Here is a 144,179-nt window from a genome sequence, read left to right on the forward strand (position 1 = left end):
TCCCGGATGTACGCGGCGGCGCTGCCGTCGGATATGGGCTCGAGGATCCAACCGGTTCCGAACGTTCCGAGCAGGTTTGACTTGCGGTTTGGCGGTACGGCAGCGCGAAGTGGCTCCCGTTCTAAACTGATCTCTACCTCGTGTTTGCTGTCGTTTGTGGCCAATGAAATGTCAAGCCAAATTAGTGTTTAATCGGGCAGCAAATGCAATGCGAGCCGCCCTGGCCGTCCTCTTCATACAGCCTATCCAGAACATGCTTTAGTGGCGCCCTCTCGAGCCGCCGACACGGATCGCGGCAGCCTTGAGCGCTGGCTGAGCTCACTACCCCTCCTCTAGTTCACGGCCACTCAAGCGACCAAGGACGTCATGAAGGAGGTTATTTTTTGCTTGTTTTTGTAATTTTAATTTGTCTATGACTTTTAAAATAAAGCGAAATTCGAGAAAGGAAAAGTTTTATTAAGTTACTACGTTCAGTGCGCCCAGGTTCGGTCCCACAGCCACAACAGTAACGCCGGTGCTGGCTGTACTTCGGCTCATGTTCGCGGTACAAATGTGGCGTCTGTGCGGGGGTAACACAATTTGTTCTTATTGCAAATGAATGGCCCATTCAACTTGAATTCCTTAGGACAAAATGTGATATCTATCTCCGGAAACGTAACTCGTAATGAAGAAAACAAAAAGCGCAGGTTTTGATATTTTTGGAGACGCCTCTACGAGGTCTAGGTTTGTGGATATCTGATGGGACCAAGTCGCGTTTCGATTTTATTAATAAATAGATAAAGGACAGATGCAGTCTCCTATTTACGACTGTTTTCGAATTGGTGCAGACAGGGTTGTTTTTTTTGTGTGTCTTTTTTACACACATTGGAAGTTTCATAACTGAGTGTATTCTTTAACTGGGAAATGAACTTTGAGGGCTTACTTCTGATAAACTTAGCAACCCAACATAAAAAAAAAAAATTGAGAGTCGCAATTCTAGCCGTTGAGTCGTAAACTCTGCCTTAAAATGCTTAATTTTTAAAAAAAGTTTCATCATGGGAGTTCTTAAGTGTTTTTCGGGTAGCATTTTGTACTTGGTCTGATATTTTTTAATTGTGTTCTAGGAGAACTGGATTGGTCCTCTTTAAGGCTGATTTTTTCGTATTTGTGTTCAAAGTCCTTTAAAATAATTTCACAATGAAGCAATATTTTGAAGCTTGAGTATGAATATGAAAAACACATTCAGAAATAAAACTAGTTATTTTAAAATTTAATTGTTACTAGGATTTTTCTTCATTCATTTGAGATTACTTTTCACGATTATATTTTTTTCAAAAGCTAACTATTTGCTAGAATATCATTTCAGCTGTAGCATACGACGCACACTTGCGCCATCTCTTGCTTGTATAGAGAAGAATTTCTAAGTGACGTCCCCGACGGCGATACGGATGGCGCAACTAATCCTCGTTACAAAGTTGCCAACTTCGGGTGTCTCAATATGGATGTGTTGCTGCGTTGTCGTTATTGACGTCTAGCGCGACCTTCCGTGGGTGGGAACATGACTCGGCAAATTATTCTTTCCGCGCTCTTTTATTTTATATTAGAGGAGTTACTACGAGGCATCCCGTGTTTTGTTCCAAATAAGGTGGAGAATCTGTAAGATGTATGTTGGTGAAAGAGGCGATCTTTATTTTCTTTATAAAAAGGAGAAGAAGGAATTCGAAGAAAATGCACGGAGCATCGTTCGTTGTGCGGAATAGCGCCAATTATGTGACGTCCCAGAAAACAAAATAACAAAATAAGTAGAAAGAGCAGGAAAATAAATCAGAAAAGGGGAGAGCAGAAAGAAAGGAAGCAGGAAAGCTGGGGGTGCAATATAGCACGGACACATGTACACCTATGTACACATGTAGACCTATTCCACACGGACTTGAATATAGGCAACCTGCAATGCTGTTTGTTTTGGCGCTATTTAGCGACTAAACCAAGAAACATTGGGTATGCCTGGGAGTGGCGGCTGCATGGCTCAAACGTGAGCTATTACTCTGGTGACGCCGCTTAGCCTAGTGTCTAAAGCAAGAAATACTGGGTAGACCAGGAAGCCGTGATCGCATAACATGCCAGTACGGCGCAAGCTACGGCCCTGGCTGGCCAATCGGAACGTGACTATGTATCACCAGAGTGAGCTTTTACTGCGAAGATGTATCAGGCTTTTCGCTGCGTCATGCTCCAATGTGTGTGCGTTGGACTCGTATACGTAGCGTATATCGAAGCCGTCGGCACGCAATGTGGGGCTTAAAGTTCAACCTTTGCCAAGTTACAACGAAACGGGGTATAACCGTGGGCTCGCACTCCGCTGGCGCAGCCTGGCTGTTGCCGGCTTTCTATAGGCAAGATATGTTGCCCTTAAGTTTGAATAAATCAGAAGGCGCCCTTCACAAACCACAGCCGATCTTTACAGCGTTGATTATAGTACTGCAACCGTAGGTCTATTCTAGATAATTTGCTGAACCCAGTTACACCATTACACTTTCGCTACGTGCCCATGAAAGTAAAAGTGAAAGCGGCACAGTCTGATCTGTAATTTGAGACGAAGGGTGTACTCCTATGTTTTATTAGATATATATATATTTTTTTGCAAATCAAGAACAGTTTTGCAATTAAATCTTTTAGGTGTACCTATTTACTGATAATGGCGTCATCAACAGACCTATTTCACAAAGTCATGGTGAACTAACTTCTTAGGTGCACCTTATTGTGTTTGTCATATAGTTGTGTAAAAAGTGGCATGGGACCTTAAACTATAATAAAAGGAAGTCAATACTTTATCAGCCGTTCACCTATCACATATTGTCGGTATCGTCTTCCTAGCGCTCCAGTAACTCCTTTTTCATCGTATGATTGAACAGTAGCCCTTTGCAATATACCCCTTTGCGATTGCAATAAAATGCTCAATACGCCCATTTTTGTTAATACCTCCTTGCCTTCTTGCTTTGAAATGCAACGTGGCGCGGCTGCCTGTAAACATAATATACTGCGCTATGTCGGCTTCTACGGCAGGATACACCTCTCTCAGGCAATTGTCACGCTCCCCTGCATCATTCAGTTTGATCAACCTCTTCGTCTTTTTAATAAATCAATTTGTATCTCCTTGATGCCACGCGCAAAGTGACCGCCCCTCGGCGAAACTTGTCGCCTGCTTGTAGTATATTTTCTCAACGGGGTTTACTCTTAAATGTACATGCGTGCATGTGAACATCAAATTATAGACAGTAAAACGGTAAAAAAAAAAGGTTAGATATTACTTGGTACTAATAATAATAATCGTTGTAAAATCACTCTGAGATAAATCATATATTATTTCATGATATCATAAAACGTGCGTAGTTCAGAAAGCTGGCAGTAACTGGCCATATTCGTCCAAAAATATATATGCAATTTTGATGAACGGAAGAATGCGCCGCACTAGTGCCACGACTTAAAATCACGTAGATTATTATTATTATTATCGTCATCACCATCATTACCATCATCGTCGTTGTCGTCGTCGATAATATTCTGCGGCGGAACCTACTGAAGAGCTTGGCGTACAACTGTGACCTGAGCGAATGGGCAGGTATTTTTGAGTACCTTTGTTTACCTTCCTTCCAAAAGTTGTTCGTGAATTCAGTAATGTTGCGCCACTTTTGGACGGATAATAAAAAAAAAATGTCATGAAGAAAGACTAAGTAAACAGGCGAGATAGCTGATGTTACACATTTTTGAAAAAAAAAAAAAAGGAAAAATCCGGAGACGCGGACGAAGAAAGGAACAAACACAAAACACCTCCCAAACGCAGCTACTAAACTTTATTGACAAAACCTTTTATATATCACATCTCACACACACGTCTCCCAGAATTCGCACAAGTCTTTGTGACCTTCCAAAACAGTTCAACTTGTCATGACCTCGATTCAAAGAGGTCATGACAAGTTGCAGTTTGGTGAAAAGTCACAAAGACGTGTGTGTGAGAGATGATATATGAACGGTTGTGCCAATAAAGTTCAGTAACTGCGTTTGAGAGGTGTTTTGTGTTTGTCCCCTTCTGCGTCCGTCCCCCCGTCTCCGGTTTTTAAAAAATGTGTACTTATATCATCCCGAATACTCAGAGATAGCCCTCGCTATATGCTGTGCCTCGTTCCTATACCCGCTACGGACAAGCTACTCGTGATATTTATATCCTGAAATATTTAGTTACTTCCTGGTGACATTTATACGCCTACCTAAAAAAGAAGAAAAACTTACAACTTTTTTTTTCAGGGGTTGGACTCTACATTAACTACTCATTAATGTTGTCTTAACTTTTACAACCTTGTCGGAACCTTTTTATTCTACCTGTATGTCTCTCCACAGGGTTTCTACCGATTTACTGTGAATGACTTTCTCTAGCTGTGGCAGTTACAAAGTGACTAATAGCCCCCATTGGTCAACTATGATAGTTTATCTGTGTTAGTTTGTTAAGTACGTACACTGTTAACTTACTGCCTCTCCCGGGCCACGTCCCACAAGCCTCCTATGACACTGACGGGCCCGAAAATATCAGAAACACATATGAATGTGGAATAAATCTTGTTATTATCATCATTATCATCATCATCATCATCTACGAAGTGTACTAGCACAGAGACCAATGGTTAATTCCTGGAACTTAGAATAGACGCTCTGGGTATATATACATACTATCGAGACAAGTTATAACAAAGTCAACGGGAATCGGAGATCACTTCGCTATATCCGCTATTTCGTTATAACCGACTTCGGTTATAACGAAGTGCAAAAAGGGAACGGGAAATCGTGATCGCTTCGCTGTAGCCACTATTTCGTTATAACCGACTTCGGTTATAACTAGGGTTCCGCGTTTTCGGTTTCTATTTTTTCGAAATTCGGCGTACTTTTTTCGGTGTTTATTTTAATATTCAATTTTCGGTTTTTTCGGCGTATATTTATGCCCACAAAAGTTTATCGGCTTTTTTCGGTGAATATAAAATAAACACCAACGGACACCGGATCAGATGAATCTTGTAGCTGAGATATTTGTGATCACTCAAAGAATAACGGTACAGACACATTGAAAAAGAAATGGCAAATGTGTGCAACTGTAAAAGAAACAAGAAAAAAACAACACAGAAGTACGAACAAGCCAGATATAAAGGCTATGCCCAAAAAACATGGAACTTCACCTTCTCTACATCAAGATTACATAATCTTATTATAGTAAACACACATGTACTTTCCCAAGTTCTTCTCGTTGATCCGCACACTTTCTTTCCTGTTAATGTGACCCTGAGCTTCGAGAATGCCCTCTCAACGCTAACACTGGACACTGCAGGCTGAGGAGATGAAGCGCTGCCTGAACCAAAATTGGCCAATCACCCAATTGTGACTACCAAAAAAAAAAAAGAAAAAGAGACACGGTGCGACGTTTTGAAGCACAACACAACATGCATAGCTTGCATCAAGTCAGTCTTCCTTACAACGAGTTTGAAAACACGCTCGTACATGGCGAAGTCGTGGGGCATTTCGGACTCCACGTTCCGATCGATAATGCGCACATTAAACCAAAACGTCGCGATGGCGTCCATGTATCCCATGCATTCGGACACATTTCAATTGACACTCGATCGTTCCACTTTTTCGCCACGCCTCTGCGGTACGACTGGAAGGTCAAAGTGACTTTTTCCGGTTAAAACTGAATTTTAGAAAATGAATTCGACGCAGACTTGTACCGTACGCATTACAAGTAATCAAATTACTTGTAATCGATTACTTTTTGGAGTAATTTTGTAATCAGTTAATTACTTTTATTAGGCAGTAATCACAAGAGTAATCTGATTACCTTTTGAAGTAATAGACTTACTTGTAACCGTTACAATTTGTCCACAGGACCCCCCCCCCCCCCCCCCCTCGGGCACTCGCCTTTTTTTTTATGAAATGACAAAAATAAAATCTGCTTTTTCTTTTTCGAACGGAAAAAAGATTGTTACGGAGCTGTAGGAAACGAGGTCCATCTCCTTCTATGTACAATTTCTGCAAAAATGTCCGTTTTTTTTTTTTTTTTTTCGAGCTTGGACTGGGGGTGGGAGGCCCCAAGGAAGACACAGTGCGTGACGAAAACCATTCAGGGCGAAGTTTGAGGAAGCAGAATGTAGCTTTGTGAGTCCTTCGTTCAAACTAGCCCCCTCACACACACACACACACACACAGAAATAAAAAAAAAATAAAAAAAAATATCCTGCTTAGGGTACCTACTCGCAGCCCGTAGGAGAACCAGAACCGAAGAATGCCTAAAGCGGATGCAAAATATAACAAAGGCAGTTGAAATATTTCCCCATTTCCCCTACGTGGTCTTTGTGACAAGCAATGTTTCGAGTTGAGAAGTGGTCGGGGCGATCTCTTCCGCTAATGGATACTACACATGATCCGTTTCAAATCCTGGAGCTGCTGCTCTTTTGTATAACATGCGAGCTCATCCACATGTGACTAATAAAATGAGCGACGCCAACTTTGAGCGACAACCCTTGCTCAAGCTTAACAAGATCTAGAACCCCCTCCGCTCCCCCCCCCCCCCCCCCCCCACACACACACACACAACACACACTGGCGAACGCCCAAATCATTAAACGTCTTCAAACGAACTTATGCTTGTGTCCGCGTTGTGAAGGTGCAACGACCACGAAGAGGGAGCCAGTTTTTCTTCTTCAATACTTGTGCAAATGTGAAATATAGGTTGGAAGTAGTTCATTGTTATGAGCGCTAAAGATGTGTCTTCACGCAATAAAGTAATTAGAAAAGTAACGATTAAGTAATGTCCAATTACTTTTGCCGTCGAGTAATCAAGTAATCTAATTGAATACTTTTTAGCCAAGAGTAATAGTAATTGTAATCGATTACTTTTTTTAGCAACGTGTACAACACTGAAATATCGACGTACGTTTATCGGTTTTTGTCGGTTTAAATTGAAAATGCCGAACCTAAAAACTGACCTTTTTCGGTTAAAGCCGAATTTCTGAAAATGGAGTCGGCGTACTTTTATCTGTTTTTATCGGTTTAAACCGAAAACTCCAAACCCTAGTTATAACGAAGTGCAAAAGGGAATGAGAAATCGTGATCGCTTCGGTGTAGCCGCTATTTCGTTATAACTGACTTCGGTTATAACGAAGTGCAAAAGGGAACGGGAAATCGTGATCGCTTCGCTGTAGTTGCTATTTTGTTAAACTGACTTTGTTATAACCGGTCTCGACAGTATATAAAAGGGGTCGTACAGTGTTTACCTACCTTTAACGTATGGCACCTGTGCTCAAATGAACGAGATGCCCAGGGAAAACCGACCCACCCGGCGTCCCATCCCGCGGCTGACGGTTGGGGTTCGGCAACGCTATGCCAAACACGATTATCTCAATATCCAACAGTGTTTATTGGGAAGCATGGGTCGCCAATATCACGTTATGGTCGAGCGGGCCGCGGGCGCGTGGAGCCCCCCAATGCCCGTTGACTGGAGAGTCATGGGAAGCGCGCGCGCCTCATCGTCGTCGGGCGCTCGGACACGCATGTGTATACGGCCCGATCTGGTCCCCAGTTGTTATCACCTTTTGGTACCATAAAGAAATCCGTGCGTAGACTCCATTTCGTGATCGTTCCTGAGCCGTAAGCTGCTTTCTAGGAAGGGGTGCGATGCCCTTCCAAAATGTGGTTTTTGCAGAACATGGAAAGACCGCCCCACAGGTGGTGCATTTGCATTCGGCATCAGAGAGAGTATGTATAGAAAAGGTGGAGATATCTACCGACGTCTACGTAGCCGGTATCGACCACAATAAATACAGTGCAAATCAATATGGTACGCCCCTTGCATCTACAGCCTTTGCCAAAACTCGCTTGAGACTCGACTTGAGGCGCGCGCACTTCACTCGTGCGCTGGCTTTGGCCAGCGCACGAGTGAAGTGCACCTTGTCTTTGATGAGACGCTGCTTCTAGAAAGCCGGCCCTGTGCCCATGGCGCGCGCTGTAGGAGTAGGCTTTTTTTTATTCGATAATGAAGATTGAGATAAAAATAACAAGTGAACGACAGGAATACAATGATTGACGTCTTCTTCCTCGTTCCAATGCAGTCTTCATCATCGTATACGGGAGCGAACGTGCTCCAACAGTTCGCGCCGTTGACTCTTGATTTTGCGATAAAAGGCTGTACATATGCACCGACAACGAGCACCAATCTCAAGAACTTGTGTGCTGCACGTGATTGAAGTTGGATGACGTTGATTGTTGCTACTTGTCCCTGAAATGGGACTATACTCCGTTTTATACTTAATGTACAACGCTCTTAATGTACTGCCGCGAGCGCGTGTCTTCACCTAACGTCTAGTTTGCTCAAGAGCACGCGATAATGAATCGCAAGATGAAGTCAAGTGCACGCCCGAGCCAGCATCTTTGACAATGTTGTACTTTTTTGCACTAAATGGTAAAATCGAGTGTACAAGACTTGCATTAACGACACATCAGCGGCCATTATGATGGCCTAGCTGCTGAGCGCGGACCCATGTGCAACACACGTTTTGCACCATCGCATTTGTTTTTATCCTCAAGAACAAGAAGGAATGACCGCCATCGTTGTGCGATGATGTCAGTTACAGGGTTTAGAGTCCATATATGGCCAAATTTCTGGGAAGTTCCGGGAAATAAAGTTTTCAAGGGAATACCAGAATTCTAAGTTTTGTGCGTTTTATGATACCCAGGCAATTACAGTCATCGGGAATTACGATCTTTTGTAAAGAAAAGCAGAAATTGATAATTTTGTGAGTATAACCTATAGAATTAAAATTCAAACGTAATGCAAAAACGACATTGTAGCGCCTTGAAATAAGAACATTAGGCATTTAAAAGATTAATTACATTACCGCTTATTGTTATTTTACGACTGCCATCTAAAATATTCACGAGGAACATTGCGATGGTTGTAGATGTTCAGTTGAAATTGCCATTTTAGTGCATGCTCTTTTGATGTCTAAGAAAGTTGGATATGAACAAGAGAGAATGCATGTACACGTGGCGAGGCAAACAGTAAGGTGATCTATAGAACAGAAGGAGCACGATGTGCCAGAAAATATCCCACAGCGTTCCACGCGGTTTCATGTGCCTCTAGAACAGTGGTCTGCGGACCCCCATGGGTCCTCGAGAGCTTTCAGTGGGGTCTGCGCATAAACAAGGATTTCGAAATGGAACTGAACCTGTCTTTCCACGGGATAAACAGTCACAAATCTTCAATGTGCACGACAAGATAGATGCAATTATCAATAATCTCGATGTTTGGAGCAGCTGGATGGAAAACAAGTTTTTAGACTCCTTTCCCCTGCTGAATAGTTTAGACGAGTGCTCCGAAGGGGAGCTGCCAAGAATGTTGAGGACCGCAATTCAGGAAAAATTGCAGTCCGTCAGAATACGAACGAGAGAATGCTTTCGCCATATCCGTGCCAACACAGGCTGGATAATAAATTAATTTCAAGAAAAAGCCGTTGGAAGACGACGCGCTGCTTGAGATTTCAACACATATTTGGAACAAGTGTTCTCGCAACGCCCCCTTGGCAATTTGCGAGGGCGTGTGCTTTCGTAATACCCTCATATGTGTGAGAAGGCAATACGATTCTTGCTACCATTTTCGATGACCTTCCTGTGCGAAGCCACGTTTTCTGCATCAAATCGAAGTGACAAAACAGGATAATGGTGAGTCAGACTTACGACTTCGATTTTTTTTCCAGTGAGCTTGACGTCAGCAGCTTTGTTTACAGCATGCAAAACTGCTTTTCAAACTGGTCGTGTATTGCGAGTGCCAGTTCATATCAACAACTTATGCGGAGCGCAAGTTCGTCTGCTTCTTTTGCAGGAGTTGTGGTGACGTCAAAACGCCGAGCTCAGATTGGCTCTGATTGAAGGAATTGAATATAGATTAGCGTGTTTTACAAAAATATAATATCAAAAAAGGATAATTTTTTTTTCACGTATTGTTTCTACTGTGCCCCACAATACGCCTTATGCAACCATAGGGAAAAAGACACCTTTGTTTTACCTAGATGCAGAACGAACTATGGCTTTACAATGTTGCGATATATGTTGCCTACGTTTTTAAATTCTCCTCTATGTGATCACTTGAATGATATGTTTTCTTCTGTCCTTAGGAACGCTTTTCTATAATTTGTCTGTACTTCTCATTTTGTCTGTACTGTTCATTTTGTATATATATTATTTTTTGCCGCGTTTACACTGCTGACTTGTAAGGGTGGCGAGGCCCGTCAAGCAGTGGACGACACTGCTTTTTTCTTGCCACCCTCAGTTTGTATTTCAAGCTGAAATAAACGCTGATTGATTGGGTAGACCTCAAATCAAGCTGCCTCGAGGTCGAGCCACTATCCTTCAATCAGAGCCAATAAAAGGTCGGCGTTCTGACGTTACCATAAGCCCTGCAAAAGAAGCAGACAAACTTGCGCTCCCAGTTATAACGTAATTTGGGCAGCTGCAAATATAGTCCCCATTTCTGGTCTTTGCTTAGTGTGCCTTTTTATGCTTGGTAGACACGGTTAAAGCCAGCGAGCAACGTGAGGAAACTGTAGGAGAATACAGGAGACAGGATAGACGCTGAACTTACTACTCAGTATTTCATCCAGAAGAGAAGAAGAGAGAAGATGACATATAACCAACAGGCACGTGCACATGGCACGAGAACTCCAGGGCGCTGGGCGATGGCTTCAGCGCATTAAAGCGTTAAAAAGAAAAGCTTTCTTTTTAGGTAGTGTAACAGAAGGATGGCTCACGCAGTACTCCTCCAGACGCCAGCCATCCTCCTGTTACACTATCTGAAAAGAAAGTTTTGTTACGCTTCGATGCGTTGAAGCCATCGCCCCGCGCCCAGTTCTCGTGCCGTGAGCACGTGCCTGTTGGTTATATGTCATCTTCTTTCTTCTCTTCTGGATGAAGTATTGAGTTGTGAGTTTAGCGTCTATCCTGTCTCCTGTATTCTTCTACAGTTTCATCACGTTGCTCGCTGACTTTGACCATGTATAATGCTCACCATCGAGTAGAGCTCATCACCCTTTTGCAGTTCATTTTATGTGTGCTTTCTCGTTATCAATATTGTAGTTAGTGGAGGTCCCTCAATGACCCCTGAGTTGATTAGGGGGTCCGCCACGGCCAAAAAAAAGTGGGAACCGCTGCTCTAGAACGCCTTTGATTGGATGCATTTCTGTTTTTGGAGCATTTGTAAGACAGGTAGAAAATGCCGAATGGCAAGATGGTGTGGTATAGTGTGCGAAAACATAATGTAGTGGTGCAGTGGTTAGCAAGCCTCCCCGGTTATGAGGAAACCCAGAGGTCGAATCCTGGCTCGAATCGAATATTGCTTTTCAATTGCTTTGTAATCTTTATTTCCATTTGATCAGTACGGTAGTCATACGCCCACACAGAAGAAGCCTGTGTGCTAGTGGCTCCCTTCTGGTTAACTGCTGCAAAGTAGCAGTGTCTAAACACCCTCAATTTAACAATTTATAAATAAATAAAAATAATTTCTAAGCAACTTTAGCTTGCTACAGAAGCACACGTTGAGATAGCCGTGTCCCACTCTGGGGAGGAAAAAAAAGTTTTCTTCTGGGGTAATTTTTTTCGTGATTACGGTGGCGGAGTTTCTTGTAGTGTCGCACACCATACCATGATGTGCTAAAAGAAATTCCGCCGCCAGATGATAACGGTATCAAAACACTGGAGTTCTTGGTATCGCTAGGGTTAGAATATATAGCTAGACAAATCAGGAACTCCAGAGTTCTGTACAACGGCGTGTGCGGCACCCGAGCACGCTCGCATAGCTTAGCATATATCTTCCTGGCGCGTGTCTTTGCGCGCAACACAAGACGCAAGGAAAACAACACAAAAATATGGTCTAATAAAATGTTTAAAAACTGTGTGGCTGCAATGGGATTCGGGGAGAAGAGAAATTTTTTGAAATCTCTAATTAAAAAAGAAATGTGCACATTGAAATTTGTTAACTGTTTAGAGCAAATTATAAATTACATTCCATACACAATATTTGTGATACATGTTCGCATCGCTATGCTAATAATGGTTCTACATGATTTTAAATACACTTGGTAGCACTTTTGGTTTCGATAGCATTTCTGGTCGCATCTCGGTTTTTATATTTGTGTATACAGAAAAAAAGAAAGGCGACAACTTTCGCCCCGCCAAACAAGAAAAAAAAAAAAACGGTTCTGTTGCCAGTAAGAACATAGAGTAATATAAACAAGGTAAAGAGCGGACACTGCCATAGGCCCCAGCGGCCCAGATAAACGAGTGACAGCTAGCGCTCCTAGCGGGCGGCATTAAACACAATCTAGTTCCGGTTCCGGTCAAGTTAGTTTCGGTTTCGGCTTGGACGTTTTGCTCCGGTTCTCCGGTACCCTTCTCCTTTTCTTTCTCCCCATCTTTCCTTCTTGCGTCGCTTCGCTCTCGGGAGCTCTTCGGCTCCCGGAGCCACTGTTTCTTTTTTAATGTTGACGCAGTTTTATTTTATTTTTTACGATACAATCCGTGCAAAATGTGTAAAACAAAATTTCTACTTCACAAAACAGATGCGTATATCTTGTTTGTTTTTCCTACTGTAAAACATCGAAGTTACACAACCTCCACATTGACTTCTGACTGGTGGAGCATTTTGGGGTCAACAACAGTAAGTGGTTCAAAAATATTTTATTGGACCACAATCGTATATACATGATTTACTTCAGACGCTCTGTGTGTTTTATTAGAAACAGATACCAATACTCACAAAAATTAATTAATGTGAAGGAGTTCGGCATATCGTACACTTCGTAATAGATTTTTAGAGGAACCAAGTTAATAAAAAGTTTCTACATGGAACATGCTGAATGGTCCATTCGCTTTCACGCCGACTCGGGCTCGGGAAGTAAGCCCAGAAATAAATAAGACATCGCTATCATTACCAATCAAGAGAGTATAATAAGAGTGCAAAGCATACAGCGAAGAGTACGAATTCCCAATTTCCGGCTATTATAAAACACACGAATTGGCATAGCCTGAAACACACTTTGGGCGAGCCAATACTAAACACTGAGAACTCTATTCGGAATCTGACAATATTCAACGTTCCTAAACATTCCTCGAAATACATTTGCTCAGAAAGAAAGTATGGCACAAGAAAAGCGGCTGAAAAACTATAGACAGTGGATGCAAAAGTGGATACATTTTCTTTCTAATATCTATAGCATCTATACACTATTTTGTATAGAAATTCTGTAGAAAGTGGATTAAAACTTTTGCAAAAGGGCCGTGATAAACATTTGCTGGAAGTAAGGGAAACAAATTTTTCGAGTGCAAGCTGCACCGCTCAATTAATACGAACTTTCTGTTTCTGATTTGGCAACCACCTCCGTTGATACACTATTAGCAGTTAAAGTTGTCTAGTTGCTTTACAGCAACTGAAGAGTGTAACCAAACTTTGTGCAGGTTCCGGTTAAGAAATCAAACATGCCAACACAAGCGTATTCTGCGAAACATTTTTAAAAAAAACATTTGTTGCACTCTGAGCAATGCCAAAACTACCCAGACCTGAAAGTGTGCGATACAAGACAGCACACACTCCTCAAACATGCGCCACACTCTCTATTACGGCAAGAAAGCAATTTTCTGGTTGCTGAATGAAATTAAAGGCAGCTTGGGATGGTATATTAGATTCCCGAACAGCTTTCCAGGCACGTGATATGCTTTAAGCACAAGTAAGTACTGGTGAGGCCTGGCCAAGCTGTCAGACTCTTCCCTCAGCAGCTGAGAACAGCCACAGCTATGGGTTGTCAGTCCAATGAAATGCTTGATCAAATAGCCCCTAACGTAACAAGTGGCCGAGTCACCAAATATGCTAAACCTGATGTCTAATGTCAGCTCAGAAATATCATCGGGTGGCGGGAAGTTATCAATTGGAAGACATTACAGATTGTCTGCAATTGAACTTTCATAATGCAAAAATATTGGCAACTCCTTCAAGAGGTCAGCCTTGTCATCCTTTACGTTTCCATTGTTCGACAGTTTAAACAGTTCCTTTATCCTTATCTGTTTCAGTCCTGAGGTGAACTCGTACAACTTTCAGTTTGGATTGCAGCCCTGCATTTGTCATATAGCTCCAAAAATGTTCTGAAGTGGGTCTTGCTGCAGGCGTCGTGTAAGTAAGAACTTAAAGTCACGGCTATTTGAAAGCTCCTCCCAGAGCACGAGGACACTCTTTATAGTAACTGCCACCCTATGATGGTTTGTGACTGCATCCTACTTTCGAACTTCCATGTTGAAATCGATCCGAGTTGCAGGTGAAGGAAATCGAGTACCTCGGATTCTCCTTTCAGAATGGCATGACGCAACTTCTGCCCTGTCTTCTTGAATTGTGAGCTATTTAAAAAGCTGTCCATTCTATCGCAGAAACAGGCTGTAACCATAGCTGCCTCAGGAAGCTCCTTGGCATAAACAATGAATAGGATTGCAAGACAGACTGAGGCACTCATTACCTGTGCGGCACGTTTTACTTTCATCTTATTGAGAGGGGTTTGAAAAATGTGTCTCTCAGTAAGTTTCGGAGCCAATCGCAACCTCATCTCATGGGTAAAACGATAAAGTTTAACAATACGGGATCACTCAATGACCTCATTTCCAATGCAAAATTTGTGTGCTTGGAGATTGCTCCTGGTTGTTTTGATAAGGTGCGAAACATCAAAGATAAAGTAAACATATTCGTTATCAACTTTAACAAACACGGCTTGCCCACAGACACACCAAGTTGGTTGGCCAAGCTTACGTTTGAAGCCCCCTGATCACAGACCAAAGCCTTTACTGTGAAGCCAGTCTTAAGCTCTTGCTATGAGAGAAATGAGGAGACTGCGGATAACAGAAAACGGTGTTGAAGTGTGCACAACAGTGTATGCAAGTGGCTGAACCCACCTCCTGGAAATTCCAGAGAGCACAACACAACAACCAAGGATCTATCTGAAACACCGTTCAACACCGTCATCTGTAAATCCATGGACAATGTCGTTCGCAGAGTAATAAGTCAAGTTCCTTTTCAAAGAAATCTCATCGAAAATCAAGGTGCACACACGATTGCAACCCGACAGCCCGACGGAAACAACAGCGCGAGAAGCTCCAAACCGCTCGGCTCCACTAACTCACGCCGAGCATGCGAGCACGCGGGCAGTCATGCGTCACCTTGTTTGATGCGAAGCCGACCGAACACGCTGCAGCAGAAAGCACAAACGGACGGCACGGCACGCACGGCGCGGACGAACGACGCACGGACGAGCAGAGGCCATGCAGAATGATGCTGATGCGACGGCGTGTAGGCAAGCAGGCACACGGCAGGCCGTGGCAGGCGCCATTCCTCACGTGATTTTCGTGACGTATTAAATTAAAACTATTTAGTCGTTTTAAGTACTTAAATAATTCTAAAGCGTAACAATTTCAAAAATGAATACTTCTCACGGAAAGAGTTCTAACTAATTTTAACCAAATCACAGAAAAGCGCCACGTAGCGGAGGGCATTAAACGCAGTATCTGGGCCGCGAATCGGCTTCGGTGTCCTCCCTCTTTACGTTTACTCTATTACTCTATGGTAAGAATTCGAATAAAAAAAAAAATAAAAAAAAAAACAAAAAACAACCAGCTTTTATTCGTAACAGAGGTTGTTTATCTAAGATAGCGCGAAAACACGGCCGGCGGAGCCCTGAGCAGAATGACAGCGCGAAACTCGCAGAAGCTCAGTCAGATCACGCAGCCGCCGAGAAGTACAGACGTGAAGGAGGAACGCCGGTGTCGTGCGCAAAAATGTATGCTCGCGAATTAGAGTTCCTGTATAGGCTCCCTACGGGAGCCAGAGTTGCGCGATCATCCGCGTAGCGCCGTCTTTCCTGCACGGCATGCCGATCCTGCTTGTCACGTGACTGAATTCGGCGAATAGCGGCGCCGCGCGTTCGAAGCGCGTGGCGCGTTCTAAATCAGGGGAACGTACGCCGGGGCGCGTGCAACGTCTACTTTCCTGCACGGCACTTGATCCGGCTCCTCACGTGATCGGATCTCGGCGAATAGCGGCGCGGTGGCACGTGGAAAGCAGACGCGCAACTCTGGCTCCCGTAGGGAGCCTTTACATGAACTCTATCGCGAATGGATATGCATCGCCGCCCTGGCGTTTGAACTACTGCCTTGTTCAAGATGGCGCTGGAATCTGAAGCTCAGCACGGATTTTTAAAGGGGAGATCGGTAGAATCTAACTTATGCTCATTTTTAAATTTCTCAGCGCCAATTGTGTCCAGTAAGGGACAGGTAGACGCAATTTATTTTGACATGTCGAAAGCGTTCGACCGTGTTAGTCATGATTTACTTTTACAAAAACTCGCTCTGCATGGTTTTAGCCCACATCTGTGCGCATGGTTTTCTAGTTATATAAAAGGTCGTCAAAACTCTGTTCGTGTTGAAGAATGCCACTCCGACGAGTTTGTTTCTAAATCCGGGGTGCCCCAGAGGTCCATCCTGGGACCGCTTTTGTTTATTTTGTTTATAAATGATATTGTTTCCTTTGTTGGTGACGCAAAAACTCTTCTCTTTGCCGATGATGTTAAACTACAGGGTGTCACAAAAGAAAATTTACACGGTCTTTTTTACCGCAAAAATAAACTAGGAATCGCCGAACGCTCATTCTCCGCCCAAAGGTAGAGCTAGAGGTCACAACCAGATGCCAAAGTTTCAGCCCCATTCGATAACTTAATCAAAAGTTATGAGTGATTTTCTGAAAATTTCAATGGGAAAATGGCGGCCGACGGAGTTTTCGAACACATGGGGCTCTATGGCACCAGAAAGCGAAAACGGGCAAAAATGGGCTCCATTTTCCCATTGAAATTTTCAGAAAATCACTTATAACTTTTGATTAAGTCATCGGATCGGGCTGAAACTTTGGCATCTGATTGTGACCTCTAGCTCTACCTTTTGGCGAAGAATGAGCGTTCGGCGATGCCTAGTTTATTTTTGCGGTAAAAAAGACCGTGTAAATGTTCTTTTGTGACACCCTGTATTTTTAAGTAGATTGCACTCGTCTTCAAGCTGACATAGAACATGTTTCGAACTGGTGCTTCAAAAACCACTTCTCGTTTAATCCCGAGAACACTAAACATATTGTACTATCTAGAAAGCGTGAATTCATTTCTTGTTCTTACAACCTTGAAGGTGCCTTGATACCCCGGGTATCTTTTGTAAGGGATCTTGGTGTCCGTATTGACAGTTCACTTCTTTTCAAAGAACATGTGTCTATAACTGTTAATGCTGCGTTAAGAGTGCCAGGCATTATTTCTCGGTTATGTCGGCGGTTCTCATCACGCTCTTGTTTGTTGCATTTGTTTAAGTCACTAGTTAGATCACGGTTAGAATTTGGCTTGGTAATCTGGAATTCACTATCTCTCGGTCAGGCAACTGAAATTGAAAATGTACAAAAGCGGCTGATAAGAATTGTGTATGACCGCTATATTGGAAGGTCTTTTTATCATTATGAAACGTTACTTCACCGGTTTGCATTATACAAACTTGCCGTGAGGAGGCAGTCCAGAGATTTTGTTTATCTTCATAAAGTTGTTCATGGTCACGTCAGGTCAATGGATTTATTACGATCCATTGACTTCCATGTTCTATCAAGAGCCAGCCGCAATGTATTAACGTTTTATCCATCGTGCTTGTCCCCTGTATCCCCTTTGTCACGGATTCAATTGGCCTTGAATAAGGAACATCACCTGGATATTTTCATGTGTCTTCGGGAATTTACCTTGCTTGTTCGTGAATGGATGTATTTCTCCTAGAATGATATTTTTTTTGTGGTATTTGTATTGAGTATTTTAGTTTTCGCGGTATTTGTTGTATTTTAGTATTTTGTGCACCACAGTGGAGACTGAAAAGTTGTTTGTGGGCACCGAAAATAAAGAATTATTATTATTATAGAGCCGTAGTCAGATTGCTCATATATCGCAGAAAAGGCAGGGTGCTCGCTTCAGACGCGATGAGAGAATCATCTACGGACGACGAATGTGTTTACTTCATACACATATATGTATATGCGTGGAGCTTGAGTGCAGACAATTTTTGTACGACCGATTTCACAGGACAGTGATGTGGAGAAGCGTACGCCTCGGACAGTAGCGAGTTTTAGGGAACCGTTTTAGCACATCCGATCCGGTATACGATGGGCCTACCGTGGTACGAATTGCGCATGCGCTAGCACAGAAGACTCACAGGTGCGCAGTTCGTACCAGACGTCCTATCGTACCGTATCGGATGTGCAAAAACGGTTCCCTAAAACTAGTATAGTGTCCGCCGACCGTCGATGTGTCAGCGGTGCGACTGAGGCTTTATGGTAACTGAAAATAGGTTTAGAATAAAGCAATAGTTTGCTCTGTGACATTAAGCGTTGTAAATGCCAACACACTGTTTACGAACGAGCCCGCGTTTCGCCCACAGTGGGCACTGCGCGTGCGCAGAAACCAGACTCGCGAGAGGTGAACCATCTGCGTATGCGCAGTGCCGGTCGACGGCAGCGCCACCGCAATGGCCTGACGTCAGAGAGATGAGTTGGTCCATGACGTCGCGCTCAGTGTCTCGGAGATTTTCTTTATTTATATAAGTCTAGAAGCCCTTACGGTTGTTTTTTTTCTTCACTCTTGTCGCCTGTTGAACAGCTTAAAAAACGGAGGGTGTGGCGAGCCCCTCTTGTTATAGCTCCGCAACCAATCGGGTTGCGGTGAGAAGATTGCCAAAGGACGAGTCAGGTAGCAAGAGTAAACATAAACCACGCCCTGTGTTTCTTAAGCTCTGAATGAGGATATTTGAAAGCAGCGGCAGTTATTTGAAAGCGTGAAATGCTCTTGAACGCTACCCCCAAATGCCCAAATTTCGTCCGTCCGTCCGTGCATTTTCCGCTACATTTAGCGGGGAAAGTGACGTCACGTGACCCATACAACGATTCAGTGTCCCCGCTAAATTTAACGGGAAAATATACGCCACGTGACACGCCGATCTCCCCACCCCAGACCTCCTCCCTTCCCTCTCATTTTCTCTTTCCATCCCTCCCCCCTCCAAACAACACCTCCTAAATAACTGTAGGTGATGTTGCTCCAGCATTTCATGCGTTATACAGCTTTCAAGGTAAAGGTCGTGGCCCATTTTCCATCTTCGCGCGTTCCTTGAAACACGGTGGCGTAAGCGGGTGTGCGCCCCGAAACTACCCCTGGCTTGATTGCGCGAATTTGCAGCATTTGAGGGAATAAATCTTTACGACCTTTCTTGGGAAAAAGATTATCACCTCTCATGGCTGTAAAGCGGAGGAAACTGTGTGTGAAGAAGGAAAGTAAATGTTTGTACGTCGGAAGTGGATCGAAGTCGGGGATAGCTCCGCGGAGAAAAAATGACAAAAAAATAGAAAATTTGAGAGAGAGAGAGAGAGGGGGGGGGGGGGGGGAGGGAGAAAAAGGGGGAAATTCTACTAAACATACTAAAGCATATGCATGTGTAGGTCACCTTTACGAACTAAGAAATCGCTGGTTCCTAACCGTTTTCGAACTAAGAAATTGCTGGTTCCTAACCGTTTTCGAACTAAGAAATTGCTGGTTCCTAACCGTTTTCGAACTAAGAAATTGCTGGTTCCTAGCCGCTTTCCGCGAATAGACACAGATTGCACACAGTTCAATTTCCACCACCATTCAACACTTGGCAAAGATACAAAAATTACGTTGTCACGTGACGTCACAATTTTCCCGATAAATTTAGCGGGGAAAACGCTTCGTGTGACCTCACTGTGTTAGGCGGCACTGTGATTTCCCGCTAACGTTAGCGGGGGCACACCTTATACACCACACACACCCTGGAATCGGCTGCAAAACATCTCCGATAACGGCTGTCGCCGTGAAAAGACAAGTTGCCCTTCATGGCCAAAACCGAACCATCGCGGGGCGGTGCCAACTTTGGCGAAAAAATATGGAAAAGGGGGGGGGGGGGGGGGGGGGGGGGTTGTACCAAAATTTAAGAGTAAGCACATCCTGTCTCCATCGGGCAGACAGGTCGGCCTCCGTTCCACCTTTAATTACAGTTCCAGAAAAAAAAAAAAAAGATATCTAAACGACGAGAGAGAGAGAGAGAGATTGGGAAGATCGTCGTTCGCAGGCTCCTCGGAAGTCACTGCCTCCTCTCGTGCATGAGCGCCGCGGTCGCTGAAGCCGACACTTCGGGTCCAAAGTCCTTTCCCGTTTTTCCATTCGTGCGCTTCAGCAGGTGCGTACCAAGCGCACGACACAGCGACTCGACAAATTGTCGACGCGCGGGGGCCCTAAGAGACCAGGCTGGATGCGCTCCCGAACCTTCCGTCTAATGATGTCTCGCCCCGTAACGCCCGCTCATTTAGACTCCTCCCCCTCCGCTGCGTCGCCTGGAGAGGCACACGCATGCGCATATCGTGTAGCAGCGGACAGGACGACCGAATCGCACAAAGACCGACCCCGTCATGCGAAGCGTGTGCATGTAATTCACGGCGACGACACGAACCAGAGAGAGAGAAAAAACAAAACAAAACTGTCACGACCATCAGTGAGGCACACGGAGGTCACGGGAGCCCCAATTTTTGACGTACGGGTATTCACAAACGCGCGCCCGCGCGCGCACGGACTCGGCACACACGGCTCGTTATAATCAGCGAGGTTTGTTGGGTCCGTGCGAGCAGTACACGCATTTACACACGAAGTCGCGAAGTTACGGTCGTTTGGCATGCACTCGCGCGCGCTCTATGCCGGTGCTTGCTGGACAGTGATACATGGTGTGCTAGTTCCATGCTTGTAATTAGAGGCGGGAACGTACCTCCGCGACGACGTCGTCGTCGTCTCGTTCGAATTAATTGCGCGTCCGTTTGGCGTAGAGAGGAGAATTACGTGGAGCCTTGTCGCGTGAAGCATTCACGTATTGTAAATGTGTTCCGTTTTTTTAGGACGTGTGGTCTCCCCGGTGGGAGAACTTTCCTTCAAGCTCTTGAGCAAAGTGCGGTTTCAGGGTTCAGTGCCAAGAGCGCATATATGCAACGGCATACAAGTAAAGGACTGGTCCGCATAGACAAGGGGTCTCAAACACGCGGCCCGCGACTCTGGAACGCTGCTAGCAAACATCCTGCGGCTGCGAGTTCCCGTTCCTATGCCTTGAGTGCTACATGCGCAATAAATAATAGTTTTATATCTTTGATTCATTTCAGCTCGAAAGGAGCTCTGCTAATATAACGTGTTCATACATTTTTTACTACTCTGTTGTATTTGTGTGTTTGTGTGTGTGTGTGTGGGGAGGGGGGGGATTATTTTTTCATCAAAATATTTGTCTCTCAGCCCTTTTTTACGCAGATAAACTGTAACGGCAATGACACTATACATGCTACAAGTGCGAGCTCTCTCCTAAAGAGGGCACAGGCTGCTCAAACTCTCGCTGAGCATGAGCATCTGCTAAAGATAAAGCCACGAGCTCGGGATTCTGACCGCCATAAAATACATTTAAAATGCAGGTATTGTTTTATAATGAGGCTATACAAATCGAGGGGAAAGAAAAAAAGAACTGCCGTATGAAGAGATATTGTTCATGCCTGTTGAGTCATTGTGCGACAGGGCAAGGAAGGTGTGCCTGCTTCGTTCCATTTAAAAATGCCAGTACGTTGGTGTTTTAGTTTTCATAACATCAGGGTGGGTCTAAAGTAGCCGTATATGCAAATTTACGCTGAAGATGGCAAAACAGTGAGCTTACGAAAAGCAGAAAGCACTGGGCTCCCCTAGAAAATGAGTAGGGTGTTGCTGAGACAGTTAACTGTTTTGCAACGCGGCACATTACTGCTGCTTGTTTGTTTGTTTATTGTTTTGTCCCAAAATGATAAAATATTGCCCCCCCCCCCCCCCCCTTTCCAGCTGGCCCCCGACCTTTCTGTGGTGGGCTACCTGGCCCTTACACTTGAATGGGTTTCAGATTGCATAGACGATACACTCAAAAGAAATGCACCTTCGGATATGAACATGGCTTTTCCGGTAGCGAGTAACTTTAAATATGATTTTGTTTTTATTTGAACATTTTGTTGTACTTTAACACGCGAGGTGGATCTAGAGGCAAATCAGGTTAACTTTAACTTAATTTTATCCAATATTGGCTTTAAACCTGCCATACCTCGCGTGGCACAAGTTGGAGTTATATTTTTATTAAGTCTCGTTTTTGCTCTTTACTTAAATTCAACCTGTCTCCATGCACACAAAAAAAAGTTCGGCGTTTTCTTTAAAATTTAAACACGATTAATTGGCTCCCTTTATTCCATTAATTATTCGATTAATTTGTTTCGATCATTCTCGTGCATAATAGTTTTTAAAAAGGTCAAAGTTACATTTTCGCCTTTTCTAAAGATGGGATAAACAGCGCAATGTTCAATTTCAGATATGAAATCAAGCTTGAAGTGTAGTTGAGAACAGTAAAAAAAAAACTCTCACACTCACAAATTATTACTTCGGCCACAGAAGCAAACAGTTTCGTTGATATTCTCCGTCAATGGCGATCTCCCTCGATTGCTCACAACAGTCTCTGGGGCAATATAACCCTCTCCCCCTGTTTGGAGTCACAAATCTTACCTTTACGGTTTAATTTACGTCAAAAGTTCACCTAGAGTTTATCCTCAAACAGGTGTACTCGTCCCCGTCTGCGTAATGAAGCGTTATTTTTTTTACTTAATTTTGTTAGTCAAAATCTAACCGACTAATCTGTTTAAAAAATTAATCGCGATGAACGAATTAATTGACAGATCGGTAGTTCAATCGATTGAGTGCCCAGACCTAAAAAAATTGCGTACTATTATGCCTTACCATTAGATGCTTCAGTTTAATGGCCTTTTAGGCACTTCAATTCATGTAGTCCCGCAGTCACTGCCGCATGGTCAAAGTAAATGGTTTGCTGAGTGTTGACCGTGCAGTCTGTCATGTTTTCGCCTTCTGTCGTTGCAGTATGCTACTCAAGTGTCTGCCGCCTATCGCGAGTACCTCATCTAGGGCTGTAGCAACCAAGAGAGCGTCATTGGATGCAATTCGTTACACGAGGAGAGGGGAGCGAGATGGGTGTGGTCATGGACACGCAAATACGTGTCTCTATTTATTAAAACACTTATATCCTAAACCGTTAAATAAATATATGCGTACAATATCTCTGACAAGACCGGTGCATCTACCAGTGGTCACGGTCCAGAGAGTACCTTATCAATATATTTGTTACCCTGATTCATTGACTCATGGTTACAACACAACTGTTGTAAACACTACAACAGTTGTGTTTTACAACACAACTGTTGTTGAACAGTTGTGCGTGGAATGCCTGTACCCGGCTATAGCTCTATAGATATGCCAATAAGCCAGTCTCAGGGTTCATAGAACCTTCTGCATTTGTCTTTGTTTTGTTTTGACAGTGCGATGGAACTCCATGTGAATTCGTCATGCAAGCTCGGAAGTCATCGCACTCGGTCAATCTCGAGTCCAGCTGAGTACGAAGTCTACTTGACATTGCCTATAAGGCGGCTTTGTTTCTCTTTCTGTAGTCTTTTTCTTTTCCTTCCAACAATACTGCACAGTTTGTTTGCTGTTTCGTAAGGCAACTGTAAACGAATCGCGTTGGTTGGTTCATGGTGGTTGTGACTTTGGAATTTACTAATTTTTTTGATTTTAACAAGGTGACTTATGTCGCCGAAATGGTTGCCAGAGTGAAAGGGTTGCTTTCTACTGGGGCCGCCTTTAATTATGTCGTCCGTTGATACATTATTGCGTAGACGTGACACAAAGGTTGTCATCTGCACGTTTCTCAGCTTGGGACGGAATAATGCTCATTTCTAGTGTACTATATTTCATAAGTTAAGTGTGTTGTGCTACCAAAGGTTCGGGCGCGAAATTTTATCTTTACAAGTTAATTTCTTTCCACGAGTGCACGAGCAACATCGTAGCTTTTTGAGGTCGTGTGTTTACACCCCTCTATCTCCCGGAATGGAGAATGCACAGACCACTTGAGATAGACAAGTGCGGTATCCTTGCAAGTTCTTGCAGAAGACGCTTACCAGTGTGAAGCAATGCTTGCTTCCATCGAACCGGTGGTTTATGGTGTGTACTCGATTATGTGCTCAAAAAATCGACACACCTGTCCTGGATCTTTTTTTGTGGGCGCTGCTGTTTTGGTGTTTAGTGCTTAGGCTAGGTGGCGCAAGCTACCGCCCGTGATGAAGGGTACAGCCATCAGCATCCATCCATCTATTCATCCATTCCACCTCCTGAGCTATGGAGTCTGGAAACTGGTGGTATTGTCTCACTAGTTTGCGGACCTTTTTAACCTTTCTGCAAGACAGAAGAGGCGTATCTTGTGATTTCAAATAAAACTTCACGTAACTGGTAACAATGATTTTAAGCATGAAGGCATGCAATGTCGTTATTTTGCTGAGCTCTAATTGATGCCACACGTTCTGGACCTAAATCTCAAACTACGTACACCATGTCAATAATAAAATCAAACACTAGAGTGGGAGCAAACAAAGAAAGGGAGATGCCGCGATGCTACAGCCGATGCATATACGATATCGAATACCCACGTCGACGCATAAAGTTCAAGCCCGCGTTACCGGACCGCGTTTCGCGACCACAATGGGCCTCCAGCGCGACTCTCCACGCAGCCGTCGCACAATGCTCGTGCGGTATTGGCGGCGGAACAGCACAATGCCCCACCGAAGACGTCGAGTCAGGCGGCTCCGCAAAGCAGGCATCGCGCCGCCAGCGCCACCGTCACACAAGCCTCGCTCACAAAGAGATCTGGAGCTGCAGCTAGCCCGCTGCACCTTTGTGCGCTTTAGGCGACGCCGCCGGTATACGAACTATCTTTGTATATACTATTATTACTTGTACGCTGTTATCACGCACCTATACTGTTCGTCCTCTCCTCCCACTCCCGTTTTTCTTTCAATAGCATATATATATAGTCTCCGTGTATGCGACGCGCATACGGTGGCGTTGATTTCCGTCTCGTGTGTGCCGCCGCCCTGTCCTTTCAGCTTTTCACGTTCGAGTTCGATTTAGCGGTATGCATTCGGAGGTATACGCGTAGATCCACGCATACAGACACAAAACAAGACGGGCCTTGTGTGCGAGCGGCTTTCGCGGGGCGCGAGAGAAGCGCGCAAAAGAGGAGCACTCTTGGGGCGCTGAGACCGACACAAAATGTGGGCACGCAGATGATTCACAGCCTCATCGATCCTTATTTCGCCCTCCAAGCTCCCCGAAGAGATGTCAGCATCCCCCCCCCCCCCTTCTACACACACACACACACAAATGAAATCAAACAGAAAAGACGGGGTAGAATCAGAGCTGCCGATTCCCCGCCGAACCTATAGCTTGCATCCCCTTCCTCCATTCGCGGCTTACCCTCTCCCACCCTTACATTTTTTCTACCTCCTCTCTTTTCGTCCTCATTATTCCTTCTGCTCGTTCATCCGACCACCTTCTCCCCCTTTCCCCTTATTCCCTACTCCCTTTTCGCGTCTCCTGGTGTATTACATTTGTTGTTTTTTTTTCTCCTTTTTTCCCCCCCTCGGCGGTCTGAAACCCGAGTCGGCCCAATCATCCGCGCTGAGAGGCAGCGGAAACGCTGCAGGCATCAAATCCGGCACGTCAGCGTCTCAAAGAGGGGAGAAGAGCTTTTCAGAGCCCCCCACCCCCTGAGTATTGACCGGAGCACCATAGGGAAGACCGGGAGGAAGGCGATGAAGGAGCCTGGGGAAGCCGTGTCGGGATAAAGAGGGAGAGAGAGGGATATGGAGGGAGGGCCTCCCCATTGAACGCAGTCGAGCGACAAAAAGCAGTAGGGCGACAAAAAATATATATAGAGCATGTACTGTCGTCGACAGCAGCCGTGCTGCACCGCGGCGTGATGTGATACGAGCAGACGGCGGGACGCTGGGAGAGAGGTACTAGAGAGCCCTTCTTCTCCATTGGTGTAGGAGAGTGCAAGCAACCCCACGCACAGACGCACCGTCCTCTGGCGTCGCTGCCGAGCGCACCGTTCAAAGTTTGCACAAAGGGAGCTTCCCTCCGCGAGCTGCGGCTTAAATCTCCCCCTCCATTTCGTTTTGGCGTCGCGAACGTTAGAAATGCGAGGAGCGAGCGAACGGTGTTTTGTGTAGCGTTTTGGGAGCGGGCGAGAGTGCGACCTCACGCTGGTCGGGAGTGAAAAATGGCGGCGGTGAGAGAAAGGAGCCCTTGGCGCAGCGGCGCCGCCCGTGATTGGTGGAAGGCAGCTGTCATTGGCTGCGCGGATTGGTTGATGAGGGTGAGGGAACGCTGCGCGTCGTCCGTTGTATGATGGAGTGCTGGAGCGGAATGGAGTGCTCCGTGCTTTACATCGCCACCAACAACACTGATCCGTGCTGGTGAGGGTTGGCGGCGGGTTGAATGAAATTGAATTTCTTATTTTTGTCTATAAGATATGTATTCTAGCTCTTGACAGACATTCAAACTTGTCTCAGGCGTCCCCGAAGCAACTCGCGTAAATATACTCACGAAAACATACGCAGTTCCACCTCTTTTTTTTTTTAAAACAAACGAAGAAACAAGTGAATAAAATTCCCTATCATTCCGTCAGGGACACAGTAATGATTAGACATGCTACCTCAAAAAAGTAACTATGTACTCTTATTCGTTGCTATCTCAAAAAGTAACCAAATACGTTACTCGTTACCGATTCTCAAAAGAAACGCGCTACGTTACCTCAAATGGAACGAGTTACTTTTCTCGTTACTTTGATGGCCAAATACACAACTGCTTTTGTTTCGTGGCTTCTTGTTTTATTTTCGGCAGACGTTGCACTTCTGCTGTAGCTGCCTCTCAGTTTTCATCGCTTATGTTTCCCCGTATCCTTCAGAAACATCTCCGGCGACGCTGAAGAGTCGTTCTACGGACGCGCTCGAAGGAACGGCAGTGTTGTGCTTCAGGAAGAGCTGGTGAATCTGGGATTGCCCTTTCTCTTTTGTTCTCTCTGCTTCTAAAGTTCTTACTTGACAATGGGTTCTGTGCCTTCCCGCGTTGGCAACCCCCGGGTTTACATTCGATCTGTACACGATTTTAGAAAAATTCAACCATTGTGCCTTATTGTGTTCGCTGGGTGAGGGACATCCCCAGCTGTAGAGATGGACTGACGTGTTCAGCGATAAACGTTGCTGTATACTGTCACACTGTTTAGTTGTTTTTCGGGTTGCCCATGTGCCTTTGTCTCAATAGACGCATGCCCAGGTTAGAATTTAAAGAAAAGGCCGTTGAAACGGTGTTACACGTTACTCCTCAAAAGTAACGAAATGCAATTAGTCGTTACTTGGCCTTACAAGTATAACTGAGTACGTTACTCGTTCGTTTTCTTAAAAAAGTAACTAGATATGTTACCCGTTACCAAAAAACGTAACTAGGTAATGGTAACGCCTTGCGTACATGTCTGGCCAGTGCTTATATGTTTACTAACAATTTAATGTCAATCCTAGTAATATAACCATATAAAGAGGAAGAGAAGGGGTGGGGGGGGGGGGGGGGGGGGGGCACAGCCGGAGTTCGCCCAGGCGCTTGATGGTGTAAGGCCGGTTAGAAGGGTGTGTAGAATTCAACAAGCATTGCGTTTTTTCATCTGGCACCTCTGTGGATCGAAGTGGAGACCTACGTATTCTTATTGAGTTTTGAACGTGGCTGATGCCATGGTAAATTAACCGATCTCACCAGGCGTTCGGCGCATGCATAAAGCCGCCATAACTTTAGTTCAGAGGAGGCAAACTGTAGTGCACAACAGGACTCGTGCCGTCTCGTGTTCTACACGCGCAAAACTCCAGCGAGGTTATCGCACTTGCCGAAATACTGAAGTTTCCTTCATGCAGTGCGGCAGCGGTGGCGTACTCAAAATGGCTGGTGAGATCAATCTATTAGCAAAGGCTTTTTGAAGGAGGCTTACCGAAAAATAAGTATAAATACTAAACTGCATATTTGCTGGCGGGATCTTCAACCTGTCTGGTGTGACTGCATATATACACGTTTCATTTTAGTTGGTACAGCCTGTCTCGGAAAAGTCTTGAAATTCAGATTACATCCCACCATTTATCGTCGTTAAACCTATGCTATAGTTAGCTCCGTCCAACAAGTAAACAGTGAACTAACGTTACGCGTTGGTACTCTACTAACTACAGACATGAGCTGGCTTAAAATCACAGTCGTATATTTCTTCATTGCAGCCTATTCGGGAAAGTGGCTACGTTCTCTGATTCACATGCACACTTTGCGTCATATTTCACACGCGTCCATTTGTTTCGGCCACAATTAAGTTGATTGTTGAGTTCTCTTAAAACTTTCCTGATAAAGTATTACTTTAAAGCAAACAATATTTCACACTGTGTTCTATTACAAACGTGGAGTTTTTATTAACAACCATATCGTGAAAAAACAAACAAACGAAGGATTAAAGAAGTAATGTTATACTACCTTAATTTATGGGGCAATAAAATATTTTAATGTGCTTTTTTGTCTTACTAAGGATATGGCGCTATTCAATCGGTGCCGAATGCCTTTCGGACAGTTGGGTTAAACTGAAAGCAAACATATACATTTTGTTTGTAGGGCCTTAATTTGATGTTGCAAAATGTTGTATTTAGAGAATTGAGCATGTTTATCTGTACTCAAACGGCGCTTTGCATTGTCTCATGTGGGTTATTTAAGTAGGACATTTTATAATGTGTAGAGTGGCGTTTTGTCGCCTAATTTTCTAATTCGCCCGATATTAGTAATAGTTTGCGTTTGGCATATAGAGCGTTTAACAAAAATGGCACTTCCTTCGAATCTTGTGTGCATGTTACTAGCGTATAGCTTGAAGGACACTAAAAGAGTCACAAATAAATTTAAAATGTCCCGCTTAGGTGTTCAAAGAATTACCGACATATGATTGAAAAAAATAATTGGAAGCACTAAATTATTTTTATGAAATGTATACAATGCCTTTCTCTAAAAGAAAACGCCGATCAGAACAGACATACATCTTCACGCAACTTCAATGTAGCGCTTTTTTGTTGTTGCTAATATTGTTTTTAAAAAAAATTGTTTCTCGTGTTGTGAAGGCGGGAAGTATTAAAAACCTCCGGTATATGTGTGATGTTGATTCGACATATCAAAAGTAGGTAAGATTTACAGAAATATTTTTCAATGTCAGCGTTATATACCTTACGAGAGCTCAAGCGCATGTAGAAATTTAAAACCACAAACGATTGACTTTTTTTTTTTTTTTCGCCGAAATAAACGTAAGAAAAAGGAAAGAAAGAAAAGGGTGTGGAGTTACTAAAAGACGGGGCCTCTTTAATTTTCTTGCATCGCAGACTTTGCACTCTCAAGAAAAAAGGGTGTCAAAAGGTGTATCGTTACGCCCTTTGTCCCATATAATACACCCCAAAACTTCAATTCGACGTACAGCGCCCTACAGTCGCACAGACGGCCCGAAATTTTACGAGGGGCTTGATAGCTGTGTGGTACAACTTATTAAAATAGCTAATGTACGTATCAAGGACCACATAAAGAAAACACCGAGCTTTTACGGTAGGGCCAAGAAAACCCCGATTATTTTTCTTGTTTTCAGTAAAACGTACGTTAGCTATTTTAATTACTTGTACCACAGGGCTATCAAGCCCCTCGTAAAATTTCGGGCCGTCTGTGCGACTGTAGGGCGCTGTACGTCGAATTGAAGTTTTGGGGTGTATTATATGGGACAAAGGGCGTAATGATACACCTTTTGACACATTTTTTTCTTGGGAGTGTGCTAACTGTTGATCAAGCTCCTCTGGTCACACTGCAGGCTAATATACATCATACGAAAGACGGTCCGCAAACAATGTCTGAGAAGAGATTTTTTTTTTCCTTGTATCACGATTTTAGTTGTCGTATTAATCATACAAAAAAAAAAAAATAGAGTGCAGACATGTTCGAAACAAACGCGTATGCTTGCAGCAAATCTTTGTTTCGAGAACATGCTTGAGACGCGTGCGCAGAGAATTCCGTCATCATATCTGCTGCGAACGCCGTGTCTAATTTTTGTATGATTTATGAGCACTACATCATGTAGTGCTCATACATCAACAATCTTGGGTAGTAACGCGTTACTGTAACTTCGTTACTTGTTTGGTAACTTGTAACTGTAACGAGTTACTTTTTAAAATGTAACTTGTAACTGTAGTTCTATTACTTTTTTTCTGAGGTAACGATGAAAGTAACGACGCTACTTTCGTCGTTACTTTCCAGTTTTTTTACGAATAACATATGATTGAACGAGTACAATCTAGCTATTCTTGCACTTTCAAAATTGTCTGTTCCGACATTTCGAGTGTCAAGTTGGCCATGCACAAACTTGTGAATACGTCCTTTGTCGCGAGTCACGACCCGAATATAGCCACGTGTTGATGTGATGAAAAAAAAAAAAAATCTAGCTCTCTTTACGCACGCGCGTGAGCTTTATGACTGAACACTTACATTTTAATATTTTGAAGCACTATCTATGCTGCGGTTATTCTTTTTTCTGCGCAAACGCTTTTAGTCGGGTGAATCATTCGTGAAACAACAATACACACGAAGAGCACTGCGAATGTTTCGTATTTTGATTAGCGCCACTGTTCCGCACTGCTCATGTTTCGTATTTTGATTTACGCCACTACTCCGACATGGTGTCAACAGCCGAGGCAAAATTTACTGCTGTTTGCGCGGGGTTTGCTCGTTGCTCTGGTTGCGCGGGGTCCGTTCAGCGAGGGCAGGGACGTGTTCGCCATCAAACGAGGGAAACTTTCAGTCACTAATTTCGAGAAGTAACTGCTGCTATTATGCAATATGAAGTAAAAAGCGTAGTTTTTTACTTTTATTCAATAAAACTTGATGAGGGGCGTTTTCTAGTATTCCCTAAATTTTTCGTGTTATAGAAAAGTAACTGAAAAGTAACGTTGTTACTTTTTAAAAGTAACTGTAACTGTAACGAGTTACTCTTTTGATGCGGTAACTGTAGCGGTAACTTCGCTACATTTTTCTGAATGTAACTTTAACTGTAACGAATTACTTAAAAAAAAAAAAAAAACTTAAACAAGATGGACTACATGTGACTTTAGTTCCTCACGCTCGTTACGTGCACTTCGGCTCTCACGTGAGCAGTTGCTCTCGCAGGATTTTTAGGGATAAAGGGATTTTCCTAGAAACAGGCATAGGAAACATGATTAGCTGAGCGTGTAGAACCCATTTGGTGGTGGGATATATGATGTCCTCTGCCACACTGGGATGATTTTTTACGTGTTTATTCTCATAAAAAAAAAACGAAAAAAAAAAACAAAAAAACGGGGAGTTTGTTTTTAAACTCTGAGACAGCTGCACTTGACGATAGGCACTGTGGCCTTCTTGCAGCGGGTCCTCATTGGTTATCTTATTGTCGTGTATACCCGTTGCCGACATTTCGATAGAGGATGAAAAATAAATTCTGGCTTGAGAGTTTCAAGAGTTAAAGGTAGAATCATGCTATGCGGCTAGCCAGCCAAGGTGCTTCCATTGCTCGAGCGCTGGGAGCATTGTTATGCAGGCCTGCAACTATATGGGCACCTGTCTTTGGAAAGGGTTGATACATTTCATATAATCACCGTTACTTACCTTCCCATGTCTTACGTAGATGCCGAACCAGGTAAATTGATGATGAGGAATTCATAGAAAGCCTGCGTTGGAGACAAAACATATCTGCGGTGTTTATTTTTTTTGTTTGTGATTATAGCGATGAAGTGAACAGAAGAAAATTAACTTACGATCTGCTATGGCGGATCGTAAGACCTGAAACTAGAAGCTTCGCCTTCAGCGCGAGCTTTGTGTCCTTGCTAACACAAGTGTGAACGCGCAGGCAGCTAGGCGCAACCAAAGCACTGCATGCGGAGGCCAGCGAGCTCGCGCTGAACGGCCAGACATATGCGTAACGCGTTACAAGTAACGAGTTACTTCTACCTAGTTACTATTTTCGGTAACGAGTAACGTATTGAGTTACTTTGAAGGCCAAGTAACGAGTAAAGGTATTTCGTTACTTGTGAGGAGTAACGTGTACAACACTGCTTGAACGGCCCTGTTTTTTATTCCGACCTGAGTGTGCGCCTATTCCGAGAACGGTAGGTGAGCAGCCCGAAAGAAAACTAAACAGTATGACAGTACAGCAACGTATATCGCTGGACACGTCAGTCGAACAGTTCGACTGACGTGTCCAGCGATAAACTGTACTAAATTCTATAACTGGGAATGTCTTCACCCAGCGAACACAATAAGGTTTGTTGGTTGAACCTTCTAGAAACGGGTACGGACAGAATGCAAACACGGAGGTTGCAAACACGGGAAGGCACAGAACCCATACCCGCTGTCCTCAATGAAGGCGCAGTTCCCGAAGATTCGCTAGGTCTTCTTGAAGCACAACACAGCCGTTCCTTCGAGCGCGTCGGTAGATCTCTTCAGCGTCACCGGAGATGTATTTTTAAGGAAGCGGGAAACATAGCTGATGAAAACTTCGAGAGGTAGCTACTGCTTAAGTGCAACGACTATTAAAAAGAAAGCGATCAACCATGAAACAAATACAGTTGTGTATTCGGTCGTCAAAGTAACGTGAAAAGTAACTCGTTACTTTTGAGGTAACTCACGCGTTCCTTTTGAGAATCGGTAACGAGTAACGGATTTAGTTACTTTTTTCAGCGAGTAACGAGTAACGGTATTTAGCTATTTTTTGGGGTAACGTGTACATGTGTGGGGTAAACGGGTTATGAAGGCGATTTTTCTGGAATTCCGCTGGAAGGGGCTTTCCGTCTCCATGTTTCCATGGGCTGGGAGTCCATTGCCTGCAAGTGGGGAGACATTGATACCAGGTTTTATTTTGAGTCATGTATACACAATCGCTAAAACGTCGGACTTTGCTGTGCTCGTGTCCTATATACTAAAAAAAAAAAAACTGTGAGCTGCTCACGACCTTGAAGGGTAAACAGTTCTGTCGAGCATTGTGCGCGCGACACATACGTTTTGTTCCACCTTGACTAAACCATTGAACCGTTGTAAAGAAATTTGCGTATGACGCACGTCTGCATTTTAATGTTCAAGAAACCGTTGCGAGTTACCAGGGGCCCTATGCTTCGCTTTTTGGACTCCCACGGCGACTAGGGAGAAGAAAGTGACGTCAACAACGCAGCAAACGCAGATTGGATGTTGACGGAAGAAAACAAAGAAAAAGTGAGCTTTGTTTTCTTCTGCGGAAATTTGTCATCAGCGACTCTCACCAATCAACATCCAATCTGCGTTTGCTGCGTTGTTGACGCCACTTCCTTCTCCCTAGTCGCAATGGGAGTCCAAAAAGCGCAACATAGGGCCTCTGGTCACGCCACGAAGTGTTAAATATGCATTCCCAGCTACCGCCTTTTTTATTCCGTTCCTTTTAATGCAAATGCGTGGTTATCTAACTTTTAAAAAACAGATTACATTCGTTATTATTTTGTTGGTCTGTAACATCACTTTATTAAAATTATCTTTAAACCCTGCTATTCGCTCGTTTCTTAAAGTGATGACCGCCCTTAATTGCGAAACCGAGATCCGGGCGTTGCCAGTTATGGCGCCCACTATATCATATAAATAGTCCAGCCACGAGGCTACGGACGAAGTAGTGCATAAAAGGTAATCTATTCGTCCCCGAGTTTACGTTTGCGATATGTTTTTAGCCTCACTGCAAGTTCGCTTAGTTCATGTTATTTAAAGCAGCACATAACGGGAGCACCTTGCGAAATCTAGGGGACGGGGTCTGCATGCGGTACCCCGGCGAAACACTAATGAATTGGAAACTTTGCATCGGTATAGGATGTACCGCGCCGTTCGATCGCCAAAAAAGAAAAAAAAAAAGGAAAGCACAGTAAAACCCGAATACTAAAAAGTGTAAATACAAATCAACATGAAGGACACCACATGCAGATCGTGGTGTCCTGTCGCCTTTCATGGCTATCAGTTTGCGATGCGGCACTACAGGCAACACGATGCAATGCCGCGCAGGTTATTTTATTTTAGACTTTACAGATTTCTTTAAATAAAAGCAGTGAAAGCTTTCCTAATGCAGTATGTGCAGGTAGGTTATACGGCTAGGGGGACATACTATGGGGGGCAAATCTTCACGGTTTGTCGGCTAAGTAACGAAAATATTTTATTAACTTTTTAATTCGTGAAAATAAAGATACGGTTCCAATTGGAAACTTGCTGCATGAGCGTTATTGAAAAATAACTAAATCGGTGAATTTCAGAAAGACTTGGACCATGTGAGAAGCGCAATGGAGTGCTAAATTCGCCCATCATGCAGCAGATGCATAGCTATCCATCGACAAGGTAACGCGCCCGCGCGAATTATACGTCTCTTATCAAAAGCGTTTTCTCACTGCCCAACCTTGTGGCTCTCGCACGAGTGGTGACTTTGGCGCACTACTCCGTTTCCCTCGCGCTCAAAAAATTTCTAAAAGTTATAAACTTAGTGCTGTTCGATTAAGCACAGTAAATTCCTAATTGAAACCATGTCTACATTTTCACTAATTAAAATAAAAATGATTCACAGATTTAGGTTAATTATTCGATTCATCGGGACGATTAGTTTTCTGTATTATGTCCCCCTAGCCGTATAACTCACCTGCACAGACAGCATTAGTGTACACCCGTGAGCGATATGAAGGTGAACAGCCCTCTTCTTGTTTTTGACGCTCCTGCAAGTTTGGGAACAGGCTCTTTTCCAGAAGAGGGCTAGAACGCAAAGTTTAGACCCTTGGCCACGTACCATTTGAGACGTAGAGAGTTAATATAGCTTCAGGGAGCCGTAAAACAGCCAAGAAACCAGGTAAGGTGTTCACCTTCATATTGCCGGTGGGTTTACGACTTTTACGACTTTTATCAAACTAATTTGTAAAGCCGAAAAGAAAACACCCTATATATAACGTAACATTGGAATATTATTACGTACGGTGTACGGTGCACTGCCACATGAAATATCAGACTCGTGGAGAAAGAGGGAATGTGAGCCCAATCAAATAGGACAGGGCCCGATTTGGGCAACCCTGGCAGCCCGACATAACGATGCGTCAGACGATGCTGCTCGGGGAAAGCGGACACGATTCCTGTCTAGACGACGTTGGTATACGAGACTGGAATGTGTCTCCTCGGCCCCCCCCCCCCCCCCCCCCCCCCTGTTAGCGGGGTCTCTCGTCCACCGCCTTACGCGACGCCATGCTCTGTTTATCACAGGCGCGAAACACCTTGCTTCTGTTGACGCTATTGGATCGCGTTTTTCTTGTGCGAATAGCAAAGAAAACGATGTTATGAAAGACACCCGACTGCATTGTATTGTTACATTCGGTCTCTGTGGAGTATGAACTGATTTGTTATTTCTGCGTGCATTCAAATGAATTGAATGTCTTACGTGAAATATAAGCTACTTCTATGTTAACGACAACAAAAAAACAAAAGCAGCTGTCACGCAGTTTTTTAGATTCTTTCCCTCTAAGTGCTAGCAAAGCCGAAGCTACAATCACGAGCATGTTGCCTTGAACAACGCTTGCATAGCACGAGTGCGTGTGCTTGGAGGGCTACTTTGAAGGTTCGGAGCTCTTTTAGATTCCGTTACGCCCGCGGTTAAAGTGAAACGGAGTACAGTTCCTTTCTGTTCGTATATATATATATATATATATATACATATATATAACGGGCATGGTGGCGAAAGGCCGAAGGCGTGGGTATTTATTTGAGAAGAAAAAAACCCTTAGTGAAAACAGCAACAACGGACGATTTATTCTTCGACGTTTCGGCCGGACTCCGGCCGAAACTCATATATATATATATATATATATATATATATATATATATATATATATATATATATATATATATATTCCATGTGAAAAAGTGAGTGTACAATTGCATCGAGACGGATGATTACAGAAGAGTGGACTTATGTACCAGGACACACTTTACTAACAGGAGTACCAGTTTGCGCATTTTATTCATATCTCGGTCCCAGGTTTTCAACGGCGTTTAGTTTATGCCGTACACCTGCGAATGTTTCCACATATTGATCGCGTTCACAATGCATTTGTGTTTTAGCAGTGCGAGAAGAATCAGCGAAACCAGCTCGCTTTCTAGACTACATTAAATATACGAATTAATCAATGTTGTGTCCGAACTGAAAACAAAAGAAATAAAAAAGCGTTGCCCGTTAATTTGGCAAAATCTAACGCGTTACTTAGGTTCGCTGCCTTCATGCAAATGTAACTAAATACTGTTATTGTTACTTTCCATAAGTGACGGGCGTTACTGTAATACTTCCTTGTTTTTTGTTCACTTTACAGTTCAGTATTCTGAAGTACAAAAATTAATAACAACCCCATGTCCTACATTAATTTGTAGGACTTGTACTGCAGTGAGTCACATCAAATAAACTAGTATTAAGGAATTATTGCGGCGTTCTCGGACTTCCCACTGCAGCGCAGGTCGCATATTTCAAGCTGGACGTTATCAGCGTATACATCACCATTCGCTGTTCCCATATTTCGCAAATGGCAATGGCTGGCTTCGGCCGGCGCTGCGAGGAAATAGACTCGCAGGCCGTATGCATACTGAGTTGCTACTGTCAGCGGGAATTCACGGTAATTAGCTATCATCCCCCGTCGTGCATTTATCGCACCGAAGTCGCGACCGCGAAAAGTGTACGGATTTAACACGCGCGAAAATCGCTTATTTCTTGCACACGTGATTTTGATTCTCATATGATATCAGGGCTGTAAAGGTGAGTGAGGAGGAGTGACGAATTTTGTGCACTTAAACCTGAGCCGGCTTGCTAGAACAGCGTCCGAGCTGAGGCTGGGTGAAAGAAAGCACTGCAAAGGCTGGAACGCACGAGCGTCTTGAGACGCAGCTTGAGTCCCACGCAGCTCGTGCGCTGGCTTTGGCAGTGCTTTCTTTCACCTAGTGTCAGCTGAGACGCTGTTTCTAGCAAGCCGGCCCTGGAGTCTCGACTGAAAGACTGCGAAAGAGCGCGGCATAATGCGGAGCGCAAGTTCGTCTGCTTCTTGCATAGCGTTCCGATAATGTCAGAACGCCGAGCTGTTATTGGCTGAATGAAAAAAAAAAAAAAAATAGTGGCTAGACCTCAAGGCATCTAGCGTTGAAGTCTGCCCACTATCCGCCAATCAGAGCTCGGCATCGTTCTGACGTCACCGCAACACCTGCACAAGAAGCAGACGACTTGGTCTCCGCATACGATAAAAAGAAACCAATGTTGCCAGCTGAAGGACTACAGTCGCAATGGTATGAGCGCGAATACTGAAAATTATCAAGCAAAGTATGCAGTGACAACTTAACGTTGTAATATAAATGTTTAGTTATTTCTAACGCTTATGAAGACCTAATGCACTCATTATTGCATTGCATTAACATCCCTTCTGATGGATTTTTGAATACTCGACGAGCCCTCGGAACCACGGAAATGGGGTGGTTACGCGGTCTTATTTTCCAGGGGCACGCAGATAGCCATCACAGACATAGCGCGAGGATGCTTATCTGCTTCAATATATGCTTTGACGCGATGCCGTGTATACAGCTGCGCTCAGCGCAAAAAGAAAGCTTCGAAAGGAGCGCGAAAAACCTTCCACCGGTAAGCACACAGCGGAGGAAGCCTTGATGCAGTTTTGACAACCAACAATATGGCCATGGTTCTATGTTACGAAGACCGTCATATCTAGCCAATCAAACGTAAAGCTAGCTGGTAACCATGTATGGGACTCCAAAGGTCTGCCTCCCTGCCATCCCCAACTTTTTTGGACATCAACGCCTTGGCGCAATCACTATGATAATTTCAACGGAACAACAAAGGCCGCAATGATCCACGGGAATACTTTAGATGACCCTCATAAAATATCAGTATGCAGTACTCAAAACTTTTGGACGCGTATAGTTCTTGTTCCACGGCTCTACAGATATTTTTTTTTTGCATTTAATCCTATCGACCATATTCACAAAATTGTCAATTTACGCTTTTCTTGACAAAAGATCGCAATGTTCCAGAGGGCTGTGATATCCTGGGCATCAAAACGCAAATAAAAATATCATATTTCTACGAGAGCTCTTTATTCTTCAGATATTATGTATACATTGAATGTATGCGTTGTGCAGTTGTCAAGAAAGAACACAAAGCAATTTTATTGAGGCGTAAGAAACGTGACTAAAATTTCACAACGAACAGTGTGCAACATTCGCACGCAAACTTTTGCGCGTTTGTACGAGTCTTGAATCCACGGCGATTAGCTCGCAACGCCGATCACAAATGACTCCCATTGAACGTTTAACGACATCCAACTCAAATATAAATATATATATAAAAAGGCTGTTTCCTCCTTCTCTTTGCAGAGGGAACACTGGTCAGCCGTGTCTTTGTTCAGGAGTTGGACGCACACACACAACACACTCCCGCGACTCGGCCAATTCATTTGAATGAGGAAAGTGGGTTGCCGTTTTAACCCGGACGCCACCTGCATCGCAGTCTGCGTGACCGACCCGCCTTGTACACACATCGACGGTGTCCAGACAGAGCCAGCGGTATACAGCGCTGCGTCGCTTATCAGCGAGTCCGGCGCGCGGGTGCGCACCAGCACCAGCAGCGTGTGTCGTTGTCGCACTTGTTGTGTCGGTGAAAAGACACGCCTTCCGCGTTGCCGGCGTCGCTCGCACACGCGGGAGCTCGGCTTTTCAATGAGCCTCACGCTCGCGTAACGAGGCCGCGGAAGACCAAACAAGCACCGCTGCTATACGACGACAACGGGGAGGACGAGGGCCGCGTGCGACATGCAAATGGGCTGCGGGCCGAGATGGTATCGACGCCGGTCGAGTCGCCTCGCTGCTGTCGCCGCGGGCGTCCAGCGGCGTCGCTGTGTGCCGGCCGGTTGCGCGTGTCGAGAAGACAAGTCCCCTTTCGAATGCTCCGTAAGGGGACTTGGAAATGGGCAGTCGATACTGCGTTTCAGCTTAAAGTCCAGACGCGGCCGATGGTATGCAAGTGCAAGCTTCTGGCTTTCACCGTCCCTGCCAAGCACGCGCGCTCGTGCAGTGCTAGCGCTGTTCGGGGCCACATGCTCGCGCTCATATAGCATAATTAGCCGCTCACTTTGGATACAAAATATATAGACTGAAGTGCCTGAATAGAAAGTCCACAGGCATTCTACCAACCCTTCCTGTCCAAAATGTATCTAGCCTTTAACAAGATTTTTTAGATAATTGGCCGGTCACTTTGGATACAAACTATATAGGAATAAGGGACATAAGGGTCTGAATAATCTAGATAAAAAGTCTATTGAAGTCCTAGCCAACCTTTTCTATCCACAATATATCCCCTTTTTTATCGCGTTTCTTGAGCTAATTGGCCGACCACTCGGGATCCAAAAGCTATAGACTGAAGTATGTGAACTTTTAATACAAAATCTACAGGCATTCTAGCAGTATTTCCTGTCCACAATGTATCTACATTTTTAACGACTTTCTTCACAAAATTGGCACGTCACATTGGATACAAAAGGTATACATTAAAACGTTTTAACTTTGGACAGAACGTCTACAGGCATTCCATCTGAATTTAAGACACTTTAGTCTACAGCTTTTCGAAACCCAGTGGTCGGTCAATTAGCTCAAGAAAGGCGATAAAAAGTTGGATACACGCTCAATAAGTAATCTATTCAATGAATCCACAATTCTGTATACAAATTGGATACTCCCTCGCTCAATTTTTTTGTAAGGGTTGAGTTTAAACAAAGTTTTGATATACTCCGTTTCACACTAAAGGCTGGCTCACACGCTTGCGTGAGGCGGAAATGCGCTGCTTGGATGGCAATCGTCGTTGACCGCGGTCGCACTTGGAGGGAGTACAGTATATACGCTTCCACTAAGCACTTTCTGCGCGCTGCATCAATTTGTCTACCGGGCTGTGAAACGCGTCCTGACTCTGCGCGGTATATGTTTCTTTCGCGAAATATCAGGCGCCAGGAATGTGCTGACTCAGTGTTTTTCAACCAGGTGATGAGCACAGAAAGGCACGTGCATCTTTTACAACGCTTATCGCACGTGCGAAAAAAAAAAAAAAAAACCGGGTCATTGGGCTTTGGACGCGTGCGCGGCGTCTGATATTCAGTGGAAGAGAGCTACTGATGCGCAGAACATCGCGTAGGTTGATCTATATGACTGCGAAATATGCCGACTTTGAACTTGTGGTCAATACGAGAAAAAAATGCTACGGGGAAAGAGGAGCTCACCTAAATCCAATGTGATGAACTTTGTAAATAAATGCGACGTATTTTGAGACTCGAGCAATAAAAAGAGGAAACGATGTTAGCTTTCATAGAAGAAACATTCCGTCAACGTATAGGCGGAAGAAGAGGAAACGTTAGCGATGTTAGCTTTCATAGACAGAAACGCTGCATGCTGTGCGTTGATAATTTCAGGATATAAACCCACCTCTCCGTTAAACGATAGTTAGTAAGTAACTGTGCGTCGCGATTCTGGAGGGCTTCGAGTTATAGATACGAGTGTCGTGGGGTCAGAATTTCAGCTTGCCGCCGCTAATTAATCCAATTTGGAACAAACTAGGGCCGTGAATAATAGTCACTTTCATGCCATATACGGGATTTATAATGTACGATGTTGCGTGATGAGATTTATGTGCCATCTGCACCAAAGTGCGTTAAGGTACTTGCAACGCCACATCCTGATACATCAAATAAAATTGTGAGAGACTTGCGCCAACAATGAGCCAAACGTTAATTTCACTTTCTTAATTTTCAAAACTAAAACCAGGGCCGCACGCACGCACGCACGCACGCACGCACGCACGCACGCACGCACGCACGCACGCACGCACGCACGCACGCACGCACACATACACACACCCACACACACAGACACACACACACAACACTCTCTCTCTCTCTGCCTTTCGGTTATCGCTTTAAATAACTTCATATTCAATTTGATTTTGGCATCGAACGTTGACAATACTCGGCAGTTCCACAGTATTTTTCATTATTCATGGTCTATTTGTGCGGTTTGTTTAGCTTCGTTCAGTGCGCTTCTTGCCGCGCACTGGTGCACTGTTGCGAAGCAACACCCGGGAAGTGGACAGCTAAAGTTTGGGTGCATCGCTTCGCCTCCAGCGCATCCGCGTGCTCAGGATAAACTCACTCCTCCGAAATAATAATATGCATGCTCACTCATAAAAAGAAGAAGAAGAAAAAAAAAAGACTGATAAATGCTATTGTCACAACGCTACCTAGACATAAACTGTTCAAATCTGATCTGCGTCGAGCATGCCAGTGTATCTGATAAACTGCGATGCTCTGATGAGTTACGTCTGTCACTCGTGAGACATTTTATCTTAAAAGGCTCCTGAAAAACTTTTTTCGCGTAACATTCATTTTTTGACACGCATGCCCAACTTGAATGCAATTTTTTTTTTAACATTCTGGTTGAGACACGCTTGTCGAAAAAATAAATTTTACGCGAAAACAAAAAAAATATTTTGGGTCTATATTGAAGGCGCGAGTCACTATTTAGTTGGTAGTCACCTCTTTGCCACTTGTTTTTGTCTCTGGGCATTTTGGGCGCGTGGAGAAGACAAGTGGATCGGCTTGGCCATCACGTTGAGGTGGAGAGAGTGTATCACCATTCCGTGACGTCATGGACTTTGCGTGCAGACTATAAAATAATTCTCGCGCCGTCAATATTGCTCTAAAAACTATATTTTTGGCGTAAAATTACATTTTTGAGATGCGTGTCCCAACCAGACTAATAAAAAAACATGTTTTTTTTTCGTTTCAGGTTTTTTGTAAGTTATCCAAGCTCTTAAGAATTTATATTTGAGTAGACGCCAACACAGTAGTTACAAAACACACACACACTGCGCATGCGCAGAACCCAGATCAGGGAGAAGTGAAGCGTGTGCGCAACCACTGTGTCGATAGCAGCGCCACCATGAGTGACGTGACGTCAAAGCGTTGAGTTCGTCTATGGACGTTTTCAAGTACGGCCTCTGGGCGCCGCCATCTTGCGCAGATCATCTGATACTGATCAAGCATCGCTGAGTCATACCCTCGGGTTTTTGGACTGACGCCCTAACAAAGCGTTTTCAATCCACGGTGGCCAAAGTAGCTCTCGAAGCGCGGCTTCTTGCGAACGTCTATAGCGAGGGAATATCTAAATGATTTTGATAAATATTGTTGGGCTTCTGCAGTAAAATCAAACTAAATGAGCCCTTGAAGATCCCTGGAAGCTTGGGAATGACTTGAACGAAGTCGGCTAGGCTTTTTTTTATCATTATAATAAAATTTTGAGCTTCGAATGCTATCGATGCAATTATTTAGAAATGCTCATACTGTGTTCTTCATCAACGGCGCCTCCCAAGAGTTTTATTTTAAACAATAGTAATGGAGCTTATCACTATTCTACTTGTCATGCCTGGTGCCTTTAAACCCATTAAACAGCTAGCTGAGTGTTTGAGTGAATCAAACTATCTGCTCGGGCAGTGGACGCAAATAAGTGGTGGCGCAGAAGACCAAATATGTGTTTCACTTTAGTTGGGCAGGCCAAGAAATGAATTGAATTTTAACATCGTATTCGCTGTAGAACGGATGATAACGATGCGATTTTTTTTTCTGCTTAAGTATGTACTTTTGGTAACTCGAACCAATCACACCAATGAATGTTTTTAGTACCCATGCATAACATTGGCGCTGACAATACACCATGAAAAAAAAAAAAAGAATTTTCCAGCTTTATAAAAACATTCTGGGAGTTTGTAGTTACGCTAGCATCACAAAAAAAAAAAAAAAAAAAAAAAACCCGCCTTAACCGTAAAAAAAAAATGTAAACGACGAAAATAATTTTTGGAGAAGGGGAACAAGAGGGACAAAGGTCCGGGTATCGAACCCAGGTCCCGGGTTCGATACCTGGACCAAGCGGAAGTTTTGGGTCGCGTACCAGTCACTATAGCTGTGTTTGGAGATTTGTGTTCGTCCTTTCTCCCTCTTCTTCCCCTTCTCCAGGGATTATTTTCGTAATTCTTGCCCAGATCGCCTGTACCTTTGCATTTAATTGTATTATAATGAAACGTCAGGCGATATTGCAAATGCACATGGAATGTGCCGTTTGTCTTAGATTTTCGGTTCAAAATAACACACGTCAGAGTTCAGGCGCCAGCATATGCACGTGCATTCTCGCGTAACGACAAACGAAGCATACTCTGGTGCTTAGAAATTTTTGCATATGGTATTTTTATTACGTGAGAAATATCACCGGCACGTCATGACTTGCCACCAACTGGTAACTACTAATGCCCGTGTCCCACTAGAGCGACAGACAGAAACAAAAGACAGCGACAATCCCCAAACCCATGCAGCATGCTAGTGATGGTACCTCTGGCAGGCGTTTAGTCGTTCGGTGCTCGTGAAGTAAGCACGAGCGGTTGCAAACCTGCCAAAGATACCCTCGCGTGCATCATGCTCGTGTTTGAGCCATCGAATCCTTTATTATACAAAGCCTCTCAAATCGCGAGACTGGTTTGAGGCTTGTCGCTGTCGTTTGTTTTTTGTCTGTACCTCTAGTGGGACACGGGCATAAGTAACCAGCGACCACTGATCACGTATATGCTAGGACATCCGTTTAATTTCACGAGTGAAGAGTGCGCGTGCATGGCTTTGATTGGTGCTCAAGGTGCTCGAGCGCTCGTACGCCCGTAGCTTTGACTGCATAGCTGCAGAAAGGTGTTCACGAGTAGTGCCAGTCATCACAATCTCGATTCTGAGGTCTCCGAGCTAACACGTTGCCCAGGAAACGCACGTGTCTTTATTGACCCTTCGGCAGCGGCTGCGTCTAAACACAACGCCGGTCGCCGTGCGTGTTGGCCTGTCGACTTACTCGAGCTTTACTCCACGCTGGCTGGCCAAGCAGACGGCAGCCGCCTCAAGTCGGAGTCGGCGCGGACATCGATAAATCGATGGCGGCGAAGGGCATGACGCACATGGAAACCAGACGAGCCATCGAGGAAAACATGTCTTCGACTTAACCAACAAACCCGTAGAAAATTTGAGGCTCTTCGGCGTCGTGATCTTTCGCTGTTGTAAGAAATAAAGTACATATTCTGTACTAAATAAATATGAAGAACAAAATATAAATTTCGATATCTTAAACTCGAATGATGATGAGAGTATTTTGAAAACAGAGAGCTCTAAATTGTAATGTATATTTTCTATAAATATGCGTTAAAGTATGCTTTGTAATTTTTTGTTGTTGTTGTCGATCGACAGAGCCGTTACAGCGACATTGTCCGAGTATGTATACGCTTGTCTGCGTATCTCATGTGCAGGGCCGGATTAAGGTACGAGCTAAGAGGGCTGCAGCCCAGGGCACCCGACTCTCTAAGGGACCCCATGCAGCTCGTAGAAAAAAAAAACAAAAAAAACGAAGCCTAAACATTTTTCGGAAAGCGATGTTGCTTTGCCGCAGCACTTAAAAAGAGGGATATACAAAGATAATGGCGATGTCAGCGAGGCCAAACGCGCACTTCGCGTAGCACACTCCTATCCCTGTACAAAGCCGGCACTTCGGCTGGGTGACCGGCTCCTTAGGGTGCTTGTCCGCTTTCTTTTGAGTTAGGCTGCGAGCAATCGAAGAAAACACGTGATCTAAGGTTTTTCGCTCCTCTTTTTTTTTGTCAGGAAGGGAAATGTCATAAACACTTCCCCCTTCACCCTACTCGGTCTCGTGTCTCGTGCGCGCAAACACGTGTTTTGGAGCAGCGCTTAAACTTTGAAAGTGCGGCCTTCGACGCTGCTGGGGAAGGGAACAAAGCTGCAAGCCGCCTCCGCGGTGGTCTTGCCGGAGTCCTCCCTAGTTGAAACCAGACGGGAATGGAACATTTTTTTTTTATTTTGAGGCTATTTTGGAGCGTTAGTTTTACGAACAATTAAAAAAAAATAAAGGAAACTGCAGTATTTCCCAGGTTCATTGCCTTAACCAGGCATCATTATCATCATCATCGTCGCCATCATCATCATCATTAGGGCCCCTGAAGCGTCTTTAGCACAGGGCCCCGAAATGCCTTAATCCGGCTCTGCTCATGTGCGTCGGTTTTGGCTGCTGTTACTAGGTTTTGTTTCAATTACTTGATCAAATTGTAAAAACAACACTGACGATTGTTTTTTGCATTTTTTTTTAAATATGTACACGACGACAAATTATGCTGTATTTACTTTTCCAATAAATGCACCGCTGCTTGTCCGGACCCCAGGCAGTCTCGAGCTGTCCTTGATAACCTTATTCGCGGATAGGTTGAGCCCCGACCATTGTGCTTAAACAAATTAGTTGGTTGCGAAAATTCCAATAGAAAATATTTGGTAAGGGCCCCGAAATTGACGCAGCCTCTCTGTACGCTCCACATGCAAACGACATGAGTCGACACAATAACCGACACAATAACAACCATAACAAGAACAAGAGAACATCTCACAGAGAAGCTTGTCGGCGAGTTCTTATGGTGACTGTTGTTTACAATGTCTCCGGTACATAACTTGATTTTAAGAATCATTTTATCTCTGTTCTCTCTCCCCACCCCACCCCCCGAAAGATTTCCCAGCACGTGTATAGGGGAATCATGATTCTGCACAGTGCGGCCGTGATGGTTCATTTTAATGTTCCGAAGGCGTGGGCACGATATTTAATTTCCCAAGTTCTGGCTCGTGTAAGCAAGTGCAAACCGATTTGATTGGGACTATGAGGATGAGTAGGAGTTCTTTTGTTATCACCCGGACACTCCACGTGAAAGAGACAGTGCACAACCACTTTTCAGGTTATAGGGAGCAGTGTTGCACTTGGGGTCACAACGGAATCATAATGTACGTTTTCTGTTCTAATGTAACATGCCAACGGTGGCCGCTTCTATAGAGTTACTGGATATGCTCCGCTACCAGCGCCACATAGCAGGTGCTACTGGAAACACCACGGGATAGGCGAGGATATCACCTTAATCAGGAAGATCGCTTTCCATCATGCCGGTCATGCTTAGAGCAGTGTCTGTGAGGCGCTGACAGATACGGAGCGGCCAGTATTCACGTGGTAGAGCTTTCAAAGTTCGACTCGGCATCATACGTACATCTTTTTTGTACAATGAATACAGTTTACATGTTATTTTAATATACACATTTTACCTGCACTTAAAGTGCCTTCTGAAATAACTACTTCAAGGAATCAGCACATAGCGCGTGCAAGTCGAGGGGCACGACCAGCAGGAGTTTGTTTTAAAGGTCTTTTTGTAAGTGCCCGTGAGGCAGGGCTATTAGACCGACATATACGGGAAAGTTTTCGCAGCTATTTTGAACGCTGTTCAGGCGTGAGGCAAAATAGCGAACTCTTATCATTTGAATGTGGTTCGTTCTATAAGCAATTCTTCGTGCGAGGAAATCGTGACGCGTCTAGAGGTTCAATTTTCTAATTCATGGTACAGTTTGGGGACGGATAAATTTCCCCGTTGCACTTGTATTTCATGTTTATATACTACATGAAGATACATAAAGCGCATGCCGGTGGAAGTACTAGGTATTTTATATTTAAGTACACTTTTACGCTTTGTTCTATCCAAACACGGTAATCTGGTTCTATGCCAATTTAACCCAAGCATGAAGCGATGTGCAGACACCGACACATGAATAGTCTTAGTTAAGTGCTAGCGGGAAGGGGCGTATAAAACATGCATGGGGTACCTCTGGTATTCTAAGTTATGAAACCGACTGCCACATTACGGCAGTAGCAAATGTAGCAATTTACTCAGTTTTTTTTTTTTAGCAGTGTAACGTACGCTTGGGATTCCCCGCGTGGCTCGCTCTGGCCTGAGCGCCACCGTGCCTGCTCATATAACCTCACCCCGCCTGTCCTTCGTGCAAGCGAATTGGGAATCTCTATTTGTTTCATCTCGTTTTTCTACACGAAACGTTGGCGCCGCGATTTTCCTTACTGGGAATGACAACAGCGGAGTTGTCGAAGCGCGACTTTCTGAAGTCCTATCGATCGTGCGGGCTGCCGGTTCTTGCACGTGTACGCGAACCCCGTCCCCCCCAGCCAACCGATAGCCTCGCGGGCGTCGTGCGTCACTCCCGCCGTGCCGTGCAAATAAATACTTTTCTGCCAGCCGCGACGACACGACTGTTCCATTTGTTCGCACAGTGAAGCGGCGGCTCCGGGCAAGGTTTCCTTTCGTCGCTGCCCGAACAATGGACAAGAGAGGAGCCCCGGATGGCCACGCTACCGGGCCCCCTCCCCCGCCAGGCCCAGGGGCCTTTAAAGGCACCAAGAAGGAGGGAGAGGGTGAGAATAAAAATAGGAGCGCGTGCAAAGCTGAGTGAGGGGGAGGGGGAAGCCGTAGAAGTGCATTCACTCGTTCCTTTTCATAGGATCCAGCGAAGCTTTGAGCGCGAGGCAATTACGTGAACCGTAGGTGGTGTGCCTAGATCTCGGGAGTGTTTCCAACTGCTGAATCGGGGTCCCGTGCTTCATGTTGTGTCGCCTCTGCAATACGAGCCGGGAGGAGGGAACGGCAGCGTTGGTCGTCTGCAAGCTCGCCTATTCTTTCCGCCCGCTCTCTTTTTTTCCCACTCGACAAATCTGCGCAGGAGGCGTCCGCCATTAGGTTGCAAAACGCTCTCGATGGTTTGAGTTGCACCCTCTTTTGAGTCCAGGCTCTCTGAACCGAGGTTGCTGAGCGGCGGCTGGTGGCCGTGCTCGGTCGAAGCGTCGGTCTTTGTGCCCCCGCTGGCCGTAACAATGGCGCCGGGGGGGTACACGTCTGTCGCGTTTTCTCGCCCGCTGATTGGACGGTGCGGGCACGTTCTGCGCTCCCATTGGCCGAGTTTCCTCATTTGGCTGGGGCCTGCGACGCGGCCATGTGGAACCAGGCGCGGTGGCGAGTGCGCGCGTGACTCATTTGTGCGTGTGCGGCGCGGGAACAGAATGGCGCGCTGGCGTGAGGGACAGTCGTAGTCCTCTTTTCTCTGTTTTCGTGTTTTTGGAGGTCCCGAAGCGCCTGCTTATTCGCCAGCTGACACGGCAGGCTAGCTGGCGGACTCGGTGGGTTTATGCACGCCTCCCGACCGAGCGTGGAAAAGCAGGGGTGGAGGAAGGCACGAGGGAGGTACAACCGTCTGGGAATGCTTCTTGTGTTGTGGCTTGGAATAAACGAGGATGAGACGTGAGAACTGCGGTCGTAGCGGACGCACATTCAACTTGTTGCGAAATGGCGCAGTCTCGTGAGAATGCTCCTCGTCGATAATAGTTGAAACCCGATAGAAGAGAGATGCATCTTCGCCGATCTCTGCCTATCTCAAGTGCACTGCGCTTTAGAAAATAATTTCTGAAACGGAAAGACGGTAAGCGCCCCATCTACGGGGTCTCTACACGTCAGAACCCGAATGAGTTGAGTGGACCAGTTTATTCATGCGCCTTCTCGACGAAAAAAGATACATAACAAACTTTGTTATATATATTCTTAGGATATGGTGCTCAACCCCTCGCCCGTACAATCCGCCTCCCATTTTCGCTCTTATTTCTTTAGTACTTATATGTATATGTCCCTTTTCATCTTCTTCAAGTGTGAAGTAGCTATCCTGCAAATACTCGCAGAATAACATCTTCACTTTTTTTTTTAATAAATGAATTTTTTGTTTACTCTCTAAAAGTGTCACCGTGCCTACTTTCCAGTAAAGCTCGCGGAGGGCCAATCACTACTGTTTCGTGAAGCGTTTAGGGAAATCTAGGACGCTTTAAAATAACGTATGCAGTTAGTGAATTAGCACTAAATTTTGTGCTTGGAGCACGTTACAGAAGATTTTAGAATAGCGTTTCCCCAAAACCGAAGCATCTCGCTCTTGAAACGCCACCGAAGTTAGAGTGACAATTTTTACTTTAGACCTAAAATTCCGCTACTTGAGTAAGTAAGATTTTGTACGAGCATAACATTTTGAACTAGTTTAAATAGGAATAGTCGACGCGAGCAGTCGACCGGTCGAGTCCGCTTTCCTCGCCTCGGCTTGAGTTGTCTTGTGTTCACCGACCTGCCGAGAAGAAGTTTGCGCGTCGCAAGTTGCAAGTTTCTGGCAATCGTTGCCAACCTTGCTGGCTGTTCCAAAACATATGTTCCGTGCACCTCCCAAGTGACGTAGGACCGCGATGTCGTCCTGTATTGAAAATAGTAGTGGCGAGGATGTTGTCGACGTTGCGTTCGCGTCGGCCGCCATGGCGGCCGCGATCCTCAAAGCCGCCATTTCTTCACTGTATACTTATCTCAGCTTTAGCCAACTTCTCGCGCATCGCGAATCCTTCTTGGAGGAACGTAAGCATGCGCTCTTTACGTAGGCACACAATTTCCGAGAAATAACGTACTCAAGCATTGCGCCCGCAAAGCGCAAAACGTGGTTAGCGTTCGGCGTATATATGCGCAGTGGCGACGATACGCGAAGTTTTTGCTTACGCTAGTCTAAAACTCCCTACGGTTATAATCCTTACCGAAGAAAAAAGTAACAAAATGTGCGTTACTCGTTACTTGAAAATAAAAACAAAAAGTGATCCCCCCCCCCCCCCTTCCTTTATGGTACCTCAAAATAAAAGTAACACGTTAACGTTACCGTGTCAGTTCGAGTGGTTTTTAACACAATTCCAAGTGTCCAACTACATTTGACACAAAAGAAAGGTCATTTGATTTTTTGCTGGAAGCCGGCAATGACATGCACAACTTGGTAACAAAGCTCCCCGAGTTCCCTGAATGTGCTAATGTCACCTGTTCGTTAGCAGTCACAAACGGTCGGAACGTTGGTCACAGTGAAACGCAAATATGCGAACGAGCCTTGAGGTAAAGTCTGTGCGACAATGGGATACCAACCCTTTAGGTTGATATCCCAACTAAGCAGTTTTCACCACTATATAGCGTAGTTTTAATGTCAGTTCTTCGATAGTTTGAGAGAAAAACAAAAACAAAGAGGACCGGCCGATGTCTTGTTCGCGCTAAGAGTGTCTCGGAGTGTGCCGTTCTCCTCTCCCTATTGTGCGCATTCGCTGGTCTTGTGACGAGGCGCCATCTGGATGTGCCGCAATCTTCACGATCGTCTCAACAGGTAGGAGTGAAGGACTGAAGAGGAGAGAGCCGAACAGAAGCGGCGACTGGCCAATTGTATGAGCACCTGTATTGAATGAAAATTTGCGGTAATTTGACGCTATATAGTTTCCCGCTTTAAGCAATTCCAACAATCGCTTTCTGCCATCTTAGTCCGGGGTCGTGGGGGGCATATTCCATGAGGGTGGCTCTCTTCTGCGGAATACGAGATGCCGCGCATACGTCCACAGCCCAGCATCTCGGTATTTCTCGCAAGGAAGCTCTGGTAAGGTGTATGGTGTTAGTCGAAATTTAGGCAGCTGGAGCGGCGGTGTTATACAGTAACTGGATCCGAGAAAGTAGTGAAGCACGTGTTACAGGGCGAGTAAACATGAAATCAAAACAAAAAAATGTCCGGTTACACCAAAAGGAAGACGAAAGTTCACTTTTCCAAGGAGCTGCGCGGAATCAATTGCCCCATTTATAAGTTTATGCCAAAACACAAGGTCACAAGCAGTTCTTCTGGTGTACAAAAGTGGAAGTGAAAACATTTCTAGCATATATTCATAGTTGTAATAAATGCGGTGCTCAATATACAATCCGAATAATCTTTTTCTGAACATTTTCAATGCTCATAGCCTGCGTTTCATATATCGAGTTCCATGTGAAAGACGCAAATTCAAGTCGCGTCCTTACTAAATAATTGAAAAAGACATAAAAGAGTCGGGGGTTCCTCAAATTCTTCGTATTCCGTCTAGATTATATGTAAAATCAAGATCAGCATGCCGTCGGAAAAAAAGTAACAACTTTGTTTTTCGGGCGTTGAGAGACAGTTAGTTTTGCTTACACCAATGGAGAATTAAAGACACGTCGTTTTGTAGTACATTGCAGTCTAAAATAGTACGAAGTACAAATACTCACGAATAACCTAATCTCATCAGCAAAAGGTAGCAGTTTAGAACTACTTACATAAGAAACTATATCATTAATAAATATAAAAAAAGAGCAATAGGGTACCCAGGATTGATCCCCGAGGAACACCAGTTTTGGAACAAAATAATTCGGAAAGACTTTCAGCAACTCGAACCGTACGTGTTCGAACAATATGGAAAATAGCTTTCAGACCACTTACCTCCATACTCCATATGAAAACGGTTTACGTAAAAACAATTCATGACTAAATCTGTCGAACGCTTTCGACATATCAAAATATATTGTATCTACCTGACCTCTATTCATAACAATAGGCGCGGCATAATAAAAAATGAAAAGAAAACGTGCCCAAATTGTATGCTTGTGAATACACAAATTAACTAAAAAAGTGTACAGGAATTCTATTCGTGAGTTTCCGGTCTGTGAAGATCATCAACTCACGAAGCCATGCTGCACAGGTGTAAGTTTCTGACGAAAGTAAAGAAACGTTCGCGGATGTATAGAAAGCTCAGAAACCTTGAAAAGGCAACGAAGTAAAGAAATTGAACGATAATTTGTAACAACGGAGGCATCCCTAATCTTCAAAAATGACTGCAATCACAGATATTTTCCACAAGGACGGAAAGGTGCCCAAATTTAGGGACATATGAAAAATAAGTTTCAGAATAGGAATGAAAAGTTTACTTCATCGTTTGATTATAAAACTCGGTGTACCATCAGCACCACTCGGAAACTTTGGTTTCAGTTTGCTAATCGCTTCGGCGATTTTACCAGAATCAACGCGCAAAAGAGAAAAAGTAATGAGAGTTTATCTTATTGTCACCGTGCTAAAAAGCTCGGTGGCCAACAGAGTAACACTTGATAAGAAAGCAGAGAAAATTTTAGCAACCTCATCAGGTTATGAACTATAAGCGGGAGCGTTGTCTGACTCATCATCACGCAAGCGTATATTTGGACTAGCATCACGTGTATGCTCCTTCACAAATCGCCAAACAATTTTAGTTCGACGGTTCAGACGGTTTTCGATGCCGTCATGATGGAGTTGTTTATCACGATTGAAAATTTTTAATTTGTTTAGATAAGGAACGATATATACTAAACTTCATGTACCAGAGAACAAAACCATTCTTTTAAAAGAGTCTCTAAAAATGTCCCTTCTTTTTAAGGCCAAAGTTTAGTTCTTTTAGGAAACCAACCAAACAGAGAATATTGATGTCGTATTTGAGCACTTTGGAACAAACCTGTCGAAAGCACTTTCAACAACCGAGGTAAACGTCTTGGTATACCAATACCATGAACAACATTTCACATAGAAAGAACGTTGCTCCAATCAAAATGTCCTATGTTGCTATATAGGCTCAAACATTCGCCTTTAGAAAAGCAGTAATTAGATGACTTACACAACACACGTGGCTTGAATGGAAGTGAAAACTCGACAGTAAAAGGTGAATGGAAATTATAAATTTGAACTGAAGGATGACCAGACAAACTTAAACTTTAAATTGACATATCAGAAAGAATAAGGTCAAGAACATTTCCTACACTATTTTTGATTGAATTGAGTTGTTCGAGGCGACAAAATTTATTAAAAGAAAACAACGAAATGATATTGGAAGACGTTATAGTGTTGCTATTCACTGTTTGTAAGGACCAGTCTCCACCTGATAAATTAAAATTGCCATATATTTGAACTTGACACTAATCAAAATCAATTCGCTTACTGATTGCCTTAAAATGTTCAATAAATACAGCCTGATCTGAAAGAGGCGGGAAGTAGTACGTGCCTATAAACAATTGAAACCGCCACTCGCTCTAATTTCTACCCAAACACATCTCGAATAGGATTCAACGTCGAAACTTTGATGCGAGACAAAGGAATTTCAGCAGCAATTAGGACACCACCGCCTGGTTCTGCCCTTTGCAAGTGTAATTTCCGTTGCCGCGATACACATTGTATTTAGAACAAATAATTTATATCTCGGATTTTCTTACATAGCCTCGTTTATGATAGACAGGTGATTTTGTGGTCTGCACCTATTAAAATTGATATGAACTCGTCGGCTTTTGTACAAAGGCCTCTTACATTTTGATAGAATACTTTAATCTTGTCCGACATTTTCGCAGTCTACTGGGCCAACAGAATGAACTCAAGTGCATGCAGTCGAGTTACCCCCTCCCCCCCAAAAAAAACAAACAAACAAAAAAAAAAAAACAACCAAACAATGAAAGATACTGCTCTCCGACCGCACTTCAGCATTGTTGATTAAATTAAATGCTGATTTTTCGCGTGACAAGTCAAGAGCAGAGTAAACATCATTTACGAGAAAACAACCGACCTTCCCTCCAGAAAGGGCTTGATTAGCGCCTGCACATCAGTGACACCTGTCTCAGGATGAAGCCGAGATGTAAACAGCGCTGAACGGCGTGGCGTCCTAGGAGCAGCAGTCACCTTGTTTGTTTTTGGCGGTTCCAAGTGACGGCTTGTTTCTTCGTCGGGGTCCGACCACACTGCAGTGTGCAACCCTCATCTCCGGTGCTCTTAGGCGAAGCACTCACTGGGTTGATATTTTTTGACAAAACCCCGTGACTGGGGGGGGGGGGGGGAAGGATAACACAACACAAAGTCTGTGTTGTGTTGTTGTCCCCCCCCCCCCCCCCCCCCCCCCCCCCCCATCCCCAGTCTCGGGGTTTTGTCTACAATGTTAAACCTTCACCAGCTTGTTTGCGCCCTAACGTTTTGTTTTCTGGCTTGATTCACACACAGCAAATCTGGGTTCGCGATGCCAGGATATGGACGGGCGACCGCGCTGGGTGGACATTTTCTTGAGGATGGCAGAGACGCTGGGTTGGGCAAAGACGTCGATGTAGCAGACGACTGTGATGCGACGGAAGCACACAAAAGCGGTGAGCGGGACGGGAGTGACGGGAGCTGCATCCTTTCCATGACGTTTCTGCGTAGTTGTAAAACATCGGAGCGGAGATTCTTGTTCTAAGCCCTAAGACACTTGACCTCTACAGTTAACACATCCAGTCTGCCCGACATGCTTACGATAAGGCGCACAAGACCTGGTGGGACGAGGTTTCCGTCCAGTGAAAAAGCTTGGTGGAACGAGGTTCTCATTCGCTCCAACGTTCGCTGACTCGTCCAGCGGCTCGTAGGATGGGACTGTGCCACCGGCGGAAACGTTCGTGCTATAAATATTGGGTTACATGCTGCTTCTCCGGGTGCCACCCCAGCACTTCAAAGTGCTCTTGCCGCCTTAAATGTTGATGTTGTATTCTTCATGGAACACCGGTAAACAGACATCGCTTGTTTGTTTTAGAATTTAACGAGGGAATCTGACCAACATATCTATAGAAGTACTACTTCCTAGGGTAGAGAGTTGATAGTACTAATGATCTCACCCTTTGGGGCCTTATTAGGGGTCACTACATATGGCAGTGCCAAGGCTGCGGGAGCAGGAGAGAAGGATCGAGTGACCGTAGCTGTGCCTATTCTAATAGTAATTATAAATTTGCGCAATTCGTTATGGATGTATGTTTGACGAAACGCCGTAACCACCTCTTTTTATGTTAAAAAAGTACCTTCAAATGTCATCGCGTGGCAGATAGAAAGTGAATTTCTCCACTCCAATCCATAAATCGTTGAGCGAACTTGAAGGGCCAGAAATGTTAGCGCAACAACAGCTACTTGACACGAGCTCATTGTACAAGCGCATACAGATGGGTCACCATTATTACCACGGACGTTCGCTATACTGCATGGCCGCGTGGGCGCCCATACCGATCTGTGCGCAGTGTGTTCCAGCGAACGGCGGGCACAGAAATCCCGCGTCCGCGAAATCCCCCAATTAAGCCGACTCTTTCGAGCCGTAATCCGCGACGAGTGCGTGCGGCTCCGAAAGGGACAGGAAGGACTGTTTCCACGTTCAATCCAAACTTCTCTGCGAGGATTACGCTCGGCTTGCTCGAGAGTGGACTGCTTTGCCGAGGCACTGAGCGCTGTTACAGAAGTCCTCTGCTTGCGCCGCCGCTGCAGGTACGAGGATTTACAAACTGGGAGCTGACTTGTCTCTCTCTCTTTCTCGCTGTCTCTCCCTCGCTCGTTGGAGCTTGCGCTAACACACTCTCTTGCAGACGTTTTGAAACGCGGCTTTAGTGGGCGCGGACCACGGTACAGCCTTTGGGGCTGCACAGTGTCTAGGCAGCAGCGACAGCTTGTTAGGATGGGGACGCGAACGTGCTATGCTTGTCCATTGTTAGAAGGAGTGAAAAACAAAGGAACGGCAAAACGATTTAACAGCAATAGACACTGTGACCTTTCGTCTTTGGGAAAGGGGGCGACAAGAGAAAATATTAAGGGACGCTAATGCGAAGACAAAAAAGAAGTGCCTTCATCTTTTGTTGCTTTGTCGGCTAGCACCTGCGTCACGTTGATGGATCAGTGATATGTTGCCAAACCAGTATCAAAATGGAAGGGCTGGGTGCTATTTTGTCAAAAATAGATACAGTTGAAGCAGCATGTTGAACAGGTCGCTGTAAAAGAAAATTAGTTGATATTATTTTCATCCCTCTTTATGTGGGTTGTGCTACTTGTGTAAGTTCTCATCCGCCAACAACGTTGAATTTGATTGACTTCGTAGGGTGCACAAACCGGTTTGTTTAATATTGCAACATGTTGTTTACAACAAGATAAACAAATAATGATTTAGAAACAATTATAAATAAGTTGATTTGATTAAGATCAGAGTTATCACGTTTTCCTAATATATTTCAGTTTCTTTTTAACATGACAAATTTATTGTTAGTGGTTCTGATTGCGCAATGGTGTACTCTTCATTTAAATATGCAAAGCGTCCTCGGTGTCGCTTTTTTATTTTGTTATTTATTAGATGAATATTATTTAAAAACAAAATGACTTCACGAACCGACAGGCGCTCATGACTTCCTTGGCTCGTATTCAGCTGTCGCTAACTTCAAGATGTTATTCCGTTTCTGTCTAAACTACTTGCTTTAAGTTGTACTAAAATAGTATGAACTCAAATAGTACATATTTTGTTAACGAATCACGAAAATGTAAGTGAAAACAAAAAAACATTTCAGGCAGTTATAGATAAATGTATTCCAGTCAACTCCCGATGGTCTGACAATCGCTTCTTTTATAAACTCTCCACAGCTTCTGGACAGCGACTATTTCGACTTGTAAAATTGGTCTGTCAGATTATGGCTAACAACATAGGGTACGGTTCCAGCAAAATACTTCTACTTGTAGTTATCAAATATCACGAAGCAGGCGGTTGTACGCATTATCTGCGTAGGTTTGTGCTCGCATTTTGTCATCGGCGCGTTTTGTTGAGAGGTGTAAAAACAAATATCAATATTCTTGTTTGGGTTTAATCCGCACGCCTGCCTATTTCGGTCTGGATGAGCATCGTACCGACGGAAGGTCGTGTATCGCTACAACTTGATGCACGTGGTTACAAATCCCAGGCTAAAGTGTTACTTTACTGACCAAATGTCTTACACGCGGTATAGCTTGAACCAGTATCGCCTTACAAGGGCTCACGTCTGATTACAGCGAAGCTGTATATGGCTAGGGTTCCGTGGATTTTTTATGTGCGTCAACAAAAACTCGCAGCGCCCTGCCTTTGTCGTCGTTTCAAGCGTTTGCGTGCCTAATTTCCTTCCGCTCTTCCGGGGTGGCGGTCCTGTCGCGCATGTCTAGTTTCCTCGGTCTCCTCGGGGCGGTGATAGTCGTCCACGCGAATGTATATAAAAAGCTAGAAAGACAAGGTGCCGTTCTCCATTTTCAATTTTGCTTCTCTTCTCTTTGTAATAGGGATTGGCTTTTAAATAAAAAAAATCTTTTTGGTCATATTACGCCCTATTTATTTATCTTTAATTGGTTTAAACCTGTTGTACTGTTTGGTGGTATCGGAATTGCGTGAGGACAAGCTTGGCCCACGTCAATTTTCCTTTAAAAATAAGTTAGCGACCATTTCATTGATACGCCTTCCTTCCCCTTTCGGGACACATGCTTAAGTATTGTGAATGTTTGGAGATCCACGAGCAAATTCGATGTATGCACTTTTCTATGTTTAGTATTCACGAATATTTTTGATTATATCGATGTATGTGCGTAACAGTTTGCCCATGCGCGTGTTGTGTAGGTATATCTGTTTGCACTGTAGATCTTTCCAAGCAAAAGCAAATTCAATTGCATAAAGGGTATGGAAACCAAACTCTAGTTCATTTATTTGTTTCAACATGACGTAGGTGGCAGTGGAACCTCAGAAAAATCAATATTTCGCTAAAAAAGCAAGGAAATATATAGTTAAACTTAATTAAACGATAACCGAAAAACACCTGGTTGTAGTTATGAAGCTTAAATGGACTGTCGTGACGGCATCGGCCTCCGACGGCAGCGCCACTATATGGGAAGCACGCTCACTTGTACAGATTACCTAGGCCAGAATGTGATACCGGAGGTTTGGCGAAGAAAACCAAAGCACAGCTGGTTACCTTGGATTCACTCCGCCGGCCAATCGCTTCTACTTATTCTTTGACATCACTGACGTCAGGGGTGATGAACTATATTTTTCAATATGGAGCGCTCTGCTTTCAACGGTGTTCTCGCCCTCGACGTGACCCGGGTTTACGCCGGAGAGCTCTGCTGGTATACCGCTTTTGTGCGTAGCAGTTTCTGTGTGACAATGTGAGAATTCAGCGGTCGTCTCGCTTTCCATCCTAGTCGCCCTCAACGTACTGAGACGATCCGCTTCGTTGTTCGAGACCGACGAAAACGGTGCCGATCGCTTTTTTTTATTCGTTTAGTTTTCGCCATTGAGACAAGTCGCGTTGCAAAATTGTGGCGATTGGAGCGTTTTTTCGTGGTAGTTTTCGTGTGGCGATATGAGAATTGTACAGTCCTGTTCTCTGTGCTCTGTGCCTTCACATGGAAAATCGCGTCCCGTCGAGACCAGCCCAAGCTTCCTCTACGCCCTTGCCTTCCCTTCGTTCGTTTAGTGGTCGCCCTTGTGACAAGAAAATATCGTAAAATTGTTGTGGTGTGCGCGTTTCTTCGCGGTGGCATGACAATGCTGCGATCACACCACTGTCGATGCGATATGCTGCTTGAACTACTCGAGTGATACCACAGTCATGCTTCCTCACAGGACTCTGTCTGCTTCCCTGCTCGCTTTAATAAATGAAGGATGCTGACCGGTATGGCGCCTTCAAAGCGATATTTATTTGTCCGTGAAGCTGGCGCCCTCGCCGAGTCTCGTCATTGTGATCAGTCGATGGTAAATCTGGTAAGCAGAAATTGTTTCGTCCCACGAGTACCACACACACACATTGTCCTGCTGTCACCTTAGACAACATGAGGTAAGAAATCTACCCATATCTCGCCTCGTGCGAGATAACAGAGGTATTTTAGCCGTCTCGCAACGATGTCGTCTAGTTTAAAAAGCAGCGAGCACGTGCTCGAAACCGACGTTGCCGATGTCGTTATATTGGCCAAGTCGCGGAGCAGAGGACGCACTACGTGTTGTCATAGCGCGCATGACTCTGCCTGCTCCGTAATCTCCCGGTGATATGTTACAGCCGTTACAACACTCTGACTAAGCGAGGTAGCAACGTGTTGACGGCACCAAATGTCAAGGCCCATAACTACGATACGCATGGCCCAAGGGAGGCCGACGCTTACCGCCCGAATATCCATCGAGACAGAAGTTCAAACGAGTTGAAAGATCCAATTGGCTCGTTACAGGCGAGACGGAATATACATTTAGACGAAAGGTCCAATTGAGACGGAATGTCCAGCAAGTATTAATATCCAACCGGACCGAAGATCCAACCAGGTCTGAATGTCCACCGTGCCTGAATATCCATCGAGATGGAAGATCCAACCATGGCCTGAATGTCCACCTTGACTGGATACCCAACGAGATGGAAGATCCAACCAGGTCTGAATGTCCACCGTGCCTGAATATCCATCGAGATGGAAGATCCAACCAGGCCTGAATGTCCACCTTGACTGTATACCCAACGAGATGGAAGATCCAACCAGGCCTGAATGTCCACCGTGCCTGAATATACATCGAGATGGAAGATCCAACCAGGTCTGAATGTCCACCGTGACCGAATATTCAACGAGGCGGAAGATCCATCCCGGTCGGAATGTTCACTGAGAGAGTCTGAGACTGAGTACTTAGTGCGGCAACCGTGGAGACTTAGAATATTTTCTGTGCAGTGCGGCATGCCAGAACCTAAAGTAACAGTATGGTAAAAATAAGTTTGCAATTCGTAGTTGAGTAAATATGTCCCTGAAGAGGCTTTCCTCTTCTTTTTCTTTTTTTTTTGTTTAATAAACGAGCGGCGAGAAAAATCATTCCTGAAATAAAGTGTACCTGGGAGATCCTCGTAATTTCTTGACGGATTTAAAATAAATGTCTCTGATGTCTTGGACTTCGAGACAGAACGGCTGGCTTCGGCAAAAATATACAGGGTGTCCCAGTTAAAACAAATTAAGCTTTAAAAACAATTAAACAGTTTTTACACGATGAAACCAACTGTGCTTTGCTTGTAAACGTCTTTCGAAAGCGCAAATATATAATTTATGAAAACTAATTCATTAATTACGACTAATTTTCAAACGTTCTTCTGTCACAGTCATTTGCCAGTAGTTCCTTTGTTTTTAATTTAAACTGTTCATTGAAGCCTTTCTTAAACGAGAAACCAAGCAAAAGGCTGCTAAATTTCCGAAGAAAATACGAGAAGGAACCTGAATCCCTTCAGGGTGAAAAGCATCCTCCGCAAAATAGAATCCAGGCTCTTTAGCTGGACCCGCTCGCTGTGGCAAGACCAGCATCAAACTCCGTCTCGGCAAGAAACGAGAGGCTCCACTCAATGTATACGTTTACCTCATTTACCAGTGACAATGCTGCCATGTACCAGGACGTATGCAATTACGTGGACAGAATTACAAACATTTTTTGTACTCCCAGGGGCTACATAACAGTTCCTTCAGTAGTCGTTTAGTGACGCATACAATGAATAAATATTTCATGATTTCCGCTGACCATGTTGTCCTCTTTTGAAAACGTGGAGAAAGGTGCCGCATGCCGAAAGGGGAATTTACATCACGGTACGAAGCTTCGTCTCTGTAGTGTTTTTGTGTAAACAGCTGGTCTGGTGTGCACCAGTAACTCATCCTTGTGCGGCTTTACATTTTATTCTTGAAGCCTTTTTATTTTTGTCAAAAAATTTATTAATAAAATGATAACCTACCATAAAACATCTTTCTAAAATTAATGTTGGGTGTTTGTGCAGTTAAAGCTCCGAGAAGTTGTACGCCTTTTTCTTTTTCAGCAGTTGTAGGTGTTTTGAAAAGTTTGAGAAATTTAACCAGCTTGCTAGAATCCGCCTGAGCGACCAACATTCTTTTTAACAAATTTGAAGACCTATCGGCTCGAAATACGTAAACATCGCGAAATGCATTGCTCAAATCAGGTAGCCAGAGAAATGAGACTGTATGCCGCTCCGCGTACGATATCCACTTGGCCACGTGGCAGGCGAGACGGAATATCAATCGAGAAGGAATATCCAACTAAGCCGGAATGTCCATCGAGTCTAAATATCCAACGTTAAGGAAGATCCAACCAGGCCGGACTGTCCACCGTGACTGAACGTCCATCGAGACGGAATGCCCAACTGAGACGGAATGTCCAACGAGACTTAAAATCCAATCAGGCTTGAATGTTCAACGTGTCTGAATATCCAACGAGCCTGAATATTTACTAGTGAATCTTTTGACTCGTTGTATCTTTCGACTCGTTGGATATTCAGGCTTTAGATCCGGAGGCCGACGACGTCGCGGGCAAGTCGTGGTAGCGACGGATTTCCCGGGACGCCCTGCACTTTTCGATGGTTATCCTATCGATGCGCTCGCCAGAATCGAACATTTAGAACGAAAAATACAGCCATCCGTTCGAAATACAAGCGTGCGATTCCCACTAGCAAATAGAGTTAATCGAGTTTCGATTCAGTGTCCCTTTAACGTTTCGGCATCGATCTTGACGGTTACATGAATGTTTGCACAGGTACAGAGCTTTTCTCACTTAATATAGGCATGTGCGAATATTGAAATTTAAGTTCAAAGCGAATAGTGGTTTTGGCCGAAGATTTTCGAATCGAATATCGAATAGTTTTGCTAAGCTTCTCACTAATGCAACGTGCTTAGACGAAAACCCAGCTGAACTTGCAAAATTTGTTGCCAAGCTTCACTTGTTCATTTCTGAGTTAATTTTAATCCGACTATACCGAGTGTTTCAGCGAAGGCTTTCAAAAACAGACAAAGCTAGGGCGGTTAGGAAATAAAGCTTTTCCCGAAACAAACGGCCAGCCACAGCGGACGTCAAGGGTTGCGAAAATCATTCTAATTGACTAAAAATTAAGTAAATTGTACTGATTAACTGTTTAATTAGTCAAAATAAACGCATGGTTTCAGTGAAAAAAAAAAAAAAAAAAAACATGCTAAGCATCTCCGAAAGCCAATAAATCAAATAATCTGTGAAATATATAAGTCAGGGGACGCATTTTACGGTGTTCCGAAAGAAACGCTCAATTTTGACGGATTTCATCGGTTTATGCTAAAACTTTGGAATCTGATTCGGACCTTTAGTGCTACTTTTGGGCGGAAAATAAGCGTTCGGCAATGCGCAGATTTTTTTTTTTCTTTTTGCCATGAAAATGATTTTGTAAATTTTTTTTAGGTAAATACATCAAGCGCGTGTATGCACCTTGCTTTGAAAATGTGATTTCCTTCTAAGCACGCGACTTTCATATTTGTACAGCCTCCAGATTTCTTAACAAACGCCGACCGGCCGGTAGATGAGTGCCTTATCGCGGCGAGAAAGAGCAGGTCAGCGAGACTACGTGCGTGTGGCAGAAGGCGCACGCTTAGCCTCGCTGACTTGCGGTTTCACGTCGCAATAAGACGCTGATTTACCGGCCGGTCGGCGTTCGCACGGTATTGTTAAGAAATCTGGAGGCTGTACTTTTCGAAGTGTTGTACGAGGCTGGTTAACCCCGTGAAGTGCTCGTTTTACTACACACCGTAGCACTCCGGAGAAGCCACACCCGTAAAAGCGAACTCCACGGGTGTTTCTTTCCTGCAGTGCACCAGTGCTCGGTAAGAAGCGCACCCAACGGGGCTAACTTGCCGCGATCAACACTCAGAAAAATACGAATATCGCAGTTCATATCGAAGCAAATATCGAATCCCGTATTATTCGGAACTGCTATTCGAAAATTCGAATATATACTGCCACTCGACTACCCAAATATTGATCTATTGCCGGCTACTCAAAGTTAAAGTGATAACTGCAATAACTGGAATGTCCTTACCAAATTAGGTTTTGATTGGGAAGTTGAAACTTCACTACACAAACTGGTCGGCCAAAGAATAACCCAGAGAGTGCAAAAAAAAAAAAAAAAGACAGATGACCTTGTGGTTGAGTTAGGTTTATGTTGTATAATAAACCCTTGTAGTATAGACGCTTTCACATCCATACAAACTTGGTGGATGAAGTTGTCATGCCTTTCAAAAGTGGCGGGCATCTCTGCTGTAAAAAAAAAGAAGAAAACAAAAGTGATTTTATAGCAGAACAGTATACGACTGCATCCGTCTACACAAAAATCGACAGGAAAGGGACTGGTGGCCACGTTGACTGCGGCAGCAAGGGTCTGCCCTAGACCTGCTGCCAGATTTCCGACAACAACACCGGCCACCGCAACAGGAAAGAAGAGCGCATCGATGTTGGGCTTATCTCGAGCGCGCGCTCGACTGCGCTCGCGCGCGCGCGATTCGCGCGGGCCATTTTTACCCGTCGATTTCGACACTTCCTGGACCCACCGTAAATTGCGTCCCGTTATCTGGCAGCGGTGTGGGCCGAGCCGACGACGGGCACACCTGCGCCATCTCCATGTAAAGCCCATTTAGACAAACCATTAGCGCGGCGGCGAGTCGTGCTCTCCCTCGCTAGCCGCCACGGACGCCTTATCTCCCACTACGCTTCCTTTCTCGGACGCTGTGTAGGGTGCCACTGTAATGGGCGCGCTGCCCAATTGCCGTCGTTCAGACGCTCTCCCGAAGAAAGAAAAAAACTGGCACGCATGGCTTTCTCTTTTAGTGTATACGATATATAGCTTGAGCGCCCGCTCTTATCGCCACTGTGCGCTGGTGTTTGACTTGCGCGCATCCGAAGAAGAATACGAAGAAAAGTTAGGGACACTGTCACCTGGATTTTGTATGAATTTTTCTCACTTGGGTTTTTTGTTTATTTAATTATCGGAGGTTACGTTGGCTCGGGGGTTCTCATCGGGAGAAGTGCGGCTGTTGTCGCGGAGGTCGACTTTGATCTCGAAGCCGCGGAAGTTGTCGGCGGCGTTTGGGTCTTCGATCATCGTCTGCGCACGCACAAACCAAGAGGTGTGTCTATACTGCTTATGAATGCGTCGTCGTCTGCTCTCTCGTATATTAAAGCGGTAATTGATGAACGCCTGCGTCATTTATTGCGTGTAATGGATTTATTAGTATGTGTTCTCTTTCTGTGGATCCTCTATAGAGCGGCTAGGTTGAAGACGCAATGTCCATAGCGTCAATAGCACGTATTCGAATTCAAAGCCAATATCAAGATACATTTTGAAGCTAAAAATTTAAAATAGCATGCACTAAAAGGGAAACAATACATCATGTTTTTGTTAATAGTTTCATAAATACCATCGCAATACCTATTAGAAAAAAAAATGGGAAAAGAAAAAGGGTCCTTTAACAAAATCGGCAACAACGTTTCAATTTTTTAAAAATAATTTTGCATTCAAATGTTTGAATGTAATGGATTGAAGTTATAATGAGGATTTGATAAAGCAATCAAAGCGCAAATATTAAGCTTTTCACAATTTCTACTCGCAGCAGCTTGCCAAACTTCGTCAAGTATCGTGGTTAAGGAAATATTTTTACTCTTTATGTTGAAACGATCAAAATCTTACAGACCGATTCGATCCATTCAGATTGCTAAGCCCTTTGCTGGGATCATTGGGAAGAGTGCTATTGTAGTGCACGAGTGTACGACAAAGAGTCGGGAGAGCGGAATATATGAGTAACGTATTCCACCCTCCCGTCCGATGAGGGGGAGCTTACCGCCCCGGACTCTTCAATGGTAAATCACATGAGAACCGAAATGTCGCTGAGCGCGCAATACGCACCTCCTATCATTAAAAAAAGAAAGGCTACCGAAAACTTTGTTTGTTGTAAAAAATGATTTGATTTTATAATTGTGGTTGAATGGCGTAAGAAGCTATTCACGTAAGCACCGATCACACTGATCGTTGTCCCCTCACGTTTCCTGCGTGGATAGTGGCCAAAACGACCATAAAAAACGAGAAAAAAAACAAACAAAAACAAAAAAAAACGACAAAACAGTAACAACGATGGTCTCGGAAGACGACAGGGCATTATTACAGTTTGAGATAGAAGGTACACTTCGTTCTATTGACTACGGGCTTTTCACGCTCAAGCCTCCAGCTACACGGTTATGAGGAATTGGGGTTGCGCAGAGTGTTGTGGTGTTTCTAGAACGACGAGGCCGTGCGCGATCACGGCACACTTACAGGGACGGTCCGCAACGCCGCCGCTAGATCAACATCTTTTTGAAGACTCGGAACCCAGGATGTCGAACATCTGCCGAAGTTGTTCCCATATGAGACGTGACGGCATCCGTCGAATGCCAGCTATAGGTCCGTGTCGCGGTGTGGGGAGACCGCTCAAGCACCAAACCTCCTTGAACAACCTCAGGCCGACATGACTTGAAGCAACTGGACGCACTGACCACTTCGTTCCCCTATTCGCCCCGCGAAGTAATTGATATATTTTTTTCCAAATAGTGCTGCAGCCCACTACTGCAAAGCAAAAAAGAATAAAAAAAAGAAAAAGAAAATGAATGGCTCTTAGTTTTGTCTGGAACATTCGGTGATCCACTTTTGGACGAAAACTCAAAATAAGAATGATTCCTTAATTTTATGTTTAAAAAATTTGCTAAGCCTTCATTTAAACTTTTGAACTCTTAATCCATATAACGTCGCTTCGTGGTCGCAATAAACGTTCCCGGGAACTTGCCTTACTAGATATATTATGTAACTGTATCAGATATAGGCAAATACTTCCAAAATCGAATTTAAAAACAAATTCAAAATACTTCGACACAAATGTATTTAATTGCAAATTCAAAATAATTCGATACAAATGTATTTAATTACAAATTCAATTACACTTTTAAGAAAATTATTGAAACACAAGTTACAAGTACAACGAGCGTATTTGATAATTTTCAGACAGATTTTGTTCTCAAGGACTGACGTCTCATGCTTATATTTAACCCAGGTAAAAAAGACCATGCTCCAATAGGGAGTGCAGTTTATAATAGACCATTTCATATAGCCCTCTCAGGGCGGCACCATTTTGTTAGACCTCAGCGCCCCCTCCACACATCCGGGAAGTACAGCAGGTTCGGCGGGGGAAAAACGAGAGAGAGGGCACGCGCCCGACTCTGCTAGCAGACGACAAACCGGGAGGCTGCCGTTCTCCATCTTTGGGCTGTACCGGCGGGCTGTACTGAACATCGAACACTCTTGCTCGTGGCTGCCATTATGAAGTGGTTCGCGTTCTTAGAATATTTATGGCTACTCCAAAATCAGTGTTTAGCGCACTGTTGTTTTATTTCAGTTGATGAACGACTAGCGTATCTTTGTTCCGTTACTTCAATAGCAGTAGTGTCAGCAGGCACCTCAACCACTGCGTCTATTGCGCTAGGAAAGCACGTTTTTATTTATCATTCCAGACTTCCACTCATTGTCGCTAAAGGCCTACACCAGTACGAACTTCGTATAGTAAAATAACTACAGCAACCGTATTTACTTTTCGCTGGAGCGACCGGCCACTTTGACACAGTTTTTGCACTCTTTTTTTATTCGCACGCAGGTAACATCGCAATTAAACTCGGTTAGTCTTTTTATCGAGCATAGCACTACACAATAACTTGCATCTCAAAATCCGTGCATTTTCCAAAATGACGAGATTTTAAACCGAGTTTGAACGTCAGCCAAATGTTAGGTACAGCCCACTCGGCGGAGCAGACGACGCGCGTGGTGAGAGGAGGAGGGCATTTTTTCTCTCTCCGCTCTTCCTAGTGGAACGGTCTATATATTGAGAATCAAGTGCCTAGAAAGGATGTTGCAGCTCTAAGGACAATATTTGTTTGGCATAATTCCCATGTGGCGGGTTCGAATCCCGGTCGAAGTGTCCGCAATCTGACGGAGGCTTATTCCGGAGGAGGCGCCGTTTAACTGAGCTTTCGGTTGCACGTCAAAAGATCCCCAGGTGGTCGAAATTAATCCTCAGTCCTCCGCTGGGGCGTGCCACACTCTGAAAAAAGCCCGTACGTCTACTTTCCCGCACAACATTCGGAGAACCAATCACCGCAACTTACGGAGGCAGCTCAGCGAATGACGATGCCGAAACATATGTTTAGACCAAAAAACGCAGTCTGAGTTGTGACATTAAGCAATGCAAGCGTGACGTTTTGCATTGCTTAATGTCACAACTCAAACTGCGTTTTTTGGTCTAAACATATGTTTCGGCATCGTCATTGGCTGAGCTGTCTCCGTAGGTTGCGGTGATTGGCTCTCCTAGTGTTGTGCGGGAAAGCAGACTCACGGGGTTTTTTTTTAGAGTGCAGATGCCCGTCGTTGGTTTGGCAAGTAAAACCCCCAAATTTGACTTTTTGTTTGGCATTACTTCATAGGCGGATACAAGATAAGGAAAAACAATGTATTCAATGTAAGATTTATTTAAAATGCTGAGTTGACGCATCAAAGCCTTTTCAAACAAGATGCGGATAATTCGACGTGTTTGAAAAATTAAATCACCCAACCAAAAAGGCAATAATCGTACTCATCCTATTATTCCTTGTTCTACTCTTCATTTTTTCTTCAATGTTTCTTCCGCGCAAAGCACAGCAAGATTCATGATTTCTGCATATGACTACCTTCGCGAAGACTATCCACTATCGCATTGGATTGCGAAGAGCGGTACCCAGAACTGTATTAGAGACTGTAGTTAAAATATTCCATTTTAAGTATCTAAATACAGTTCATAAATATATTCCCCAATATGTAAATAAATACCAAATACTCAAAGTAGCTTAGTGCGTATTTAAAGTACTTGTACTTTAAATAGTTCCCACCTGTGAATAGTATGTACTGTACAATGGTCCTCAAAGTTAACGCCGCCACTCAGTTACCCCAATATTCATTTATGGAATTGGTCACTGCTGTCTGGCTTCATGACTAGCACAATATATGGCCAAAACGAACCATCTCATGGCGGCGTTAAGCTTGAAAAAAAAACAAAAACTGCTCTTTTTCACAGTGCATGCGGATTTTCTCCTTTTTTTCTTTTTTTGGAAAGGAGAAACAAAGAAAACGAGCTTAGCTTCTCATTGGGCTTAGCGTCCGTGACGAAGCGGTAGTTGGAAAAGGGCGAAATCTCGCGCTAGGCCTGTCGGCGCAGCAGTAAAAATATTTGTTTTGTCGCCCCTCAGTGCCACAGCATCTTGGTCAAGACTTTCAGAGGTTAATATTTATAAACTGTTCACTTTCTTTACTCTATTGTTTAAAACAATGTTTTGTTTAAATTGCGATTTCCTTTGTTTTTAAGTGAACAAGCTGGAACGGTGTATGAAGACCTTCATATATTATACGTAACATGCTTAGTTAATTGTTAAATTAAAGTTAACCAACGATATGAGTGCCACCACATAATTAACAACATGAAAGATACAAATTGCTATACGACCAAGCTCTCTCTCTCATCTTAAAATATAATTTCAAACATATGATATTTTCGAACGCAGTGATTTACATATCTGAGCAATATATTACATCTAAATCTTTTTATTTGAATTTCAGACCATTTGAAAAGCTTTTCGTTAAGAAAAAAGCGAAGAAAGTTAAATATGGCTTTTTTGAGAAATTTGATCTTAAAATGTGCACTTTTCGAGTGTTCCCTCGTATTCAAAGGCCCATAAGGCCAATTCACTTGACTATAATGATATTGTACTTGTTGAATAGGTATTTCTTTAAATTTAATATATAACTTGTGTGAAAAAATTGAAAGTTACAAAAGTTATCATCCAAACCAGGTAAATTATCGTAAATGGGGCCAGCTTTTGCCTTTTATATTATACAACAGCAACAAAAGTTTGATGACTAGTTAGCGCTTTCGTTGCAGTTTAAAAAGCCACGTAAAAAGTATCTCTGTTGTACATAAGGTATCTGAGCCTGGCCAACATCCCCAATACGCGACCTGTGATGATCGCCTTAATCCCTAAATCAGCCTTTGTCCATATACATGGATTTTTTTTTTGTTAAGATTTACAGATTTGCTAAAAATAAAAAATAAAAAGCCGTGAAAGTTACACTTACGCGGTTTGGGCAAGTGAGTTGTATACGGCCAGGGGACATTATCTGGGTGGGTAATCTTTGCGATAAGTCGGCTAGTTCATTAAAATTCGTTAATTAACTTTTTAATTAGTGAAAATAGACATGTGGTTTCAATTAGAAACTTACTTTGCGTGATTGACAACCACTAAATCCACTCTTTTTAGAACGACTTGTAGCTCGTGGGAAACTCGGGGGCGCGCCGAAGTTACCACTCGTGAAGCAGGCGCAAAGCTAGCAGTGGTGGAATGCGATGATCATCTTATCATCAACGTTACTAGATCACTTTTAGTTGTCGAATTCCGACGTGACGTGTATACCCTTTCCGTGGCGCGCCGCGAGGGGCGCGCGCGGCGGAGTTTGCCCGGTTTGCTCCTGCCCGTTTTTTCGTCCAGCCCGACTCGCTGCCCGCTGGTTGCACGTTTCGGTCAGATGTGACCAAGTTTGTGCCCATTCTCATCGAGAACTTCTGGAATGTGTTGATGTGCCATGCCAGTGATGTTATAAAAAAATGCCGCGTTGCTTTGTGCCAGGATGCAATAGCGGTTACGATTCCGTGTGATCTGCTGCTGCTATCGAAAAGAGGCATTTTTTTAGACCACCGAATAACAACCCTGAAGGCCTTCGGAAGTGGCAGCGTGCTAGTCCAAGAGAGGACAAAGAGCTTCCAAGCTCTTGTTAGGTTTGTGATTTGCATTTTCATGAGGATGACATCACGAAGAACTTCGTGCGCGTCATTCGTGGTGACTTGGTCGTGATCCCACGCGACAAGGGGGTTCTGGAAGACGACACCGTGCTTCGTTTGTTCCCCAATTGCCCGAAGTGCTTATCAAAACCGACACGGAAACGTAAGCCACCTACTGAGCGACCGCCCCCACAGACAAAGCGCCGGAAGGGACTAGGGGAAGGTAACCAAGCGGGCACGAACCCCACACCTCGACGATTTTGACGAAAGAAGCTGTTCCGCGGACGGCAGCAGCGTCTGACCCGGCGACGCCCTGCCGCCATACGCCGAGCTCTTTCTCATGGCTCATGCGGGCCAACAGATACAGGGTTGGTCTAGGGAAGTTATTGATGCCACATAGGGTGACCACCCGACTCGCGACTCGCGGGACTGTCCCGCGTTGAGGGCTTGTGACCCGCGTCCCGCGAGCAATTCCTGAATCTTTAAAATGTCCCGCATTTCACACTGTCGTAAAATTCACTGTGCAACTCATGGTGCTGCCGAACAACGGAAGATGAGGAAGCGCGGGGTTTGTTGGTAATCGTGTGCCAGCATTGCGGGAAGAAACCGTCATCCTTGCAGGAGAACCGACGCGCGTGCGCCATTGTGTCTCTCCACTTGGCGGAAAAATATTGTGAGAGAAAATTGTTCGTCAAAAGTTGAAATAAAAAGTATCGTAATTATTTTCAAATTTCTGTGCCAATGCGAAAGGATTGCTATGAAAAATGTTTTTCTTTTTTTTTTTTTTTTATTGAAGACTGATATACAAGGCAAAAAGCCTGCAACTCACAACGGTCGAAAAAAAACATAATGTTAAACATTTGTTCCGGTTGATCAAAGTAGCGTTGACAGGAAGCAATTACCCGCAAAAGATTTACAGTTTCTTATTTCCATTTGATGCATTAAGTTCTGCTGCAGTCAATTTTTATGTTTTTAACTTCGGCACATCTAATAACATATTTAGCATGAAAATATATCGCTGGGAGTGAAAATTATTTGAACGTAATTGCTGCTATACGATTTGCAGGTGTATAAAATCCCAGGATATTAAATATGTTAACAGATCTTTGGTTCGTGGTTTCCTTGTTCATAAGTTTCCTCTACCTCCCCCCCCCCCCCCCCCCCCTTTCCACGCGTGTCCCGCATTTCGCTAGCAGAAAGGTGGTCACCCTAATGCCACAATCGTCCTGTACAGACTCGAAATGAGAAACGCTGTTCCTCGAGTCAAGAAGGCTGTGACAGTTTCAAGCAGCCTTAGTTTGTTTGTCGGTGCTAGGGGTCGGGGCTGTGCAGTCAAATGTGTGCGCCTGGGACTTGGCTGTAGAGTTAAAGTCAATTGATGACATGAAACGTTTTACTATGTACATAGAAACGCCGAAACTTTGCAAAGGTTGTCCCGTGGAGAACATAGCGGCCGTGCCCACAGGAAGCGGCGATGAACCTCAGATAAGCCAAACCGAAACCGGGAAATCAGGCAAACCGCGCCACGCGCGCCACACGGTGAGCGGAAACTGAAAGGGACCCCGTCTAGCGGCGGTTCGCGGCGGAGTTTGCCGACTGGAAATCGATCTCGTAACGTTGGCCGAAACGAAAGTTCCTAGATAAGAGCTTCCTACAAACGGTTGCCGTTACTTGTCAAAAAAAGTATCATGGGACTATAGCCGAAACCTGTGGCGAAGGGTGCGGGTTCGATCCTCTCCCCTGGTCCAGTTTTTCGCCAGCCCTCTTTCCCTTTCCCTTCCCCTAACTTTACTAGAGTGTTGGCGGTAATGCGTTACAAGTAACGGCGTTACCGGTAACGCGTACCTTTTTCGGGTAACGTAGTAACGTATACTCAGTAGGAACCGTTTTTTAAGGAACCGTTTTTGCATGTCCAATCCGGTACGATCAGCTCTCCGGTACGAAGTGCGCATGTGCGAGTCTTCTGCGCATGCGCAGTTTCTACCGGAGGGCCGATCGTACCGTATCGGATGTGCAAACACGGTTCCCTCAAACTCTCTATTACCTTTTCAAAACAGTAACGGGTAACGTACTTACGTTACTTATTTCGAGTAACGTGTAACGTAGTTACGTTATTCATTACTTTTTCTTCCCAAGACTTGAACAAATTACACTTCAAATGTTTTCGTGTTTCTAGGCGCCAATTAAGCCATAAAAATTTTAAATATTTTTTTTTTCGTTTTTTTTTCGCTTTTTTTGTGAGTAATAAAGGTAAAACCATGAAAAAATATATTAGTTATGTTTTGTTTCTGCATGAACTAATGTTTCTTGAAATATGGCGCTTATGCATACTTGTACCGTCAAAACAGAAAAACGTGTTAATTCATAATTAAAAAAGTAACGCCAAAGTTACGTGCATCACATTTTATAAGTAACAGTAACAGTAACGCGTTCCTTTTATTTCGAGGTAGCATAGCTCGGTAACGCGTTTCTTTTATTTACAAGTAAAGAGTAAGTATTTCGTTACTTTCTTTTTCGGTAACGCCTACAACACTGCTTCAACGCAATAAATGTAATAATTACTCTCTCCCATCTTTGTTCACAATATTACAACGGCTACACCTGTCAATCTTACCTCACTCCCGATATATATATATATATATATATATATATGCGCTTTTGACCTCTTTCTCCTGAACAATGTTGAACAAGATCACCCATTGGAAATATTGTCCTGTCATGACAAGCTTTCATAATATTAACCAATACTGCGCACATATTGCGGCATATCATCCAACGTTTGGACCAGGTTACCCAATTTAACCTTTTTTTATTGGTTCAATATCATGCGCCTTGGAGGCTGTTGGACCCCATCTTTATTGAAGCTAACATCCACCATCAATTGCAAAACGATCCCGCCGGAGACGTAGATATCATTACGTAACAGCGGCTATGGAAGGGGGACCCGCGGACATGGACAGCAGAGACAGATTGAAACTTCAAACGCTACCATTAAACGCCATATATCATTAAATATCGTCATTCTTGTAGCCCAAACTAAATATGCAGCTTGTACGTCTCGCTAAAAATTTAAGGTCAACTGCGTTAAAGCGTCTGAGGAATACTGACTCTGGTGGCGGCAGGAGCGCTATGTTCTTTAAGGAGCAAGGTATAGAATAACCAGTATTAAGGTCCAACTGGGATGTTCGAAAATATTTCGCGAGCGAAAAATTAAAAAGAAAAAGAACATATCCCCCCTTCTGGCCACTTCTGACACATCACGTTCTCAACGTGCTTGGAGAAGAGTGATATATTTACTCCTCGAGTGCCGAACAGAGTGTTCGTTTAACAATAAATTGTTTCTCACTCTCTTTCTCTCTCTCCCTTTCTTAAAGTTAAACTAAAAAAAAAAAAAAAAAACTCTGTCACTTTGGCTCTTGCACTCCGGCACTCTACGGTTCTCACGCATCAGAAAGCAACGTCTTTCCATTAGAAGTAAAACACAAATAAGCGAAGGCAAGGAGACCGTATTTCGACGACGGAACTCGGGATATTTCCACCCGCCGCAGTCAGATTTTTGATCTTCTTTCTTTTTCACGTTTTTTTCCCCCCTCGATTTTTATCGTTTTTCTCGCGGCGGACCACTGCAGGAGACCCAACAAACGGTGCAGTCTCGGCGACCTTGTCCAAGCCCTCCCAAGCCGAACAGATTCCACATGACAGGTCAGATCTCCTCTTACCCGTGTCTCCAAAACGACTCCCCGGACCAGCGACCGACCGTCCCCGCCACCGCCGCCGCCAACCCACGCACACACACACACGCACCCGTGACCAGCGGACCTCCCCAACGGGCTTCCGAACACACACACAAACACACGCAGGCCGCAATCTCGGAAAGCCTCAAAAGAAGCGGCCCCAGCACCGCCGTAAGATGGGGGTCCGCAAACGCTTTCGTCCACCGATCCTTCTCCAGTGACGCATGCATGTTTTCCCCCTGAACTTCCAGACAACAAAATGGGTTCTCTCTCCGCGACGACTACGACGTCCAGGGGTGGTCGTCATTAGGGAAAAGACCGCCGCGGAATTATTTCGGACAAGAGGTTCTAAAGAACCCGACTTGTAAGCGGGCCCAGCGGCTCGGAAGTCCATATAACCGATGTTGGCTATCGATAGCAAGTGTTCACGGCGCTAGGGCCAGTTTCAGAACTGTACCCTCGGCGGTGGAGAAGACGGTGCTTGTTCTGGGTCTTTCTTACGCGCAAAGCGCGAGGACGTCGAGGAGCAGGCAGCGTGGTGGACTGCGCATGCCTTGGGCCATAGCTTCGACTCGTCGCGGCAGTTAATTGCCGGGAGGAGGCTCTATGTCCGGGCAATCGCGCGCACGGGCCGAAGGAGATCGCTATCTTTTGCCGTCAAAGACCACCGGTTCGCGGGCGGCGGCCGTCGCCGCGACAGGGAAAAGAAAGGAATATGGCGTCTTTCTTGTCGTCGAAGCCACCAATCCGTTCTCCATTGTTGTTGCTTAACGCTGCACTTGGTCCGGGAAGACAGTGAGAAGACGCTTCTTCTGGAGCTCAAAGGAGACCGAAGAAGGTATGGGCATTCCTCGGGACGATGGGGGTTTGCTTTTTTCCCCTTTTTTTGGTTCAAAAGGACCGGCACGGGTACATATATTCGTCGAAGAATAGAATATGGATGGGGACGGCCAGAGGGCTAATCTTTTACGAGGCTCCAGGGTTTTTAGCTTTTTTTTTTTTCCTTCTTGTGTCTTCGTATTTTATCGTCCGACGTTCGTGGGCTGGATATACGTGTGGAGAAAGATGGTTTTTATGTCGTTTTCGTCAGTAGGTCTTATTTAGAGATGAGTTTGCACTGGGCTCTCAACAAATTCGGGAACTTAGTTGTAGTCTAGAGCAGGGACTCAAACCGTAACCGTAACCGAAACCGAAAACCGTTTAGGAACGAAATTTTTTCTGTAACCGTAACCGGAACGAAACCGTTATTTGATATTTATAAAAACCGTAACCGTAACCGGAACCGTAAATTATTCACCGGTAAACGGTTTTAACCAATATTAACCGAAAAATAAACTATTAGTTTTTCTGAAGTATGACCTGGAGGAGGGATCTTAAATTGTTGTGGCCATTTGACAGAGTTACTGTCAGCGAGTGGTGCATCTGGTTACATATTTCCATTCAATCTGACTTTAGGATTAAGAATACTCAGATTGAATTAGTGGTCGAGCTTATAATTAAAAAAATTCTATATTTCTAAATCTGCCACACTCCTACATCGCTACATGTATTCAGTACGTGTCGCTTTCAGTGTATTAACTAATAAGTTCGAATTCTCAGATGTCCATCCAACTCGGTTCTATGAAAACCAGCGATGTTCCTGACATGCAGTAGCCAGTATAAAGAAACGAGGTAAATTGGCCATCATGCAGAGCTGGCGGAAAAGAAAACCTGGGCCCGTTTGCTCGAAGCGCTAACCGCGGCTAAAGTTAGCAGCAGTACCTAGGAGAGGGAGTTTGAAATCACGTGACTGGGGGCTGGGATGCCGGGAAGCATGGCGGCGCCCCGGTGCGTGAGCGCCGCTCGCTTTGTAACTAATATGTCGTTGTAGCTGCACTATCGGGCGCGTTAGTCAGCAACGAATGGTTCAGGAGGCTTTCGCTTTGCCTTACCTCGCTTAAATCGCAAAGCACGAGCAATGACTTCGCGGCATTTGTTGCATAGTCTTTCGATTCTGGCCTTTCTAAGCCTAAATGAACGCGATAAGTGTCGGCATGGCAACGTCTTTGGAAAGCGGATTGCCTTGACTCAATCGACCGGATATTAATAGTACACAAAAGAAGACCAGCGTCCCGCCCCGACAGACCTTTTTCTAAATTACCCAAGCATCGAGAAGAACGCTGGAAGTGTAATTCTATGGTCCGCGCTCGCTGTCCTTCCTCTTATAAAAGATTCGAAGTAAATAATCATTATAAGACTTGGACGAACGCGCGTGCAAGGCAAAATTTGTTTTAGACTTTTTCCTTTAGAACGATAGGCCCGTAGCTCACAAGTTTTGAGCAGCGCTGCAGGCGAGCAAAATATAATATTTGGCTCGCGTTTCGAACGTGCATCAATACGCTTCCCCACTAGAGTTTTTTCTACTCAGTTCCATTCTAAGTTCCAGCGTAGCAGAGGCTACAAGAGCGAGCTGCGAGCTTTCCGCGTCCCTGCCAAGCACGCGCACTCGTGCAGTGCGAGCATCGTTCAGGATGACGCGCTTTTCCGTGTAGCTTCGGCTTCACTATCACGTAAAGTGAAATATACGTGCTCGCGGAAGCTGTGAAAGAAAGCAAATATGAAAGGAATGTTTAATGGAACGCTGCGGCCGCAACCAGCATAATTCTGCTCTTTTTTTTTAACTTTTTTTAGACGTTTTGTTACCGCACATCTACAGATGCTGACAGCGGCTTGTATTCGAACGTGGCACGTGCAAAATCGAACGTTACAGCGCCACACGGATGATGCAGCCAGCAAAACTTGGTCGCGTCTTGCGTAAGTCTTCCGGACGCGCTCGCGCCCCCTGCCCAGAGCAACGGGTATATTACTACTGCATACGCCAGCACGCGCAATGCCTGCAACTACACTCGTAGCATGCACCTCGGTGCTTGGGAAATTTGTGTGCTATCAATACAAGGCCGATTGAGTCAAGGCAATCCACTTTCCAAACACGTTTCCATGCATGCCGACAATTATCGTGTTCATTTAGGCTTAAGAATGGCCAGAATCGAAATACTATCTAAAAAATGCGGTGAGGTCATTGCTCATGCTTTGCGATTTAAGTGAGGTAAGGCAAAGCGAAAGCCTCTTGCACCATTAGTTACTGACTAACGCGCGCGATATTGCAGCTACAACGACATATTAGTTCCGAAGCGAGCGGCGCTCACTTTGCGGGGCACCGCCATGTTTTCCCGCATCCCTACAGATCCCTGTCACATGATCTCAGAATCCCTCTCCTAGGTGCTGCGGCTAACTTTAGCCGCGGTTAGCGCTTCGAGCAAACGGGCCCTAAAGCCCCTGTATCCTGGGAAAAGTGGCGCCTTCATTGTTGTGGAAACGCGCGAGACACGTTCAGCGCGCCACTTCTGGAAAGAAAATGGCGTCTGAAATCTAGCTCAGTGCTGCTCTGTGCCGCCATGACCTTCCCAAGGGATGCACGTTGCACGTGCCTCGTGCATCGGCGCACTTTGCGCTACTTTTGAAACATGAAGGGGCTTTAATGGGCCCTGCTGTTCATTAATAATGTTTATGTTGTTTATTTAGTGTGAAACGTGTCGCGAGTGACGATTTTGAAACAACACTGAAAGAAAAAAAAAAGTCAGGGGTTTGACATTGGCGTTTTGTATTATATATACAATATATATATATATATGCTCGGGCTGAGAGTGGTGGAAGGAGCGAGGAAACGTCAGAAGGGTGTCCGAGTTTTTTTCTTTTCCTTCCCGCGCCGAGACCCTTCTTCAAACCGAGTGGCACCCGCCGCCTAAAGCCCCTTCATGTTTCAAAAGTAGCGCAATGTTCGTCGATGCACAAGGCACGTGCAACGTGCAGCCCTTGGGAAGATCATGGCGGCACAGCGCAACACTTAGCTATTTCAGACGGCATGAATTTCCCAGAAGTAGCGCGTCGCACGTGCCTCGAGCATTTAACAACAATGAACGGCGCCACTTTTCCCAGGATAGAGGGGCTTTACCGTCGCCGGCACTGCCACGCCTCTCAGCTTCTCAACATTACGAAAGAAAAAGCCAAGGAGAAGGATGCCTCCTCGTCAAACGCGCCACCGCGCCACCCTCGTCCAACAGACATGGGATGCAATTTCTGCCTCCTTCGCCTGAACCTTGGGAGCTGCCCTGCTTCCAATCGTCGATGGCCTGGCCAATCTCGCCCCACACGGCCAGCAGTTTCAACAGTCTCTCTCGCAAAACTGTGAACGCGAGCTATTCGAACGTCGGCACGGTGAGCTCGAACATCCACAGACGCGCCGAGAGAACGCTTCCAGCATCGCCGGAGGCCTCCCTCTGCCACCGCCGGAGGTATGGCTTCTACGAGAATCATTTCTACCAGAGCCACCAGCGCAATCCAACTACCTCTGATAGAGCCCCCACCACCCATGCCGGAGCGAGGGTCCGTCATGCTTACGACACTCTGAGCGACCTCGCCCAGGACACCATAAGTTTCTCCACGAGAGATGTCCATGAGATCAGGCATCTCCCCCGCCATCGGTTCTACTGGGATGACATGCTCCCCGAACACCAGCACCTCATTTTCGATAGACTGGAACTCTTCCACGTCGTCGCGAGAGGGAACTGTAGGACGGCAGTCCTATCCCAGACGTCGAGGATTCGAGTCTGAGGTTTTCAGAGAGCTCCCCGACCAGCTACCCAACCAGCCTCGACGCGGACGCCACACGCCTCGTGCTCCCGCGCACACCAGCTACCGCCCAGACACCAAGTCGAAGAGGCCCCCTAATCGTGAGTCCGGCAGCTACGCTGAGTCTTCGAAACCCACCAGTGCCGTCATCGACGGCACAGTCGTCTCCTCGACGCTCCTGTGCGTTTTTTCTGTCGAGGACATTCTCGTCCATGCTCTTTGCGAGGCTGGCGTCTCGGCCGACCGTGCCCGAGCTTGATCTTGGATCGAAAAAAACGACCCAATGGATCCCGACTCGACAACCACCGCCACCGAGCGAATCCTGGAGTGGCTCAGCAGGACCGACAGTCATTGAGCCCCACGCCGATGACGGCTCATTCGACACGTAGGATGGCAAGGAGGAAAACCACACCAACACAAAGGAACACACTACAGACAAACAAAGCGTCGTCGAAGACTCTCAGTCGGACCTGGGTAGCACTGCCTACAAGCCAAAAGCGACGGGACCTACACCACCAGTCCACTCGACCCAGCAGGCACCTGAAGTCGACTGGGCAGTGTTTAGTGAGGCAAGTAGTTTTCACGGGCCGCCCGACTACGGCGGACATTCCATTCGCTGCACGAAGGCTTCTTGCCTCACGGCCCGCCCAGCCCAGCTCTCAATTTTATTACTTCATTCCACTTAGCAGTATTTTACTAGTGGATGGCTGTAGTTCTGTTCCTTCCTTCAGTGAAGCGAAGACTCGCCTGCATGTATGAGGTTGAAATCAACTGTAGCGACGAGAAAGTGCGAATGGTTCTTCCAGCATCAAGTGGGAACTTTCTTAGGGTAATTGTTTATAAATGGTGCCAAACAACAGAGTAGCGGTGTTTATTTTAATTTTTATTATATAGAACGCGATGATCCCCGAGTACTAGAAGTAACATGTATGCTCGGGCATCAAACTAAATAATGTAAGTAGATGTAGTGAAAGAGTTGGAGCTAGGAACGTGTGCAACTTCTGACCAATTAGAAGTATTAAGACGTTTCTAGGTTCCTTGTATTTCACGTTATTGGATATCTGAGACTGCTTTAAACAGTTTTTTCTAAAATGTCTGTCTAGCATTTCAATTAGACAAATTATTGGAAAAACCGAAATAAACCGGTTTTTATGAACGTGTAACCGGTAACCGAAACCGTAAAAATTAAAACCGTAAAAAACCGAAACGAAACCGTTATCAACAGGAAGCGGTAACCGTAACCGTAACCGAAACGTTATATTTTTCGGTTTGAGTCCCTGGTCTAGAGGGCATGCGAAGACTTTTCAATTTCGCGGTAAAAACTAAAACTTAACGTGCCCCCGCTTCCAGAGTTGAGTTTGAATGAGCGACCCTTTGAGGCTTAAATATAACCCATGTGAAAATTATTCGCTATTGCCTTCAAGCACTATTCGAACAGTATTTAAACACCAGAGACAGTCTACTCCGATACAAAGGCCGCTCCAAGATGTGTTCTCTTTGAATTCGGTCGCTATATTAATTACCTCTTCGGAGTGATGCCTACGCCGAGCCGCACTGTTCTTGAAATATCCCCTGCCCACCCGTGATATGTATGCTGTTTCCCTCGTTCCGTGCAACAACTTGCGAAAGCTCAATTCTCCTTCATTCACTTCTTGTGTACCACATTGCTGAGTGCAATGTGCAGGTCTTGCTCCCGCAGCCGACGTGGCACGACAGCAGACGAATGCTGGCCAACACTGCCCTTTCTCAGACCATCCTTTCTTCTTATTTTTTTATTTGGCCTTACTAAAATTGTCGTCTAAGTGACTCAAGGATCCTGGCGGATGTTGTCGTCCTGACTCGCTCCGTTTCGCCTTTGGCTGTAAAATTGCGAAAGCTACGGCGGCATAATTTCTTATTCGGCCCCAGAAAACCAATCAGAAAGCCGAAGAGGGGCACCTGACAACGTATTGTTGGAGCGCACACTTTCTGTGGAGAGCTGTCACAGCTTCTCTCCGTCGCTCTGAACGGCTGGAACAAAGATTAGTTGCATAATTTGGCAAAAAACCTTGCCTAAATGTCCTGGTTAAACGGAGCATAACGGTATGATTAACTGAACGATTGCCTGTTGCAGAGTAAAAAGCTTGAAGGGAGAGGAGAAACATCACGGGGTCCAGCTGTCTCGTTAATTTCTTGTAGGCCTTCAAAATGAAAAAAAAAAGCGGTATCAACAATTAACCAACCCCCCTCCCCCCTCCCCCTCCACGGGCCTCCCCCCAGGCACGTAGCCAGGGGGGAGGACCATGGGGCCCGGGCCCCCACCGAAATCTTCCATTTTGCTGGGACCTCCTCTTCCCTTTCCCCCTCATACAGCATTTTGTCATGGGCGGCCCCCCCCCCCCCCCCCTCCCGAAGCAAAATCCTGGCTACGTGCCTGGCCCCACGTATACCCTCCCACAAGACAGAGGAATTCTGTACACAACCCCAGCTCTGCATCCTACGCATTTTGTTGCGTGCTTTTTCTGACAAATATCCACCCGTGTGTCACCCCGTTCCACCTTCCCACATAGCTCGCTTAATTTCTGTGGAGCTGAAAGGATTTAGCGCTTTTAACCCCTAAACATGTTCAACGAACTAGCCCAAATCCAAACCCTTCTGTGAAATGTACAAACTCTTCCGAAAGAATCGAGTTTCTTCGAAGGGAGGAGGCGTGCTTATTGCCGTTAAAGGTGACATCCCCTGGTCGCTCGTTAAGTGTGATTCCTCTGTTGAATTGATCTGAATGCGTCTGTTACATGACTTCCGCCACGCTTTGATTGGTGTTTGTTACCGCCGTCAAAGCTCAAACCCTGGTGTCTTTAGCGATGTTTGTACGCATGCCTTAGTACAATAAGAAGTAATTACTCAAGCGATATTTTCATACTTGCTGAGGATTTTAACAGCATGCCCTGTAATAAAAAACTGGGAAAAAATGCAAACCTATTCAAGTTCTTTGCATTCCGGTCACTCAAGTGAGTTTGTTTTTTTTTTCTTTTGGAAATGTTTCAGTTAGCACAGATCGTAAACGTTCCTACACAGGGCAATGCAACGCTGGATTTATTTTTGGTTTCTAGTCCTGAACATGTCCATTCAACTAACGTTATCGACCTCATTAGTGATCGCGCCATTGATGATATTGAAACAACTTTTACCCTAAAGCGACTAAAAAACTACCACAAACTCATTCATGATTACTCTCGCAGTCGTGTTGATGCTCTAAACGCGGAACTAGCCTTGTTTTCCGATTAATACACCATGACTTGCATGCATCGTTTGGTGAACGATAATGCGATTGAAATAAAAACGATATTACAGCGTCTTATTTCCGCCTACGTCCCCATAATCAAAATAAACTCCAATGCCATTTCATCTTAGCTTACGACAAGCTTAAAACGTCTGCTGAATAAAAATAAAACGTCTATTTGGGAAAGCCAAGAAGAGCGGTGACGACAATCACTGGTCCTCGTATCTCGTACTCTCGAGACAGACAAATATCGCAGTAAAAATAGCTAAGAATGATTTTTCCGATCCCAAATTAACTAATCTACTTCGTATAGTGACCCTCGTAAGTTTTGGCAGGCCATCAATCTGAGAATTACACTGTGCTTGTAAGAATTGATAATCGTCAAATGAACAATGAAGTCAGATTTTGTTAACTCGCTTTTTTCTGGCATATTCACAGAAGACTTCCCTCTCCCTCAGTATCTTGACTTCCTTGTTATTACCCCCATGATGACGAGTTCAATAGCGAAGGTATCAGAAAATAATTGAAACGCTTCCTGCTAACAGCGCCCCGGGAGAGGATATCTGATCAGGAACGTTTCTGAAGTTAATAAAATATTTCGTGTCACCCATTTTCTCTAAGCTATTTAAACAAAGCCTTCACTCGGGAAGTGTCCTACTTGATTGGGGTTCCGCCATTGTTAAACCATAGCATCCCATATACTGGAAAGCCCGTCAAATTGACGGCGGAACAATAGAGGCGCTCGGTTGCCGGAAATCTCTTTACACGACGGACCGAATTGCGAGTCTCGTTCGCGGACCGTGTACCACGTGACCGGCACGTCACCGATTCCTGCGGACGCGCGGACTTAAGCAGTCGAGCACCTTTTTCACTCGCGGATTTTCGGCGGAACATTGACTTGAAAAGCGTTTAGTCTGGCAACGGTACAATGTTTTCTTGGTTTGTTATTTTTGACTGATTAAAACAAAAATGGCGCATCGCTGTGTTTTGTGCGTTCGCTGGTTCTTTTTGTCGCGCGATTCTTTGTTAAAAAAAAAGGGTTGTGTGTATGTTTACACAACCTAGAACTTGGTCTGCCTCAACGGGCGACGAGTCTCCCAGCTGTAACTGAGAAATTTAGCCAGTGCAGTACAGCCGCTAGCCTGGGGTCTTTAAGGTTTATCATGCAGTATTGATACACGTCCGCCACGCCGGTACGATGCTTATCCAGATAGAAACGGGCAGGGGTGGGATTTTTGGTTGATAACTGCAGTAGCGCGCGTGAAAAAAACTGCAGAAACTTTCTCCGGTTGACGCGACGCAGGTTCCGGTACTCTTCCGGGTTTGTCTCAAGGAGCTCCCGTCAAAACTCGTCTAGTACGCCGCAATATTTCTTGCACGTCCAATCAAGCTTTCACCGAGCAAGACCTTTCTTGAGGCTGTGGTGTTCCGGAGTGTTGTGCACGAGCGCGAAGTACGCGAAGGCATATCCAAACGCCCCTCCGCGAGCCCAGAACTTCGTCGCTTTTACGTCGAACAATTCTCGAGCAGGACTATGCCTGTGTCACTGTCATGCCTTGGGTTAGTAAAGCTATAGCTATAGCCTATCACTGTGTTTTGCCTCAATTTGTACGTGACAGTTGCGTACGATCCCTTACCGCGGTATAAACGTCGATTTCTCTCTTGGAAAACGGTGCCACGGTGCGATGCTGGAGTTTCTCGGCACTGTGCGGTGGCGAAGAGATTCGGTCCGTCCTCGTTTGTGTCTGCTCGTCGTCTCCTCGTGTGGATGCGCTTGGGAGACGGACGAACCGCGGACATGTCGTCACGTAATTAATCCCTCCGCGGATCAGTCCGTCCTGTGAATCGGCCTAAAAGAGGGAATAGAAGCGGCAGAACGGCGAACGCAATGGTAGCGTAGGAGGCGATCTCTCATCACATCAGTGCCAAATAACCTTGCGGCCCCTCCCATGCATCAGTATTTCCTTTTTCTCTTTCGCTTTTTCCTCACCTCCTAAACGCGGTAGCGGTGAGGCAAACGAGGGGAGGATATGGCGACCGTTGCACTGAGGAAGAGGAGAACGGTGTAGGCGGACGTCATATCTCTCGTTAAAAAAAAAAAACAAAAAAACAAGAAAACATTAGTGTTTTCAGATTTGACCGCTCGCGCTGTGGTGGCGCCACCAAGAGGTCCCCTCCAGGACGCTTTGGGTATTCTCTTTCTCCGCCTCTCCTCTCCCTTTTTCCGCGACCGCTTTTCTTTGGGTTCTGTCCGGTTTTCTAGTATAGACGAGACTACGGTGAAACTCATCTTCAAATCAGGTGATCGATCAAATCCGTCTAAATATCGCCCCATCCCTCTCACCAGTGTACCCTGTAAGTTAATGGTGCATGTCATTTTTTTCTCTTGTCTACTCTTATAACACCCGGTTTTTTTTATTTGTCCATGATTTGCATATAATACTCACGCAGGAGCACATACGGATATAATGTTTATTGATTCTGCCAAGGCGTTTGATACAATACCACATGAACGATTAATTTTAAAGCTTTTTCGCCTCGAGCCAAATTGACCCACCCAGAGTGAATTGCATTGCAGCCTTTCTCACCGACGGAACTCAATCCGTAATTATTAACAATGCAGTCTCCTCTCAGGTAACAGTGATTTCTGGAAAACCCCAGGGGAGCGTACTCGGACCACTACTCTTTTTGATACATATTAATGACCTGCCATCAAACGTTGAATCAGCCATTAGACCCTTTGCTGTCGATAGTGCGCTTTACTAAAAAAATTAATCTCCAGCAGATCATGTCGTATTTCGAAATGATCTTAATAAAATCATCGAATGGTATGGCGCGCAGCAAGTGAAAATTAACTTGAGTAAATGCCGCGTATTAACAGTTACAAATAGGGAAATAAAAACAAAACATCACCTTTCCATTACTCTCTTTTAAACCATGATATTGAATGTGTAACATCGTATAAGTAGTTAGGAGTTAATTTCACCAACAATTTGTCCTGGAGTGCGCATATAGATGGTATAGTGAATAATGCATCCTGCAGACTAGGTTGTTTGTGAACGGAACATTAATTCCGCTAGCCAGAGAACAAAACTTCTTTCTTATAAGTCAATTATCTTTCCAAAACTTGAGTATGCCAGCATGATATAAAATCCTCACCAAAATTATTAACCCTAAAACTATAGTCAGTTGCAACCTAAGAACGAAGGGCGAGGGTAAGACGGGCAGAGGTGGAGGAAGCAGACGGAACGCTAAAGAGAGAAGGAGGTTCCCCCTCTCTTCTCCAGCGTTCCGTCTGCTTCCTCCTCCCCGGCCCGTCTTACCCTCGCCCTTCGTTCTTAGATTGCAACGGACTATAGAAGCTTTACAAAACTAGGACGCGCGTTTCATCTTCCGCGAGCACGATCAACTAACAAGTGTCTTAGAGCTACCTGGAACTAACATCTTTCGAAAATTGAAGCAAGGTTTCTAGTTTATGCTTTCCCCAACAAATTTATTACAGCGCATCACTTTTCATGACATCTTTCTGTATACTTGTACTGTTCACATCTCTCCGGCTTGATCACATATGCAAAGTTGAACCAATTAAATCACGCACTAACTTGTTCATGTTCTTCTCTCTACCAACATTATGAATAAAAGATTGGAATAGTCTCCCCGCACACCTAGTGACTCAAACCGTTTCTATGTTATTTCAATAAAGCTGCTTAGATTTGTTTAGCTAATTTCTTTTTATTCTAACGTCAATCACAGTTTGGCCATTCAATTTCTACACTATAACTGTGCTCATCGTTGTATTGCTTCTCTATAAAATTTCCGTATATTCATTTTGAAGTTTGGGTTTTAGTATTATGTCGTTGGTGAATTTTTATATAAACTGTTCACTTGTTTTTGTTTGCTTTTTTTTTTGCTTTTGTATATGTTACTATCACGACTATTCAACTCTTCTTGCTGTCCCCCCTCATGTAATGCATCATCAGATGGGTGGTTTGGATTTGGGGTCGAATTTTTAATATTGACGAAAAAAATATATGTTTTTGGGAAAATCCTTCTGTGACAGGGAGTGCTCACCGTAAGTTCGGGCGATTTTTCGTTCTCTAGTTATGGATATTTTAAGCAACCGAGGCGCAAACTGCCCTTTTCTATCGCCTGTCGGGGGTGTCATGTTTCACCCCTTTTTACTTCTTGCCTTATCTTGGAAGTACAATGTAACTTTCTTCAGACACTCTGAGAATAGGGATTATTTATGGCCAGTAATTTTATAGTGATTATTTATGCTCACTTTTGTTTCAAATATTGTCAAAGTATGCCCTTTGACAGTATTTGTCAAAGTTTGACCATCTCTCCCGTGTGAACTATTTGAGATTTCGTAAGATATTTAGTATTTAAAAGAAGCTAAGAGTATACTATTTCTATTGATAATAGATTTAATGTTGTCTGTAAAATAGAAAGGGTAGTGTGTTCTCGTAAAGCAGACTATTTCACTATTTTTGCAAATTGGAGGTCGATTTAAAAAAAAATACCACCTTTTATATCGCTGATTTTTTCTCTAGCTAGCTATTGCAGTGATTTATAAGGTAATATAAATAGAAAATGTAATATTTTGTTGGTATGGCAGCTATAAAAGCTTGAAGTCTGATTTTGCTTGACTGTTTTTTCAGTAAACCAACTTACTCGCAAGAATACACTAATAAAAAATTGGCTCCTCTCTTTTTTTTAGTAGATACCTGTGAACACACTTATTCCCTGATACATAATTCTAACGCGATCATTTATATGAAACATATTTTAGAAAATTTGTCAATATGACATTTTTGGACGATATTTGTTAAAGTTTACCAGCTCTTCCCTGTGACACATATGAGGTGTCTTAACATATTTAGTATTTTCAGAAAGCTTAGAGTATAGACGGATTCAGCGCGCGCCAGATTGAGCCGCCATAGCCGATCTTCTCTAGTCTTACCAAGAAGCCGAGCCACTGAAGCGGGTGTTGACGACCCTCCACAAAGGCCTACGCTGGGGAGAAGGACAGATTAACACTTAAAATGGGAATAACCTGTCCTGATTTCGGAATGATGAAGGGAAGCGAACGGAATAAGAGGGAACACAAACTGAAGGTCGGTTATGGCGGCGCCCATGCACAGCTGCCTGAAAGCGTCTATACTCCTTCTAATGATAACAAATTAAGTGTTGAGAGTCAAAGAGAAAGGGCAGTATTTTCTCGTAAAGCAAGGACTATTTCAAAAATTTTGCGAATTAGAGGTCGATATTGTAAAAAGCCCTCCTTTCATTTGGCGAATTGTTTTTCTCTAGCTACATATTTCAGCGCTTTATAAAGTAAAATAAACAGAAAATGTAGTATTTTGTTTGTATGGCGGCTATAAAAGCTTACATTTTGGTTTTTGTTCACTTGTCCCCAGTAATACAAGTGACTCACGAAAATACACTAACTCATAATTAACGCCTCTGGAATTTTTAGTAGCTACCTGTAAATTTCTTTAATAAAAGAAGATGCAAACGGCGAGTTATGCTAATTAAGCGTCTAGGTCACATCTTTAATGTTTTTTTTTAATTGTCAAACCGCCTCTCTGCAACAATGTTTGACGAAGTTCAGCAAGCTGTGCTGTGTGACCTAATCAATATATTTTAATGATCTTTACATCGCCCTAAAGCTCCAATTATTCTCTTTCTTTTGAGTATAACTCGTATATTTTGCGCTAAACATATAACGCGGTACACAATCCTGGAAAAGGAATACTAAAAAAAAAAAGTGCATGTCTGAAGTTTATTAAAAAAACCTTTTTATTTCTTCATTTTTTTATTTACACTTAGGTAATATAGCAGTCTGTCAGGAACTACCAACAGAAATGGTAATATATTGTTTGTATGGCCGCTAATAGGACTCGAATCTCGTGCTATGAGAGTTTTGAACGGGACTTCGCATAGGCGCTCAGCTGAGCAGACTTTTGACTTATGTAAGGTTCTTCTATTTAATGTTAGTACTTACGTCAATATCTGAGCGTAAAAGCCAGTGAAGCAACATTATTTATCCTAACAAGTTTTATTTACTGGGCACTGGGGTGATTTGCAAGGTGTTTTATCTTTGCCCTATGCATTGACGAAGAAGATACGTAACATTTAGACTCCCGGACAAACTTAAAGGAGAGGTGCAAAGATTTTAAAATTAAAAGAATTCGAATCTTGTCATTTTTACGTTGTTTATTGTGTCCCGGATGATGGAGAAAACCTTTCCTTAGTTAAGAAATGTTTCGATTCCGCTGCATAACCGCAAAGCAAACGTCGAGCTCCCCCCCCCCCCCCCCCCCCCCCCCGCAGCCACGAGTGGCAGCCGAAGGAACTACGGCGAAAAGCTTACGTGACCTCGCTCGTCTCTAAGCTGCAGCATAACGCCCGCTAATGTACGCAGAGAGAGGAAGAGGAAGCGTCCTCCGAGATAGCACACGGAAACCTACACGGCACCCCGAATTACGTCACTAGGAGGGGGACCGAGTGTGGCCCTGAAGACTGGGAGTGAGCTGAGGGGTACCAGTAATGTCAATATTTATCTTTTTTTTTCCACAACTAAGGCACGCAGGCGAAATCAGTTTTCTGTTATTTACTTCAGAGGTATCAGAGGGCAACTTCCACAAATTGTTGACCGAAGTCTGGAAATCGCTGCACCCTTCCTTTAAGTCAAGAGGAAAAAGTCTAAATAACCCGGCATGAATCACTGAAAATAGAAATGAAACCTAAACACATGACTAACATATTTGAAGCCTTACATGCTACGAAATGCTCGTTATTTTACTTAAGAGTCCGTATGTGCACAGAATAAACCGTACTTCCCTAGCGTCAGATACTAAATGGTACATACGTATATACACTGCATATCTGTTTGGCATGAAAAATATGGCAATTACATATCAGGTTCGGTATTTCAAACTTAAAGCCGAAAGCAAAAGGCCCCCAGAGGAATTCTCTAACGATCTGTATTTCCCCGTGGTGGGAGGAAGTAAGCGCTGGTGTCCGCACTTGTAGATACCTACTTCTAAGTAGCTTTTTTTTTAAGTGAAGTACTCTAAATTTCATTAATGTTTATGGTTGGATAATGAGATAATAAATAGAAAACCTTATATAGGCCAAACTTTTGCTCAGCAGAGCGCCTGTGCGAAGTCCCGTTCAAAACGCTCAAATGACGAGATTCGACTCTTAATAGCGGCCATGCAAACAATATATTAAATTTCTGTAGGTAGTTCGTGGTAGACTACTTTACAACCTAACTGTGAATAAAAAATTAAAGAAATAAAAAGGTGGTTCTTTTTTTCGAAAATCAACTTCAAACTTGCTACTTCTTCGAAATATTCATTTTTCAGGCACATGCTGCGCAATATATATTTAGCGCAAAATATTTAAACTATACTCAAAAGCAAGAGACTAATTGGAGCTTTACGGTGATGTAAAGATCATAAAGATATGTTGATTAGGTCACACAGCACAGCTTGCTGAACTTCGTCAGATATCGCCGTAGAGAGGCGGTTTGACAATTAAAAAAACAAAAAAAAAAAAACATTAAGGATCTTATGACTTAGGCGCTTAACTAGCATAAAAAGCATATCTCGATAGTGTTCCCAAAAGTGACATTGATGTAGCGTATAAAGTAGGGAAAAGGGATGAAGTGAAATGTGGCACCCCCGATAAGCTAGGAAAACGCTAGTTTCCACCTTGGCCGTTTGAACGGTCCGTAACTTGAGAACGAGAAATCCCGGGAACTTGCCGTTTGCGTCTTCTTTTATTATAGGAATTGCCCGACAAGACTTTTTTTTTTTTTTAAAGAAATTAAAAATTCGACTTATGTTCGTGCCTGAGTTGAGATGAAATCGTCCAGATGCATTTGAGGTAAATAAATAAAATGCAATAGACCCATATGGTTTTTACCACATTTATTTCTTGCCCTTGCTGGCTCTGTCTGTTGCTCTTACTTAACGAAATTATCCACAACAAAACATAGAATAAAACTGACATGCTAGGAAATGTTAGCTATATAAAAATCAACGCGATGAGAACACCTGATTAACGCTTTGAAAGGTATGGAACAAGCTAATATATTCCGGTATTAGATCTCAGCCTCGGCCATGTCGATCGTGTTGATTTTCGTGAAGTAAATATATCTATATTTTGGTTAATATAACTCTTCTATAATTTTTTTTTTCATAAGCAATTTGTTGTAATGCGTTTGACTCGTGAGAATTATAGCGAGCTTGCCTCGCTCGAATGGAAAACAAGACATAATGACACGGCACTAACAAACAACTTGCATCTTCATTTCTTTTTAATTTTTGTTCCTATAACAATCCGGTTCGACACGGAGTTGTTCAAGGTCACCGCGGCCTACATTCTTACAGCCCACTCCCTTGGTTTGTTTGTTAACTGTACGCGCAGTCTGGTCATTAAATAGCTACACACACTATAGTATACATGGACCGACATGACGACAAAACATGACCGACAAGACATGACGAAAATGACACGGGAAGCTTCATTCTCGATGGCACAGAGCTTCGCTGACCAAGTGTTCTTTTTTTCTTTCTTTTTTCTTTTTTTTTTATATCCGTCGAAACTTGAGACGGGCTCGGTGTCTGACATGTCTTAGAATTATTAGGCGATTTTTGTAGAAAGTGCGCAAAAGCTTTCTGTTGAGTGGGAGCGTAGACTGAAGCGTAGACTGAGCACGCTTCAGTCTACGCTTCACCTTTGAAGCGTAGACTGAGCACGCGCCTGCAAGACCGTAATCCGCAGCGTACGGTTCTACTAAGGTTCTTTATCGACCTTCCACGCGTACTTCAGGGAAGTATACGCGTGAACATATTTAGAGCGCAGTAATTTATTTCGGGGCACTTTAGATGCACACTCGTGCGTGCATAAGATGTAGGCATCCGGGCGTCTTCTCTTACTTCCACTGACTAATTGAACACGTCGAAAAAGAGAAACAAAAAATTGACACGCAAAATGGTGAAATTTTTTATAAAGGCATCTTACCTGACAACCTTGCTTCTTTGAATCATACAAAAGTAGATAAGGTTGGTTTGTTGAAGAGGATGGTTTTTCAATATTTGTTCTCAAAAAAAAAAAGGTTGTTAGTAAATTTTGTTATTAAAAAGAAAAACGCGTTTTGAGAGACGGTAAAGTATTCAGAAATTATCTTGGGGCCATTTTGTACAGCGTTGCATTTAAATAATTTTGCATGGGGTCACTTTATTCGGTGCCTTTTTGACCCCGGACAATTTTGTCCGAAACCACTTTGCCCGGAACCATTTTATCCGGAAACAATTTGTCCGAAACCGTTTTTACCAAAACCCTTTTGCCTGGGACCATGTCGTCCGGAACAAATTTGTCGGGAACCATTTCGTAGCATACCCGAGACGAAGTGCATGAACGTCGTACTTGAACACGAAATGCGCTGAATTTTGGCACGTCAGGTCAGTGTACGGAACCAGAACGGCGTTCCAACGAACGGCTTTCCTGGAACGCGTTTCTTTTAGAAGGAACGAAGGAACGCCGCCGTTCCATTTTGCATCGCTGGAACTGGAACGGGAACTCTACATTTTACTGGAACGGAAAAAGGAACTGCGTTCCTTTTTTTTCGTTTGGTGGGTAATTTTTACTTAATATTTTTAGAGGGAAATTATAAAAGTGTAATACAATGTCTTCACGAAGATTGGGATCTCGTTAACGTTTTGGTTCCTTATCTTAGGGATTATTTTGTGTGGTTCTCGATTGGTAACAGTGGGGTGCAGGGGAGCTAGTGGGTATTCATTCTTTTTTCAGTGCCCGGGACTGCGGTACTGAAAGCAAAACTTTTAGTCGAAGAAAAAGAAAAAAAAAAGGGGGGGGGGGTTTGATTTCCCCTACTTTCTTTGCTTCCATGAAACCTCATACATCCAGAAATCTAAGGCCGACTATAGCCATCGCTGAACCTCCACAAAAAGACCTACAGTTACAACAAAAGAACAGGTTACCGGACATCGGCCGCTCTCTTGTATCTCGAGCATTAGTCACTTAAAAGATACAGAAAAATTAACCTTTATTCATTTTCTCTTTGTCCCTCACGTTCAAACTAAACAACGAATTCAACCTTCGTGAAGAAGGGTTTGTAGTTTTCAAGACTGACCTTCCGAAAAACCCTACCCTCTTCTTCACTTGCTCGTTTTGCGAACAGCAACACTGAGAAACAACAGTTGTTACGTTCGAACAAGGAACTTTGTTAGATTGAAACGTGTGAGGTTGTTGTAAAGCGCTTGTGCAGTGTAGGGTAACAGCACATTTGGCTTATCGGAATCGACCACCACAAACACCAATATGGTTAAAAGATGAAAATTTTCAAGGTGAATATATCAACAAATAAAACCCTGCTTCCGCTTGTTTTCTTCTGGTGCGCTTCCATCACGGCATTCAATTTCGTACGTTGCCATTTAATAATAATAATAATAATAATAATAATAATAATAATAATAATAATAATAATAATAATAATAATAATAATAATAATAATAATAATAAGCTTTATTTACAATATAAGTATGGTGGGAGCTGAGGAAAAAAGCTGTTCAAGCAGCTTGACGGGTCTTCAGCCCCTTACAGTCACGCAGCAGTTGCAAAGAATACATATACATGAAATTATATAGTACTTAAAATAACACAATATACATGCTAAATTTCAAAAGCGATAATACAAGTTGCATAGCAGTAATCAAGTAATACAGTGATACATGTACAAAATTGAGAACCACGTTAAGAATGCATATTGTGATAGGGTAGATAAAAAAAAAGCTTTGCTCGATCTAATTAAATATGGTACTCAGCAAAATAAAAAAAAAAATAACGCATACGTACGTAACGATACCTTCCATTTTTTAACTGTAACGGGAACGAGTTCCTTTTACACATATAGAACTTGTAACGGGAACGCGCTCCAAAAATCGGGAGGAACGAGGAACGAGCTTACGTTCCTTTCTTTTAGAAACGTGTACAACACTGCGTCAAGTAAACCGGGAACTTCGAACCACAATCAATTCATTCCTCTTTGTCTGCTGTCAAGCGGTCAACACATACACGTCGCAAATTGAAAAGAAAAAAGAACGCAACAACAGAAACAGCTAGCGCTCCCATCGCTGCACATGTGCAGCCCGTTGTCACAGCGTGGTACGCAGCTGCTTTAAAACATGCGGCGGAAATATGCTGTATATCCGCGTCGCGGGTCACACAACGCACACAACGGACGCATTTGTCTCTCCCGAGGACTAATGGGAGTCCCGCATGGTTTTCTGACGAAGGGGACAGTCGCGATAGATGAACTCGTACACACTGCATGCGCGGGGCAACTGCCGCTGGGCCTTGTCAAGCGTTACGCGCGCTCGCCCAGCCAGACCCGCGGGCGCACCTGAAAACTCATCGCGGGGTTCGGGCATCGATCACCGCGATCTCGGACCCCGCTGGCAACAGACTCTGGCCCGCAGCGCGGGATGACCTTTGATGCTCCGGGAGTGCGTGTCAACTAATGATGGAGCGTGAGAAACGGACGGCTATGCGACACCGGCGCTGAACCATGTAAGCGCAAGCCCGAACTTCACTTCGGTTAAGCAATGAGGGCTCAACTTTTCTCAATTTTCCTCGCTCGATGCCGGCGATCGAGGTTCCTTACTGAGATATGACGCGAGTTCCGCGCAGTGGGGAATTGAACTTTCGGCGCATACGCAATCGCAAGTATTGGAAATCTAGCCGCCGCCATGTCTCCGCTTGTGAGAGCAAGCACGTGGAGTAAAAAACCACGTTCAAGTGTATGCGGAGAAAAAGTTCGTCTGCTTCCTTTGCAGGGGTTGTGAGGACGTCAGAACGCCGAGCTCTGATTAGCTCTGATGGAAGGATAGTGGGTAGACCACAAAGCATGCTGCCACGAGGTTTACCCAGTATCCTTCAATCAGAGCCAATCGGAGGTCGGTGTTCTCACGTCACCACAACCCGTGCAAACGAAGCAGACGAACTTACGCTCCGCATATGCCTTCGAGCCACCGTCGCACTGGTCGTACATCATGCAAAAAGGCACGGTGCTCCCGCCAGACACGATGACAGAATTATCGGCGATTAGGCCTAAAAGAATGTTCGAAGAAAGAAACACACCTTAGACTATTGTCTGCAGACTGTATTTTGTGCGACGTACGAGAAGCTTGACCGCGGTTCTGTGCGCTCGCTGCACACGTTGGAAAGCGTGCGCGCACCGGTCGATGTCATAACTGCATGATTTTGTATCGGCGCCAGCGGGAAACCCGATTCGTTCATATGTACCATACGATCAACATTAGGTGCATTATACGAGGACGTCATTCAAAAAGCTGCTGCTGTTTAACAAAGTTACCCTTTACGACGAAACGACACTATCCAAAAAGAAAACAAATAAAGGTCCTCACTTTGTGTACGATATTTCTTTTAAGCCGCGTTCGGCACGAAAATTCTCATTTTTGCATCTGCATTTTACAATCACGTTCCATAAGTAATATACGTGCACCAAGGACACATACAAGAGCTTACCATTTTCCTTCCTCGAGGTTTCCTCTCGCCAAGGTCCGCGCTTCTTCGCCAGACTGAACGTGTCACACCAACTTTGAGGAGACAGGACGCTACGACCCGACGATGCGGTTATCCACGAACGTATTACGCCTCGGGACTCGAGTTGGTCTCAAACGGCGATCGTATGCTCGTGAGAAAAATAGAAAATAAAAAATAACGCACGTCACTAGTGCGCTCTAGGACGCTCATTTGGAAACGACCCCACGGAACGTATGTATGCACAGAGACACGCAAACACAAACACAGACACACACATACACACCGCTTGCGGCGCAGCCGCCATACTTATACCGGCGTCCCAGCTGCGCATAAATATTCGAGGTGCCTGTATAGATTATGGATTGTGCACAGTGATGTCTCGTTAATGTGGACACCTCCGTTCCCCCCTAAACGAGCGCCCACAACGTGTGCTGTCCGTAATAACGAGACAAAGCTGCACGCACTTACACAGCTCGTCCCCCAAAATCTTGTCTCTACATAGCGGGGTAGTCGTATTAACAGGGTACGTATAAACGAGACAGGACTGTATACCTTTCCAAGTAGCCTTCCACCCATGGCAACATCCGGGGCGCCCAGGAAGCGATCTCACGCACGGAATGTTCCTCCCCGAGAGATGCGAGAGATACAGCTGATGTATAGATGGGCTAAGCGGTGCCAGCGAGTATAGGGAGTCTGCGACTTGTGTGCGTAGATTGAAATGGGACCTATTTGGCCCCGGCGTCGTGGACGCGCGTATTTACGTGGTATACATGCAGGCCTTATAAATGAAGGGAGGCGAGGCAGAGAATAGATTTAGTTTTGGTTTCTTCTTCTCTTTGCACTCACGTGTCGCCAATTACGGGTGGAAATTGTTTCAGCTGCAACTTTGTAAGTGGGTGTACGTTAAGTGGGTAACGAGTTGGACTGAAAGAGCGTCGGAGGGAAAAAAAACAGAAATAGGGGGATGCGTTTTAAAATTTCTCTTTCATATCTTAAGCAGTTGCGATAATGTTTCTAATGCTTACTAATTGGAGTAAAGAATTATAAAATAAAATTGGACTCGCCATGCCGGGAAGAAAAAAAAGCGGTTATGGGTGTTCTCATGACTTTGTTCCGCACTCCAGTGATATGAGACTTTAACTCTTCTTAGTACAACTATCGTTCGGAGTGGTGAAAGGACATGCAGAAGTTCAGCATTAGCTCGCGTTTTTAAGTAGATCACAAAATTATGGGTAGATTTGTGTTTGTGAAAAATTTCTTCTGTACCGCGGTTTTACTATCAGGATCAATAGCAGACATTATATTTTGTTTTCTCTACCTAAAACCGCGGGCGCATTTAAAGGGAAAGGGGGGGGGGGGGGGTGGAGGTTCCCTTAAGCCACCCAAGGTCAACATTTTTAATGAAACAATTTACATAAGGCCAGCTTTTATTGGGAACAAATGAGCGGCCCTGAATACGGACGCGTCGCGTGGCCGTTGTTTGCTCAAGCGCGCCAGAGACACAGTCAAACGCAGTTCCGCAGCATCGTCGAAAGCAGCGCCGAAGCACAGTCGAAAGCAGTGACCCCGCCTCGGGATGAAGAGATAAAGTGCCATGGCTAGGTGCCCTTCCTCTCTATCACCTTTTGACAACCTCGAATCTCCATCAAGTGAGTGAGATCTCCGTCAAGTCAGATAGGAAAACCATTCCAGCCGCTCATTTCACTTGGGATTGAATCACTACGAGCAGAGGAAAGTCACCTTTGTTGCATTCTCCAATAGCACAAAAAAAAACCAAATGCATCATAAAAAAACGACATCTCAAAGCAAAAATACAAAAAAAAAAATACAGGAAAAAGAAACAGTCTCTACTAATTACATTTCAAAGAACTACTCGAATTTTAATCGAACAAAACCTCAGGAGGGCTTTGTACCAGGCATTCGATACTAAGTGCTCAACGGTTACATATAAACCTGTTTGCGAACGCTAACAAGCCCCACCTGTCAAAGAAAACAGCTGCACTTTGTGGAGTCGGCAAGGGGGAGGATATATAAAAAAAACAAAGTCACGCGCAAACATATATTTTAAATTCTCGCACCCTCCTCGCTGAATATTTTTTTTTTGTCTGCTTGACGAGAAGAAGGCGTTCCTCAAATTATACGCCAGTCTTCTCTGGGTCGGGTGTTAAAATGCACGCTTTGTTCCCATGCGGGGAGCGGGGCTAATTAAGTTTTCGTGGTATACATAGAAATGTGTAAGCATCGCGACGGTCATCGAGAGGCGACATGCGAGACCGTTATGGCACTCGTTTACAACGGTCACGTGTTCCGGTCAACAGATGTACAGTTCCCCCTTCTTATTCTATACTTTCTTACGAGCACCTGTATTAAATAAAACAGACAAGCACATACTACACAAACACTGAAAAAAAAGTGAACTGGTGTCTCAAGCTGCATTACGTTTTCCCCAGCTGCCTGTAGCATTCTAAGGCGATGCGAATTATCCAGTCAGTATATTAGGTGTCAGAAGACAGAAAAATATATAAAGGAGGACGTTGGTTCTTGCCTCTAGAGTCTCGGCTACTCCTTAGCACGTGAATGAATGTAGCCGCATACCTTCACCGCAAATACAGTCGAGTCTTTCGGATAGCTTGTACTTTCGAAGAAACCAACCGCACACTTCAAACTTTGCCGTTTTCTTATACTATTTAAGGAGAAACCCCAATCACATGCTGTAGTCATAAGATAAACAAATATTTGGTATCAATGTAAACATGTGCTATAACTAGGATTCCTTGTTTACGGAGTTTATTTTTCATTAAATTCGGAGGGTGTTTCTCGGAGTTTATGTTTCGCAAAAAAAAAAAAATCACGGCTTATTGAAGTTTTTTATTCTGTTTTCATTTATAGTTTACCGAAATTCAGAGTTTAATATTACTATTTTCCCATTTTCAGAGATAAACATAAAAAACAAATCGGCGGATAGACTTAAAACCGTTTACGTGTAGGAATGCCAAATCATTCCTACACGCAGCGCATTCCTACAAGCAGCGTGCCTCGTCTTCCTATCGCACATGGCGCTGCTTCGGTGACATCACGTGCTCCCCCACTGCGCAGGCACGGCGAACGTTGCTGGCTTGCGTGACGAAGCATTGCGTTGCTGTGCTTTTCTTTGTGTTTTATATCTTAAGCTCGTCAGCTTTGAGCTTGAGCGCACCCACGGGCTTACGTGACGAGGCATCTGTGTTGCTGTGCTTTTCTTTGTGTTTTATTTCCGAGGCGCATCCGCTTTGAACTCGAGCGGCCGCGCCGGCTTCCGTGACAAGGTATCTGATATGACCCGTCGCAGCCAATTTAGGTGCCGTTTTTCGGGGTTACAGACGCCGCTGGCTTCGCTTCATAGGACAGTTAATGCTTTCGCATTAATATATATTGTCCGGACACAAACGCACACGAAATTCGCATGACACTCACCTGTATCAAATGATATGCCTGCAGCTCCATTTGGTATTGGAGCCCTTGCCATTTTCGATACTAACTGTGCCACGACAAATCTTGCAAAGACGCGTGACTTGAATAAACGTCAATCATTTTAAATGACTAAACGCCTCGACGTATAGTTGCTGGGAAGCTCAAGCTACCCTGCCCCAATTCTATGAAATCTGCAGGATCATAGCTTTCATTCTTATAAATGCACAACTCCACCTCTCTCTGAGAAGCACAAATAATATGCTCCAAAGTGAAAACTGGAACAGTGACTTTTGTCATGGTCCAGAAATACAATGACCAGTTGTTATGAACGAATATTGACGAGATAAACGGTAAACTCTCTTTTGCCAATAGTAAGATTTCAAAGGAAACTGAAGTGGTCTATCCTCAGGACAACCGACCCTGTGCTCTCGCGTAATTTATTCGTAAAATAACGCATTTTATTTTTGCGTTATTTTTGCCATTGTCACTTCAAAATTCGGAGCTCTTCCGGATCATCCCCAGCATTCCTAGACACGGTCTCCTTGCGCCCTCTCTTGGCTATTCTCAGCAAAACGCAATAAAATGATAATTTCAGCCAAACTGCTGCAGAAATACTTAATTTACCCGGGATATCTAAAGAGGGCACTAAGACACTCTTATTTAATACCTACTTGAACCTCAGGATTGTATACTTTTTATTCCAGGGCCCGATATAATATTGTTGCATTGGGTCCTATTGGCCACTTCGACAAAATTTTAAATTTCTTCTCACTGCAATAAAAAATCGTAAATTTCCCGAGGAATATAATAGCTGCCGTATCATAGCACACACGGTAATTAAAGTTTCGGTGTTTTAATTAATACTAGTTTATTCCTCGAGACTTTCCAATTCGGCCCGCTTTTTGCCCCTGTGAAGTTAGCATTCCGCCGTGCACCAAGGAGCTTGCGGCCAAGCTACCTTTACATAGGCTTGTCCAAAAACAAAAATGTGTACGATGCGTTTGTGACAGCATATTGACTGAGAATGTGGCGGTTATAATATGACTATGTAATAATTAGATGTTTACAATCGAAATTTGTGCCCTGGATTTCAAATATAAACAATTGTTAACTCGTCAAGCCGCGTAGCGCGGCTTTTTTTCTTGGCTCCACCATTAGGTGTAATGGAAATAAACTGTTATTATTATTATATTATTATTATTATTATGTAGGGTCAAAAACTCGGGCGTGTATAACTAGAAATAACTAGAAATATAACTAGAACGGCGCGGCGCTGGCCGTTCGATTGTACGTCTTTTTATCTGTCTTATTTTATTTATACATATATACGCGTATAAATAAAGAATACAGCGACGACGACGTTGAGAGAATGACACACCGGGCGACGGCGGTGCCTCAATCTGAGCCCTGGTTCCTCGGAAGCGGCAGCTTCTACTTTGACTGGGCTACCTCGTTGGAGCCTGATGCTTCGACCCCAGTGCACCCCAGTAAGAAAGAGCGCCATCATGTTCCTGAAGCTACTTCATGCACCGATTGAACGGCGTGCCAGATCCCCATGGCTCACTGCTGACCCGCCCAACCCACCTCCACGAAATCTGGACTTCTGCGAATCGGACTGCCATCCTCCCCAATACCAACAATTCATGTCGTCGTCATCATGCATGTATATACTCATCACATTATCATGTTTACTAGACGCGGCACCGTTGGTCTCCATGATACGCACCGCTTTCCGCTGTGCCGTGGCTCTCCAGAGCCAAAAAAAGAAATAAAGACTAAAAACTAAGGACTAAAGACAAAATGCTTTGCTGACCGACAGCCGATAGCACCTTAAAAGAAAGAACAATAGTATTTCCTCGTTTAGAGGCTACAAATTCCAAAACTACAAAACACTAGTGGCGCACATCACTGAAATAACACACGCAATGCAGAAAAAACAGATTGTCTCTTGAACGCAAAACGGCAAACTACACAAAATGGGGAGATTTTTTGTTTCTAAAAGCCCAATTCAGAAACCTAAACTAAACTAATATTTGCTGAAACTCGGGGTATATCGTGTGCATCGTTTCGAAAAAGTATCAAACGAAAACACCACGCAACACATTTGATGTTGTTTCACACCTCGAGACACTGGCTTGCACTGGCGTACCGACCGCCGGCGTAGCATAGCGCGTAGTCGCGAAATGTCTGCGACTTATAATGATGATAGCTTATTTGCCAAAAAAAAAGAAGACTCGACGCGGACCTCAACTCCGTCAGGGCTGGATTCGGCGCTGTAGGCGTTCTGTCTAATGCAAATGAGCGGAGTGGAATGTATTCCCTCTAGTAAAGTATTTGGCGGGACGCAAACGGTGAAAAGGGTGGGAGGCCGGACGGAGAGATGCACAGGAGAAGAGGTCCAGATAGCTTCGTGCTTCGAATTCTCCGTTTATCTTGCTCTATCTTGCTCTAAAGCCCCTTCATGTTTCAAAAGTAGCGCAAGGTTCGTCGATGCACGAGGCACGCGCAACGTGCAGCCCTTGGGAAGATCATGGCTAGAGTGTAGCTAGAGTGTACTAAAAGGGACGAGTGGTGCCGCCGGAGTGCTATTTAGGTACCTCCGCATGTGGAAAAACCGGCTAATCCAAGCCACTTCGCTCGTAGCGCCCTCTCGGACGCTACAAGCGAAGTGGTTTGGATTAGCCGTTTTTTATTAAAACGTGTTTCGTTCCAAACCCAAGCTTGCCCGGCACACTGGTCAAGGTCATAGAAACAATAGAACTCCGGACTATATTTTTTATACAAACTAGACGTCAGTCGTCACGTACATAAAGTCGCCGCGACGTGACTTGTTGTCACAACGCCATGCGACATCAGGACGACGCCTTGACGCCAACGTCGACGTTGACAACGTGCGTTACTCGACATCAAGACTGCGTTCTGACGTCATATTGCGCTGACAACGACGACGATGTCAACGTTGACGTTGATGACGACGAAAACAACGCCACGGGACTTCAAGATGACGGCGTCCTTGTCAATGTGACGTCATAAGGACGCTTGGCGTCAGTTCGTCGACGTCGTTGTCGACATGACGCAACTCGAAGCCACGAAGACGTCCCGACAACTTCAGGACGTCGACGTTGACGTCATCGTCGACGTTGACGTCATCGTCGACGACGTTACACGATGTCAGAAATTTGTCGTGACTGCGCGTCGACGTTGATGTTGGTGAAGGCGCCGACGTTACACGCCATCAAGGCTTCGTTGTGACGTTGACGTTAACGATGACGTCAGGACGACGTTAACGTAACGTCATAGCGATGTTTGACGTTGCGTGGGGCATCAACGTCAAAGTCGGCATCGACGATCACGTCCACCGTCGTCCTCGACGCGGCGCGCGACGTCATGGCCGCGTTGCAACGGTGACTTGATGTTGCGTAGCGGCGTCGTCCTCAACGCTATGCGATGTCACGACCGCGTGATAACGGCGACTTAATGTCGCGTAACGTCGTTCTCCTCAACGCGATGTCACGACTGCGTTACAAAGGCGACTTGATGTAGCGAAACGGCGTCATACTCGACGCGACGGGATGTCATGACGCCTTACGATAGCGTCTAGGCGTCGCGTAACGTTGTAGTCGACGATGACGTCGTGGCGTCGTCGTGCCGTGGTGCTTTGATGTTACATCTGACGTCAAAAGCATAAAAAATACAATATAGCCCCTAGGGGGCTATATTACCCATATGACCTTGACCTGTGTCGTTGCTCGATTGTACGCAGAGAAGGTGGCGCTGCGATCGAAGTGGCTTGGTTTCACTTGATCGCTTTCCACACTTTGAGGTGCAACTGAAAGCATGAACAGAGCCTGTAGCTCGTCCCGCTAGTACTTTCTAGTACACTCTATCATGGCGGCACAGTGCAGCACTGAGCTAGATTTCAGACGCCATGAATTTCCCAGAAGTGGCGCGCGGCACGTGCCTCCAGCATTTGTACACCAATGAATGGCTCCACTTTTCCCAGGAGTGAGGGGCTTTATCTTGCTCAAGGTTGATACGCCACGTGTCCTGAGGATCTGGAAATAAAACTGCGTGTCCCAGAAAGCTGGCCATGAAATCCGAATTGACGCAAATTCTACCGGTGGGTGTATTTTGAAGTTTTTCGTATTTAGCCAAAAACACGGAACCCATAGTTATAACCATTCTCTAATTAGAAGCTGGTATTTACATGGCACTGTTGCAAATAATCAACTTTGTATATTTGAATCTTTACATGGAATGTAGTCTATTGTCTGTACGAAACTAATTTACGCTCGGTAAATGTTGACCATTTTCGTCTGTTCAAGGAAATCTTTCGAGGCGAATAACGCCCTCCATTTATAAAGAAAGCATTTATGTCGTTTCCAGATGTCGATGTCATGTCGGTTGCGTTGTAAACCACGATCGTTCTGCTTATGGCGACCATGCCTGGTCATTGATCTAGAAAAAGGAGAGCTGAAGGTAAAAGTCCACTGGGTGGCATTCGACGTTTCTGCAGACGCCCTTCGACGGGCCTTCGACCCATACGGAGAGGTTAATGGCGTCACTCGCGACAAGTGGAGAATCGAGGGCCTGGTAGACGTGGATTCCACCACCGTCATCGTACGCATGGTGCTCCGTGAAGACTTAACACCGGAGCTCCTGGCGCATCAGCTCCACCTTTACGGAGGCACGCTGCTGGTTGTTGCAACCGGACGTGCACCGGTGTGCCTCCGCTGTCGACGCACTGTGCACATACGGCGCGACAGTAGAGTGCCGAGTTGCGAGGAGTGTCGAGCCTTCGGGCATGAGGCATTGGATTACGTACGGTCGAACGCTCGAGCTGGTGGCAGCAAAACCACCGACTGCCAGGACAGAAACCTCGTAAGGGATGAGGAAGAAGCCGAGGAGGCGGCGACTCCAGCCGCGAGGATTTCGTCGCGAGACCCTCAAGCGTCCGGTAAGCAGCAACGCGCGCCGTTAGCGATGCCAGAAGGCCAGGCCTCCGTCGTAGCATTGACGGCAGAAAGCATTTTGGTGGAAATGAGCCTGATGCGAAGACCACCAGTGGGATGACACCGGCTACAAAGGACGCTACTGATGCACTGGACGCCGGAGATGGTACAGCAATGAACTTCGCGACTGAGGTGGTCAAGCGGCAGCTCAGGGACCCGGAGCAGGGAACCGACCAGTCGCTCCAGCAGACTGAGAGTCCCTTGTTGGTAGTGACGAGCAAGAGGGAACAACGCGCTGGTCGCAGCCGTTCTTCGACTCTTCCTAGGTAGATCGAGAGCGGAACACTTCCGGTTAAAACATGGCTAAACAAAAAGGGTATGCTCGTTCCCTGTACTGTGAACTGCGTCTTGTACGAAAGGCCCAGGTCGATAGTGCATGTGTTTTTAGATTGTTGGTACGCGGTGTTCTACTGTGATGTACTGCAGCGAACACTGAAAAGGGAACTTCCTTTAAGCGCACACGGGATACGTTTTCTGCCTGTTGCTCCAACTGACTCTGTACCGTACGATTTAGTTATGGTTATTGGCTTACACAGTATCTGGAAAAGCCGCATGGCAGTGCGGAATGCTGATGTAGATGCTCAACCAGTGTGTCACTATTTTACTCGGAGGATAGGTCAGATTAGAGAAGTGTATAAGGTTTTGGGCGATGGGCCTGATTGGTTGCCAATCCTAGACGGACTGGTCACATTAAGGTCATGTTAATCAGTAATCAGTCTGCGGCCGTCGTAATTCAGCTCGCCCTTTTTTTATAAGTGTTTCTGAAGGTGCATTTTTTGTGAATAAAGAATGTCTAACAATAAACAAAAAAGGAAAAAAAGGTATGATGTTTGCTTCACACCTGCAGACCCAGGTGTAGTTTCGTGAATTCCGCCACTTACTCTCTCCTCTATACTTCTACGACCTTCGTGCGCAGGTTTCGGTTTCGGTTTCGAACAGTTGAGTTTTTTGGCTTTATTAAAAATATACGTGACTCTGTAGCAAAATATTAATTGGGTAGTCTTCCGACACCATAATAAATCGTCTGGCAAAAAAGGAAAATTTTTTTGGCGGTATCAGTGTCCCTTTAAGGCATTGTATACGGAACTATAAAGTTATTTCGATACCCTGGCGTGATTAACGTACGTCAGTCTCAATTATTCCGGCGAAGAGCGCGTTATAATATTTTTAGTTTGCGCTAATTTAACAGTTCAACTAAAAATGAACGTTCAGTTCATACCATAGGCTCGCCATTTGAGATGCATTGGTATGATCTACGGGGAACAATTAACGTGGAAACCGCATTTTGACCATAGTCGCTAAACCGCACCCCGTGGAGCTGATGCAATAGATAGATTGACCCAAGATGAGCATAGACGAACGGGAGTGCGCCGGTCCGCTCTTGCCCAAGGCGACATGCACCCGATGCTGGAATTTGACTGACTAATGTTGGCGAGCCAACCTGCACACATTTTCAAACCCCTACTCCTAGAAAAAAAAAAAAAAAATCTGCGATTTTGCTTGACTCTTTCACAGTACGCAGCGAATGGTGTTTTCTGCCCGAAATCTTCTATCCCATCACTCACAACCAGATTACAGATACAAGCGTTTCATACGTATCTGCAGATTCTCGACGGTTTATTCTTAGCAGCAGAAGTAGGACAAAAGCTCCTCCTGCCCCTGAAATTGAGATGTCGGAGGCACCTCTTTCCGCGAGTCCATGTGCAGACATTACTTTGCCTTCTACATTTTTTTGTTTTGTTTGCTACGTAAGTTAGGTAAGCTGTCGTACAAATCAAACAAAACTATTGCAGATGATATATTCGACAGTTCGTCGAGACACCTCCCTATTTATATTATAAAATAGGATCACCTTCAGTCTTTCGGAAACTTCCTCGTTGTCGCAACCGACAGTTCAGTTACAAGCTATAGAAATCAGGCGTTAGAATACATTCCTATAGTATCAGACACGACTTTTCTATGCGCTTATTTGACTGCTCTTATTTACATGTTACGTTTTAAGCCTAGAAGAGTGTATGCTATCACTGAGCGTAGTAAATTTACCGTTACATATTTTATCTGGAAAGCATTTTAGAAGGAAATGTCCTTTCACATTTCATCGTTCGTTGTTCACCGATTAAAAAACTACACTCCTAAAAAAAATGAGCTAGTGCTATGTTTTAGGTAAAATCTAGTAACCGCTTGTCACATATTTTACTATGTTTATAGTAACCATAGGTAGTAACGGTCAGGCTAGTAATGGTTACTATGAAGTTTTAGGGAACCTTCTTTTACATCCGATACGGTACTATGGTCCCTCCGGTACGAACTGCGCATGCGCTACCGTAGAAAACTGGGATAAGCGCAGTTCGTATACCGGAGGGTGTGCAAAAAGGGTTCCCAAAAACCCTCTGGTATGTCAAGAAGTTTGTAACGGTTACAAATTAACCTAGAATATTCTACTATCTATAGCTAGTAACTGGCCCTCGCAAGACCCTGGTGGTGCTAGTGAAGGTCAGATTAAAAATTGGCCAAACATTATCGTCACTTGGATAGATTTTTCTTCCACACTGCTTATATTCACATTTGCACAGCATTTATTTCGCCTTTGCACACGTATTACAGATGTAAGACAGACAAGGAATTTGAACACAGAAGACCCACACACGCACAACATACACGCAACGACTCACTAACCCAATGGCTACCCATGCGTCTTTTATACTGATCATTTAAAAGAAGTCGGTTGGTCAGGGACCACCTCGTCCGTAAACGATGTTACAAATATAGTGCTGCTTTCGCACCAATATTGTTCTCCAATATTGTTGCTACTGTATTTTCCGGGCTATAGTCCGCGGACTATACATGTTTAAAAGTTGAAATTCTTGGCTGTGCGGACTACCTACGCGTGCGGACTATACAGGAATTATGTTTTTCAAGATCGTTTATTATGACGAGACGTGACGAATTTTTTGCATGCATGTTAATGATGATTTATGCACATAATAGGCTTTATTGTGAGCTAAAAAGCAGACATTTGTAAATGTGTGCCGTCTATGAGAAGATTTTCGTGTCGACTAAGCACCAGGTGCGGACTATGCACCGGGTGCGGGCTAGGCAGCGGGTGCGGGCTATGCACCGGTTGCGGGCTATCTAAGCAAAATCTTTTATTTTTGACCCCAAATTTCCCCCTGCGGACTATACACCGGATGCGGACTATAGTCCGGAAAATACGGTATATACATTACAAAGGTTGTATCTCTTACTAAGAAGTGAAGGTACACAAAATAATTATTTGCGGCACTCTATAAAACAGCATCCCCATAGGTTTCCCGCGGCCGTGATCATGCTTCTATACGCATAGACTGCCCCATTGTCCGTGGCAACCGCATCGTCTCCACATTGCATTTCCGCTTCCTGGTCGGGACTTTACGCTTTTACGGTCACTATCACGACCGAAGACAGCTCCATGAGGATCACCCAACCACCGAGCACACATAGACAGCGAAGAGGACGGTTTAGTGTCAAGTATATAAAGTGGCGCAGCGAAGTTTCTTGGGCGGAGAAACTCATGCCACTGAACCGGCCGAACGAACGCCGTCCAGCGGCAGATCCGGTGACGAGCGGACGCTCGCCACCGGCTTGTTAGGCCTAGTATCCTTAGAGCAGTCGAAATCCCACGCACACACAAGCCCAGTCGAGCGCACGAAACTTAACTATGCACACCAACGGTGGAACACGAGAATAGCACACGACACACGGCAAAAACGGCAGGTTCAGATGGCAGAAATAAGCGTCTCGCAAACTCTGACTGGCCCCAACGTGCTTGTCGTACAATGTTACAAGGCGTCTCTTGTGAAAGATAGACACATTTAAAAAGCAACAATAATAACAATAATAAAAAAAAGAATTAACCTTTTTTTTATTTTTGGAAACGTTTTAGCACGGGCTGCGTGGCTATTTTCATCCCAGTTAAAACCACAATTAAAATATAAACACTTCCAAAAGAGTGCAAACGGGAAGGAACATCAGAAGCCGCATGGCCATTTCATCAACGATGGCTGCGTTCCATAGTGCCTTGAAGCTCAAGGCACTATGGAACTATAAGAGACATGAAGTGGTCAGTGGTATATGGAAAGGAGTGATGGTACCAGGACTGTCTTTTGGCGATACAATACCGTGCATGAATTCTGAGGTTCAATCAGGATTAGAAATTCGACAAAGAAGCGTAGGCAGATTGGTGCTGGCAGCACATGGAAAAACACCAAATGAGGGAGTACAGGGCAGACATGAACACGTTACTAAAAAAAAGTGATTAAGTTAAGTTACTGAGTATTGGTGTCAAAAGTAATTCGAATAGAGTAGAAATTACTCAAATGAAGAGCAATTGAGTAAATTACTAACTGCCGTAAAAAGTAGCGAATTACTTTTGAAGTTACTCATATATGTTTTTTTTTTATGGTGAAAGTACCAAGGTTCTGAAGCGTTAGCGATATTGTGTGAGCCAAATATGAATCTGCTTGTTTTTTCACAGAAGTGCTTTATTGCTGGTTCGGCTTCTGCGTGCTTAATTGTTTGGTCCTTTTTTCGTTTTTCGGTCAAAGGTGCACTGCGAATGTATCATTTCTACATTAAATTTTAGCACTTCCTGAGCTTGATATTTTAGACAGTGTTTGCTTGTTTAGAATGTTGCGTAAAGAACATCTAAAAAGTACTTGAACTAAAGTACAAAATAAATGAGAGGTTAAGTACTTCCAGTAAAGTGGTAAGTACACCGGGAGCCTGAAGTAACCTATTATAAATACAGTATATTTCTAGGTAAAGTACAAGTACTTTTAACACAATCTTTCATAGTGCCCTTTCATTCCCCGTACAGAGTCTTTTTTTAACTGGTATGCATTGCTCTAGGGGTAATTGGAGGTACAACAGATTTTAAAGAAATGGCAGCAAATATTGAATTAAGTCCAATCGCCACAGAGTAGCTGTATTGCTCTCGCTGACAATCTATTTGACACAATCAACTTATAAGGCATTTGTGTCGGTTTTTGGTCGCCATCACTCGGAGAATTGACCAGATGATGGCGTCTCGAAAGAACGCGTTTTCACACGACGATACGCCATTTTTTCTTTTCGAATTCGGGGAGTGTACATTGAAGTCGGAAGTTTTACTTTAAGTACCAGAAAAAAAATACTCTATACTTGGTTTCAGCTTAGGTCCGAGCGTGGCCGTTGTAATGGGCCGAAGATCAAATCAAAGAGCACGAAAAGCTCAACGTGATGGCGTTCTGCGACAGCGGAGGAGCACGCACAGAAAAACGGCGAACACAGTTAGTTGGTCCTATCAACGGCGGAGATCACGCCATGACGGTGCGCTTTTTCGCCGTTAGATCGGCCCTTCGGCTCATAACAACGGCCACGCTCGGACCTCAGGTGAAACAAAGTATAGTAAAGTATAATTACATGCTCAGAGAATGTACTTCAAGTAATGTACAAGTTTTCAAAACATTAGCACTTTAAGTACTATGTACTTAGAGTACTTCCCGACACTGCGTGTTTATTATTTCTTACATAAAAGTGTTGGATGAATTACTAAGCTTTCTCAAACAATCTTCGAATCTTTGAAGATCTGCTTATTTTGAGTTTTGCAAGGAAAGGCAACACAAAAGGTCAGCTTTGCGTTGCCCTTTAGCACGCGATTCTTCGAGTACAGCACAAACTACGGGAGTACCAGATAAGCTTCAGAGCGGGATCTGCCTTTTGTTGCGTCCTTTGAGGGAGGATGCATGTGTATACACATCCTGCAGTGGGCGAGAGTTCCTACGTTGGGAAGAAACAGGGACCAGCCCTTTCTTCAAATGGGTGAAGTTTCCTTGAGCTTCGAGACACTAAGAAACGCCTGTCTTCGGCGCTAATCCCACAGTTACTCAGCCTCTCTTGCATCGTGTCTGTTCGCTCCACGCGCCTCGTAGCAATGTTGTTGTTATGGGAGCTCGTGAAAAGTTTGGGGGGTTTCGGACCCTCCAAATTACTTTCTCCCCTCCCCCCCCCCCCTTTCCTACACCACATGCTTCCCCCTCTTTGCAAACATCAGCTGATCTTCCAGCGTCTTATCTTTTTTGTACAGGGATGTTTGTTGATAGGCAAAACTACCACTAAAATTCTAAAATAATTTGTAATTTGAGTAGAAGTTACTCGTAAAAAGTAATTAAGGTAAACTAGTAACTATCGAGATAAAGATGTGATTGAAAATTACTATACTCAGAAAAGTAGTTAAACTAGAGTAACTCGAGTAGATAAGTTGAACTACGTACAAGTCTGGTACAGGGGGACATGGGATGGTCGTCTTTTGAGAGCAGGGAGGCAATTAGTAAGTTGAAATTTGAGCAGAGGTTGACCGACATGGATGATACGCGGTGGGCACGGGAAGTATTCAAGTATTTATTTATACATGGAAAGTTTAAACACAAAATGGACAAACCGAACCCGAAAGCTTACATTTAAATACTTACACACTGGGGATGGGGCTGAACATACTACTTTGGTGAAAAAAGGGGTGAAAGAGGCTGAGATGAAAATGTGGGAGGGGAGAATGCAGGAGAAATCAGCTTTAACTGTGTACAAGTCACGAAAGCAGGCCATAAGATAGGAAAAGCTGTTCGACAATTGACTGGGATGTGCTCTGCTGTTCGAGGCAAGAACGGGAGTTTTCAGGACGAGGACGTATTGGGCTAAATTTCAGGAGACACATTATGTGCTAGCGCATTATGTGCGCTAGCCCCCGAGCTGCAGGCTAGCGCAAACCAGCTCGGAGCACGTGGAACGAAAGCTCGCGCTGCGGAACCCAGGATCCTGGGTTCAATCTCCACCCCTCAGGGCCCCGTTTCGATCTGGATAAGCATCCTATAGGTGTGCGATCGCGTATCACTACTGCGTGATGCACGTTAAAGACCCCAGGCTAGCGGTTGTACAGCACAGGCTAAATTTCTCACCTACAGCTGGGAGACAAGTCGCCCGTTGTGGCAGACTAAGTTTTAGGCTGTAAAAACATACACACACCCTAATGTGTTTTTTTTTTTTTTTTTCATTTTTAACATTCGTGCATGCACCGCCGCGTGATTTGCGTACTTTCTCGGGTGACGAACACGCGGGTGCGGGGCCGGGAAGATCGCGAGCTAAATTGTGGGTATTAGCGATGTGCGCGGCCAAAAGTGTCGCTATGGTCAGCTTTCCACGATTGGCCAACCCAAGGGCATTGAGCACTGTCAGATTGTCAACTTTGACGGTGTTAGTTTCAGTTTGCGATGGCTCCTAACTTCTACTGTGCTTTTTAAACACACCATCGAACTCGTCGTTGCACCCGATGGTAAGTAGCCAGAATAACAACTGGTGACGTCACGGCGTGGCAAATCGCAGTCGTGACGTCACGGAGGGAACCATAAGAGGGCGCCATCGAAACATCTCGGCGCTAATAGGCAAACATTGGAACGGTCTATAGTTGCTGGATATGTTCAGGACGTAGTGACATCCCTCGGCATGTAACCTCCTCATTTATTTCGGCGGTCATCTAACGTGTACCGACATCGCAGGCCTGCCACGTTGGGCTACAGCGACTCAAAACGTGTTAAATCGGAGGACGCGTGTCGCCGCGAGCCGCCATATTTGACAGCGGCAGCCACGGTGTCAGGCGCGCGGACGGCGGGAGAGCTGTCATTGGCGGGCGTCCGCCTCCAATCAATAATTCAGGCCCGGCGTTGTCATAACGACGGGGAAACCGTCGTCCCAGCTTTAGACCTAACAAGTGTCCCCAGCCAAGCGCGACGGCAGGCGAGGGTCCTGTCCGCTCGGCTGCCCGCGTCGCCGACGGGGCTTCGCCTGCTTTTGTCCTCTTCAGGCTCGAAGCGCGGGCGAGCGACGCACTTGAAGGCTTTCGACAGCTAGGCGCGCGCGCGGGAGGCCCCCGGCGACTGAATGCGGGCTGCTCGGGCCTCGGCGACGCTGCAGGAGTCCTCGAGGGCGTGTATGCGACGCACGGAAGAGTGTCTCTCTTTTCGTGGCTCTCTCACCTGTATGGTGCGGTGCTCGAGATGATACAGACAGCAGAGACGCGTGCCCGCTTCTTTCTACGCTTTCTCTTTTTTAAGGAAATGAGATTTTAAAATTTGCGAGACAAGCGTTACAGTAACTCTAAATCACAAAACGGAAAAGGGGAGTGTGTGTGTGTGTGTGGGAGGGGGGGGGGGGGGGGAGGCTGCATTTACACTAAGACTATAGGGATATAATGGCCCACATTTTCAGACATTTCGCTGCTGCTTCGCTGCGGGGCCCCAGGTGGTGATTAGAGGATAATAATGTGTTTAACATACCATGGAGCTTATCATCATTTAGGTTTGGAAAGGTCGTTTGGCCGCAGGGCTGCGAGGAATAAAAGGTATTTATGAAAATATCAAACTATACAGACGTCTTAATTCTGATATATAGTATGAGTCGCAAGCTATTGCAATCCACAGGAAGATTACGCTCCTTCAATATGGTGGGAAAAATTCAAGATATACCGAAAATGGTTCTACAGGACCCATTGCACACAAACATGACGGAGGAATTAAAAGTGTACGTTTCTGACTTTGTAATTAGTGCTATTTAATATTTTAATGTTGCCGTCCTGAATTATTAGGCGTGATACCACCATTTATGTAGTTATTCCGGGTAATGGTACGATTTCTGTAATTTGTACAGAGTTTTACTGAGAACTGACGAGAGAGGGCGCAAGAAGTGAATTTTGCAGATTGTCAAGGACCAGTGTATTATAACTTGACAAATTCGAAAAAGGAATCATCAAAAGAACAGTACTTTCATGGACCTGCTTATTTCAGCGCCCAAATTAGTGAGTTACGATTTCTGCACTTGGCGAACTGCATAGTGCTTTGTGTGTACCATGCAAAGTGCCAAACTCCACGTACCAAAAGCCAGAGAACGGAACGTGAAGCATACTATCGTCAAGCTAGAAGTTATCAACCGAAACGTAGTCAAATTATTCCTCAGATGGAAGCCTACGTCGCCACCATGGATAGCAGTACGCAAACAGACGCCTATCCAATCAATATAAATTTTTCTCCGGGTAAGAGAGGTTTCAATAAAGTGTAGCCAAGAAACACATTCGAGTTCTTTTCAATGCACGCGCATTGTTCATAAATACCTGTGTCCTGTCTTATCCAACTGATTTGTTTACTCAAATGTTACGGAGAAGAGCGCAAGCATTCTCAAAACAGGGAACACTTATTCTTAAGTTGCTCTTTGTGAAAGGCCTCCTCCGTATACGCAATAAAGCAAGCACCGGCGGATCATAAATTGAAGTAAAAGTTAGGGACTCAAAACAATACCTCGGTGTTATTTGAGGACGAGGTTGTTTATTAAATTTTGCACGTTCCACGAAAAAAAAAAAGAAAAAAGAAAAAAGCAGCCGGTTATTTTATTAGAGAGTTCTCAAAGGCGACGTATCGTATCTCCTGCAATCTGCAAGTCGGGATGCTTTTTCTTTTGTGTGTATGTGTATTCTGAGGTTTTAGTAAACATATGAGATGCGAGTGAGCGCTTGTCCGTCGTACGTGTTTTCTTACTCTGACTTCGTCTTTTGCGCGGTCTTAAAATCAGGATGAATAACTACCAACTATAGCCCAACTTTCCACCCTCCCGCGAATGTTCCGCCTAAAAGTCTGTCTGTCAAAACAGATCGATCCTCTTCGCTTCCTGGACCTACACTTGTACCGGGCTAGAGGAGTTTGCAACATTTCACGACCTTGAGACGGTCCAGAGCGTGCGCGAGCGCGGTATGTCCGAATCCTAATTTCCATCAAGCGTTCCGCTAGTGGAACAATCTTCCCCGGACAATGGGTAACGCCATCAGGCGCGCTGCGTCAGACAAACGACCAGAAAGGCGAAATAATATATTTTTTCCCCCCCCGCCGAGAGTTTTCAACAGCTCGTCCGCCTGTGCCGTCGCCGCCGCGCTGACTGTTCTGCATCGGCAGAAACAATTACCGCGCCGCGTGCGGTTCCCCGCAGCACGGGTAGGCGTAGAGGAACACAAAGGAATGACACTTAAGTATATACGTGTTTCGCATGCACGCATCGCAATCATTAGGTCTTTCCCCACCTCGCTCGTTGGTCGAAAAACATAAATGCTTAGCGGAACGGTATAACGTATAAGTAGTATACTGCGGCGGTGGTGCTTCATTTCCCCCTGGCCGTGGCTTTCTGCCGCGCGTCTCTCGGCCCATGCTACCGGAACCAGGAGTAGGGAAACATTCGTCATTGTTTTTCCTGCTGCTAACGTGTGTCCACGCATATATGCAGGCGTATACACTCAAACCCCGCTGGCTGCGGGGAGCGCGCGCGCGCGAACCGTGCGTCATTTATCACCGGGAACTCCAATCGACATCGGTACAACCGCCTATTACGTTGGCAGACGACCGTTTTTCGGGGTCGACCTCTAGTCTCTGAGTGTTCGCGAACGCGGGTTACGAACGTGGAGGGAACACAAACCGAAACCACCTCGTCAATTAGGAGCCGAGTGTTTTGCGTCGGACTTTTCGAGGGCGAAAGCAAACAGCGGAAGACCGTGGATAGTGGCTATCTCGCGAATTCACGAAGTCACGAGAGCGTAATCCATCGGGGGGCGGTTCGTCAGCTGCGATTTCGAACACGACTGTTTTTGTGTTTCCGGCGAAGCCCACAACAAAGTCGACATCTGCTATGCATTGAGCGAGTCTTCTAAAACGCGACTATGCGACTATGCGAGCACCTCATTACCGCTCGGCCGCCAATGGGATTGAGGCATTAGCCGATAAGGTTTCCCGAGAACCAATCACGAAGAAGAGAGAAGATAATATGCCACGCCCTGCGGTGACTTTAAAATCATAGGCCTCAGGTATGTAACCTGGCTGGCTCACAATCCAGCAATCGGAGATATATTAGGATAGCAAGGGATCCGCCAATAACTACGATGATGAATCAATCGGCACGGGAGGGACGAGGACACAATTCGTTGAGCCGTGTATTTCTGATGTCGTTGTTGAGCCAAGCAAGGGTTCGACATGCTTGAAGTAAACCATACCTAAAAATAAAAGCGAGCTAGTTTGACTTGACCGCGTCAGCAGTGTCCATCATGGCCGTGTTGAGAAATGAAGAGGATGGAATTTTTTTCATCGGCACACCATAAACTTCAGCTAGGTCGGGATGACTAAACTTGAGACGAATTTCAAAATTCACAAAAGTTAAAACCAAAACGACTAAAAATAGGTTTTCACCTATTTTTAGTCGTTTTGGTTTTAACTTTAACTTGATGATTATGAATCAAGTTGAGCAGGCCCTTTTCGTAGTATCTCTGTTTTTGTGTTATGACATCTATCAGAAAAGTAAGTGCTCATCATTGATTAGGGGAAGAGATCGTCATGTCGAAATCAAGCTGCCTATAGATGGCGACTATGGATGCGTACAGTCTCTCAGAATAAAAATGTAATTTGACGTCAAGCAGTTTTCGGCAGATAACGACAAGGCGAACATTGTACAAAATACGTTTGGACAGAATCGTTTCGCCAGTGATGCCCCTTGGGGATCGTAAACTGCTTCGGAGTTTTGATGCAAACTGACAACTTCATATACTAAAACAAAACCCCGAGAGGCGAACGAAAGACTTCTAGATACTGTTTCCTTCTTGTCTTTCCTTGTTGTATTTTCTTCTTGAGCCTTTTTGCAACTCCCGTGGCGTGTCGTTCTTCGTCCTCGCTAGTCTTAGGGTTTTAGTATATTATGAAGAGGTGTGCAAATAGTGAATTGGAATCGAATAGTGCTCAATAGTGGCCAAAAGTCGAACGTTGAATCGAATACGAAAACAAAGCCTGTTATTCGCAATGTTCCCTAATAAAAAAAATGCATAATATATATATATATATATATATATATATATATATTTATATATATATATATATATATATATATATATATATATATATATAAAACCCGGGTGTCTATTTTCTGGCAGGGCGGAATGAAGGCCTAAGGGGGCTGCAGCCCAGGGGCCCCAGCCCTCGTGGGGCCCCATGCTGTAGGTCGTGAGAAAAAAAAATGAACACAAAAAATATTTTTAACAAAAAATGAAACAAGAAAAATCCATAATGCAAAATAAAATATTTTGGAAAATATTTCCTCAGCATTCATAATGGAATTACAAACAAAACCAAACAACACTCCGCACGGCGAGTTTCTTTGATTGGTGTACAGAAATGCCCGATAAATTTGACGTGTAATCATCCCCTCACTCTACTTCTCGCGTTCTTTTCAAAACGGATTTGAGCAAAAGAAGGCGCGGAGGGATCCCCATCCTTCTGGGGTTTTAAATAGATCTTTACATAATAACGAGAAAACATCGAAAATGCCTTTCCCCTTATCCTACTCAAGCTCGTGCCTATGCCAACATATGTTCTTGAAGTTTGGACTTCGATGCTCCCTGGCGAAGGAGACAGAGCCGTCGTCTCCGCGGCGGTCCCAATAAAGTATTTTTTTTTTTTCTAATTGAGGCCACAATGAAATCTAGACCTTTCTATGAGGCCCTTTTTCATGTCTGTTCTAGGAACAATAGTGGACCTCCAGTCAAGTTCGCGTTTACGCTGAGAGCTGCACACAATGCTTTACTTCTCGATGTGTTCACTGGCTCCATAATAAACCTTTAAGCAAACCGGGGACCTTCGAGCAACGGGGAGAACGTTTTCACTACAACAATGAGTTTAAAAAGTTCCTGCCTTAAAAGGCAGAATAAATACTTTCGGCCTTCTCGAAAAAAAGCGATATATGCATCATTCCTTAGAATTCACAAAAATAAAAAGGGAGGCTGCGCTACAAACAACAAATGTACGACATTCTTACTTATACCCTATATTAACATGGCCAGCATAAAGGTACCTTTAACATAGGTCCGTTTGCAATCGACGAATCAGCCCGCGCTCATGAGTTGCGAGCAGATGCCAAACGCGGAGGATCGCGAACTGATTCGCGGCTGGCGATAAAAGTCCCTCAGCTGAAGGTATACCTTTATGATCGTGTGAATGGTGTCTATTAGTGGGCTGCGTGTTTCTGCCTCTGAGTGGCTGATTTTGTTGAGCCAGGGAGGGAAAGTAAAAGGCAGCCAACCTGATCACTTCATTCGCCAGCACATGGCATTTAATCGTGTGTGTGTGCGTATTTGGGGGGGGGGGGGGGGGAGGGTCAAGTGGAAAGCAGGAAAGCAGAGTTCAAAAAAGAAGAAAGTGAGAAAAGCTACTGAAGTTGACTGAATATGTAACTAGTTGTCCTAAGGCATTCAATAAAGACCCTGCCATCTGGATCATCAAAAAGTCTGGACATTACTACCGAGGTCAGTCCATCGATCTTGCAAAAGAAACTGGTAAAGATGCCGGTCCGTCTACTCCGTCCCTCCCGGTTACCACAGCATGTAAACTTATGCTACGGGTCAGTAATCCACCATCATAGCTACAGAGAACCCAATACTGTTAAGCGCCGACTATAAAGGTGAAGAGTTCGTTCGGCACCTCAAACTTAGAGGGCGTACTGGAAAGCGAGTCATGACAATCATTAAATTGCCGAGTTCCGTTCGCCTGTATAAATGTAAATTCATATAAAGTGATCAGAGAATTTGACTCTCTCCTGAGCGATAACATTGTTCAAAAAGGTACAAATGCAAAAGAAATATGTAAATAAAAATAACTTAGGCTTTTCAATATGTACTGCGTTATCCAGTCGTATCATCATCATCGTCGTCGTTGTCGCCATCATCATCATCATGAGGGCCTCACAAGCAACCTTAGTCCAGGGCCCTGAAATCTCTCAATCCGGCTTTGTGAATCTCCGGCAAGGCACGTTGGAACGGAGAGAGGCTAGCACGAATAAAAACTGTGTAAATGACCACAAACAAACTTGAGACACAGCTGACAAATCTGTCCACCCATCCACGCGTTGATACGCAGCGTGCTGAATGACTAGAGAAATATGCTCGAACCCTTTGAAATGAGTGGCGTCTTGCGTCAACCATAGCCATGGCACCTCGCTTGAGGCCACGGTGAGCGGCGGGTTAGCGGAAAAAGACGGCTCAGTTATCGTTCTTCTTTGTATTTTGATAATAATTTGTCATATTAAGGATGTAACAACCGCGAATAGCGCACAGAGCTGACTGCCTGGGGGTGCAGAAAACTTGGATTCAAAATGGCGACATGTGTGGTTTAGAGGTTTTCGTCGAGCGCACCCTAAAATAAGCTGGGAACCTAGCTGACTGTTTCGATCAAGGAACATATGAAACGAATTACTTTCCGTCGGAATGGTTTTTTAGTCAATGCTTCTGACTCATACTTGATTTAGATCCAACACAAGATTGTGAGGACGATTTCACCATAAAAGCATTGCCCGTGAATCGACCCTAATTCGTGCCAGCGAATTAATATTCGACGTCTCGAATTATTGGAAAACACGAATACTAAGAATCCGAAAGTCGAATAGAATTATTGGGATAGCCATTATTCAATTTTAATTATAAACTCAAATATTCGCACACCCCTAATCTTCTGTTCAATCCTTTCTAGCTAGTTTGCGGCCTAACTTTCTGATAACTTAATTGTAGGGAATAAACCTAGTCTCATGTTAATAGTAGGGAGTGTGAAAATATAGAGCGTGCCCACAGGCTTTCCGGTGTTGCGCGCACAATATGTAACCGTAGTACATGAAGTGCGCTGCCAGCAGTAGTATTTAATTTAACGTTCTAAATAAAAACGATTCTACAATCCCATGTAGTATGAAAAGCAACGATCACAGATGCAGTTTGCTTAAAATTTCTATTGGGAAATTAATATTTCAGCAGATACATTTGCGTGTTTGTTGCACCAAGAAGAACGTGTCAATGAAAAAAAAAAAGTATCATTCTGAAATTTTATTTGCCCTACTCAGCGACGCTGGTTTTCAATGTAATGTTTCGTAGTACAGAAATGGGTTGCGAGTTTTTCGAGCGTACGGATCTCTATTTATTTCGCTAGTTTTCTCACTGTATAAAAATCTGCAGTGCAGTTTATGTTTTTAGTACGACGGGAGGCTCATCGGTTTAAGGAGCCGCTACATCGCTCGCGAGCAGAAAGCAGACAACAACCGGCAATCATTGGAGGCCACGGGGGAACGTGAGCAGTCCCAGCTTCCGCCGATAGATGGCGCGGCAAGTCCGCCAATTTCGAAGTCGGATAGTCCGTTCTCAGTTCTCTCTGTCTCTCTCTCTTTCCTGCTCTCTACGCCTCTTGCGTTACTTTTCCTTTTTGCGATTTATTCGTGGAGCAAGTAATTTTGTGACGTTATGGTCTGTCAAAACGCGATTCGATCGGATGCTTTTTTTTTCTTTTCTGCTTTAGAGTTGGCGGGTTGAGATGGGGCTGTACTAGCCACTGATGGTCTAGTGTCTTGAAATGTCATTCGAAAAGTTGTCGATGAACGAACATTAAACTCTGGGGCGAGTTTACTCGATACATATTCAGTTGTAATCTAATTTGAGGAAGTCGGATCGAAACTATATGCCATTTCGTCTAAAGTCCGATCGCTCTACCAACGCTATACCTTCCAACGCGGCGACCGCTCGAGCTTCGCGGAACGCGCCAGATAACAGCCTATTTCGCGCGTGTGTCACCACCAATATTGGTACAATCATGGGCGAAATATGTGTCGTGGCATCGCGTTTTTAGTCGGTGCGTTTGTGGTTTGTGTTGAAAACGAGCTTTTGACACCGCTCTGACGTAGAGACCTGTCCAATAACCGCGTTCTGTGGGCCGCCATGTTTGCCCATTGGGCTGTGGAACGCGTTCTGAGCATGCGCAGTAGCCTTCTCTCGCTAACTATAAGACGCCGCGCACTCGTCCACAGCCCAGTTACTCGGCATTCTTCGTCCGGGTGATAAGCGCCGGAAAAAGTAGTCTGTGAGATGAAACGGAGTACAGTGACGAAATTCCAGAAGCGAACGATATAAGTGTCTCAATTCGCCTAAAAATCTCCCAATCCCGGCAAAAAAAAAAAAACAAAAAAAAACGATGTTATTTTGGTTTATTTTTTTAACGCAGCTTTCTTTGGACGGAGTCCTTTTCACTTCGGAAAAGTGGAAGGTATCGTTAAAGAAACACTTTGGTCATGTAAAAAAACTGTCTTTAGACATTTTCGAAGCATGTACGAAGCTCGGGCTCTGTCCACGGATAATTCTGTTATCATGTCTGCAGTCCGTGTCTTTTGTAGGGTGTACGAGTAGTGAGAATGCTCGAGCCCCTGCCGAACGCTGACGCGCCGCTTCTGCGATTCATCTATGCTTCGCTTTGACTTCCCTTGTGGGGCCAAAAATTCGGCACTATACCAACGACCTTGTCCTCGTCTAGGGAGCGGTCTGTGCACAAACCGGTGTAGCATCCGGAAAGATTCGCGCCGATGCCATCCAGGGGGCGCCAAGCGTCGAATTGGGGAGTGCGACACCTCCGTGAGAGGAGGCGTGGCAAGGATTACTCAAAGAAAAAGAGGGAAGAAATAATTGAGCTACATTTCGTACACCTTGAAGCATACTTTGCAGGTAAACTTCATTGCTATAAATTCCTCCTATCGCTAGATTTTTTTTTTCTTCTCAGGAACGCCGAGTCCGGTTTCGGTGGTGACGTGAGCATAATTGGGGCAGTCACGTTTTGAACCCCTTCTTTCACTGGAAAGAGCACTACGAAGTGACCAGGGATTCGGTGGTTTTCATTGAAACGCACTCTATGACGCCAATTGATCGAAGGCCTTGTTGGGTGCTGAAACGCACGCGTGCGTATACCTTCCTAAGAGAGTTTCTTATAAGAGACAGGCCAGAAACGCAGGTGTGTTAGATATAAGTCACGATTGCTTAACTGCTCATACCTAAACTGGGTTCCAAAATAACGCCCGCCCGCTTTCATATAAAAAGAAAGACAGTATTTTGTATTATGAAAGTTTAGCCGCAAAATACTCACAAACGTTTGGATAATAATAAGTTCCCGAAGCTTGGGAAGCTAGTAAGGCCTTCGAGCAGGCACATAGCCAGGATTTTGTTTCGGGGGAAGGGGGGGGGGGGGGGGGGGGGGGGGGGGGGGGGGGGAGGGGGCCGTTTATGACAAGATGCTGTATGAAAGGGAGGGTGGAGACGAGGGTCCCAGCAAAATTAAAGGTTTCCGGGGGGGGGGGGGGCCTATTGCCCCCCTCCCCCCCCCACTCCCTGGCTACGTGCTTGCCTTCGAGACATGGCAGAAATCGCCTGGCCCTGGTCTGAGCTATCCGTATGTTTGCCATTAGCAACGACACTTCCCGTACTCAAATATCACTCGTGGCTCGTAAGCTCACTTGTGAAAACTATAAAAAACACACTTAGCAATGAAAAAAAAAATATTAGTGAAAGTTTGGGAAGGACACGTATGCCATAAAATGACCTTTTCACGAAACAAAGAAAGATATTAGTACCACATTTACGTCGCGAGACATATTTCGAGTTAGGAGCGATTCTGGTACTTCACCGCGTCAATTCCAAATATTATTCATGTTTTGAAATCGCGTCTTGAAAAGGCTCAATTCCAACAAATATTTTATATACAATTTTATTTTAAATTGTAGGCCTATGTTATAAAATAAACGTACATCAATCTCTTTCGGTATGTCGCCCCGAAAATAAAATAGCACAATAGAAGCACGTCGCAAACTCAAAATGAGTGTCGCGACTGAGTTAAAATGCGTTTTTGAATGAATCACGCAAATAATAAGTTAAAACGCTTTCTTTTTTCTTCTTTTTTTTTTTTTTGTCGTGAAGAGTTTATTTTGTGACACGCGTGTGTCCTTTTTTGGGAGTTCAGTGTCTGTTTAAATTCGATAAATGATCGAATACCGCAAGTCGAGTATTAAAAGGAAACTGGAGCGGTCCTGTATTGGTGTAAAAACACTTCAATCGTCTTTATTTGGCCCCCAGTATTACGAATATCAGGATTGCCTTGTAATGTTGGTGCATAGAGGCTGCAGAAAACCATTTTCAAAGTACCGTTGAAGCCCGTCCTTCTAAGAGCGTTACATCATAAAATGAGTTCTCGCAATCTCCGCTCTCACGCATCTTCAGCGCCCATCAAAGATATGCCCGTGCACACTTGCTTTTTTTCAACAAGGTGAGAAAAAGACGTCACGACTGGTGTCAGTGCCGGTGGAATATGCCTGGCAAGCTTGCAATTGTACGCCCCGCCAATACGAGTGACACGCGCTTGGCGGCCAAAATATCCTTTTATGACGTGATAAAAATACTCTCGAATACTCCTCTGACACCTTTTTTTTCAAGAACCTTTTCAGCTCCTGGTTAACTGCATAAAAGAACAATCACTGCATATACCATTTGTAAGAGCTATAAATCATATGTCCCTCCGGTATACGGTACAGCACAGAGTTTTTTTAAATATTTTTTCTATTATATGAAAACCTGAGTGTGTTTAAGAAAGCAATATCACCTTACGAGCACCCGAGGAAACATATTGCGCTGATCGAGTCATCAGATTGGGTCTTGATTGGCGAGAAGTTGTCTTTTAATCAGCTTGTCTCGAGCGTTTTCTGGAATATCTTCAAGGCCGAGTTTCTCAACTTCGCAACCGCGCAAGATTCACGCCTGAAACGTTTTCAAAAACCGAAAAAGAAAAAAAAAAGAAAACAAAAGAAGCGAAGAAGTATAGAAGTACGAGAGTTAGGCATAGAAGGAGCCGTAATAAAGGACAATTAAAGATATATAATAAACTTTTGCTCGTCGTAAAACTCGGAGAAGTGTGGAAACAGGTTGGAGAGCTCGCACGGGTGGGAGCGAGATGATGAATCTGCTTCCTGGGCGGATATGCGCTTTTGAAGTCAAGCCAAAGAAAAACTCTCCGCAGAGAAATTCCCCGCTTGGACTCGCGAGTGCGCTTTTATCGGCCCCAATAATCTCTGCTCGGTTTATTTTTTTCGGTTTTACGCTTTCTCGGCACAGCCTAACTTGTTGGAGTCAGTATTACCTACCTAAATAATATTAATAAAAAAAAGAGTGTTCTTTCTTTTATACTGGTTGGTTCGAATGAGGGTGTCTGTTGGTGTCGAGCACATAAACGCGGCGTTGAATGAGCGGACGAAGGATGAGTCACTGCCCGTAATGAACTGCCAAATCACTTTTGAACCCTTCTCGTTGAAACAAGGTACAGAACACGCTACCGTTACCGCGTGGCTGGCGTTTACATTCAAGAATCGCGTCTTGAATTCATCCTAAAACCAACGACTTAATTGGTATGACAACACACCACTTTGGTGCGCCACTTTGGCTTGGGAGATTAATTGATGACAGCGAATCAATTGCTGTTGACAAACTTATGATTTCTCACACAAAAAAGACGAAGAAAGGAAATCTTGTCGTACTTTTGTTTGATAAAACATGCATTACATAGAAAACTGTAAGAGAAATGATTACTTCCATTACACATGGCTTTGTTTTACCAAAACCGAGCGAAGAGCTTCGACCGGAAAGCAAACAAAACCGGTTTTTAAGCCTCTTGCGGTTGCTTAGGACCGTTTGCAATGCGGTTGTATAATCAGTCACAAGAAGCCTAAAAAACCGGGTTCTATCCTGGCACAAGAAAACCGACAATGACTTTTCCTTCGATATCGTATATATTTTACCCGCGAGTATTACATCTTCAGCGCACATAAGAAAGTCTGCAGCGTAAAGTTTATAAGACCATATTTGCGTTACTCTTTGCAAGCCTCTACGCATAACAGAACGAAACACTTATGGTATTTTATCTTAGTGAGTCACTGTAGGCTAAAGCGACAACTCAATTGTCTATAGAATCGCCGAATCGAACAATTATTGAATTAATCTTTTTTTTTTAGGACACATTTAAACGGGCCTGGACGTTTACAAGGCAACGCGTGTAAGGAATAGTCATTTTCATCGAGCGCTGTATTGGCAGCTCTAACGCCCTGTAGATGGCGGGGCGGTGGTTTCAAGATGGCTGAAGAAACGGGGATAGATTCTCCATCCGCCTGCTCTTTGATGCTGGTCAGTAGGCTTAAATTAATTTATTTGGCTTTAAATGCTCAACGGTCAGGGCAGGGGCGTATCACATTTGACGAGATGTTGACGTGCGTTAGGAAAATTACCATGTTTTCTTTAGAAGTGGCGGAAACATCACAGGACTTCTGAGGCTTTGTGGAGGGCGAGCGCATTTTGGGTGCCGCTCACGTCATTGTGGGCACTGGGTGGCAAAATATATTTGTGGGTGGTGACAATATCGTGGTGTTTGCGCCGTGCCAGACCACCAATGGTCTAAAACGTGAGCCGGCCAGGGTGGCCGTCGAGCTCCTCTAGAACTGCGCTCACAGTATTGATATCTCAGTGCCAAAGGCTTTCCCCATAAAAATGATTTTTGACTTTTTATTGAAAACGTGTTGACTTCTTGTTGACTCCGATTACTTTCTTTTCACTTCGACTTCCTGCTGACGTGGTCAACCGAAAGTTTCCTGATTTTGTGTTGAAACGTTCAAGATGATTTTTTTCACCCTGAGTGAAAAGAAAACCAAAGCCCGTGCGTCTGATTTTCCGCACAACACTCGGAAAGCCAACCACTGCAACTTACGGAGGCAGCTCAGCGAATGACAGTGCCGAAATATATATGTTTGGACCAAAAAACGCAGTCTGAGTTGTGACATTAAGCAATGCAAGCGTGACGTTTTGCATTGCTTTTAATGTAACAACTCAGACTGCGTTTCTTGGTCTAAACATATGTTTCGGCAGTGTCATTCGCTGAGCTGCCTCCGTAAGTGGTGGTGATTGGCTCTTCGAGCGTTGTGCGTGAAAGTAGACGCACAAACGTTTTTTAGAGTGTGACAGGTTGAGAGGGAAGAGCTTCAGTTGCCCCGCCTCCAGCGCGAACCTTCTACCCTTGACAACGCTTCGGCGTCTCGCGCATTTCGAGCGTGCGCGCAGTCAAAGCACGACGGAAGACATGGGTCGCGTGCTGGAGGCCAGGCGTTCGAAAGGCACGCCCTGCCGTTCTCACTTTGTGACTTTAGCGACTTTGTTTACCCTATTAAACTAGCCAACGAGTAAAGAAAAGCAAAATGACTATTTAATGGTGGAGCAACTGCCTTCACTCGCTTCGTCCTGAGTGGTACTATTAGAGAGGCGATAACATTTCTTTTAGGAGCCGTTTTTGTGAATGTTCTTTTAGCGATTGCGCCCAATTATTATTAGTTGTACCAATGCCTTTTAGTAAGAGATTGAGTCCACGAACTTCGCAGCACTGTTTTCCCTTTGACAGAGTCCTGAGAAAGAGATCGTATACTTGGAACCTTAATATCTGCTGAGGTGCATCACCGGCCATATAATTGCCTTCAAAATGTAGGCTATATAATCTATGGGACTGCGATTCAGATGTTTAATGATTCATGGTGTTTGTGTTCGTTTGTAATGTGTGTTTGTGGCATGTATGTTGTGCGTTCAAATACCGCAGGAAAACCATTTCCTAACAAAATCCAACATATAAAAAAACGCATGTATTTTGTTTTTTTCACGTTATGCTGCGGCAGCTAATTGGAGCAGAGTGGCAAGCCGTAGTAGGCCTAAACTTCGTTAAATGACTAGGGTGTAAAGTATTTTTTTTTCTAAAACGCTGTAGTTTTTTAATTTGAAATCTCTAGCTTTTCAACTGAAAAGCTACAAAAAAAGCGTCTTGGAAGCGACCGAAAGTTTTCTTACTTTTTAGTAAAAAGTGGGCCAATGTTCAAAAGATAGTCAACAAAAAAGCTAGAGAAAGTCAGATGCAAAGCTGTGGACATTTTATATCCTCTGATAATTTTCTTCAACAGGCTTTCAACAGAAAAGCATTACAGATTCTCGTAAGGTAGTGCATTGAAACACGTGATCACCCTGCGGCATGGTTACTAATAGGCAGTTTTAGAATAGCGTAACTTCAGGCTACCACACGGTAAGGCATTGCGACCAGAAGTTCGCGCTGCACCTTTGAAGCATTATTTTTTGCGCGCACCATAGCGTTGCCGTGCCTATGGTAGCTTGCGGAAGTTCTATGCAAAAACTGCGTATTAACGTCATCGGCGCGTTTATGGCTTTTATTGACTGCTCCGTTCAAGTAAATATTCAAATATACCATATTCTACACCTGTGTATACCGTTATTCGCATCGACGCGACTCGCCTCGCCAAAACTGTCCGTTCTAAGTTCGCTCCACGACGGACCGACAGATGCGCTTAAGAATGCTGCGATCATTTCCTTATTCGCTTTTGTAATTAACTAAAAGCGGGTACGCGTAGTACGCCCTTTAGAAGTGCTTGGCGAAAACGGTCCCATTCTCTATGTCTGTCGCTCGATACACCGTTGTGCGAGCAGTTCTTTCCTATTTTCTGGAAAGAATAGGTTTTTCGTATATCGTACGGAAGAGCGGGAGCTTAAATTATGCCGTCACGTTAAACCCAGGTTCTGCTGGTGAAAGCAGGACCCGAAATCCGAAACGTATGCCATCCACGAAAAGTCCCGTGAAATGAGACATACTAGTCCTAATTGCGACGTTGTTGCGAAGTGGACCAAAAACTCTTATTTTAACGCGCTCAATTTTTCCTTGCATACTGGTCGAAATTCCACCCATGTAGAGGCCACAACGCCAACAGTAGTAATAAATAAATAAATAAGAATTCCACGATGCACAAACAGGCCGTTCAGAACAACACCACCAAGGCCGACAGACCCTGCCATCGTCTCAATCCGCCGTCCCCGCTCCTCTGGTTCTTCGTTCGTCCGCAAGAGGGTGAGCGGCGGACTGGAGTTGCGAATAGTCACCGGCAGGCTCGTAGGCCATAGCGGGTCCCGATTAGCTCATTATTGCTCGTCGGCCGGTCAGATCGCGGCATTAGTCAGTAATGATAATGTTAATGAAAGAACCACGCGAAGCAAGAAGCGCCGACATCATAATAAGTCACGCCCTATGTTTTTTATGCTGACAGTTACTATATACGGCTAGAAATTGAGGGAGAGAAGGAGCTAAGAGCGCGAGGAGACGTCAGAAACCCCAGCTCTGGTTGGGACCATTATAGTGGGTAGACGCAAATCTAGCTACGCTTTTTCTCTGCTCGCTGTTCGAACGTCAAGCTCCAGTGCTTTCGGCGCTCGAATGGCTTCGCACATTGAGCAGAGACTATAAGGCAGCAAAGCTTCGCGTCTCCTCACTAACCGTTTCAACCAGAGCTCTCATTGTTCTGACGTGCCTGCGCGCTCGCGTCTCCAGCTAGTTTCTCGCCCTCTCGCGGCGGAAACAGTAACCGCTCCAGTGAGGGTCCCCCGGTTCTCCTTCTCAGCGGGCACGGCGGAACTGCTCGCGATCATGGCTCGTGAAATGACGTTTCTGAATGCAAACAACACTCTCTACAGTCCCAATGTTGTGCTGCAGCCAGTATGGGATTGTGCCTTGCTCTCTAGAGAGTTTTAATATTGCCTATAAAAGCAAACGCAAGCGCTGTGAGTTTGCGTGAGAGTTGCGTGCTCCCTGACGCGCATGCGCACCGTCACCATGCGCCAGTCGAAGACCGCAATTTTGGACTTCGCGCACGATAAGTGTGAAACACGCAACGTTAACGCAAGCACACAGTGCTGGCCTTCGCTCGTATACGTAATAATAATACTAACTACTGTTTCACCGGTATTCCAACGCCAATGAAACGTGCTGATGTGAGCAGACGTGGAAGCGGTTAGGCGTTCCTTCGAATTGAAAAGGATGAGATTGGTAAAACGACGGTGCGTAAAACTTAACGAAAAAAAATGTTCTGAAAAACAGGATAACTGGGCGAGTTGGTATGGATTCATAATGCTGGACTGGACAGGACAGCGCTCGTCCTGTCCAGTTCCTTCCTCTGCCCTTACAAAAATTCGCGCTGTTCCATGAGTTCTGAAAAACTTTGTAAGTAAAAACAAACAAATTTTTATTTTTTGGGCATTTCGTTTGAAAGGACTGGCGGCGAATTTGGAAGTTTTGTCGTTTGCCAAACGTCGGGACTTTGATAGCACCTGCTTTACTCACTATCACTGTCATTTTACACGAATTTTCCAGACTAACTAGAATGTTTTAATTTATTTTAGACTATTTTTTTTATAAATTGTTAATTAAAAATACTGCAACTGGCACCAGTGATGAAACTTTTCCAACTTTGCATTGCCATAGTTGTTTGCGCGTTTGAAATTAGATCATAAGCAACAGATTATATTACAGCTCGAAAAAAATACGTATTAAAATATCTTAATTGGACAAATTAATACAAATTGCGGTAACGTAGGCCACACCACAATCAAAATAATGCGCCATTTAACCATAATAGTCTTTACAGAAACGTGTACTTTTTGGCATGAAGATAGACATAAACAATGGATTAAAAGAAAGTCCTGTTCGTCACGTGTTGTCTTTAAAACAAAACACACACACATACTTTTGTTGTCGAACTCGAATTCCGTTTTTAGGTTTTTGTAGTGAGAACAGCGTTTCTTAATTTATATGTTTTGCGAACATATTCTAACTTATCACCCGTGGCGATATTTGGTAAATAATGGATTGATTTTGTTATTCTTCTGCTTAAAATAAATGCAACTCATCCAAATGCCAAAAAGCCCATTAAAGGGCTCGCAGTTCATTATTTTACATGACAATTACCCGAGGGAGACAAAGCAGCAAGAACACAGAAATATAGCTCTTATTTTTTCGACATATAGAACATTCTGATGCCTCTTAGGTATATGAAAGACCCTTTCTTTAAAAGGACACGGAACTCTGCAAATTGTTTTGAAGTGTCCGGATCGGACACACGTTTTGCAAAGTAAAGTTTCCGCGAACCATTTCTTTAACTTAATAATTACGCTGTGAAACACATCTTGAATTAGAGGAAAACCAAAATCAAAACCTATATTGAGAAATTCAATCCAAAATAGAAGTTAGTTTCAGTTTCGCTCCTGAATTAAAACGAGCCTCCTGGCGTAAGTATTACGCTAAACACCGTTTTTTTGTTTTTGTTTTTTTTTGTTTTCAGGAGCAAGAGGTGACCTGCGGAACTAACATCCATGTTTCCTCGTATAAGTGGGAATAATTTCTGTCAGTAAGCCAGCACACTAGACAGGCACAGCAACTGGTATACCCAGCACGCCTCTCCAACCCTCACTATAACAACCATTTTAGAAGACGAGTGGCGCCACCTCTAGACAGTTGGAGTCGCGATTCTCCAAAAAAAAAAAAAAAATAGCCGAGTCATTGGGTTGTGGGTGCATGTCATGCGTCTGATAATGCGCGGAAGAGAGCAACTGCGCATTCAGTTGCTCTCTTCGCAATTTATTAGCGCGCAGAAGGCGACTATTGTAATAGTTCATGCTTGTATAGCGATGATACGGCCTGGTTGGGCCGCTAGGAACAGCCAATTCCGCCCGAAGAGGCAGCTACCCGTAAAGAAGTCGACAGGTGCTTTCTTTCCCGAAAAGCAAGACACTGGTTTCCAAAATCGACGAGGAATTTCGGCGAGAACAAACACCTAAGCGTGTGAGACTTGCACGGCGGTCGAGGATCGCAGAATGCTGCACAGAGGGCGCTGACGGCGTCGGCGGCGTCGGCGTGCCTCTTGCAAAAGACCGCCGCGTGTTTGGTGGCGCGGCTGCTGCGGAGTTGGAGTGAGTGCCGAGCGCACACAAAAACCTGGGACCTCAGTTTACACTCGACTTCGGTGTTCTGCCGCGCGCTCTCTGTGTGCGTTCTCCTCTGGGATCTCTTTGTCTCCTCACCCCTGGACCTTGTCTGCCCTGTGCCGATCTTTTCGGCATTCTCTGACGACTCTTTGGATGCGTTAAAGCGTGCGGATAGTGCTTTTCGTCAGGATGATATGCATGTTTTGGTTCACGGTGCCTGGATTACGAAACGGAGAATTGGGTTATGCGTTAACAAAACCAACTGTGATTTTCATACTACCGCTCATTTCCCAATTAGCACCGCCAATATCCCTCTAGACCCCTTTCGAAATTCACGTGCTCATTATTAGAGGGTCGGAACCACTGGAACAATGGCGGAACGACTCACGTCGTGAAACGTGCAAGTCAATCCGTGTGATAGCGAACGTCGGAGCGCGGCCAACGGTAATCCGACGAGCCAATCAAACAACGTCGAAAGTGCAACGTCACTGCGCTCATCACCTTTTTCTGTGGGTGTGATTTTTACTCCAACCCAACGCATAAAGTGTGCCGTGACGTTGAGGTTTTAGTCCGCCATTGTGCAGGGATTCCACAGCTGACAACAAATGGCAGTATTTCTAAAGGGGTCTATAATGACAGTGTCAAAGTCAAATCTGGGGGTTTTACGTGCCAAACCTACGACGGGCATCTGGCACGCCCCAGCGGAGGACTGAGGATTAATTTCGACCACCTGGGGATCTTTTGACGTGCAACCGAAAGCTCGGTTACACGGCGCCTTCTCCGCAATAAGCCTCCGTCATATTGCGGGCACCTCGGTCGGGATTCGAACCCGCCACCCGGGGATCCGTAGGCCGGCGATCTCGCCTCGGAGCCACCGAGGCGGCTTATAATGACAGTGTGCCAATACTTCGCTTTTGTTCCTTCGAAATATTGAAGTTTCGGCACACCGCTTGACAAAACGGTGTTACGAGACGAACGAAAACGCCTACGTGGAGTTGGCGTTCGCACCAAAGCACACAAACTAATCACGTCTACCGTAGACTAAAAATTAATTTTGATTGCCTTTGTTTTTTATTCTATGAAGAGTTTACGCACATTGTTTGGAGGTAAGGGAATATTAGTAGATCGTTCGGATAGCTCCGATAACGGCACCCGATATTCCTCCAGCGCCTATGCTCCTCCAGCGCCGTGCATCGTATTCCTCCAGCGCCGGGCATCGTATATACCGCCATCGGGTGTCCTCATATGATCTCGAAAATGCTCTACTCCCTATTAACCTGTACCACCGGTTCATCCGCAAAAGCCACCTATAGCAGTTGGCTTTACTGCTGCACCCGCATTTGTTGACTTTGCCGCCATGCGTGATATACGTTTCGCTGCTATCCACGGTGCCTTCAGTGCACAACATTGGATAGCCAATCGGCAAAACGATTGCGAGTTTTCTGTGCACACAACTAAATTGCAGTATCATATCGGCACCGATACAGGAAATACGCGAGTTTCTATATAGCTTTCGAGGCTGATTCCATGCCGACGTCCGAGTTTCGTATAGCTTTGGCCTGTTGTTGGATAGCCGCCAACGTTACAGTGCCCCAGTCACCGACAACTTCGGCGACGGATAACCCGTGGCTTTTTGTTTAACAGTTCGATCTTTGGCATTCTTTTCTGCTCATGCCGCGCGCTCATTGGCTCCGGAGTGAGAGGAGCTAAGGATCCGCCACGCCCTGCCTTTCTGAGGCTGTCACTTTTGGAGCACTCCAATAATTTTCTCCTCGATGGTCTTTGCCTACTGGGCTGTGGGGAGGTTCCCGAGCATGCGCACTAGCTTGCTTCTTAAAAACATCGGGTGCCGCGCGTGATGCCACACCCACGTGGCATGTTTTGCCCGGGCGATAAGCGCTGAAAAGTTGTATATACAGTCAAACCCGTTTATAACGAACAACAGGAAACGCTACCCTCAGTTCGATATAGCAAGTAGTTCCATATAGCAAAAAACATTTACAACAAACTTCCACGATGAGTTCGTTGTGAGGCGAGAGCTTATCTTTCCTTCTCATATTTCCACTTCCGCCTTGTAACAACGCGCTAAAAAGATTTTTTTATATTTTTTGTCATATGTGCACAGTGTATCTTTTAGCTCTCCCCTTCTGGATCGCTTCTCCTAGCTCAATTTTGTTCGGAACTTGAGCCTTTGCAATTTGCTTTCCTACCTGTTTTTTTTTTTTTTTTTTTTTTTTTTTTTTGCGGAAGAAGAGGCTAGAAGACGAATGTTTGCGCGTTTCTTGGAAGCCTTCCAGGAAGAAAAAGTTCGATATAGCAAATATGTTGTTCGTTATAAAACATACTTTTTACATGCATTTTTATTTAAATTTTCGCGAGTTCGATATCAACAATAATTCGCTGTACGTGGGTTAGTTCTAAACGGGTTTCACTGTAAAGGTACAGTCGTGGACCTTATGAAAAGGCTAGTGCGTGGCTTACAAAGGCCTGACGTGCTATCTATATCAGAAGGAAGCTCAGTCATTATCGAAGCCCCAACGTCTGTTCAGTTCTTTTTGTAGTTACTTTTTGCTTGAACGTTTTTTTTTTTTTTTTTTTTTGCTGAGTTACTGTTGATTTTGCCGAATATAAAGGCGTTCTGTGTCGAAAGGCTACATTAAGCGTCGCTGAATCCACTGGGTCGGCAGGATGAGAGATCAGCCTTCGGGCGTTCGATAATAATTTCCCGACATAAATGAAAATAGGAGTTTTTTTTTTATTAAACCCAACACTAGTACTATTGGTGAAGACTCAGCAAATCGCTTGCCGCCGACCAAGGGGAGAGTATAACGACAAAGGTCGAACTGCCGCTAAGATACCATTCGTTCACACGATACTGCCGCGTGCATGACCGAGAAGGAACGCTGCTTCGTATAGTTCTAGAAGATTCTAGTTTACTCTTCCCCCGAGTGTAGAAACATAAGGAGGCCAACATGACCTTGCCGGCTCAGTCTCGCCCTAGTTCCCTCCCAAACATTCTAGGTCGCTAAGATCGAATATTCGAGATACCGGGTTCAGTAGGTAAGGAGCCCAGCGTGGTCTTGCCGACTCCCTGTCCCGATGGCGAGGCACTCTTGCGCTAGCCAGCTGTCAGGCTGACACATTGTCGCTCGCTGCTGTCGCTGTCGATGCTCGCTGCTGTTTTCTGGATCGCCGATTAAACCTCTTCCATCCGCGACGATAGCATCGATGATAACTGAGCTTTCTTCCGTTAGAAAGCACTAGAGGTCTTCGTTGCCACTTGCTCGCACGAAATTTTTTTATATCGTCCGTGACTGTACACTTTGATCCTGCAGTCGTATTAGCATTTCTGACCATGGCGTTGTTGCAGACATGGCGGATACCGCGACACGACTTGAGCTCCGATGATATATAGGAGACGAAGCGTATAGCTATACTGTTTTCCGCAGCCCGCGCGTGTCTAATATCGTTACCACGAATACGCACAAAAGCGACACTCGAAAAACACGAAAAAACACGTGTTCGCGTTTTCTTCTAATTACAGCTGAGCGCGCCCCGCGTCAATGGATCTCAACACCGCCAGGGGGTGTAAATACACGTAAACAGGACTGTCTCCCAAACATGGCGGCACTTCTTGAAAGAACGCGCTTCTCCGAACAGGTATACCGAACACTCCCGTGGTGCATGCGCGCACCTAAGCCAGCCAACCGGAGAGCCCCGTAATGAAGCCTAAAGAGGGGCGGCTCGCAGAGTAAACGCGCCTACGTGTGTGTCACCCTATGCGGGCACACAGCAGAAGAACGGATGGAGGGGAAAGCCGTCCAGGGGCTCGGGTGTCGCGGTCGACACACGGGTGCAACGGCCATGGAAAATGGACGAGGCCGTCTCCTCGAATCGACTACACACAGTGGAAGAGACGAGGCGCTTTCGCTTTCTATGATGGAGCGCAAAGGAAGGCCACGAGCCATCGAAGCCCATCCCCAGGCCGAGTAAGTGTCACGTGACCTGGGTGCAGCAACAAGCTGGGCGTGTGGTCACCTGACTCGTTCTCAGCAATGAATTGACTAGGATGGCTGGAAGCGTCCGGTGCGGTCCGTCGTTAAGGTGGAAAGGATCAGCCTTAAGCTGACAGTGCGGTGGAAGGCGAATGCTGGCCGGACCAGTCATGCGCGTATCTTTCGGCACGTGATCAGGCTCCCTGTCCACGCATCCAGGCCCAGGGAGCGGTGTCGGGTGATAAAGGGGAGGCGGTTGATTGGGCCAGCGAGCGTGGACATGGCTTCCACCTCACTGTCAGCTTCGGGGTGAACAGACGGTACATGCTGGGAATTGAGTAGGGACCCGAAAAACTCACGGGGTCGCCCTTTTGCTCGCAGACGGAGGAGGCGACGCACATGCGCAGCTGTGGCAGGTCGCGATACCATCGCGGTGGTTCCGAAAAGAACGACATGTGCGGAGTGTCGTCTGTCGAAACTTTCGTGGAGGTTCGTGTGTTTCCTTCCAGGTATATGTACCTATGTGCGCGCGGTTTCCTGCTGCTGCCGCGGTTTTTCTTTAGGATCCCGGGCGGGGATTAGCGAAGCGCGATCGGATTCTAGGCGCGTAAGGGATTAGATGCCTATCAGGGTTAAAATGCGCCCCGAGGGTGATCTTTAGATGGGAAATAAATCAATGACAAATAAACGGATTCCGTCCAAATTATCTCGATTCTCTTCTCGGAGTTGGAGCGATTACTGCCGGATTTCATTGTTCAATGCGGGGAATGGTAATTACCACACTATACGAATATTTGTTGGACTTCATATAGGGCTTGCACATGGTAAATCTTCGCTCTTACTTTTACCAGTATATAGCAGTCAGCTACAGTTTGTTTGTACAGTCGACTCTCGTTAATTCAAAATCTGTTAATTCAGACTTTCGGATAATTCAAACTAACGTGCAGGTCCCATCCTATGCGTCTCTATGGGAAGAAACTCCTGATAATTCAAACTTTGCTTCATTGAAACAAAATGTCGGCCCCCCTCGAGTTTGAATTAATGAGAGTCAACTGTATTTTGCTAGATGACACAAAACGTGCAAACTTGTACACTCAAACAAAACTATGGTGCCTCTACTTTCCCGCAATACACACGGGAGTGCCAATCACTTCAGCCCACACAAGGAGCTCGGCGAATGATAAAACTGAAGTGTTTAAACTTAAAAAAAAGGACATATGAATTCTGTAATTTGTTGATCGCAGCAGTTGACGCTACCGAGTACTTTGTGGGAAAGTAGGCGCTCCAGTTATCTTAGAGTGTAGTACAATGGTTTTCTTATATTTCTGCGATTAGGGACTTTTAGCAAACCGTTACCGTGGTCCGTGTATACCGCACTACTGGAGCCTTTGAAGCATGCTTTTAAGCGCGCGCCCCGCGATCGCAGTATCACTCGGAAGCGTGCTTAAAAGCAGGCTTCAATGGCTCAAGTAGTGCAGTATACACAGAACAGGGCAATGGTTTGCTAAAAGTCCCTATTATTTCACGTACCAAGTTTTCTGGACTGGAGTCCGCGGACTTTACAGGGTGCGGCTATAAGGACCAACACACTTGGCACGCCTCGTAAAGTTGGAATTCCAAACGTATACATGCCTGCAATTAAAGGGGCGATGCAACAATTTTTGTACTTTGCGCATATACCGCTTCGAACGGATCCCTGACGTTAATGACCTATGAAACGCGCTTTCGGTTTTCACCCCACGCATTAGAAGTCCCAGAAAAGAATTAAAGAAAAACGAGCAGCGTTCGCCTCCTTAACTCGCAGCCACAACAAGCGGCCACGTGATCAGGAGCCGATTAGATGCTGCCAATGTAGATCATAGCCACGCGCTGGGGTCGGCAAAGCACAGGACACGCGCTGAGTTCCAGACATTTTTATGGCTCGGCTACTGTCGTCGTTGCAGCGATTGGACACGGGCCACTACCCGAATGCTTCTCGAGCTAGTAATTATCACGAGCCCAAATCGAGTGTCCACGCAATGCTCGGGTCCAATTGAACCGCATTAAAATATCGTCATTGGGGCGGTCCCAACGTTACGTCATCAAAATTTGCAAAGGAGAGATTGAATGAAAATGATCGCGTTTGTCCTTGAAATTACACCGCAACAAAGGAGTTTCTTGGCCAGTGGCTTTGCGTCCGAGTATCCTTGAGTCCCAGTAGTGCCAGTAAGCTCGTGTAGAGTGAAAAAAACACAAAAAAATCATTCCAATTGAATATCGTTGCAGCGCCCCTTTAAGCACGGGAGCGTAGTTTCAAAAAAAGTTTTCAGCCTACTTTTTTTTTTCTTAGAGCTGAATTTGGAGAGAGGGAAATACTAAAAATGAACTAAAATCGGATCCCTGTATTTTCTATGTCGCATAGCTCTACCTGCATGCCTGCTTGTCGTCTGCACACTGGTTTATGAGCTAACTCCCAAATAACTTGCTAAAAAAAAGCGCTAAGGATTTATAGTACATGCTGGTGATGAGCGATATAATGGCGATAATTAATGCTTTTAACGAAATATATGAAAAATGATTTTTGTTCTATTATTAATATTTTACCAGCTCTAACTCGAGCTTTAAAACAATGAACATGAAACTTTTGCGAAACAACGTTCGCGATCCCAGTTTCAGGTACTTATGCTGAGAATTCAAATTTTGCGAGGCCTGCCATATATGTGTTTGTGTTTACTGCCTCACCCTGTACATGCTTGAAATTTCAAATTTTACGCGGCGCGGATTACCAACGCAGGGACTCGCTTTTTGCAGATCGTTCACTGTGAGGAAACGCGACGGATTATGTCAATGGCAGGGTAGGTTAATTATGGTTTATGTTTTACACAGGCTTCTTTTTGAGCTAATAATGCAAACATGTGTCAATGTGTGCTGTGTATGCTATTTGTGTTTTAGTGCGTACTAGGCATTATGCGTGGAACATGCACCGACTGCGGATTAGCTATTTATATAAAAAAAGCCTTTTGTTTTTCATTTAAACGTGATGACTATATTCACCGGATGCGAGTCCGGAATGTACGGCACTTCTTAACACACTCAGAAGCAGTCATGGTTGCTAACAATAGGATAATAAGCTGCTTAATTAAAAATAAAATGATTTTGGGCTACTCCGAGGGAAAAAAACAAAAACACATCTTGTTTTTTTTTGTTTAGTTTGGTGCGCTACATTTATTGTTTTAGTTATAATCAACGAACAAGCCCAAGCTTCACTCTTAGTAAAATAAACGTTCAAAACTTTAGATTCTCAATTCATGGCCTCACGCAAACGTTAGAAAACAGTTGCATTAAACAGTTTTATAACTATCGCTCCTCATAAAACTGCTGCAACATGTTCTGTAACGTGTTACAGAGCTGTGCGATTTGGAATGCCGAAATCTCAGAATAAACGCTGTTCTGCTCTTCATCGTTTACACGTTCCATATATATAACGAGTTCCCTAGCGTCTTATGGAACTTGAGTTGGCTATCCGATTTCAACAGGCAATGACACAACCGCCGATTTTACGCAAAGACTGATGTAAGAACCAAGAAAATTTTGAAGACTCCTCTCATTGAGAATGCAGAACGAAATGTTATTTGTGGTGACGGGTGTCTATATATATATATATATATATATATATATATACACATAATCGAAACTGCGATTGTAATTAAAAAAGAATTTACAAGGGCACCCGATAATACTGTTCATAAGTGTCCTCCTTGTATACGAGTTTTTGTTTTTGCTTCATTTGTGCGTGCTTTTGCCTAAATTCTTGCTCGTTGTCTGGTGGAGACACATATCCTGCATTTCACCCGCTTAACATTGCTGTGCTGCCTCACCGCTCAGAACATGTTTAGACTCAAAGAAATGTGAGAGTTCATAAAATGTAATGTCGATTGCCCCTGTGCACATCACCTTTCTTTGATCAAATCGTGCTTTGACTTTGGTCATTCCTTATAGCCACCGACTGCGTATGGAACGCAAAGCGTGACGGATCACCGCCACTTTTCATTGCTCTGCAACCAATAAGATTGAGACATTAGCCATCAACAAAGCAGGCAGTGAAAACGTAATTAGCTACACTTTGCGTCTCCTAATTGTTGACAGTGACTCTAGGATTCTTCCATCCACATCGAGTGCCACCGGATAGATGTGAGCTGGCTTTGATAAGTCTTTTTTTTTTTTTCATTTATTTTTGGTATAGAACTTGGTACTAGAAATCTATCTGCGGGTCTAGGATATATCAAGCTGGCAAAACGTGAGGATGGTCACTGAGGTCGTCGTGCTGTGTCGTCCGTGCGCATTAATATTTTTGGTCACGTGGAGGATGAAGCAGGAAGCTCTCGATTGCGGGTCTGTAATGACGTGCATCAGAGGCTAAAATGTCCCTCTCAGAAATTTTGTTGGCCCTGACAGGACGGGCAGAACGTCATCAAAACGACCGCAAATGAACCCTGAAAAAAAAAAAAAAAAAATGACTTTGATATATGTGCGCAAGCTTCGGAAGTGTATCAAAATTATCCGATATAGATAAACGGCTAAACAGTTTCATGAACAGTTGGTGAAGGCAAATGGATTGCGAGTGTAATCGTCCACAAAGGCTTCAGATGTCCAAGGGCTTAAGATCTCATAGTTTACCGTCAAAACTTAGCTCCTTGCTGGAATGGAGTATAACATGTTAATAGCGTAATTTAATACGAAAAGCTTAAAAAAAGATTTCATAATTAAAATCGAAATGCCCGATCACCGACGCATCCACAACGTTTACTCTGCGGCAAAAGTGGCGCCATGTAAAATATAAATATTGAACCACAGCAGGTACTTCTGCTTTTCACTAGTGTAAAATGAACTGGAAAAAGGTGTTGCGTTCACAGAGGGGAGCCGACACCGTACAACGGATAGTTAAACATTTAATTGCTAAAGTAAAGGTAAATGACACTCAAAGAAAAGGAATGCGCTCATAAGGTGACGACGCCATCGTTCCGTCTCTTCGTGCCCGTGCAGCCGAGCGCCTTCTTCCTTTTTTCTCCTGATCTCGGCGTGCATACTTTCTTTTCTTCTCCCTATATGGGTGCTTGGTGATATTGTCCCTTTTGCACTTTATGGTTTCAACAAAAGGTATTAAAGGGGCGGTGAAACAACCTTTTTGCTTTGCGGGATTACCACTTAGAACGAATCCCTAGCGTTCATGACCAATGACACACGCGTTCGTTTTTTCCACCACGCAATAAACGTCACAGAAAAAAGGAGAGAAACGAGCAGTGTTTATTTTCCTCAACTCGCAGCCAGAAAAAGCGGGCACTTGATCTGGAGCCAATTATATGCCGCCAATGTTGATCGTAGCTGCGCGCGGAGCTCGGCAACGCACTGGGCACGCGCTGAGTTCCAGACATTGTTAGGGTTCGGCCATTATCGTCATTGCACACGGGCCACTACCCGAATGCTTGCCGAGCTTTCATTTATCACGAGCCCAAGTGGAGTGCTCACGCAACGCTCGGGTCCAATCTATGAGTTGCATTCAAATGCAGTCACTGGGGGATACTGCGACCCCCACGCTACGTCATCAAGTTTCGCGAAGGAGAGATTGAAAGAAGACGCTCGCTTTTATCCTTGAAATTACACCGCAACAAAGAGGTCTCTTGGTCAATGGCGTCGCGTGCGAGTATACTTGGGTCCAACTAGTGTTAGTAAACTCGAGTAAATTGAAAAAAATTCCAATTAAATATCGTTGCACCGCCCCTTTAAGCCCATCCCTTTGCACCTGTCTTCAGCTTGAAAAATTGATTGGAAAACATTTTTGAAGCCCCTGCTTTCACAGACAACCTCGCACCATGCGGTACATGCTTTGGGAAAGTTGTGACGTCTATCCTGCGGAAAGAGCCACATTGAACTTTATAAAAATATAATTAAAAACAAACAAACGACATGCGTATTGTGGAGCTGTCAACGGAAACAAATTGATCGAGTAAACCTCCGGTTGTCAATATCGTGCACATGTCGATGACTTGAAGTACGCATGCGCAAACACTTCCGCGAACGGAGCACCTATGTGCGCATCGACAGAGGGTACAAATTGTCAGATATCGTTAGCCAGACGTCACACCTTTCACTGAAAACAACAGCAACAACAGCCAAGGCCACATTTGTACGCGCCATCTGTCAATACCGAGTGCGGAGCCAAAAACACTCTGCCGGATTCGACAGTTCCTCCGATTCGACACGTCTGTACGGGACAACAGATGCGGCGCAAAGTGTTTTACCAGTATTTCTACGCTTCAGACCGCGTGTGTGCGCGCGAAAGCATGCGGGTGACGCTTTTCCCTCGCGTCTCGCACCTGTTGTGGACTCGCGAGTTTTAAGTGAAACGGAAGAGATAAGAGCGAGAGCTCTAAAATAAAGAGCGACAGAGAAAACAAAAACAATAAAAAAGCGTAACAAACGAAAACAAGCAAAAAGAGAAGGAAACAAAAATACAGCAAACGGGTACGGGAGGGTGGTCGTCGTCACCGAGTATACGCATGAGTTGCTTTTGGACCTAGTCGAGTGACGAGGAATAAAACTGCTGGGCAATCCGAGGTGCGCAAGCGACTTTCCTGAGGCGTGAAGCGTTGGCGCTGCAGATAAGACTTGACGACGTGCACGGCGAGACCATTAGTGGCGGCTTGGGAACCAGCCGAGGGGAGTCGTTTCTTCTCCCTCATGTCAGCGGACGGTGCCAGACTGTGAAACATAAGCGTACGGCATCCATTTTTGCGCGTACTCTGAACAACTCGCTTTCTAGCTGCGTCTATTGATGATGGTCGGTGTGCGACTCATGGGCTGATGCTATCCTGTCGCTTTCTGAGCTTTAAGTTATCGCGGATAATATGTAGTTTGACTGCGCATCCTTAGTGCGCACTGTATACTCTAGACAGTTAAGACGTCAGAACGGATATTGTCAAAAATGTTTATGTGGAACTTTGAACGTAGTAAAAACACGAATACTCAGTGGAGCAGCTGTACCATCGAATCTAACCCAAACAAAACAATAATCATTAATGAGTTCTATACCTACAACGCCTGGTTTACGTGTTTGCGTTTCAGGGCGCTCGACCGCTTTTTTTTGCAACCGCTTGTAATCGCTTACCACGAGAGAGAGAGAGAGAGAGCGCCAGCACACTAGCGCCACCTATAAGCTATCCCGGAACATTTTCAATCTACATATCACCAGACTGAAGATTTTACAGTATTTTCTAGATCGAATCTACTCGTTATCTATGAAAAATGGTTGCTCTAGTATTGCCAGAATTATTTCAAGTCCACGGTAAAATAGAAAGATGCGTAAAATATACGAATATCGAAACCCAGGATACGGGGTAACGCTGGTCCCTGGGTTGGGAGATCGATGGCCGAGTGGGCTAGCGGCTGGCGCACACCAGCTCGGAGCACGTGGAGCGAAAAATCGCTCTGCAGAACCCAGGAATTCTGGGCTCGATCCCCACCTCTGCCTTTTCCGTTCTGGATGAGCATCATACCGGCGTGCTGTCGTGTATCACTACTGCGTGGTGCACGTTAAAGACTCCAGCCTAGCGGTTGTACCGCACTGGCTAAATTTCTCATCTGCAGCGAGTGACTCGTCGCAATTTTGAAATGGCTGACCAATTACGCGCTGTGTATCCACACAACCCCAATTATTATTATTGTCGAAAACGTTTCAGGCCTGCCGGATAGATGGCGCCAGCACGTTTTTTTTTTTTCGTAAGCGATTACGCAAATAACATTAAATATACCGTGAAATTTGAAATTTTGACGACCGCTTAAGGACTACAGGCAGACGTGAACAGATACAGCAATTGGTGTAAAGAAAACAGGCTCCGTCTGAACCGTTCAAAAACCAAAGTATTGACATATTCTCTGAAAACTCGGGATGTCTGTTTGTCTTATCGAATTGAGGGGGCCTTATTGACTCGTGTAACCGAAATTAATGACCTCGGTGTTGTATTTGATCCATACCTAAGGTTTGATGTTCACGTGGGCACAATGGTTTGTTCATCGTTACTAGTGCTTGGCCTTCGTTGTCGCCAGACTGGAGAATTCAACAATCTACGCATGTTTTTAATCCTTTACTGTTCCCTGTGCCGCTCGCAGCTGAACTATACGTCGGGGATCTGAAGCGGAATCCGTAAAACCAATTCACTGAGAATTAAATGGGTGCAGTACAAATTCATCTCAATTTTTAAGTATCACTATTTGGCTAGAGATTAGCAAACTTTGGATTATGTAGCCCTTTTGGAACGTGTTGGATACCGGACCTAAGTCGACGTAGAGAAAAAGCGGATTTAGTACTTTTGTTTAAAACGCCTTATAGCGTAATTGACTAAAAAGAAAGCTCTGATCTGAAGTGAATATTCGGACACCTATGGTACCTACAAGACTCAATTCACCTTTTTATACATCTAGAGATTATAGTCATCTGTGCCCGAACCCTAGGTTATTGGATTGTTACAACGTTGCGCTAAAAAACTGTACATATTTGACTCCAGCTGAAAGAATTTCGACCACTCAATTAAAAACCTGTTCCAATTAAGGCAGAGCTGAAAAGTACTCAGATGTTACAGTGAATCGCACACAAATTTTTATTATTTCTTGTGACTTTGTAGGCACGTTGGTTTACACTTGAAGCTCATGTAATCGACATTTTACTATCACTATAAAGATTCCCTAGAATGATTACAAATGGTATGAGGGTTACACAGCCACTAATATTGCAAGAAATTTGTGAGTTTCCACTTTTTTTTCTTCTCTTTGCGTGATGTACTCTCCCGAGTATACAGGGTGTCACAAAAGAAAGTTTACACAATCTTTTTTACCGCAAAAATAAACTAGGCATCGCCGAACGCTCATTTTCCGCCCAAAGGTAGCGCTAGAGGTCACAACCAGATGCCAAAGTTTCAGCCCGATCCGTTAACTTAATCAAAAGTTATAAGTGATTTTCTGAAAATTTCGATGGGAAAATGGAGCCCATTTTTGCCCGTTTTCGGTTTCTCGTGCCATAGAGCCCCATGTGTTTGAAAACTCCGTCGGCTACCATTTTCCCATTTTTCAGAAAATCGTTTATAACTTTTGAATAAGGTATCGGATCGGGCTGAAACTTTGGCATCTGGTTGTGACCTCTAGCGCTACCAATGGCCGGAGAATGAGCGTTCGACGACGCGTAGTTTAGTTTTGCGGTAAAAAAGACCGTGTAAATTTTCTTTTGTGACACCCTGTATATAGGGCGACTGAACTCACCAGGCTCAATCCAAAATGGGCCGTAAAAATCGGTTCCTGCGCGTAGCAATCTAAACTTTTCGTAAAACGTTTATTTCATAGGGCGGTTTTTTCATGTAAAATTACAAAGCGTAGCTCTAATTCTGTAAAAAAATAGGGCCAAAAAAAATTGCCAAGGTCAACGGAGGGTGGCGACGCAGTCGACCGAGTAGAGTGGCGTGGCGCGTTTGGCGCACGTATAGATAGATGGCGCTACCTTCTTATCGAGACTGCTCGTGATGACCGTGGTCTACTAAAGTGAACATAATCTTTTTTCTAATGTACCAAAACTTAAAGTAAAAAAAAAAAAAAAAAACGCGGTTGCACAACGACGGCGCTTTTGCTGCCGACGGATTTCGTCTGCGTGCCGTCCTTTCTTTCGATGGCCGACTGGTGTAGTATTATATAACATAAGTGTTTCCGAAATCAAATATACAGGCTCTTCTGGAAATGGCCACTTATAGCACTGTCAAAGTTAATTCGCTCTCATTATAAAATATTGCTGCTCCAAACGCCATTTATTAATACGTGCGCCAAACGCGCCCCGCCGCGCCACTGTACTTCGTTTCAGCTTCCGTCCGAGCGCAGCCAAAGGCTCAGGGACGGTTCGCAACTTTGAGAAGAACATTCCTACGCACCACAAAGTAGTCCGCAAAATTTTAATAACTGTTTTGTGCGTAAACATTGCACAATATTCCAGATGTGTACTGCTGAGAATGATTTGCCATTAAATGAATTAAACATCTGAAGTTTATGTTTTTATTAATATATGTAAATGCATGTGGTTTGGTGAAACCTCGTACATCCGCTGGCAACACGGCTGCAGCGCTCAGTTTTTCTGTTGATTTCGTTGCCGCAATGGCCAAATCATGTGCTTCCCTGCTTTCCTCATCGAGTTGCTTCGAAACGTCCTTTCGCAAAGGCACGTTTGGGCGTCAGGCGCGAGAGGTAGTGATGAATGTTTACTTTCAAATTTGGCAGGAGACTCTGGCCGCGTCGTACCGCGAATGGGTTGTAAACAAGAAAAGCGTCCGGGCCACTACAATTCACTGATACGCGGCGAAATAAGGGCAGCCCTTTACCTGCCGATCACATTGAACGATGGGAAGCTGGTGGAAAGGACTGCGCCTCGAGCCCTGGTAGATCCAGACAATACAAGGAAACATCAACGGCTGGGTCAGCGGGCACCTTGCAATGTGTACTTACATCTCGAAACTATGCCGAAATGCCGACCATGTAGAAAGCTCGGACACAGACGCCAGCGGCCTGCCTACGTACTGACATCCCCTGTGACTAAATTTCAGAACGTGAAAGGGCACTTTTCAAACCTGCGGCAGACGATACCGTGGATACACCCGTAGCAGACGAAATACTCGGCAGCGCGGGCGGCGCGGACGACCAGCGGCGCAGCGGAGTGATACAAAAGTGCAGGCGAGATCGCGTGACCTATTTCCAGAGTGTGATTGGCCCCAGCCACACGTAGCTTTGGCTGCGCTCGGACGGAAGCTGAAACGAAGTATAGGTACGTCGTCTGCGTCGCCGTCCGCCATTGACCCTGGCAAGTTTTTTAGCCATTTTACAGAAAGAAAATTTACATGAAAAAAACCGACTTGTGAAATACACCCATAACGAAAAGTTTAGGTTGCTACGTGCAGGCGCCGATTTTTACGCTCCATTTTAGATCCAGCCTGCTGACTTGAGACACCTTATACATCATCTTCACGGCGCACCAACGCATGAACTTCCAACATAAATATTTACCTTCAAATTTTATGTGTCGCCGATTCTGATGTTTGTATTTTTTTGTCTCGTTATAATTCTCATGTTTCTTCTTGTAATGTAAGTGTGCTCCTTTTTTGAGTGTTTGAATGTCCGGTTTGCCAGTACCAAGACCGAATGGTTGTTCGTGAACACCCAATAAAAATGATTGATTGTTAGTAATACTACTATTAGTTGTAGTAGTAGTATTAATACTATAAGTGTTTCCGAAATCAGATATACAGGCTCTTCTGGAAATGGCCACTTATAGCACTGTCAAAGTTAATTCACTCTCATTATAAAATAATGATAAGTAAAAAAAATTAGGAAATATACGTGAACCGAATGTGCGCCGGGGCTACCCAATAAATGGCACCACTGAGTTTTTTGCCAAACAAAAAAGGGCAAATACTCCGTTCACCCTTAAGCTAAGACTGCACCCACTGCGACAAGCACGAGAGTACTTCGAAACGTTCTTCCGCAGAATGAGCACTCGCGCAAAAAATGCATGTCTCAAAGCCAGGAGCGCGTGCTAGCTCGCGCTTGCAGCTTTGGCTGTAGTCTCTTTTTTTTTTAAACCGGAACGATGCTAAAATTCATGCCCCGTTCTCTTTTTGAAATGGCGATGCTAATGCATTATATGCACACATTTCATTCATTACAAGCGTTTAAAACAAAATGAAAAAAAAGAAAAACTTTTTTGATGCTTTTTTTGTGTTTTCAGGGTAAAGAAGCAACAATCAGAACGTTTCACACGAATTCAAGCAAGAGAGACAACGAAAATCTTATCGGCCCCGACATGACAACGGCTGCCCTCGCCGAGCTTTGGCTTTCTCGACATGCCGTGATCGTTCTAGGGGCAGCTCTGGCCCCGAATCGTCCTTCTTCAGACAATATTCGCTGCTACGATACTTTCTAGATACTTCCCCCATCTTCCGCAATAGTAAGTGTTTCAGTGCTGGCCATTAGCGGCGATTAGGTTGACGCCGCCATCTTTAGCTCGATTGGGGTGAACCCCGATCAGTTACACTCCATTTCACCTTATGTTGTACTATAGCGATGGCTAGAAGCGCGAGCTCATAGCGTTGGCAGCTGTCCTTAAT

The sequence above is a fragment of the Ixodes scapularis genome, unplaced genomic scaffold (genome assembly GCF_016920785.2).
Source record: "Ixodes scapularis isolate PalLabHiFi unplaced genomic scaffold, ASM1692078v2 PGA_scaffold1__304_contigs__length_218370807, whole genome shotgun sequence".
NCBI lineage: Eukaryota > Metazoa > Arthropoda > Arachnida > Ixodida > Ixodidae > Ixodes > Ixodes scapularis.